Source organism: Carassius auratus, chromosome 26, assembly GCF_003368295.1.
Source record: "Carassius auratus strain Wakin chromosome 26, ASM336829v1, whole genome shotgun sequence".
NCBI classification, from domain to species: Eukaryota; Metazoa; Chordata; class Actinopteri; order Cypriniformes; family Cyprinidae; genus Carassius; species Carassius auratus.
In genome coordinates this window covers 7,681,111-7,825,289 of record NC_039268.1, presented here as the reverse complement: position 1 = coordinate 7,825,289, position 144,179 = coordinate 7,681,111, and the positions used below count along the sequence as shown (strand labels likewise).

The window sequence follows — 144,179 nt, the reverse complement described above, 5'->3', positions numbered from 1 at the left end:
AGCTATGTAAGAACAGACAGTGGTGAATGACGTCCAAGATGGCGGCCGCTTCTTCATGCCTAGAGCGGTATGGGGCATCTCTAAATATCTATGATAAAAACACTACATCTTTTTTGTTGTTTTGACTAGTTATAATTTTTCAGCAAAAAATAAATAAATAAATAAATAAATTGCTCTAAATGTATGTTTGTTTGAAAATTTTGGAGAAATTTTGTCAGTAGTTTTTAGAATAAAACAAAAATGTTCATCCCATTAACTGTTATAATTTCACAGTAAACCATGGCTTCACTGGGCTAATTGCTTTTATAAAACGGTTATTCCATATAAGTAGTAAAGTTTCACAGAATAAAACAGAGCAAAGTGTAATGATATAAATAAAAACAGTATTCTTCCACCAAACAATGTAGTCCCTGAATTTCCTGTTTCTACGCTGGTTCCGTCCAGCCCCGATCCCCCTGTATACCCTCTCAGTCTTCCACTCCTACCTCCTCCAGTCAGTTCCTATGCTCCATTTCCGCTGGTTCCGCCCAGCCCTGAATCTTCTGTGTGTCCGCTGGTTCCGCCCAGCTCTGAATCCTCTGTGTGTCCGCTGGTTCCGCCCATCTCTGAATCTTCTGTGTGTCCGCTGGTTCCGCCCAGCCCCAAAGTTTCTGTGTCTCCTGTATTCCCTCCCAGCCTCCCTCTCCCACCTCCTCCTAAACCTTCCAGTCCCGCTGCTCCACTTCCGCTGGTTCCGTCCAGCCCTGATCCTCCTGTGTTTCCTCCCATCCTTCCTCTCTCTCCTCCTCCTAGACCAGCCAGTTCCTCATCATCCCTGCTGGTGCCAGTCAGTCCCGCAGCTCACCCTCAGCCCGCGCCATCTGGGCGCAATGGTTCGCCGCTGGACTGCTCCAGCCTTGGCGCGTTAAGGCCCTGTCTCCGCCTCCAGCCTCCGAGCCCTGGAATCCTCCTCGGTTCTTCGACCCAGCGGCTCCTCCTTGGCTCTTAGCTCCCTCGTCTCCACCGTGGCCTGGCATCCCACCTGCTCAACCGGGCTCCCTCGTCGTCGACCATCCGCCGCCTCGGGACTCCACTCCTCTGGTTTCACCTCGTCACTCCATCCCTCCGGCTCTGTCAGGCTCCTCCTTCCATCTGGTTCCACCTCCATCCTTGGTCGCTCCGGCTCCACAGCGGTCTCCGCCTTGGTCACCTGAGCCTTCTGCTCCACTTAGGCCCTCCGGATCCTCGACGTTACCCTGGCTCTGCGGCTGTGCTGCTCCATCTTGGGCTCCTCACCCACCGGTGCAGTCTCCGCCTGTCAGCCCCCTGGTGTTGTCGACCCCTCCTTCACCATGGCTCCTCCCGCCATCGACTCCACCATGGATCTCCGTCCTGGCTGGTCTCTGGTGGACCATCTGGCTCCCCCTGCTCCGGGCTCCTCCCTGGCTCCTCCCTCCATCCACTCCGCCCTGGTCCCTACCTCCATGCTCCCTCGTCACCTGCTCTTGGCCTGCTCCTCGCCCGCCTCCAGAACCCCCACCCTCCCTCCACTGGTATTCCTCTTGCGGTGCCAGGACGCACCATTCCGGGAGGGGGCAAACTGTCACGTTTATGAACTTTCTGTTTCCTTTTTTGGTCTTCCTGTTCTTGTTTTGGTTAAGTGATTGATCCCCACCTGTTTCCAGTTCCCTCATCACCTCCTGAGTGTTTAAATACCCGGTCTGTTCAGTTCTCCCTCGTCCGTGATTGTAAATGTATAGTAGATGTGTAAATGTGTATATGAATGTTAATGCTGAATGTAACCTAGTATATTGCCTGTATTTTCCTTCGTTGTCAGTAAACTCCTCATTTGTTCCAGATCCTCCTCTTGCACTTTGTTTTACGTTTAGCACTACCATAGTTTGTAACAAGTGCATTAGAATTAGCCAAAACTTAAAATATTAATTATGACTAAAGGCTGTATAGAAGGATTCAATTAAAGGTTTAGGGCAAACTTGTATTATTGCTCAGTTTCTTTCACGTGCTGACTTATGCAATCTCAATAGTGTCATACTTAAATATAGAAATATTTTCCAGCCCAAAGATCATTTAAAATAAGTTTGATCATCTTAATCGAGTTATATCTCTGTGATTGCGTGCAACAATTGAATGTCATTATGCTGTGAAAAAGAACGGGAGCTTAATCACAATGAATATAATGCACAAATAAACTAAGTAAAAATTATTAAATCAGTCCGAGTATTCCTCTGGCAGTTATTTGAGCTGCGTGCTCTTTATTAATATGACTGGCAGTGCTGACAGACGCGTCACTCAGAGAGGCTAATGATACACATTAGAATAAAGGAAGACATGATACATGGTATGGAAACAGTATAAATACACAGTTTTAACATTGCTGTTTATTGCGTAAATTTTCAACTAAACTAAATAAGTTTCATTTTCTTTACAAAACTGGCATCTGTCCATTGAGAATAAAGCAGGCGTAAATTCCTTTACGCTATAATCGAAGATGGATGTGAAGACACACGGACTATGATAAAGGCCTGGTATGTGCCGCTGATGCTATCCGCCATCTTGCCCAACATCTATGGCCAGTCTTCATAGAATGTTAAAATGGGGTAAAAAGATCAACTGAATTAAAACTTTTTAAAAATATAACTAAATATAAATATGTGTGTTAAAGGGATAGTTCACCCAAAAATAAAAATTTTATGTTTATCTGCTTACCCCCAGGGCATCCAAGATGTACTGTAGGTGACTTTGTTTCTTCAGTAGAACACAAACCAAGATTTTTAACACAAGCCGTTGGAGTCTATCAGTCTTATAATGTAAGTGGATGGGAATCACAGCATAAAAATACAATAAAGTAAAAAAAAAAAATTAACCCACAGCTTGTGACAATACACTGATGTGTAAAGACACAAAACAATCGGTCTGCGCAAGAAACTGAAGAGTATTTATTTTGTGTGTGTTTTTTCGCACAGAAAATACCCAAGCTGAAGCTCTATCCCTTCTTCACTTAACCACAAATCAGTCAGGAGAGTAGATTAATTTTGGTGTACTTAAACATGAAAAATGGTGTGTTACGCAGTTGACTTAAAATACTTTTTGATAAAGTAAATGTTATGGAAATATGAATAGACGATTGGTTCATGTGTTTAAAATGAGGCAATAAAGTGATCTGTCACAACACATTGAAGAGCCACAAAATGGCATTTATTGTTTGAATTTCTTTAGAAATGCCAAAATTTAAAAGATGAGAGTCCTGAGACCTTGTTTCATATCAAAAGTAGCAAGGTCTGTATTGTCTGTCTACACATTGTCCCCTCTACCCATGTTTTTTTCACTACGTGAGAAGAACGTGTAGTGTGAAAGCTGCATTATTTGTCTGGGATAGCAACAGTAACTACGGAGGGTGAGTCTTTGTGAACTGCCAGTTAAGCAACAGTTACAATATATGCATGCCTTTTATTTAAATATTAAATTTCTAATTGTTAGACAACACATTGACAATAAGAATTGATCTTAAAGAAATAATAAGAGTGTCCATGATAAAAATATAGGGATATATATATTAGGGATGTAACGGTACGTGTATTCATACCGGACCGTTTCGGAACAGTGCTTTCGGTATGGTGCACGTGTGTACTGAATGACCCAATGCAATATTTTGTGTAAATAAAAAGTATTAAAAAAAAAGTGTAAACAAATTGTTAAAAAAAAGTTTATAGTAATAAACTACCTGCAGTTTAATGTTTGCATTTCTTTCCCTTACTGTACCGAAAATGAACCGAACCGTGACTTTAAAACCGAGGTATGTACCGAACCGTGATTTTTGCGTACAGTTACACCCATATATGTATATGTATGTTAATCATATTTCTGATAATAAGAACAAGATTTTCTTTTGTTTGTTACATTTTGTAAATAAAGATTTCCTTGACAAGAATGAGATGTCTTTGAAAAAAAAAAAAAAAATATATATATATATATATATATATATATATATATATATATATATATATATATATATATATATATATATATATATACATACATAATATGTATGTATATGTATATATATACAGTATTGTTCAAAATAATAGCAGTACAATGTGACTAACCAGAATAATCAAGGTTTTTCGTATATTTTTTTATTGCTACGTGGCAAACAAGTTACCAGTAGGTTCAGTAGATTCTCAGAAAACAAATGAGACCCAGCATTCATGATATGCACGCTCTTAAGGCTGTGCAATTGGGCAATTAGTTGAATTAGTTGAAAGGGGTGTGTTCAAAAAAATAGCAGTGTGGCATTCAATCACTGAGGTCATCAATTTTGTGAAGAAACAGGTGTGAATCAGGTGGCCCCTATTTAAGGATGAAGCCAACACTTGTTGAACATGCATTTGAAAGCTGAGGAAAATGGGTCGTTCAAGACATTGTTCAGAAGAACAGCGTACTTTGATTAAAAAGTTGATTAGAGAGGGGAAAACCTATAAAGAGGTGAAAAAAATGATAGGCTGTTCAGCTGAAATGATCTCCAATGCCTTAAAATGGAGAGCAAAACCAGAGAGACGTGGAAAAAAACGGAAGACAACCATCAAAATGGATAGAAGAATAACCAGAATGGCAAAGGCTCAGCCAATGATCACCTCCAGGATGATCAAAGACAGTCTGGAGTTACCTGTAAGTACTGTGACAGTTAGAAGACGTCTGTGTGAAGCTAATCTATTTTCAAGAATCCCCCGCAAAGTCCCTCTGTTAAAAAAAAGGCATGTGCAGAAGAGGTTACAATTTGCCAAAGAACACATCAACTGGCCTAAAGAGAAATGGAGGAACATTTTGTGGACTGATGAGAGTAAAATTGTTCTTTTTGGGTCCAAGGGCCACAGGCAGTTTGTGAGACGACCCCCAAACTCTGAATTCAAGCCACAGTACACAGTGAAGACAGTGAAGCATGGAGGTGCAAGCATCATGATATGGGCATGTTACTCCTACTATGGTGTTGGGCCTATTTATCGCATACCAGGGATCATGGATCAGTTTGCATATGTTAAAATACTTGAAGAGGTCATGTTGCCCTATGCTGAAGAGGACATGCCCTTGAAATGGTTGTTTCAACAAGACAATGACCCAAAACACACTAGTAAACGGGCAAAGTCTTGGTTCCAAACCAACAAAATTAATGTTATGGAGTGGCCAGCCCAATCTCCAGACCTTAATCCAATTGAGAACTTGTGGGGTGATATCAAAAATGCTGTTTCTGAAGCAAAACCAAGAAATGTGAATGAATTGTGGAATGTTGTTAAAGAATCATGGAGTGGAATAACAGCTGAGAGGTGCCACAAGTTGGTTGACTCCATGCCACACAGATGTCAAGCAGTTTTAAAAAACTGTGGTCATACAACTAAATATTAGTTTAGTGATTCACAGGATTGCTAAATCCCAGAAAAAAAAAATGTTTGTACAAAATAGTTTTGAGTTTGTACAGTCAAAGGTAGACACTGCTATTTTTTTGAACACACCCCTTTCAACTAATTGCCCAATTGCACAGCCTTAAGAGCGTGCATATCATGAATGCTGGGTCTTGTTTGTTTTCTGACAATCTACTGAACCTACTGGTAACTTGTTTGCCACGTAGCAATAAAAAATATACTAAAAACCTTGATTATTCTGGTTAGTCACATTGTACTGCTATTATTTTGAACAATACTGTATATATATATATATTCATTTTGAAGGCTGAAATGTAAAAACACTTGTAAGATTATCTTGTAAGAAATGTATTCCAGTCATTGCATGCATGAATTGCTTGGAATTTGAATAAATTAATAGATAGGATTAAATGTCATTGACCCAAGTGCAAAAAAGGATAATCTTTTGAATAATTGGTTTTCAGATGCCAACTTGGTTTAATATTTTATCTATCTACAGAAATTCATATGTTGTGTGCAAAAGTGTCCAAATGTATTTTGGGACATCTATATACAGGCTAAAGAACAAACATCTAGAATATATAGTATACACATCTGCATGCATAATTATGTTTGCTTGTCTGTATGTATGCATAAATGCATGAGGTGCATGTGTGTGGGAGTAGAGAAGTGTTCAGAGTTCACTCTATTAAACAGCTGAACCGACATGCAATGAGTTTATTTTAACTTATCTCTAAGTGTGTGAGGAAGAGATTTGGCAAGGCCTGTCACATAGATCATGTCAGTTTGACTGAATGGTGAGTGACTGCTGCTTTGAACTTTCTCTTCATCCCAGACCTGCCAAAAACCTAAATTATTATTAATATTACTCTCTCTCTCTCTCTCTCTCTCTCTCTCTCTCGTCGTTCCCTCTCTCACCCTCTCATCGACGGAAACATTAAATAAGCCTGACGCTTATTTAGTTGCATGAAGTAGTTTTGCGCACTATGAAACTAAAGAGCTTGTTTTGAACTCCCACAGAAATTTCACCCACACTCCAACTCTGACCAAAGCAAAACTCATTCAGTGTTTACTTTCATTTTTGTACATTAATAATGTAGCAGTTCTTGTATCTTGTTTTGCTATGTTGTTGGATAATTTTGATGAAGGGAAGTAGTTTGACAAGATATCTAAATGGGGACACACATCTATTGTTTTGAGATCATTTTTAAATAATGATAAGCTGGTACAAATATATGGAAGCTTTTTCGGACGTTCCCTGCAAAGTTTTATCTCAGTTCTGAATGTATATTTCTCAATTCTGAGATTAAATCTTACAATTTTAAAAAAAAAAAACTCATATTTGTGAAATATAATAAACTCTTAACTCTTATAAAAGTGTTGACTTTTGAACTTTTTGTCACAGAATTGCATGTTTATATCTTACAAATTGTAATTTTTATCTGAGCTTACATATAAACAATTTTGAGGAAGAAAAAAGTCAGAAGTAAATAGGAAAGTCAGAATTTTTCATATGTCTGATTTGTGAGATAAAAAAAAATCACAACTACCATTTTTATTTTTTAGCTTCCATATTACTATTATTATTATTATTATTAATAATAATTTTATTTCCATAATATTATTATTAATATTAATTTTATTTTATTTTTATTTTTTATTTTCTGAAATGAAGCCTTTTCAGGATTTCCCTAAATTAAGGTTTTGTCAGTTTTAGCTAACTTCTGGGGATAAATTTGTCCCTGAAGTAAAGCTAAGTATGTACACCCACACACACATCAATGTATTTAATTTCTAGATAAGGTGAACATATTCTCTAGCCTTGGGGTTTGTGGAAGAGATTTGTCATGTACTTTGCAAGCGAATATGTTTTTAGAATGCAATTCAAAGCACCCATTCGCTCGTCTGGTTTAGAGGGGGCGACTTTCACACACATACATATGCACCTCTGTTGTCTCTGATCTTCTGATGTGGAGGAACAGGAAAGGAAGTGCAGTGCGTTATCTGAGAAGACGCTATCGAGTTTAACACATGAACACTGCCGTCACATCTCTTCGCTCCCTGTCTCTATTTACACTTCAGCCTCATCAGTGACACAATGAGCGACAGCGAGGCGAGAGGCCAAGCACAGAGAGAGAAAAAGAGCGAGAGATTTACCTGAGAAGCTTTATCTGAGATGATTTGAACTGTGACATAATTCTTTATTTATTCTGCTGTGAAGAAGGCAGAGAATAGAGTTTACCTGAGGACCCCAATCAGTTTAAACACTGAAATTTAAATGCCAGCATGAGGAAAGAAAAGAACACACACACACAAGTACAGACCTACAAAAATTAATTTTAATAATTATTTTGACATGCTTTCCAGAAGAAATGTCCCTTTTTTATTTGCAAGCATAAATATAAGATAATAAAAAAAGATTAATTTTATTGAAAATAATAATTGTAATAAAAAAGTGTTAAAATTTTTATTAAAAAACTATAATCTGAGATTAATTTAAATGTTTCATATAATGTCTGTTAAAATGGTTTATTTAAAATAACATGTTGCTATTTAAAATGTTTTATATAGTTTCAGTTGTCAAGTAATTTTACTTTTTTTTTATAAATATTTCGATATTATTACTTGAAAATATGCTTTTACACATTAACCACATCTAAACATTAAACTTAACTAAAGTAACATGATAAAAAGAGCAATGTAAATTCCATGATGCTGAAAACGCAAATGAAAATGCAATTGCCAGGAATTCATCACAGTCACAGTAAGACATTATTTAGTATGTTTATTAAGCCTTGTGGGAATCGCTGGCTGATCCACACAATGAATGTAATTTTCAGGTCACACACAACCATGCCTGATTAGCTGGCACAGGTGACCTTGACGTGATGTCTCTATACTGAGGTGTTTATATGAGACACACATCAGCTGCCAGGTGTGTGTGTGTGTGGGACAGGCATCCCTCCTTCTTAGCAGTGCAATTTATCACTCACCTGGTGGCCAGACACTCCGTCTGGACAGAGGTATCGTTGACATTGGGCATGCAAACACATGGCATCTTTTCAGTTGATTTTTGAGTAAAGGGTTAGTTCTGGATTAGTCTGTTCAACATGTTCAGAGGTATATTCATCTATGTTCAGGTGCAGCCTCCTGCTTATTTCATTTTCTTTACAAGTTATTTTTACTTGTGTATTACTCTATATGGATCCATTTATAAATGCTGACAAATCTACAATCCACATAAATGTATAAAATTAATAAATGAATTGAGTCTTTTACCATGTACCCAGAGGAATTTTTATAAATGTTTTCATATACAATATGTCTCTGGGTATTGACAAAAATTTGGATCACATAAACTGTAGGGGAAAACTTTAATTATATTGAAATTAATTTAAATGCGTTTGTTTAAAAAACATTTTATATTTCTGTTTTTGTACATTTAATCTAGATGAAATATTCAGCCTAAGGGTGTTGATTTATTACTGGTGAGTCATATCATAATTTTGATAAAATTAGGTGAAAATCAAATAAAATTGTAAATTGTATTAGATTTTAAAGTGAAAGTTTTGCCATTTAAAAAACTAACAACATCACTGATAAATATTGTATTTTTGTGGCTATACTGTATACGACAAAACAGAAGTGTACATCTCTGTATATATGCGTTTTCCTTTTGGATATCATTTCAAAGAAATAAGATAAAAATCATGATTTGTCTACTTCACAGTTCAGCCATCAATACTGTTTATCCCTCTCTCCCCATTCTCTCTCCTTTATGAACCCTGGTCTGTAGCAGTCTCTCTCTCCTCATTGAGTGAGTGAGGGGTAATTACTGTTAGATAAATGCCTGTGACCTGTTTTAATTAGATGCCCATGGGAGTTCTGGATCTACACCGAGTCCAGACAGTCACTGCAGCTAAAATGACCAGACAAATAGGACACGTGTACCAATGAACTCCTTGACAGAGACCTTTAGCACTACAGTGTTAAAATAGACCTTTTCTACTGCTTCCTGGTAGCCATGTTTGATTTGTTGTATTTATGAGATTACACACATTTACAGCAATACAAATGCCTAGCTGACTTTTTTTTTTTTTTTTTTTCTGTGGGAAACCGTTTAACTGTTGGGAATAATAATAAAAAACTGAGTAAACACAAAGTGCAAAGAGGTCGCCTTGTTGGGAGAGATACCAATGTGTGTGATTGGACTAGTCAACATTACAAAAGACTGTCATCTGTCAGCCACCTCCATTATCACAGTCACCATTCCCACTTACACCAGATCCCTGTCACCTGATTACTGATCACCCGCACCTGCACTCACCAAACAAGTCAGCTACATAACCACTCTCACCACAGTTTGTCAGCATCCGGTCTACTGTTCACCACCCCGAAACTGGTCCCAGACCCTGTGTGGATTAACCTGTGTAAACTAACCTATTGGACTCCTGACAATGCTCCTGCGATTCTCCTATGTTGTGCTCCTTAGTTCCTAGTTCCTAATCTCAGACGATCTTGCAACAAATACCATTATCAAACTTCAACTAAGACCCATTGAACTGTTTCTAAGTCCTAGATACTCACCTGCCATTTGCTCCTAACAATCTGCCTCCAATACTGTCAATAATTTACAGTTATTTCATTTACTTGTTTCTGGCTCGATTTGTGAAAGCAATGAACATGTGAAAAATAAGAAAATACATGTAGGTATTTACTGAAAAACAAGACAAATTCTTCCATCCATCCATCCATCTTCTTCCACTTATTTGGGGCCGGGTCGCGGGGGCAGCAGTCTAAGCAGAGACTCCCATACTTCCCTCTCCCTAGACAGTTCCTCCAGCTCTTCCAGGGGGATACCGAGACGTTCCCAGGCCAGCCGAGAGACATAGTCCCTCCAGGGTGGGACGTGCCCGGAACACCTCCCAAGGAAGGCGACCAGGAGGCATCCGAAAGAGATGCCTTAGCCACCTCAGCTGACTCCTCTCGATGTGGTGGTGCAGAGGCTCTACTCTGAGCTCTTCCCGAGTGGCCACCTCCTCACCTTATCTCTAGGGGGGGGGTCCGGCCACCCTACGGAGAAAGCTCATTTAGACCACCTGTACCCAGGATCTTGTCTTTTTGGTCATGACCCTCAGCTCATAGCCATAGGTGAGAGTAGGAACATAGATCGACTGGTAAATTGAGAGCTTCACCTTGCTGCAGAAGCTGGTTTAGTTTGCAGTCACGTTACTTTGTATATAGCATCAATATATTAATCTCAGTAGCATGTTTTTAAATGTGATTTTTGATTCAAAATGCAGCAGAGTTAAATTACTAAGTGTGCTTTGAGTCACAATTTTACATGAATTCATGAAATTCATGAAACATGAATTTACACAAAATATAAATGAAATATCAATTTTGTAAAATTGATGTATATCAATGTTAAAACAATTGTAAAAAATGAAGAACCTTAAAAGTCTTGAATTGTCTCTTGAAAAGTCTCTTGAATTATACCGTATATTGATTCACTTCCTTAAGGTGAATTAGCTCATTATCAGGTAAGTTAAAGTTGGAATCAGCGTATGGAGTCACTAAATTACTGCCAATATTTTAAAAGTTGTTGAGAGGCAAGACACAAGAATGATTCAAGAATGTTTATTTATATACATATATACATACATACATACATATTTATATATATATATATATATATATATATATATATATATATATATATATATATATATATATATATATATATATATATATATTATAGTTCAGACCAAAAGTTTGGACACACCTTCTCATTCAAAGAGTTTTCTTTATTTTCATGACTATGAAAATTGTAGAGTCACACTGAAGGCATCAAGGGCTATTTGACCAAGAAGGAGAGTGATGGGGTGCTGCACCAGATGACCTGGCCTGCACAGTCACCAGACCTGAACCCAATCAAGATGGTTTAGGGGTGACCTGGACCGCAGACAGAAGGCAAAAGGGCCAACAAGTGCTAAGCATCTCTCGGTGAACTCCTTCAAGACTGCTGGAAGACCATTTCAGGTGACTACCTCTTGAAGCTCATCAAGAGAATGCCAAGAGTGTGCAAAGCAGTCATCAAAGCAAAAGGTGGCTACTTTGAAGAACCTAGAATATGACATATTTTCATTTGTTTCACACTTTTTTGTTATGTTTATAATTCCATATATAATACCACATTTGTTAATTCATAGTTTTGATGCCTTCGGTGTGAATCTACAATTTTCATAGTCATGAAAATAAAGAAAACTCTTTGAATGAGAATGTGTGTCCAAACTCTTGGTCTGTACAGTATACACATCACTGCAGAAGCTGCACCTATCCGTCTATCAATCTCTCGCTCCATCCTTCCCTCACTTGTGAACAAGACCCCAAGACACTTGAACTCCTCCACTTGAGGCAGGAGTTCTCCACCAACCTGAAGGGGACAAGCCGTCCTTTTCCGGCTGAGAACCATGGCCTCGGACTTGGAGGTGCTGATTCTCATCCCAGCTGCTTCAAACCCTGCTGCAAACCATCCCAGTACATGCTAAAGGTCCTGGCCTGATGAAGCCAACATGACAACATCATCTGCAAAAAGCAGAGACGAAATCATGTATTCCCCAAACCAGACACCCTCCAGCCCCTGGCTGCGCCTAGAAATCTTGTCCATAAAAATAATGAACAGGACTGGTGATAAAGGGCAGCCCTGCCAGAGTCATACATTTACCGGGAACAAGTCGGACTTACTGCCTGCAAAGAAAACCAAGCTCCTGCTCCATTCATACAGGTATCAAACAGCCCTTAACAGTGGGCTCCGGACCCCATACTCCCACAGCACCCCCCACAGGATGCCATGAGGGACATGGTCAAATGCCTTCTCCAAATCCACAAAACACATGTAAATTGGTTGGGCAAACTCCCATGAACCCTCCAGCACCCCAGTGAGGGTATAAAGCTGGTCCAGTGTACCACAAACGGGACACATTTTTCCTCCTGAACCCATGGTTCGACTATCGACCAAATTCTCCTCTCCAGTACCCTGACATAGACTCTTCAAGGAAGGCTGAGGAGTGTGATCCCCCTGTAGTTGGAACACACCCTCCGGTCCCCATTCTTCAAAAGAGGGACCACCACCCTGTTCTGCCATTCCAAAGGTACTGTCCCCAACCACCACATGATGCTGCAGAGGTGTGTCAGCCAAGATAGCCCCACAAAATCCAGGGACTTGAGGTATTCAGGCAGATCTCATCCACTGCTGGTGCCTTGCCACTGAGAAGCTTCTTAACTACCTCAGTGACTTCAGCTTGGGTGATGGATGATTCCACCTTTGAGCCCTCTGTCTCTGCTTCCTCAATGGATGACATGTCGGTGGGGTTGAAGAGATCCTCCAAGTATTCTTTCCAACGTCCATTGATATCCCCAGTTGAGGTCAACAGTTGCCCACCTCCACTGTAAACAGCTCCAAGTGGTCACATTGACAATGGATGCAGATAACATTGTCCACCCGGGCTCAATGTCTCCAGCCTCCTTTGGAATCTGGTTGAAGCTCTTTTGGAGGTGGGAGTTTAAAATCTCTCTGACAGGGGGCTCAGACAAACGTTTCCAACAGACCCTCACAATACGATTGGGTCCGCCGAGTCTGTCCAGCTTCCTCCCCCACCATTGGATTCAACTCACCACCAGGTGGTGATTAGTTGACAGCTCCAACACTCTCTTTACCAGAGTGTCCAAGACATACGGCCGAAGTTCAGACGGAAAAAAACACAAAGTCGATCATCAACCTCCGGCCTAGGGTGACCTGGTGCCTTGATGGACACCATTATGCAGTCCCCGGTCTGAGCACTTTCCAGCACCCCTCCCAGAGACCCTAAGAAGGCCGGGTACTCCAAAAGTATGTTCCTGCACAACCGGAGGCTGCAGATTCAGGACCGCAGATCTGGGCCGCAGTTCTAGGACCCTAGTTTTTCCTGACAGCGCCACCTACCGTACTGGCCAATATAGCAAAGGCTGCAGTTTCAGGAACGCAGTTCTAGTATCTGTTGGTTTAGTTAGCAGTCACGTTACTTTGTATATAGCATCAATATATTAATCTCAGTAGCATGTTTTTAAATGTGATTTTTGATTCAAAATGCAGCAGAGTTAAATTACTAAGTGTGCTTTGAGTCACAATTTTACATGAATTCATGAAATTCATGAAACATGAATTTACACAAAATATAAATGAAATATCAATTTTGTAAAATTGATGTATATCAATGTTAAAACAATTGTAAAAAATGAAGAACCTTAAAAGTCTTGAATTGTCTCTTGAAAAGTCTCTTGAATTATACAGTATATTGATTCACTTCCTTAAGGTGAATTAGCTCATTATCAGGTAAGTTAAAGTTGGAATCAGCGTATGGAGTCACTAAATTACTGCCAATATTTTAAAAGTTGTTGAGAGGCAAGACACAAGAATGATTCAAGAATGTTTATTTATATATATATATATATATATATATATATATATATATATATATATATATATATATATATATATATATATATATATATATATATATATATATATTAGGGGTGTAACGGTTCACAAAATTCACGGTTCGGTTCGGTTCGATACACTGATGTCACGGTTCGGTTCGGTACGGTTCGGTACGTTTTAGATACAGCAAAAAGAAAAAATTGGCAGATAAATTTCCTTGATTTTTATTTAAATGTTTTATTTATTAAAACTAACAAAGTATGTGTTTTTTTTTTTTTGTTTTGTTTTTTTTACATTGAACAATGATGGAGCTATTCTTTACCCATCTTCTATGGTGTTTTCTTAGCAGCATACTGTATAAAACAAAAATAGCTCCTTATAAAAAATTTTTACAAATTAAATGTAATATTGTTGTAGTAGTTATGAACAAATACAAAGATGTAACTCTTTTTATATTGAACTCTATAACTCTTTATATTGAGTGTGTTTTTACTCAGTTGGTTCTCTATTTGGGCTTATGTTTTTTGGAACAAAGCAGGAATTACGGTCTGGCTGAAATGGGCTCGTGAAGGAATATTGTAATGGGGCTCAATTACATTAAGCATGTTCTTAAAACCTGCGTTTTCCACTACAGAGTAAGGTCTCATATCCGCGGCTATAACGTAAATGCACCATTCGCTGCGGTGATGTCCGTATACGGAGCCCAGGACGTCACCTGTAGGAGAAAAAAAATCAATCCGTGGCGACGGTTTTGCAATCCGTCCCCTCAGTTTATAAACCGTACTCACGAATTCATAAACTGTTCACTCGATTTAACAAATCGTGCCCACGAATTTCCAATCCGTGCACTCAGATTTTGTAAACCGTACCCTCGGTTTTTGAATCCGTACTCACGAATTCATAATCCGTGCGCACGCTTTCGCAATCCGTTCCCTCGGATTTGTAAACCGTACTCACGGATTCATGCAGCAAACTCCTACGTGTTAACATACAGTTTTATTGAATATTATTATGTGGAATAGGTTTACAGCAAAGTGCCTTAAGTGATTCTCTATCAAGTGTAGTACGAGGTGGAATACAAAGATTTAATAAGAAAGATGCGCATTAAAATCTTGTTCAATTGCTGATAATCTATAATAGCACTTGATTATTATTGTGCAATAAACCTGGCATTGTGACTGACTCTGGAGTAATTTTTTCCTCTTTTGTAAGTTATTTTGGATAAAAGATTCTTATGCATAACCTGTTTAATAATATATAATAATGATACAAATAAAAATAAAGTTATTTTTTATAATTTTAATTTGTAGGCTAAATAAATGAGTACAAGACAGTAAAAATGTTTGTCATAAAATAATTTGTGAATTGCTTTATTTTTAAATAACCTTTGACAGTTTTGGAAATGCTTGTGTACAATTCTTTCTTAACATGAAGACTTATTTTTGTGATTTTATTATACTAAGCTCCACCCACCTCACCCCACCTGCCGGAGTTAGATGCATGTTTCACTGTTAAGTGTAAAATGCGTGTCAGTTTTCAAATCCGAGGGAACGGATTGCGAAAGCGTGCGCACGGATTATGAATTCGTGGGTACGGATTCAAAAACCGAGGGTACGGTTTACACAATCTGAGCGCACGCATTGGGAATTCGTGGGCACGGTTTGTTAATCCGTGGGTACGATTTGTTAAACCGAGTGAAAAGTTTATTAATTCATGAGGATGGTTTATAAACTGAGGGGACGGATTGCAAAACCGTCGCCACGGATTGATGTTTTTTCTCTCCTACAGGTGACGTGCGGGGCTCCGTGGTACCGAGCCTTCAGCGCGTACTGAGTGAGCGAGCGCCTGACTGAGTAGCCTAACATAAACATATAAGTGTGGTTTTTTTTTTCTTCGGGGGTGTCAGGGGCGTTGCCTGTTACGTCGTTTGGGTTATTGGGCTACCTTGTTGAACGCATAACATTATATTTCACACACCTTTTTTATTTTCCAAATTTAATTAATTAGTCCAACGAACCGTTCGGTACATAATGCGTACCGCGTACCGAACCGAAAGCCTCGTACCGAACGGTTCAATACGAATACGCGTATCGTTACACCCCTAATATATATATATATATATATATATATATATATATATATATATATATATATATATATATATATATATATATATATAATAGTTCAGACCAAAAGTTTGGACACACCTTCTCATTCAAAGAGTTTTCTTTATTTTCATGACTAAGAAAATTGTAGAGTCACACTGAAGGCTATTTGACAGAGAGACAGAGAGAGATAAATAAGAAACATTTGTTTCACATATTCAACTGGAATATATATATATATATATATATATATATATATATATATATATATATATATATATATATATATATATATATATAAAGTGAAAGTCCTTCATCTCTAATTGAAGAGATGCACCACATGCTGCAAGGACTTTCACTTTATATATATATATATATATATATATAAAGTGAAAGTCCTTGCAGCATGTGGTGCATCTCTTCAATTCGGGCAGGGATCTCTCTTTTTGGATTGTTATATGTATCTTGGAAAAGAGAGAGTGAGAGATCATGAAAATATCCCTAGTGCCTTTTTTAATCATCTGTCCTACAATGAGCCTAATCGAATCCATAAAATCACTTCATATTGGCCATGCAGAACATGACAGAAACTAACACATGATAGCAATGTATAACTGTATGTGGAGCAGACCTGCAGATTAGGCCAAATTGTAACAAACTATTAAAATTGCCAAATGCCTCATTTATCATTGCAAAACAATGCCAAAACAACAGGCTAACACATACTGCAACTAGGCAGTCAGTTCAGTTTAATTATGAAATATATTTTATACATAAATATGGTAAAACAACGACTATTAAGCCAGTATTCACACTAATACATTAAGCTGCAGGTAAATCTTACAAACCTTACATCAACCATGCTCTTGTCATCTGATAAGTTTAATTAATGTGCAGGCTAGATTCACTTATAATACTTCGTCATTAAAACACAATTAAGATTTATGAAATCATAGCCACGAATTAACGTCGTAGTAATTATTAAAACTAGCTCACAAATTCTTAATTTGGTGGGAATTAATTATTAATTCATAGGTAGCAGTTCTCACTATGTAAATTTTGCACCGTTTAAACGTTATAAATTTTAATTCAAAATTTAAATCAAATTATTAAGATACTCACCGTCTGGTTGCTGTCCACGTCGTCCATCTTTAATTAGTGTTGATTCAGTACAGTAGGTGGCGCTGTCACCAAAATACTAGGGTCCTAAAGCTGCGGTCACAGAATTGCGGTCCTGTAACAGCAGCCTCCGGTTGTGCAGGAATACCCTTCTCGGGTACTCTAAGCATAAATGACAGTGAGAGACCATTTAAGAATAGCATTTTATAGAAAAGCTGTACTGTTGAGTGAGTTTTATGAAGCAAAATCTAAATGTTGACATTTACAGCAGGAAAGAAATTATAAAAATAGAGAAAGTCTCTGTTTTAATGCTGATATGGTAAACTCATGGTCTTGTGTACAGAGTCAAAGTGAGAGAGACTGCAGTATGATGTTTCTGTTGTTTTATTTAGGAGATCACTAATGGGCTTTAATGATTAGCAGTCAAGAGTAATGCTTTCATAGCCTCATTAACATGTCAGTTAGCCTAGCAATAGCTAACTGCTGTCCTGAGGCTGGTCACTTCTGGAATCAAATTCTTAGTTCCCATTATGAATGGGAATCATTTCCACTCACACAGACAGACATTTCACAGCGGGGTCAAAAGCTAACCTTTCTAAAATAGTGTTTTCCTCTCAAAGTATTAGTCTGAATGCTGTGAAATGATATGTTGCTTATTTTGCAGTCAGCACATGAAACATATTGTTCAAACCAAATTCATCATGTATGTACACACACACTGGCTCGGGAATGAACTTTAATTTATTTCTGTGTCGATTGTTCCCTACAGCTTAGAACATCTCTAGTGTTTTATAAGATGGTGGTGACTTACTACTGACATCTTTTGTTATTAGGGTCAGTGACAAATAAAAGAGTCCCTGATAAAGTAAAAGGAAATATTCAAAAGTTTTAGAACTATAAATATTTTAAAACATCCAACAAGTTCTTAGCGAAATGTACTCTTTGTATCAATGTTGGTTTTATATCTTATTAAGAGACTTAATGACCTTTGACCTCTCTATATGATATTTTATATTTTAATTTTATCTTTTGTTTCTGCCTGTTGGTTGCACCACATGACTTTTGCTGCACAAATATTTTCAAATATATTTATAATATTTGAACAAAACTTCCCTGCTTTGTAAAAGATTATGCCAGACTACCTGAGATTTTATTTTTTATTAACATATTTATTTTATTTAGTTATTGCTGTTTTTGGAGGCGAGATGACACACAATGATTTAACAAAGTGTGCTTTCCACTGAGGATTTTTTTTTTTTTTAATGGGCTGTCAGGGGTGGCAGCCACATTTAAAAAGTCTAAAGGTTAAAGTGACAATTAAGTAGTGGATGTTTCATCCCATTAAGATGGAGAGTTGTTTGGGTTGCTTGCACAAGAGGAATCACGCATGCACACACACTCACCTGACTTCACTCAAATATTACCATCTCATCATACACCAAGCCCATGTACAAGCAACCGGCCTCCACACAGCAGGTTACATACTGTAACCCATCCCCTTGCATATTGAAACTTTGCAACCCTGGCATTCAGCGAAACCCATTACAGTCATTAGTTTTCTGTTTGTCTCCGTGCATTACACACAACAGTGACGTGCCATTTATTGAATGGCTTTTGCTGCTGGGTGAAAAAAGAGCACCAGGGAAAGAAAGCCATTACAAACAAGCGCGTGATTTATGAAATCAATCTCCCACGTGGCGCAGTCAGTGCCCCTCATTGTGTATGCGTGCTGTGAGACAGACACAAACTAAACACCTTATGCAAAAGAAAAATAGCCTTCAAGTTAAACAATGAGTAAGAAATAAGGAAAAGAGCTGTGCTGAATCAGCTTCTAAAATTAAACATCAAAAGTACCCAAATTATTGTGTGTGGCAAAGCGATTTGTCTGCAATTAGGTGACTTGCACATCAGTCAGAGTGCAGAGAAGGGGAACAGAACGTTAATGGAATGGCAGAGGCCATTAAGACGTTTTAAAATACGGCCCCGACCCGATGTTTTAAAAAAAACACGCAGAATTAATAAGCAGGACAGAGTTAACAAGAGCCGCGGTAATTTGTCCCCTGCGACTTCATTTGCTAGTGAGCCATATTGAGGGTTTTTAAAGAGGTCGTTGTTTTTGTTTATTGTCTCTACGGAGGCATTTATTGAGGCGAGAGGGAAATAGAGAGAGCGGGAAGGGAAAGATAATGAAACGCCGAGAGAAAGGGGTGATCAAAGTGCCAAATTGAAAGACGCAGAGTGATTGAGGGTGGATAAAGGGATGCATGAGAAAAAGCTGCTTCTCAATTCGGCCAGTAAAGGTGCGATGCAAGCATGTGACGTGACATTTATAAACAGAGAAGTAATGAGTCGGCTAAACATCACGCTCTCTTTTAGGAGGTGATAGCATTTTGTATGTATGTGTGTGTGAGGAAGGCTGGCCCTTTGCTTTGGCCTACAGGTCTTATTGGCACTGTAATTTAGTGTGACGGACCTCAGCTCGGGTGATAAAGTGTGACACACAAAGTGTGTGCGCACACCCGTATGTGCTCTGGATTGCCAACGCTGCATAATTGCACAGCAGTGTGGATAATGAATTAGGCAGTGCTGTGAATGATATGTGCTGTATATTATAAAGATGGACTCAAATGTCTCTATCTATCTGCAACGTCTCAACTCTCTGCCAAACTTCCATTCTCACCTTTTTCAACCTCTCTCTCTTTTTTCTTCTCTCCCCGGTTTTTGTCTCCTCAAAAATCCCAAGAAAAGTTCATTTAAAATGTCAGAATAAAAAGTCCCTTGGGTTCCATTAATTTATTGTCATGAAAGAATACCACTGCCATTACTCTTGTATTTATAGGCATAGGTCTCCTCAAACACATCACAGGTTTGCTGGACTTATCACATCCCTGAACTTTTGAAAGTTAATTTAACATGCCCTTTAATGTCTTCTTGTAGACTGTTGTACCTCTATATACTTTGCATGTTACCGTGATGCATTTGTTGCCAAGTCTCTACTCCTCTTCATTTACTGCAGTACTGTTCGAATGTCTTCCATGTAGTTCCAGAAAAGAGAGGGCAGCACTGAAGAATATAACAGGAAGTTAAAGGAATGCTCTAAAGCCTGATCTGCTATGTTGCTGTAATATAATATATAATAATTTAAATTGAGACTAAAGAGACTTAAAGTAGTTAGCTTAGTAGTTATACTTTTAAACTGTCTATTAATTAAAGAATCCTATATATATATATATATATATATATATATATATATATATATATATATATATATATATATCAAAATTTCCATAAACAATTAAACAAATGATGCAGTGCAACTGTTTTCAACACTGATAATAATAATTTTTTTATTGATCACTAAATAAGCATATTAGATTAATTTATGAAGGATTGCATGCATGGAAGACTAGAAAATTGTATACATGTAAATAATTAAAAAAATATAACTTCTATTATATTACATTACATTTAATTATTTAGTTATTATTTTAGTTCATCCACAAACTAACTGACCAGCATTCACATGCATTAAATATTCTTTCAAATAAAAAAAGTATTATGGACTCTTAACAATAAATATTCTGTACTGGCATTGGTACCATGAAGAACATCTAACATCCTTGAGCCTTTCTATTACCCTTATTTTTTATTTGTTTTTTTATAGAGGAAAAATGTTCTTAAAATTTTTTAAATGCTCTGTTACACAAAGAAAATAAAATTGTTCTCCGAAATAATTTTATTAGTAAAAGACACAATTGGAAGGTTTTTTTTTTTCTTTTTTTTTTCTTTTTTTGTAGGTAAAGCAGTCTCCTAGCAGTGATGCAAGTATTGCTAGGAAATAATGATATACTCTCCATTTAAACAGTATAATATGAAAGAAAATTTTTTCTTGTAATATGTAGATATTCATAAAAGAAACAGCCTGCAGGGTGCTCAGGCTGAAGCCAAGATCCATCTGTATTTTTAAACTTTGTTCAATATGATGTGCTGATAAATTTTTCATGTAGCAATGTATTTTGAGTCAATTTTATGAGCTCTGAGGATATTTTTAAAATTGCCAGATAGCTACATTTCAGCATCAAGTACAGCAGGATGGAATCAAATTCCGGCACACCTTTTTTTTTCTTTTTTTTTTCTATGAGGAGAGAGAAGTGCAAAACTGCAAAATCAGCTCCAAGTCATACCAAGTAAAGAGTAAACTGAGCTTACTGGTTTATTGAAAGAGTGACTAAAACCTTCCCCTGACTCAGTGTGTTATTCAGCTTTAGTTTGATTCGGGGTCCACCATCTTCTTCTTTTTTTTTTTTTTTTTTTTTTTGTAATTTTAAAAACTATTAACAATATACATCATTGCAACAGATATTGTGTAAAACACACCAATATTTCTGAAAACTACCCCATGCAGAGATCATATCATGCGTCTTCTTAATATATCATCTTAATGTGTGAGTGTGTGTGCATGTATGTGTGTATTTGTGTTTTTGTTCATCTATCAGTTATTTTCCCTAAACCCTTAAATGCTTAACATCATCCACTACCTTTCCCCTTTGCCCTTTGATTTTTTTTTTAATATAAAAGTATTTATTTATTTTGATCTGATGACACCACTGCTAGCAAATTATATTTTTAAAATATATTTAAAAATGTGAATTTGCAAATGATCAATCTCTCAATGGCCATTTACTTTACATAAACTTAGCTCTTTATTTCGATCCTGTTCAACAGTTAATAATCAAGTTAATTATGCTGTTTTAATTAAGTAAATTACTAATCAACTAAATCATCAAGTTAATTACAAACATTTAGGTGTCTAAACCAGAGCATATTTCTATGAATATTTCATAAGTCTAGTGCACCCTTTTATAGAAATGATGATGTCATCGCAACTACCCTCCACTCAGAACTCACATCTAGAGAAAAAAAGATTAATACGTCAGAATGTTGTTCATAGATTTCAGTTCAGCATTCAACACAATCATCCCTCAACAGTTCATTAACAAACTGGACCAGGATGTGTGCTGAGCCCCCATGTCTTCACTCTGCTGACCCATGACTGCACACCGTCATACAACTGCAACCTCTTTATTAAGTTTGCAGATGACTTGTGGAACTGTAGTGAGTCTCATTAGCAACAAAGATGAGACAAATTACAGGAGCGAGGTAAGCCGCTTTGGTCGGGTGGTGCAGTGACAACAATCTCTGAACGTGGAGAAGATGAAGGAGATAGTTTTTGACTTCAGGAGAGTGTACACTCATGCTCACGCATGCTCCTCTGACCATCAACGGTGCGATTTTGGAGAGGGTGAGCAGCACCAAGTTCCTGGGTGTGCACATCACAGAGGAACTCTCCTGGACTCGACAACACAGCAGCACTGGCCAAGAAATCACAACAGCGTCTCTACTTCCTCCACAAACTAATGAGAGCCAGAGCCCCGGCCCCCATTATGTGCACCTTCTACAGAGGCACCATCGATAGCATCTTGACTAGCTGCATCACTGTGTTATTGTGCCTGCAACATGTCCTGAAGGCTCTACAACGCATAGTGAGAGCAGCTGAGAAGATTGTAGGTGTCTCTCTTTCCCTCCAGGACACTTATGGACACGTCTCACCTGTAAAGCCCTGTGCGTCACAGAGCTTTTTCAGTCTGCTGCCATCAGGGCAGGACCAGTAGACTGAAGGACAGCTTCATTTATCAGGTTGTGAGGAAGCTGAACTCCCTCCAGATCTTGCACCCCCCCCCCCCTCTTTTTTCCTCATGCACCACTGAACACTGAACCTCAGCCCCACCCCCCACCCCCCCTCCAGCACCCACTAACACACTGGGACCTGCACCAGACACTTTGTGCAGCATTGGTGTGCTCACTACCTCATTCAACTACCTGCACTGTTTACTTGATTAGTTTGCACTCTATCTGCCAAGTGCCTTTACTTGGGGGGGAAGTCGTGGCCTAAAGGTTAGAGGGTTGGACTACCAATCGAAGGGTTGTGAGTTCTAGTCTCGGGCCGGATGGAATTGTGGGTGGGGGTAGTGCATGAACAGCTTTCTCTCCACCTTCAATACCATGACTTAGGTGCCCTTGAGCAAGGCATCGAACCCCCAACTGCTCCCCGGGCGCCGCAGCATAAATGGCTGCCCACTGCTCCGGGTGTGTGCATCTCAAAGTGTGTGTGTGTTCACTGCTCTGTGTGTGTGCATTTCGGATGGGTTAAATGCAGAGCACAAATTCTGAGTATGGGTCACCATACTTGGCTGAATGTCACTTCACTTCACTTCACTTATATCTGCCAAGTGCTGCTTTATTTATATTTATTTTTATATGACCTATTTGTGTATTTGTATAGTAATTTAAATTCTCTGTATGTATGTACGGTACATGTGAAGGTAAAATGACAATAAAGCAGACTTGACTTGACTTGAAATGCATACTAAATTAAAACACATTTTTAAATGTTGGAGTTCAAAACATACTGCATAACAAGTTTGGGACATCTTCATATGGATTTTTTTAATGTATGTATATATTGTTAAATATTTTATTTACATTTAATTTTTGTTTACCAAAAAATTTAAACAGATCGACCTTAATTGAAAATGTAAAGTTCTGGACGACTGGTCTTGACACTTTTAACACACATTCTGTCTCCTCCCAACAATCCTTACAGCGGGATGTTCGACCTATTTATTATATACATTTATGGTAAAAAAAAAAATAATAATAATAATAATTAAACATACTGGCAGCTGCGATTACAGATTTTTACTGAAAAAATATGGTAGCAACATTTTAGGTTTTACGGATTCAACTTCTATATTTAAAAACTGTATTTTATTAACTGATATAATGTTAATATTTAAATATTTAAATCAGTTTAGTACCTTTCTAATATATAACCACTAAAGATGGTGATGAGAAAGTCACACAGTGAACCAAAGCTCATCACAAACAGCTTGTCCACAAGTTGAAAAGGAAAATATTAGCATATCTAGAAGGTGCACACTGTCATTGACACAAACACTAAACAGCATGAAAATTAACTAATGCATGACATCTCTCAAAACTCTTTAAAGGAGGTGACTATGAGATTTTACCCATCATACCATGGGGTGGGAGGCAGTGTTGTGATTGGTCTCTAAATGGAAGTTGTTTCAAGGCCAATTAAGCAGCTACTGAAATTAATCTTTCTACAGCTGTTATAAATTAAAGTCCTTCATTGCTGGCCAAACACTGCTGCAGGGAATGAAAAAGAACTGGTGAAATGAGGGGTCTGGAAATGGAGGAAATAAAGGCAAACTTATTATAAAGATGGGTTTGATGGAAGAAGTAAGGCAGAACATGCAAACTGAAATATGGAGAAAGTGTATGATCATTTTCACAGAGATTCAAAAGGTTTTAGTGTGATGGTGAGACAACTGTGTACCTACTTCACCGTTTTATTTTAGGGACAAATTTGTACCCAAAAGTAAGGTACAAAACCTCCTTTTGTGGAAGCCCTATACAGTATAAAAATTTAATAAATAATCTCAAAAATTATAATAATAAAATTATATTAGGGTTGGGCTGTAGTATGCATAACTATAACTGTAATAAACAATAGTAAGTGGAATCTTACCATTTATATATTTTAGATTTATAGACCTGAATTGCAACTTTATGTGGTGCCACACACCATCAACTGAGAGGTTTGACACCAACACCTTTGGTTTTCACATGTCCCTTAACTGATTGCAACATCCAAATTTCAAAATGCAAATGAGGCTTAAGAGCTACTGTGCAGGGCAAAAATATCAAAAATCTTAGAGGGTTTAATTGGGATATTATGGAAGTCATTTCCCATGTTTAATTTTGAGATGAAGTAAATGCAGAAATTTTTCTCTTTTTCAGCTCTACACTCATAAGCTGTAGACAGTGGTCAATCCTTTTTTACAATATGTCCTTTCTCTCATGTTGAGAAGTTCAAATCGTTATAGTGAATCAATTCAGACAGGTTATTTATGTGGTTCAAACATATGATTCAGTGTTTTACTTTAGTTTTGGCAGATACGTTGCCACTGAAAAATTTGGTGTTGGTAAAAAAATAAAATAAAATAAAATAAAATAAAAATAATTATGGAATAGTTCACTTAAAATTGAATATTTTCTGAAAATGTTCTCACATTCAGGCTATCCAAGATGCAGGTCCGTTTGTTTCTTCATTGGAATAGATTTTAAGAAATTTAGCATTTCAGCACTTGCTCACTAACTGATCCTCTGCATTAAATGGGTGCCATCAGAATGAGAGTTCAAAGAGCTTTTTTATTTTATTTTTTTTATTTTTTATTTTTTATAATTCACTATGCATTCATTATAATGCCTTCATAATACCCTTATAATGTATTATAAATACGGGCATCTTCGAATGTGTTACCGTGTTTTTTTTTTTTTTTGTGTGTTTTTTTTTTTTCTCCTTAGTATTTTATCTCACCTAGAAAGCCACTAAAGCCCTTAAAATTGAAAAAAGAAAATATGCAGAATTAGCCAATCCAATCAGCCACAGTACTACTCCAGCATGTGTGTGTTTCCTTGTGCTTCACATCTGACTTTTTCCACTTAAAATGAGTGTGGTGTGTAACATTAGTTTTATGTGTGTGGGCTTTGTTATAGCGGCAGGTGCTATGGGAAAGTTTTGGCCTCTGAGGAAAATAAAAAACTCTGCAGGGATCCTAGTGAGAGCCATGTGTGTGTGCGTCTATCAGGAGAGTGTGAAGGAGACTATTGTCTATTAATTTTCAGCGGAGTGAATCTAATCTATGTGGCTGATTTTCTTTAAGATCCAGACACACTCCCGCAGTCACACAGCATGAGACAGGAGTGTAAACAACGCACATATGCTAATGTATGATAGTTAGTCGAAAAAGTGCGGATGTCTTCCTGTGCATGACTTCAACATGTATGTGTGTGAGTGTTGTGTAGCCATTTTTTCCTGAAAGGCTTTGCAAGCCTCTGAGCTGAATGCTAACTGCCTTGCCTGGGGCACTACAGGCTACTACAACCTACACACACAGACACACTCTTGCAGGGTTAAGCACTGGTGAAGCTCTAGAGCCCCACTTTCATATGTTTTTCCGAGGTTAGCTTCGGAGACACTGTGTGTGCGTGTGTATTTTTGTCTGTTGGAAAGAGATTTGTTTCTGTGAACACTTTGTACACATTTGTTTAATAATGGAAAACATAGTAATAAGGGATTATTTGAAAATATTGTTTACAACTGCAAAGTTCTATTTAACCTGAAACCATGCTGTACAAGATTTGAAACCAACTGTTCTGATTTGTCCTGAAACATATAGGAACCAACCAGGTTTGAATAAGTGAAGTTGAGTGCAAATAAGACTTGAGAGCTATGTGAAAGGAAGGCAATAATAATTCATTTCTTCATTTAGAATATTATGGAAGTCTTATTCCATCTTTAATTGTGAGATGAAGTTAAGGCAGAAACAGGCCTTTTTAGAATATAATGGATCGCATGGGTGGTGTACAATTTTAGTGAATCCGTTTGATCATGATAAAATGTTTCATTTGTTCAGTTGAGTTTCAGCAGATACATTCAAAAGTTTGGGAACAGTAAAATTTTATAATGGTTTTTTTTTTTTTTTTTTTTTAAGGAGTCTGTGTTTCCCTTGGGTTTGTGTGTGTGTTTGTGTGTGTGCTTGTGTGCGTGCTTGTGCATGTGTATAGAAAATAGCATTATCTCAGTATAAAAACTATTAAACTCCTTGTAATGACAGGTGTACCAACATGAGTGCATTTGTGTGTAAATTAATGTTTAATTTAATTATTTAATTACATTTAAATTTAACTAAATGTATTAAATAACAACTTCCCTGATGCTGCTGTAAGTTTTCATAATATGACAAAAGCAGCCTGGACTTTCTGCTTAATTTCACCTTAAGAAAGAGAATCACATGGGTTTAGGGCATTATAGGGGTAAGTAAATTCTGGGGAAAATTTCTTTCATTTATGACTGATACAAAAGAGAAAGCAAAAGTGGGAGAGTGGGTGAAGAAGGGATTCTCAAGACTTACAAGAAAAAGCTGTGTGTGTTGAACAGGTTGTGTGTGTTGGCAGTTATACGCCTACGTCCTTCTCACAAACATGGAGGAGGGGAGAGAGGGATGTGGTTCACCAGAACAGCAACCGAGGTGACGATCTACCTAACACATAGAAATACTCACATGTACGCATACACGTACACACACACACACCATGTCAAACTCCCACACAACTCCACAACACCCACAGACCCACGTGCTTTCTTAAACATGTTTACAGTTTAAGCCACAAGAACACTTGTGACTGACACACACTTTTACCATACACTAATAACACAATAACCCCCTACACACACTGGTACACAGCCACAAGGCAATTTATAAAGTGGTATGTCTGTGTTATATCAGTGTTACTCCTCAGAGTTTTCAAACAGCAGTTCATGATTAGATTAAAAAAAAAAAAATTTGAGCACATCTCCCACACATAAGTTTAAATTCTCTGCTATTTTTGCCCAGATTTCGTAATTTCTTTTGACTTGATATAATAACATTCTGCACTCAATGGAAAGCATTTAAAAAAGATACAGCTCATCAAACTGTCTTAGCAGTCATGCCAGATTATTGTTCTCAGTACAGTATAAGGTGAATATTATGTCCACTGTCTCAGATAATGATTACATTATGGATTTTAATGTCTGAATGTCTCTTTAAAAGATGTAACTTCAATGAAGTGCTTGACAGTTTTGGAACTTTGGTGTTGTTTATGTATGACATCAATTATTAGCATCATTGTGAGTGATTATTTCAGTTTGGGAAAAGCTGTTTGGGTTTTTGAAAGGTTGTTACTTGGGAGATGAGGCCCTTTGGTACAGCACTAGTGATAACAAAACACTCTCACGAGACCAGTGTTAATGTCATTGACGTAATTACTGACAAAAATTCTTGTTTTTAGATTTCAATAACAAAGAGAAAGTTTAAAAAAGTGTCATTGTGATAAAGCAATTTAATAATCTTGACCAAAATATGACAGTAAAAAAACTATGTGTGTGTGTGTGTGTGTGTGAGAGAGAGAGAGAGAGAGAGAGGGAGGGAAGTAGTAATGTTTATATATATATATATATATATATATATATATATATATATATATATATATATATATATATATATATATATATAAATTAATACTTGTATTCTGACAGAATTGCTGTTCTTCTATTCAATTTGCTGTTTTCTAGAATAATAAAAAGAAATGTTTCTTGAGTGCCAAATCAGCAAATTAAAATGATTTCTGAAGAATCGTGTGACACTGAAGTATGAAGTAATGGCTGCTGAAATGTAAAATATATTAAAATAGAAATCAGTTAATTTAAATAGTAATAATATTTCACAGTATTAAACAGTTTAATATAATTTGGTTAAATAAATGTGCAATGGAGAACATAAGAGAATTATTTTGAATAATTATATTTGTGACCCTGGACCACAAAACCAGTCATAAGTAGCACGGATATATTTGTAGCAAAGGCCAAAGATACATTGTATGGGACTATGGGTCAAAATTATTGATTTTTCTTATACGTCAAAAATCATTAGGATAATAAGTAAAGATCACATTCCATGAAGATATTTTGTACATGTCCTACCGTACATATATCAAAATGTAATTTTTGTTTAGTAATATGCAAACTACAATGTTTACAAATTCATTTGAACAACTTTAAAGACGGTTTTAATTTATTTATTTTTATTTTTTTATTTATTTATTTTTTTGCACCCTCAGATTACAGATGTTTAAATAGTCATATATCTCACCCAAATAGTGTCCTATCCTAGCAAACCATACATCAATAGAAAGCATATTTTCTGTATGTGGAAAATGAAAGCATAAAAAATGATTTAGATTTAAACATCATCTGAATATAAAATGTAAGGTTCTAATATAAAATATTTTCCTCACATATATATATATGTGTGTGTGTGTGTGTGTGTGTATTTTATATTAGAACATTACATTTTATATTAAGCATTATTTTTATAATAAAGATCCAGTCATTTGTCAAGATCAAATAATTTGAATTTTGAGTAAAAACATATATAAACTGCATAAACAACTGTAACAAATTTACCACTAAACAATCATGGATTAAAAATACAAGCTCCAGAAACTACAACATCACTGGTCGATTCTGATTTAACTGCTGTGAGATGAAACGTTTACTTTATGCTGAGAAAACATTTCGCTGTCACGGGCGCTTAATAAATCAGTTATCAGATCCCAAATATGCGATTACTGCCTGAGCCCTCCGTGTCATCATATTCATATTACTGCACTCAGCAAAAGAGCAGTTGCCAAAAGTAAAGTGGTTTGGCCAGAGTGATGGAGAGAGAGAGAGACAAGGAGGGAGTTGGAAGGTAGAAAGATGGAGGGGGAAAAAAAGAAGTAAAACAAGAGAGACAATGTGAGGTGGGAGAGACGGAGAGGGAGAGAGGAAGGAAGAGAGAGAAAGAGAGATGACTTGTATTGGCAGTGAAAAACGTGTCCAGAATGATCATATCTCAGTGACAGGGAAGCTACTCAGCAGAAGTGGGGAGTGTGTAAATGATCTGCCCCTGGACACACACACATACACATGCACACACACTGACCTTGCTCAGTCATGGGGAAAAAATGAAAAAAAAATAAAAAAAACTTGAGTTACGGTGTGAAATTAAAGGCGATCTACTGCACCTCTCAGTCATAAATCACCATGTAATTACTAGAGTCCATCGATCCCTATCTCTCTCTCTCCTCTCTCTGCCTCCTCTCTACGTCTCTCTCACCCTCATTCCTTCCATCATTCTCTCATTTTTCCCTCCCCTTTGTCTCATCTCTTTCATTTAACCTTTTACAGTCAGCCCATCTCTCTCTCTAGATGTATCTATCAGTGGGGCAGAAGTGAAGAGGTGGGTGTAGGCTGAGGGAAGATGAGCACTTCTCCTCCTTAAGCGGTGAAGCTCTGCTTTGGTTGTCGAATAATGAATAAGGCCCTGAAGTTGCCGGAGGAAACCACTCTGTTATTATCGACAGCCTAGGCCACCACCTTTAACTTTGTTAACGTGACTCTATCAAAAGCAAAGGCAGCAAGTTACATTCAACATTCAACACTTCAAACACAAAATAATCATCAGAGTTTCTAATAATCACACATAAAGATAGCACAAGGATCATACTTAAAAGTGATAGTAAAAAAAATGAGTCTGTGTTTACTTACTGTCAAGAAGTTCTATCTATATGGCATTCCCTATATGGTCTATACTGTATAACCTATATGAAATTCATTCTTCTGTGGAACACAAGACATTTTTGTGAAAACAACTTTTACTCCTCTTCACAGATATAAATATTACAATGGCAGATTATTGATTCAAAAGGCAGATTTTTGCACAGTTCCATGAACATTATGACCTCAAAATTTTTTGATGTGGTGAACTTGCTCTGCAGGTCACCCAGTACAATACTGCACTTGCGATACAGAGCATTCAAGTACATGTCATAATAAAAGAAAAATGGCATGGTTGCTTCAGCAAATATGTTTTTATCTCACATTTGTTTCATTTAATACTGTCTATAGGCTTATGGTAGTGTTTGATGTAGGTGGTATGTAATTTTCAAATACAATACAGCATTAACCTTTTAGCTCCACTCAACTGCTGCTATACAACAACCAACATAATACAAAGGATGCCAGATTCATAATTTATTTATTTTTTCAGATAAAACTTAAAGCCACATTCATTGGGCATTTCAACTAAGAGTGTTGCGAAATATGCAAGAAAGAAATATAATTTAGCTGAAATGTCACCATAGGAAAATTCTTTCAACTTTATACACAAACCTGGGTGGGTAGGCTACATAAAGTACAGTAGTAGAATCAAATTTTACATCTATAAGATGATCTGGACAATGTTCAACAGCAACAAAGATTTCTCCTCCATTCTGATGTAAAAGATCTGTACAGCTCAGTCATGTAAGTAAAGCTCCTGTAACTGAATAGAAAATTCACATTTCAACATATTTCAACTCAGCAAAACATTTTTGCCCATAAAAAGACACTAAAAACCTGTTTATGTTTCATGATTTCAACCACCATCAAACAGCAAGAACTAAATGTTTGATTTTTTCATTTTGTAACTGGCTCTTTTATTTGGAAAGCAGGGCTTCCTTTTCTAGAGCCACCATATTAGCATTCTCCCATTTATTCTAAGTGACTTGTCTCGGATATATATTGTCTCTGTAGGAACACTGTCTCTAAGCAATCCTGAAACGAGAGAAAACAGTCGCTTCCACACACACACACACACACACACAAAAACCCCACACCATTTACATACTTTTGCATGGTACGCATCAACAAAGACCAAAAGGAGCGATACAATCAGTGAAACTTACCAGTGCTGTTGGACTAAATATCTTAGAATACCGCTTGTCCAAACAGACTAACAAAAAAAGTAATGCTGTGAATTGAGGTTTCTGTTGCACAATGACAGCAACATTTATCGTTCACAAAAACTTTGCTCAAAAACAAAAATGTAAAACTGGATGAATGAGTCAGTGAGTGAGAACAAATCTGTGTGAGTGTGTTTGTGTGTGTGTGTGTGTGTGTGTGTGTGTAGCTGTCTGTGTGCAAGGCTCCTGACACAATGACAAGTGCAACTACTAAAAACATGCACACGTTCAGACCAACTGAAAAGAAGTATGACAAATATGGAAAGAATCTGCATTGTTTTCGTAATACTGAAACTCATGGTGCAGCATTGAAATGTAAGACTTAATTCATTGATAAATACTTTAATATTTTTTCAGGATAGATAAAACTCTGCAGTTCCAATCAAATCTTCCTGACACAAAAGCATTTCTTTCAGGTGACAATAGGTCAACCTAATGTGCTTAGCTCATTCTCATCTGTTACTGGGTGGATATGCACAGTTGTGGTTACTTTGATTCAGTTAGACTGAAACTGATCAATAAAGAAAGTCATTTCAGGAGTCATTTAGGCATTGATCAACTGAAAATATGTGTGTGCCCATTGCTCTGGCCTTAGAACAGGTTTATAAAATAAGACATACAATGTGATGGATTGCAAGTGCTCTATAAGAAGGATACACCATTTTCTGTATTGCTGTTCAGCATAATTTGTGTACTGTAGATGAAAGCACTATTGTTTCCTTGGAATTTATTTGTCTTGTAATATTTATGCTATTTTACCTGACCAAACTGCTGAAAAATAATGATTTTAATATAAGAACATATATTATCAGTTTAGTCAACACTAAACTCCATCAGAATTATTTAGAAATGGAGGCAGCATAGATTTGTAACGATACAAAGTATATTGTTTTTTAAGAAAAAAAAGTGACTTCCTGTGTGACTCAGGCAGAAAGGGGAAAAAATGCACCCTCTTGTTTGTCACAACTGAAATGGAAATGCACTTTCTCTTGATTGTTTCAAACTGTTTATATATATATATATATATATATGTTTTCAAAAACTCTATTTGTGTAGTCTTGCCTAACTTTGGATGCTGCCATTTTTGTGTATTATTTATTATTTTATTTTGCTTTATAATATAAAGCAAATTATATATTTTTTTATATTATTGCTCTAAGGCTAACTTATTACTAAATATTTACTTATTACTAAATTATTACTAAACAGTAAAAATAAACAAGCATATTTAAAAAAATATTTACAAATAAAAATGTTCAATGGACAACCATTTTTTTATTCATTTAGGTCATTATTTTATTTTATTTTATTTTAATCTATGCTACATCTAAATGCTACTTATGTGTAAGTGTAACAGAAATTTAAAAAAATAAAATAAAGTTTTAAAATGCAACTACAAATGACTTACTCGTCTCTGCACATTAAACAGGGATTAGATATAGATAAGTACTTTTTATAATACTTAGATAAGTATTTTTATAATTAAAAAGATTTCAGTTTAATTGTAAACTTTCCACCAACAAAAAAAAGACCATCTGATGTTTTCATTTTTTATTATTTTTTTTCCTAGGTTAATCTACATCTATTATAGACCCATTTAAAGTGCTTGTCAGGGATGCCTGAAGAACACTCAAAAATGTTAAGAGAACGTTTACCAGATAAGCCTGGCTGATTTGCTGATGGAAAATGATGTGTGTCTGCTGACAGGCTGCTTGAAGTATAGTTGTTGGCTGTCATAGTGATGCTATCTCTTCACCTATCAAAGCGCAGGTAGGGGATGACAGGGAATTTATCTCTGTGTTAGAGAGCTCTATATCTCATGGCCTCAATTACAGCATAGAGTGTTAAGCCTTCATTCAGAGGAGTGTGTATGTATGTGCGTGTGTTTTTGATGGTGTAAAAGAGGAAGAAAGACATGAATCAACAGCAATACCCTGACAGCAAGCAGGGGGTTTTGAAGCCTTGATAGCGAGATCACACAGTAGCGACGTGCTTGAGTGTGTATGTTTGTGTGTGGCAGTGAAACAGAGACTGGAAAAGAAAGCTATAACATGCTGAAAATGTGAGACAAAAATTTGGCACTTTAAATGTATTGTTAGTATGAATAAAATATATGCTGTATCTAATATGCACCATTTCAAATGGAGATTGCCAAGTGGGGGAAAAAATATTTTATTAACAGAATTATTTTTATTTTTATTTTTTACATAATTAAGGCATAATAATAAAGGGGTCATATGATGCGATTTCAAGTTTTTCTTTCTCTTTGGAGTGTTACAAGCTCTTGGTGCATGAAGAAAATCTATACAGTTTCAAAGACTAAAGTCTCAAATCCAAAGAGATATTATTTATCAAAGTTAAGACTTGTCTACGCCCCCTAAAACGTTTAAACAACCCCCCACATGTCTACGTCACGATGTGGGAAGATTCGCATAAAGCCACCCAAATGTTCACACAAAGAAAGAAGGCATAACCTTTGAATCTTGCTGTTGCCGCCGGCAAAATGTTGTGGAGATTCTGATGTTTTGATGGCTTCAGATTTTTGTTTTTTTTATTTATTTACAGAGGTATGTGATGTCACACTTGTCCAAGTTGCGCAGCACTATCCATGAATGATTGTTCCGAGGTGAAGTAACTTCAGCAGATTTCCCCTGCTCAGGGAGTAGGGAGCAATGAACACTTTGTAAGGACCTTGTCAATGGGAACACAGTTCATACACAGTTCGGAACTCACTTCTAACAAGCTGATTATCTGAATCAGGTGTGTTAACAAAGAGAGACATGCAAAATATGCAGAGCTGGGTGGCGCGAAGACTAGAATTAAGAACCGCTGGTGTGGAGTAGAGCTTGTTGTTTGACGTTTCTCAGATCACAAATGCAGACATGGTTTGTAATGGGTTTTACTGTTTTAGTCTTGTAGCACCAGTGTTCTGACCGAGAGATGCATCACAGTATGGCAAGGGGCATGACATTTCCGTCACATGCATTTGGCATTCGGCCAATCACAAAGCACTGGATAGCTGGCCAATCAGAGTACACCTCACTTTTCAGAACGATGAGCTTTGTAAAAAACAACTCTTTCAGAAAGGCGAGGCAGAGAAGAGAAACAATAATGTACAGTATGTGGAAAATAATGTGATTTTTGAACCCTTAACTGCATAAACACATTTCATTCCACCAAATACACCAAATAATGTTATTTTTAGCAACATCATATGACTCCTTTAAAACCAGATACATTTACATAAAAAACTAAATTGTGAAATAATTTTAGAAAATATAATGTCAGTAAATATTCATGTTTTGTACCAAATTGGAAAATAGTTTATAAATAGGTTTTTAAATAGGTTTTAAAGAATAACCTTAACTAAATTTTCTTTAAAAAATGCCAATGTGGTCAAAAATGTATTCAATATATACTATCTAAAAGCAAGTCTTAATATTTACACATTCTTTCTTAAGTGAGACATTTTTATTAATGGGTCACCTCTGCATAGGGCTTAATTAGTATAGAACCTCACTGAGCCCATCTCACATGAGTCAACAACATGTTCATGGTTTTTCCCTGACTTTGATGCCAGCTCACAAGTGAAATATTACAGAGACATTTTGCTGTTGAAAAACAGCTGACGACAGTATGAATTTCCATGCTGGTTTATGCTGTTTAATTCTGGTTTAGTGCTGGTCAAGCTGGTTCACCAGCACAGCCTGTCTGCTTTTCTTTCTTTTTTTTGCTGATTTAGCCATTGAGGCAGCCTTTTATGGGACAAACATCATATCATCATTCAGGGCTTGAGGACAAGAATTCACAACGGTGGCCAGCTATGCTATCTTTTTAGTATTATTATTAAAATCCCTTCATTTCAAACAACGTTTTTTAAATAAATAATACATATAATTTGTATACATTTCTTTTTCAAATAGAATCAACCACCTTTTATTTATTTATTTTTTGATGCTTAAAAAGTACTTTTAGATATTTTGTTTTACAAATGTGTTAGAACTTTTGTGCATGAAGTTTTTCTATATCTGCTTTGAATATTTGTGATTTTAAATTATTTTAGCACACTATATAGAACCATTCAAAATATTGAAATATTTGATAAAATGTTAAATTCAATTACATTCTATATTTTAGAATTGCAATGCATTAATCACATATTTATTGCCAGTGTGTGAAGAGCTTGCAACAAAACTAAAAAGTCTACATGAATTCTAATCTCCAATATTTATTTTGTTAGTGCACATTGCTAATCTTGAGGTGAACAATTAATCTGTGCAAGTGAACCCACGGTAAAAAAAATAAAATAATAGTTTTCTTGGTGATCTTTAATCAAAATCTGAAAATTTGCTTCCACTCTGGAATGGCATTTCTTCTCTGATGACATCAGTTTGATGGCTTTGGGCGAACTACCTTAACCAGTCCCTTCTAACCCATTAGTTTAGCTATTTAGTTTTGCACCATGTCGTAATTACCGTATTTTGAGATTTTTTGGCTGGTAGGGACACAGCTATGACCAGAAGTGACACAAACTCTTGCCACAAAATAACAATAAATTAAATTTGCTATATCACATTGTATTTTATAACGTCTACACCTACCCCAACCCTAAACGTACCCTTACAATAATGCAAATACAGTAATTGTTCTTCAGCATGACAAAAATGTCTGCACAGGCACACTGGCCAGTCTAGCCTGAAAAATAGTTTTTTTAAACGCTATTTTAGCAAAAACAGCATTCATGGGGCAGCCCATTTCAGATTTTGTTGCTGATTTTGAAATAGGACTTGTTTGAGCTGCCTGGAGGCGTTGCAAATATGGCAACTAAGTAAAATGACTTTCCATGAAATTTTGGTAATTACGACATGGTGCAAATGCAGCCATTGCTGTGAAAAAGAAAGGGTGAAGAGGAGTACTAAAATAAAACTTTGCAATCTATTCATTATTCTGTTTCTGTTGGAAATACATAAATAAATAAAAAACTTTTTAAATGTAATACAAAAATATGTTTGAAAAGACTTCAACCTTCTAATTTGTTAACTTATCATATGTATAGGCTTTCAGAATCAGAATCAGAAAGAGCTTTATTGCCAAGTATGCTTACGCATACAAGGAATTTGTTTTAGTGACATAAGCTTCCAGTACACAGAGACAACAACACACAGAAAAAAAAAAAAAAAAAAAAGAGAGATTTACAAATTGACAAATAAATAAGTGTATAAACAATTGTGCTATAAATGATAATGGAATAGGATTGAGTGAGATGCAGGAATGTTCTAGGATGGAGGGTTAACAAATAAATATAAGGATATTGCACGTTTATAAGCATACGTAGGGAACATTTAACTGTTCATGAGGTAGATTGCCTGGGGGAAGAAACTGTTCTTGTGCCTTGCTGTTCTGGTGTTTGCGGCTCTGAGGCGCCGGCCAGATGGCAAAAGTTCAAAGATGGGGTGACTTGGATGTGAGGGATCCAGAGTGATTTTCTGAGCCCTTTTCCTCACTCTGGATGTATACAGTTCTTGAAGGGTGGGCAGGGGAGCACCAATAATCCTTTCAGCAGTCCGAACAGTTCTCTGTAGTCTTCTGATGTCTGATTTTGTTGCTGAACCAAACCAGACTGTTATTGAAGTACAGAGGACAGACTCAATGACGGCCGAGTAGAACTGTTTCAGCAGCTCCTGTGACAGGTTAAACTTCCTCAGCTGGCGAAGGAAATACAACCTTTGCTGGGCCTTTTTAACAATGGAGTCAATGTGATTGTCCCACTTCAGGTCCTGAGAGATGGTGGTTCCCAATAATCTGAATGACTCCACTGCAGTCACAGGGCTGTTCATGATGGTGAGTGGGGGGAGTGCAGGGGGGTTTCTCCTAAAGTCCTGATCATCTCCACTGTTTTGAGCGTGTTCAGCTCCAGGTTGTTAAGACTGCACCAGACAGCCAGCTGCTCAACCTCTTGTCTGTAAGCAGACTCATCACTATCCTGGATGAGGCCGAGGACTGTAGTGTCGTCTGCAAACTTCAGGAGCTTGACAGAGGGGTCTTTAGAGGTGCAGTCGTTGGTGTACAGGGAGAAGAGCAGAGGGGAGAGAACACATCCCTGAGGGGCACCAGTGTTGGTGGAGCAGCTGTTTGATGTGAATTTCCCCAGTCTCACTAACTGTTGCCTATCTGTCAGAAAGCTGGTGATCCACTGACAGATAGAGCTAGGAACAAAGTTATAGTTCACCGAACCAAAAATGACAATTCTGTCATTATTTACTCACATGGTCCAAAAGAGTAAATGTCATAAATTTTATCAAACAATGTGCGATTAATTAGAATAATTAATCACCTCATCATGTAATTAATTATATTAATATATATATATATATATATATATATATATTTTTTTTTTTTTTTTTTTTTTTCCCTAATTATATTTTAACACTTAAAATGGTAACAACTTTATAGTTAACTGGTTTTTTCCAAGTTGAAAACCTTATTTAATATCACTGATTCAACCTTAATGCATGAATTTACAAAACTTGTGCACTTGCTTATGTAAAGCTGTTTATAAAGACTTACAACGTATAATGTATGCAATTCATAATGAAACAGCAAATAACATGATAAATACATACTAGAAAAATTCTGCTTGAGATGTGAAAATTTCTTAGTTTAGAGTTTAACAGGAAGTATATGTTAATGTTTGAGGAGGGAGTCTGGCAGTTCATAATTTGCTATAATTTTCTTTTCTTCATGTGGGGGATGGTTTTGAAAAGTTAAAGTGTTGGTCCTGGGTTTAAATCTGAACGGTTGACTTGAGTGTAGCACAATGGATCCATAGACAACTAAGGAGCCTCAATTAGAATAACAAATACTAGCTGGGCTTCCCCTGTCACACACACACAATTACCCTCTTACACACTACACACACACATAGACATTCAGAGTTTTCTCTCCGTCTCGCTCACTTGCGATTTTCACACACATATTCCCCTCAGTCTTTCTCTCACAAACATACACCTTCTCTCTCTTTTTCACTTTCTTCAGACTCTATAGGGCAGAAAACAATAGGTAGTAAATAATCAAATTAAACGCATGTTTTAGCAGAGAACTGCTGGAGGCTTTCAGCCCCATTAGCTCCAGAAAGGAAGGAGGGAGAGGCGAGAAAGGGGAGGAATGGACAGGGAGGGAAACAGGGATGGAGAGGAGTGGTGGGAGAGCAAGAGGAAGGAACGCTTGCCAGACCATCACATTTGGCCCAAATGAGGCGTACACTAATGCTGCCTCTTCAGAGTATCTAAGAACTGTATGTGTGTGTGTGTTAGAGAGAGAGATTCTTTGGCTCCTGTCTGTATCAACACATCAGACTTGCAGGCCACCCAACAGAAGCTCTCATCCTGCTTTAAATAGCTGTTTAACTTTGAACGTGTGTATGTGTTTGCATGCCCATAGTGAGTGCTGGTTTGTTCTAATCAAATCACACAGGGTCTTAAATTGTGGAATGCACTCATGTTTGTTATACTGCATTGTTAACATGTCTCTAATGACCTCCTAGGTTGTATATGAGTACAATAGTTTTTGCTTCCTCGTATATTATCAGTTTAAATAATCTCTAATCATCAACCAAAACTGCACCTCCCTTCATCCTGTATAAAATCACATCAATCTCTTTATCCCAGTTGTTGTTAATTCTGCAGAACAGTTTGGTCCATGCTGCCTTTAGCATTTCCACAGTAGTCAGCACAGTCCTGATTCATTTTGATTTAAACCCTCAAACCGTTTTGATTTACGAAACAAAGAACAGAAGTGAGTGCTTCTAAAGGCCATTGGAATTAAATGCTAAGATAGGTTTTAAGAATCTCATTCTGGAGTTTTTTTTTTTCCTTCTTAAAAAACTAAAATAAAATCACATGTGTCTGTTTAACAAATACATTCTAGTTTTTTAGTCTCGTCTGTCCCATAGTCCTCCTTGCTGTGGCAATTTTTAATCTTGGAATTTTATTATGTGTAATGTTCTTAGAGTCTGAAATAACAGGAATTTAAAACAAGCATGCTTGTTGAGGAAAATATAATTGTCTAATTATACACCACCACACTGCCCAGCAGGGGCAATGTGTTTTTCTAAGAAATATTATGGATCATACACATTTTTGGTTTAAAAAAAAAATAAAAGAAAAAGAAAACTGGCAGCTGTTTATAAGCATTGCAGGATTGCTTTTTCTTCTTTTTCTTCTTCTTCTTCTTCTTTTTTTCTTTTCTTTTTTTTCTTTTTTTTTGTTATTGTCATTAAATTATATGATGTCAATAAATCAACATATTTGAGATATTAAAAAATACATGTAGGTTATAACAGATCAATTATATTTAAGATTAAAGATATCAAAATAAAATAATGACAGATCACATGATGATAAACATAAACAATAGGCAAAATGCATGCATTCAACATTAAAAAAATATATATATATATATATTAAAAAATCCAAACAAATGTGATATTCATGCAGGGAAATCTGGGAATTTGACCATTAATGTATTTCCTGAAATATAAGAAATTACACACCCTTCATATATTCTTAATTTTTAAATAATATATAAATTATAAATAAATATAAGACATTTGAACAATCTTTTGAAGAAAAAATACACGTGTTGTCTTTTAAAATGCAGTATGATTTATGGTATAAGGTGACAGTTTTAAGTCTGACAAAATAATTAATATAGTCTATTTTTTTTTTTTTTTTACATTAGTAACGCTAATTTTATGAATTAGTATACAAAGGCTTAATGTGGTATTATTTTGCTGCTTGCTCATTATAATTTTAACAATACTACCTTATTGTTATTATTATCATTATTAAACTAAAATTTTGTAACTAGGAATTCTGTATTTTAAAAAAAAGTATTAGCATTTGTCACACCTTCCATATTATACCATACAGCTTACATTACATTACATGTCATAACATAAAGTGCCAAACTCTCAGCATCTATCTCTCTCTCTCTCCTCCGCTCTCTTTCTCTCTCTGTTTGTAGGTGAGCTAAAGCGCAGAGAGCGGCAGCGGCACTGTTCAGTCACTGGTGACAGTGGAGGGGAGTACTATGTCTCAGCGCTCCTCTCGGGATATTCTCTTTAGTTCGTCTTTTGAGCGCTCCTCCTGTCTCCAGTCCTGTCTCTCCTCCTGTCTCCAGTCCTGTCTCCCCCTCGCGCTCTTTTAATCCGTGTCGCAGTGAGAGAAAGGGGAAGAGGGCGCGGAGAGAATAGCGAACCGGTCCCCGCATCATTCCAGATGGCTGCCTCTGAATCAGCGGATGAGATTGGGCTCTTGGGTTCAGAGCTGTAAGGAGCTGGTGTTCCGGAGAGAGAGGCGGCTCTGGTGTGACAGCTTCCCGTTCAGCAGTGCTTCGGGTTCGGTTTAAGGTAAGGTCTCGTCGGCTGGGGATAGCGAAAGTGCGGATTAATGTGAGTTACGTTTAGTGTTGTAACTTTGTGCTGAATGGGGTGCTGATTGCTGAACGTCTTTGTGTGAGAGATTTAGAGATGCGCTGTGTTGGAATGTCACGTTACCGGTATCTTACCGGACCTGTGCGTTTGACTCGCGTTGTTTTTAACCGCTTCATTGGTCTTTACTAAATTATAATTTATTTTACGCGAAATCAGATCTTTAAGCGCGACTGATAACGGTCTCGGGTTTAGTTTTGGAAGAGCAACCGTTAATGCACAAGCACATGTGTAGCTATGTTTATCGCCATCAGGTTCTTGGACTCATTTAAAGTAGGCTTTTGAAAAGAAAAAAAAAATCTGAAATAGGCTATTATTTTGAATAACAGAAAATCGTAAACATTTCAAGATTTACTGGTCTTTTTAGAAACCTTGTTTTAGACTGGCTAATCCGCTTTTGTTTTCTTTTTTATTTTATTTTATTTTTTTATTTTATTTAGATATTACCTCAGGTTATTATTTGCGTAAAAATTTAATATGTTAAAATGTTTTTAATACAAACGTATTGATGCATTAAGTCTGTAGAAGATGAGAAGACCGAGCCAAGAAATGTATAATACGTTACAATATTATTAGTATTAATGAAAGTTAAAGCAGGCAAAAAGATATCTCATCTTTGCAATGTTTCCCAGTTCAAAGAATGCGCCGCCTCGCGGGGAAACACGCGTGCGCACGTTGCAGGTTATATATATATATATATATATATATATATATATATATATATATATATATATATATATATATATATATATATATATATATATATATATATATATATATATATATATATATTATTAAACCTAACCCTTACACAAACTTGATGACGTTAGTTCTAAAACTAAATATGACTTGGCTGATTGTTGAGCTTTTGAAGGCCACTTCAAATATTTAAATATGTTAAATATGTAAATATGTATTTTCAAAAGTATTAGCAAGTTATAGCCATATCAGAACAACCTGCAGAGTGCATTAAACTCGATGATTATTCTGTATTAATAAACATGGTTGAAGAGTAAAGTAATAATACGCACATCCAAAAATCACTTGTGATTTGATAGCGTTAAATGAACATTTACTATAATGTCACAATCTCTAATATTCCACTCTTTAAGTAAAGCCTGTGTCTCAGTTATAAAGTGTTACATTTTTCTTTTGGTAATCTCAGTTTTTCTCCCGCTATGAAATTAATCCTGTGCCTCGATCTCACATTCCCACCTTCTTGAATTCCCCTGTGAAGTTCTTGCACAACGCTGTAATCTGTTATATCAATCTTGTGTAATTCATGTCCCTTTAATTACGTACTCCGATATCACACAGACCGTGACGTGCACATTGTCGCACACACACACACATATAAACAGAGAGTGAACAAGATGGTGTACTTGTTGGATGTTCTAGATTTAATGTGCTAATGCATTTAATGCATGTACTAGTGAATGCATTGAATGAGTAATCAGCCTTATTGTATTTGCCCCTGCCTGTTTTAGTGTGTCTACAAGGGGAAAACGAAAGTGTACACTTTAGCCTCCATCTCTTTTTTTATGCGGAAGCAACTTTAAAGATAAAATGCAGTCGTGTGGATTACCTGATGTACACAAAGTATATGTGTGACACAGTTGATTCCCATTAGACAAATGATGAATTTCTCCCTCAGAGCCACCCTGAGGCTCCCATTGGCTCATCCTCCAACTTCCTATTTATATACAGCCAATCACACACTCCTCCCGGGAAGTGTTGGCCACAGCTGGTGAAGTGCTGATTGAAAACAACCTGAAGGCTGACGGCTGTATTGCCCCTCAAGAGCATCCATACACACCCTTGATGAACACTTCTGTGACAGAAAAACACACACATCTCAGGGAGGCTTAAAGTTAGGCCTAAACTTAAATATGAATTTGCTTGTCTTTTGTCATCTGTATTCTCTGCAGGTTTGTTGGGGGTCAGGAGGATTCTCAGGACATGGAGGGTTGATAGTTGGATGAGGATTCATTTCGGGAGTAGCTGAAAGTTTTGTGTCACATTTTCAACCAAAATCTCTTTCAGTGGCTTGGAAGCAAATTTGCTAGTTTTGTGAGATGGTCACATGACTGCAGCATGCTTACCAAAAAAGCCAATTTGCAGCTTTAGTACGCCTCAGCGAGCAATCAGAGACTCCCACCCACACACACTCCCACACATGTGTGCCGTTTGCCATGAATCTGGCCACCAAGCTGCGGAGGAATCTGAGGAGGCTGGTCATCCTCCTCGCCACCTTCTGTGTGGTCAGCATTCTAGTCTCCGCCTACTACCTTTACACAGGCTCCACCCAAGAACTGGACCTCGCGGACCGTGCCGCAGGTCCAGACTGTGCAGACCTCCGGGCGCTCCCTTTCCGACAGTCAGAGCCTCGGACACCTAAACCGATCGATCCTTCACGTAAGGATCCGGTGGTGTTGGTATTTGTAGAGAGTCAGTATTCTCAACTCGGACAGGACATCATCGCCATTCTAGAATCCAACCAATTCCGTTACCATGCCGAAATTGCGCCAGGAAAGGGTGACATCCCACCTCTAACGCACAAAGACCGTGGACGCTATGCACTGGTCATCTATGAGAACCTTCTCAAGTATGTCGGGATGGACGCGTGGAACCGTGACCTTTTGGATAAATACTGTGCCGAATACAGCGTTGGAGTCATCGCATTTCATCGTGCAAGTGAAAACTCCCAGCCTGCACTGCAGCTTAGGGGTTTCCCTCTGACATTGCGAACAAATGTTGCTCTTCGAGACTGCTGTGTAAACCCCCGCTCACCTCTGCTATACATAACCCGGGCGGAAGTGGATCGTGGCCACTTACCCGAAGAGAACTGGACTGTGTTTCAGTTCAACCATTCCACGTATGAACCAGTCCTATTAGCTAAAACTCGTCACATTGAGGGTGGAGGGTCCCAGATCATACCAAGTCCCCAGGGTCTCCATGCTACCGTCGTGCAGGACTTGGGCCTGTACGATGGGGTGCAGCGTGTGCTGTTTGGACATGGGCTGAGCTACTGGTTACACAGACTTATACTGGTGGATGCCATCTCTTATCTCACAGGCAGGAAGCTGTCACGATCTCTGGAACGCTACATCCTGGTTGACATTGATGATATTTTCGTTGGGAAGAAAGGGACAAGAATGAATGTGAATGACGTAAAGGTAAGAGAAAACTATTCAAAAAAATAGTCTTTTAATTATTATTTTTTATATATATATATATATATATATATATATATATATATATATATATATATATATATATATATATATATATATATATGATTTTTTTTTTAAAAATCAAAATAAGATGTTCAGTCACACTTCATTTAAAGGTCCGGTTCTCACTATTAACTATTAGTTACTAAATATGACTTCTACCTCAATAAACTCCTAATTACTGTTTATTAAAAGTTAATAAGGTTGTTTAGCTTAGGTATTGGGTAGCATTAAGGGTGTACTGTAGAATATGGTCAAGCAGAATATGTGCTTTTTAGGTACTAATAAATAGTCAATATGCTAGTAATATGCATATTTATATGCAACTAGTGAGAATTGGTCCCCTACAATTTTCTTAATAAACAAATTATTAATTAGCACATTTAAATGGTGTCATGATAGAATACGTCAACAGAGATGTTCTGCATTAAACACACACACTAGCATAAAATTATTTCCAGTCTGTTTCAACTAAATCACCAAAGACAAAACAAAGATTAGTACCCAAGCTCTAATTAGCTGTGTGGGATTTTGGAAGAAGAATTTGGTTGATATATAGTTCCCTTTCACAGGTGTTCGCGTCTGAATTACTGAATGTGAATGTTTTTGTGGACAAGAAGGGGATGTTGTGTGTTGTGTGTGTGTGTGGGCCAGTGATGCGCGGGTCAATGTATTAATAACCCGCACCCGGCCGACATTTTCAACTAACCCGCCCGCAACTCGGACCGCAAAAAAAGGAAAAGAAAATATTGTACCCGACCCGCTTCCTGACCCGCATTTTTAATATGTAGTAAATGCTCATCATATCGTCATTGGGCCATAGACGTAGGAACTAGGCAAAAAAAAAAAAAAACTAAAACAAAATCCTTAATATATTCTAATTTTGTCAAGAATTATTTAAAAAAAATCTTCAATAAGGTCATAATTTGTTCTAAAATAGTCTAGTCTGGCTATGTCTATTTTTATGTTTCTGTTCAGCAGACATGAGCTTCGGGTTTGCGCATTTCTCCATATATTACGCTCCGTTCGCTCATTCCGTGGGGTCTCGCTCAACCCAGAATGGCCTGCTGGTTCCAAAATATTCAAGGAGACATTTAATTGTTTAGTAATAATAAACTGGTGTTTTCTGTGTCGCTGCAAAGATTAAGTTTACAACGCCAGAGAGAAATGCACATTATGGATTAGCCTACATAATCAGAGAGTAGCCTATTTATTTTGGTTTTAATATTTTCGTTTAAAAGTAGACATTTCAAGCTTTCTGTAATAGATTGCCTTATATTTCTCAAATCTGTGAGGCACACGCTGAGTTTCGGCGCCCTCCAGGTCACATGCAAGTGATCCTGCCGGCGCCTCATTACATTGTCTGTTATATATTTGCTTCTTATTTATAAAATTACGGGCAACTGATTGATAAAACATTGATCAAAATTAAGATACAATTTATAGAAAACGAAAATCTTTATCTTAAAAATCTGATTTTCTACAAAAAATAAAATAAAAAAACATTTATTGTTATTATTATCATCATTATCATTATTATTATTATAATTAATGTTGAAAAGAGCTGAAAATATTTTTTCAGGTTTATTAGGGGGGATAAATTGAAAGAACAGCATTATTAAATTTGTTACAGTCACATTTATTTGTTACATTTATATTATTTACATCAAGCTTTTGAATAGTATTATATATTGTTACTGAAACTTCATAATGTTTCACTTGATTATACATTTAGTCAGGAATTATATTTTGGAAAAAGTCTAACTAGTAAAATGTTTACAGGTTATGTGAAAAACGATGAAACACCGTAGGCACCCGCTCATTTTGGATCAACCCGCGCATCACTGGTGTGGGCATGTTTTTGTGCCATAACAGGACACAACTCTGTATAATGACATGGGTATGACACAGGTTACAAGGAGAGGGTGACTTATGAGGACATAACCCATGTCCCCATTTTTCTTAACGCTTATAAACCATAGAAGAATTAGGGTTTTTTTGAGAAAGTAAAAATGCACAAAGTCTCCTGTGAGGGTTAGGGTTAGGTGTAGGGTTGGTGTAGGGCAATAGAATATACAGTTTGTACAGTATAAAAACCATTACACCTATGGGATGTCCCCACTTTTCACAAAAAAAGTGTGTGTGTGTGTGTGTCATGGAATTGAAGTGGGTGTTTGAGTTGGCGTCAGTCACTATAAAGAGGCTATTGAGAGGGACAAGAGCAGTAAAATTGTGTTCATTCTCTCTTTCACACACTCATTCATAATCTCGTTCCCACGTCTGGCCCCTCTCTGAGGCTGTTCAACAGATTGAAGGGCTGCTCACACTCCATTGTGAGATGACTTCATGACTTCCAGAGCTTTCAGATTCAAGTGCATGCACAAGAGTGTATATAAATTAATGCCGGCATTATGCAACAATTAGAAATGGATACACTGATTGGAGAGAGTCAAATATTTAAAATAGCAGTTCTGTCAAATTCTGTCAAAATTGACTGATTTTGTTCCAAACCTGTTTTCTTATTTCTTTTCTTTTTTTTAAGGAATTGCTACACAGCTCTTTCCAAAGTTTGTAGTGAGCTGTTAAAAGGACAGAAAACCCCTTAAATGTAATCCATACAACTTCTTAAAGTCTTCTCAAGCTTTTGTGAGGAACAGATTAAAATAAAATAAAATGAATGCAATTTTAATGAATATCCACTTGGGGAAATTCAGTACAATGGCAGTACATTGTGACTCACTTTAATGATTAACAGAGCATTTAAAGAGCGTCACCAAAAAAAGGTTCCAGGTCTGAAAATGGCAAAGCTCAGAGCCCTAAACGCACACTAAATCTAAGTCTAAATGGATTCCATAATTTTTGGGTTAAACTCTCTTAACGCATTTGTTAAGCAGTTTTACAACATTTAAATAGACATTAGAGATGTTCCGATACCCTTTTTCTCTTCCCGATACCGATTCCGATACCTGGGCTCAGGGTATCGGCCGATACCGAGTACTGATCCGATACCTGGGTGTGTATCTGTATATACAGCTGTATATACTACTAGCCCTGTGTAAATTGCTAGAATTCTTTTTATGGTGTGCTTCAGACAGATCCCTCAATAAAACATGAACAAATACATGGTGAACTACTGTATTTATTACAGTATTTTTATTATCTAACATGAATTTGACAGTATTATTTATTTTCATATGCAAAAAAGAACTTCAAATGCAGCCAAAAATCTAACACCGCAAACTAAAAAAGGTATTTAAGTTTTACAATATAACTGTATAAAAAAACTGCAACAAATAAGTCTAGGAATATAAAAAAAGATCTATTAATCAGATAATCTCTTTACAACAAAACAAGTAAAAAACAAGCAACCATCTAGGCATAATTATTATTATTATAGAGACGTATTATTATTACTGTAGGCTACAACAGTAGCTTTATATATTGTCAATTTACTCATGTAAACCAAACATTTATTTTAATGGGCTGCCATGAAGATCTTTGAGTGTCTGTGTTTATGATATGACAGTATTCTCAAATGAAACGGTAAATTCTCATGAAGTGACGGTTTATGCGTTCGTGTCCTCATGACACACAGCAGAGACTACAAAACAGCGAGCTCTCGCGCATCTGTGCCAGTCACCCACAGAGATGTAGATTTTGCGGGAGTAATATTTAAATAGTATTTTGCAGTTTAATATTCACAGACACTAGTATATATTCGGCTACTGTCTGGAGCCCTGCGCTTTGACTTACACGGAAGCGACTGAACGCAGCTGCCGGTACTGAATATACTTGAGAGTCTGTAACTACCGGTACTACAGAGACATACTGCTAACCACTGATCTATAATATAGAAGCGGCTTCACTGTCTTTTGGCAGTTTAGAATGTGATGAGTGATCCAGTCATATATAGATCAGGGCTGCTAACGCGTTTTCATTTCTTCTTCGCTGCTCTAAACAGGGGTTGCTTGTGGCAACACAGCACAACTTCCTGTGTTTTCAATGCATTTTGAGCAGCGAAGAAGAACCGTGCAGCGGTTAGGCAAAGCTTGCGGTCATAACTAGGTATTTTTTAAGAAAATGGTATCGGATCGGTATATGGGTTCATGTACTCGCCGATGCCGATGCCAGAATTTGTTGTGGTATCGGAGATATTTCCGATACTAGTATCGGAATCGGAACAACTCTAATAGACATGTTGGTAAGTACAAATTGAGTATACGCATGTCTCTCTTCATATGTCTGTGACGCTCCCATAAATATTTAATAAGGGAAATTATAAATGAGGTACCTAACATTCACACATCTTTGTCACATTTTAAAATATTAAACCCACTCGACGCAGGAATTGCACATTCTTTATACTTTCTCCTTATGGGTCATTTCCATGTTAACTATCCCTCTGATTTCAAACAAAAAGACTCTATAAACAGTGTGATACCTTTATACCTAGCATGGGTACACATTTAATTTCTGAATCTTAAATTCTCTGAGAAAGGTTGGTGTCTAAGCACGTGACACTTTCCCAGATGTTGCTAGCTAAGAATGTGCACTGTCAAATTCTTCCCGATTGGTCAGAGCTAATTTAGACCTGGCAAATAAGGCAGTGGTAATCTGGAGGTTCTGGAGGGGGTGCTCAGGGAGAGAATTAGAGCTAGTCGCTCTGGTGCACGACTGGAAATGTCAGCGGAAAATTCCCGGAGGATACTGGGGAAAAACAAGGCGTGTAGTGATGGGGGAGAGAAGTGGGAAGGTTTTGATCCACCAGCCATTGTTTTTAGCCACTGTTAGCCTCTAACTGTCTATGGCGGGCTGTTCCAGAAATCTAGAACAGGTGCATGTGTTTGTGCATGTGTGTGGAAAGGCCGATACTAAGCCTGGTGAATGAAATGGCAGATAACAGATAATCAATGGAAACCCATGGTTCTTAACTGGTGGGTCGTAAACCAACATTGGGATATGAGGGTGTTCTGATAGATTCAGGATGGAATAAACAATGCTAAATACCAAAAATATAATGCAACTAATCATATAATCACACACTAGTAGAGTAATGACCTTTTAAGGGGGAAGAAAACATTGCCTATTTTGCTGTGTATTAGTAGAAGCTGCTTTGTGGAAAGTAGACAACTTAATTCTCTAAAACTAAGTAAAACAGCTTAAAACAAAACACACCCAAACCATGTCAAATATGTGTTCACTTAAATTAAATCTATTTTGGGTTCTAAAGCAAAACCAGTTGAGAACCACTGGTTTGTGAAATATCACAAAATACTTTTCCCTGTTAGACTAGTGTAACAATCATACAACAGATACTTCTTGACTTTTGTTGGAATAGGCTCATCTCATGTATTTGTAGAGGGTGTAACGATGAGAGAGAAAAAACAAGAGCCAGAGTGAGAGAGAAAGGAACCATGTGAGCTCTAGATGTAGGTGTTGTAGATTAGAATGTCACTCTTAGTGACTGCTTGCCATATCTCCCATCAGCCCATGGGGCAGGCTGAAAAAACAGGGGACACCAGTGATAAATGACTTGATGCACATTTGCACACACTCACAAACACAAAAGGGATTTACCCTCACTTTATGTGTGTGTGTGTGTGTGTGTGTGTGTTTGAGTGTGTGGATTCCCCAAGCAGAGATTCTGCTGATGTGATGGCCTGTTGGTCAGGACTGTTTCCTTGTGTATGGTATGTTCTCTGTTGCAGGGGGCGTGGCTATCATTTGTCAGCGAGATTGGGGACACCTGGGCCCAGGTGTTTCACACCTTTATAAACCTGCCACTCTCTTTGTGAGGGGAGAGCCCTTCTCTCCCGTGCACTGGTTGTTTTGTTCATGCAACACGCAACAGTATACGATCCATTCATTCAAACATGCACCTCATTCTACTGACTTTACTGATTTTCACACGTCACTGTTGTGTTATGTTATGTTAGTTGTTGTATTGGTGTTTTTGTTCAGTTAATAAACTTCATTTTTGTGGGTTAAAACTGCGTCCTTTTAGTTTTGTCATGGCTTTAGAGCCAGGTCATGACAAGTGGGGGCTCGTCCGTTGGTTTTGATCCGTTATATCGCTTAATTGTTATTTTATTAAGTTATGGAGTAGGTGTTGTATTGTTTTTGGTTTTGTTTTGCGAGGTCGGGTCAGAATATTGTGTATAGTGTGTCGTCATAATGTACGTCAGCTGATGTTGAGGATTCATTATTGCTTCGATCAGGTGTTGGAATCCTGAGGCGACAAAGTGGCTTTGTTTGAAGCGGACGCAGTTGAAACTTTGTGTGCGGTGAGTTTGGTTTTTTTTTTTTTCTCTCTCTCTCTCTCTCTCTCCTTCTCTCTCTCTTTTTTTCGACTTTGGTGCGCAACAATTCAGGTAAATAAGTGTATGACTGTGTTACTGAGTATTCATGGGCTGCAATCGGTGTCCCTGTTAGGTGTAGTGGCGTTGCTCTTTTGGATTTTTTTTTTTTTTTTGGGCTGGGTTTTGTAGTGTTGTGGTGAAGGCGGTTAGAGCAATTGTCTCGGGCGCACATCCGTGGTCTGGGGCGAGTCGCCAGGTTCTGGTTGCTTGTCCTGTCCATCGGGCGTTGGTGCTTAAATGCCCACCGCCGGTAACTGCATGAAGAGAAAGGTTTTAGTTTAGGTAGGTAGCTTTTGGGGGCTGAGTTAGTTAGGGGGACATCCTTTGCTTTTAGATCTTGGCCATTGTGTGTTTTGAGTCATATACTTGCTGAGCTGTTTTTGCGCATTTTGATAATGTCGATTGTGGAGGAATTTATTGCTTGTCCGTCGGAAAAGGCGTTTGAGCAATGTACAAAAGAGCAGTTGCTGCAGTTGGCAGACTACTATCAAGTTGAGGTTAGTAGTAGTTCTAAAAAAGAAAAAATAAAAGGCAGTGTAAAGAGTAAATTGGTTGAACAGAAAATTTTGGTGGAAGAAAAATTGACTGATTCGTCTTTTACGCCTGTATCAATGGAGGGATTGAGTTTTGCAGAGAGGAAAGAACTTTTTATGTTGCAAATAGAATATGATAAATATAAAGTGAACGCCACAATCGAGAAAGATTTGGCTGTGGAAAAGTTGCGTCAGCAAACTGAGCAAACGCGCTTGGATTTGGAACATCAACTCGAGGTGATTCGCGAGGGTAAAAGTACATCTCGACCTGGAGTGCATTTGGAGTTAGCTTCAGATCCTCAGCAGCTTAGCTCTGATTTTGATGTGTTGGGAAATTTGCGACTAGTGCCGAAGTTTTCGGAGAGTGATCCAGATTCTTTTTTTCTGCTATTTGAAAGGGTTGCAGATGCACGTAACTGGCCGGCAGCAGCTCGTGCTTTGATGCTTCAATGCGTGTTAACTGGTAAAGCTCAAGAGGCCTATTCAGCAGTAACTGCGGCAGATAGTCAAGATTATGCAAGGGTGAAAGCTGCCGTGTTGAAGGCTTATGAACGCGTTCCAGAATATTACAGACAAAGATTTAGATCTTGGAAAAAAGGTCCGAAGCAGAGCCATCTAGAATTTGTGCGGGATTTAACCACTTGCTTTTCACGATGGTGTGCGTCTGCTGAGGTCACTGATTTTGAGAGTTTATGGGAACTCGTTATATTGGAACAGTTTAAAGACTCAGTTCCCGAACGTGTTGCCATATATATCAGTGAGCAAAAGGCAAAAACTGTGGCAGAAGCAGCTGCGCTGGCTGATGATTTTGTGTTGATACATAAACATGCATTTGTTGAACACAGGGTTCCAACGAATTATATAGGGACTGGGATGAGTACAATGCTTGATGTTTCGTCTAGTACAAATAGAGTTTTTCAGTCCGATGGGGGTGGTGGTTCACGTGAAGCGGATAAACGTTGCAACTATTGTCATAAACGCGGTCATTGGGAGGCTGACTGCTACATGCTTAAGGCTCATAAGACAAAATTTGTTCCAGGTTCTCAGGTAAAAGGCGCGGGCTTGGCTGTGCCTGGAAATCTGACAACCGGAGATTCGGGTTACCCAGTAGACAGCTCGTGTTCAGCTGCTATGAAGTCTTATTTGCCGTTTGTGAGAAGGGGTTATGTGAATCTGGTTGGTAGTGAGGTAAAAGTGCCGGTGAATATTTTGAGGGACACGGGAGCATTTGATTCATTTATTCAGGCAGGCGTGTTACCTTTATCCAAAGAGTCTGAAATTGGCAGTTTTATTCCAGTTCGTGGAATGGGCTTGAATGTTTTGTCTGTACCATTACATAGAGTGGTTATTGATTGTGATTTGTTTCAGGGCGAAGCTGCGCTTGCTGTGCGCCCAGCGCTGCCAATTGAGGGAGTCTCTTTGATTCTCGGTAACAAATTGGCGGGTACTCGGGTTTGGCCTGATGTTATTCCGCCCATCATTGCCGAGTTGGCGCCGCAGTTGAGGCAAGATCCTGATGAATGCCAACGGGATTTTCCTGAGGCATTTGCAGCCTGCGCTGTAACCCGCGCTATGGCGCGTGCCAACACTGAGCATGAATCTGTTTTTCACACTGGTAAAGGTTTAAAAAAGTTGTCATTGCCTTTGGCCGATTTCCCTGTATCTCTGTCCCATAGTGAGTTGGTGGCGGAGCAGCAATTAGATTCTTCACTGACAGGATTGTATGATCAGGTCAGGCCTGACGGGGAGGTCGAGGACAGCGCCTGTGGATATTTTCTGCAGAATTCTCTGTTGGTGAGAAAATGGACTTCGCACAGGGGTAATGTGGTTGGGGACCCTATCTTCCAGCTTGTTCTACCAGCTAAGCTTAGGCAGTCAGTGTTAAAAATTGCACACAATGAGTCGGGACACTCTGGTGTAAAGAAGACATATGATCGTTTGTTGAGACATTTTTTTTGGCCTTGTTTAAAAAGAGATGTTTCCTTATATATTAAAACGTGTCATACGTGTCAGCTGACAGCCAAGCCTAATCAAGTTTTGAAATCTGCCCCACTGTATTCCATTCCTGCTGTTAGTCAGCCATTCGAGCATTTGATTATCGACTGTGTTGGCCCTTTACCACGATCAAAGTCTGGCGCTGTCTATTTATTAACGGTGACGTGTCAGAGCACCCGCTATCCAGTCGCATATCCGTTGCGCACTATTTCAGCCAGGTCAGTAGTTCGTGCTCTTTCTCAGTTTATTTCAATTTTTGGTATTCCAAAAATAGTTCAATCTGACCGAGGGTCAAATTTCTGTTCTCATGTGTTTGCGCAAGTTTTAAAACAACTTCGAGTTCAACACAATCAAGCCTCGGCCTATTATGCACAGAGTCAGGGGGCGTTGGAACGCTTTCATCAGTCATTGAAATCACTTCTCCGTTCATACTGCACTGAGTTGGGTAGGGATTGGGAAGAAGGGTTACCATGGTTAATGTTGTCGGCCAGAGAGGTAACGCAAGAAAGCCTTGGGTTTAGCCCAAATAAACTTGTATTTTCCCACACTGTTCGTGGTCCATTGGCTGCACTGGCCGACCATTGGAGGGAGACAGAGCCTCCTAAGAATTTAATTGACTTTGTGAATGGTTTTCGCCATCGTCTGTATACTGCAGGAAATCTGGCTAAAGAGAAGTTGACTTCAACACAGGTGAAAATTAAGTCCTGGTATGATAGGAATACAGAGCGGAGAGTTTTTAATCCAGGTGACCAGGTGCTTGCTTTGTTCCCTATTATCCAGTCGCCATTCCAAGCCAAATTTGCAGGACCTTATATGGTGGTGAAACAAGTGACGGAGCAAAATTATGTGATTGCTACACCGGATCGCAGGAAGAGCACACAGCTTTGTCATGTGAATTTGTTAAAACCTTATTATTCCCGCATGCCCCAGCCGTCACTGTGTTGCGCCCCATCAAGTGTGGAAGGTTCTAGGTCAGAGGGTGTGTCGGAGATCATGTTGAGAGATTAATTAGGTGGTCCCTGTTCCTGCAATCGTATTGCCTGGATGTCCATTACATTAAGGGGACTGACAACGTGGTGGCAGACGTGTTGTCTAGAGCTCCACAGGTTTAATCTATGGGCTTAAGGTTCCCCTCCTGTTTTTTTTCCCCAAATTCTCAATTTGCTTCCTAGGTGCACGGATTGCTGAGCTAAGGAAGTGGTAAAGGGGGTGGTGAACTGTGGAACCGGACTGATTATGGTCAAGTAAGAGGTTTGTTGTTTTTATGTAGCTTTGTTTAATAATCACGTTCATATAGTTTTTTTTTTTTTTACTTTATTGAATTATGAATTGTGTTACTAGTCATATGTTGATGACGGGATTCCCTTTGGGACCCCGTTTTTATGGGGGGGGGTGTGATGGCCTGTTGGTCAGGACTGTTTCCTTGTGTATGGTATGTTCTCTGTTGCAGGGGGCGTGGCTATCATTTGTCAGCGAGATTGGGGATACCTGGGCCCAGGTGTTTCACGCCTTTATAAACCTGCCACTCTCTTTGTGAGGGGAGAGCCCTTCTCTCCCGTGCACTGGTTGTTTTGTTCATGCAACACGCAACAGTATACGATCCATTCATTCAAACATGCACCTCATTCTACTGACTTTACTGATTTTCACACGTCACTGTTGTGTTATGTTATGTTAGTTGTTGTATTGGTGTTTTTGTTCAGTTAATAAACTTCATTTTTGTGGGTTAAAACTGCGTCCTTTTAGTTTTGTCATGGCTTTAGAGCCAGGTCATGACACTGAAAATGCAGTTAAAGTGACCTTGTGTTTGATGATTGTATAACATGGCATTTCAGTTGTGTGTGTAAGGCAGTTGTGTAAGTGACAGCATGTGTACTGAGTATTTATGAATTGTATTACGTTATTACAGTTTATTACTATGCTTACAGTTGTGGAAAACCATGGAATGAATTCATTGTTGTTTAACTAGATTTTGATTGTATTTGACATCTTGCATGAATTCTAATTGGCAATGATAGTTGGTCAAAATAATGGTTTCTCTTAATCAAATCGCTCTTTTAATTTCAAAGCAAATGCATAAATATCGAGACTGCTAGCTACACTGTATCTTGTGGTCCTAGCTCACTTAAAGCAGGTCATTGTGTGTGTGTGTGTGTGTGTGTGTGTGTGTGTGTGCCTGCATGGTGAGTATGATTCTTGGCTTTGAAGCAGCATATACTGTAGCTGAGGATTAAAGTCAAAGCTGCCACTTCTTCAACTCCACACTGACTTCAGCATGTACAGTAAGACAGAATCACAGTGAACAGAATCACAATATCAAAGCTATACCTGCACACATTCAGACAGAGACAGAGAGCAGAATCAAAGTGTCTCCTGAAGCCTTCCTTTCACACACCAGCTCAAACATACACACAAATGGGTTAGAAAACAAGGGAAATGAGAGAGAAGAACAGAACAGCCACTCATTTCCGTTACAGAAACTTCTGAAGAGAGAAAAAGTGATTTAAAGGGAGTTAAAGAAATAGTTCACCAAAAAAAAAAAAAAAAAAATCCTGAAAATGTAATCAATCTCAGACCATTCAAGACAAGGATGAATTTGTTTCTTCATGGGAGCAGATTTGGAGAAATTTAGAAACACATAATTTGCTCAACAATGGATCCTCTTCGGTGAATGGGTACCATCAGAATGGCAGAACAAAAGACTTATAAAAACATCACAATACTCCACATGCAATTCACACCACTCCAGTCCATCTGTTAAGGTAAAGTGTGTGTGAAGTGAATAATAGTGTTTGTATAAGAAACAAATCCATCACAAAGGCATTTTAACTTTAAACCATTTAAAGTTTTCAAATTCCATAATCCATAATGATGCATCCTTCAGAAAAAAGTAAATCCCCTGTTGTCCTCATATTGAAGTCTACAGTTTTGGACTGTGTTCACTTCTAAACAGTGTACATTTCTCTTCTTATTTAGATTAGATATCTTTTTCACTGGAGAATGCAATAAAACAGATAACGGTTTTATGAGTATTGAGGAATAGTCAAGCCTGAAGCAATGGTGTGAAGTTACAACAGTTTATTGATGAATGTTTATTACAAACAGCTTTTTGCTTCACAAGATGTTAACTGATGGACTGAATGGAGTTGTGTGGATTTCTCGTGTACTTGGATTATTGTGATGTTTTTATCAGTTTGACTCTGTTTCTGATGGCACCCATTCACTGCAGAGAATCCATTGGTGAGTAAGAGATGTAATGCTACATTTCTACAAATCATCTACATCTTGGATGACATAAGGATGAGTAAATTGTCAGCAAACTTTCACTTCTGGGTAAACTGTTTCTTCTTAGGCCCATAGGACTAGTAGAAATGGATTTCTAGAATGTTCCTTGTGAATTTATTCTGTTTTTTTTTGTGTTGTGAATGCCAGATAAACATAGAAAATTTACACTGAAATTTGAATGTGATCTTGTTAAAGAAAAAAAACTTATACAGTTGAGGTCTAACCTACAGTAAAGCTGCATTTGACCAAGAACCGCCCACTTAGACTGGAAGAGACATTTTGTCCGACATGTAAAGCTCTAAAGCTACCAACAGCAATTTTTATGTTTTACTTGCCGTTTAGCGGCAGCTTTCTAAGATGTGCGTAACTCTCTGCAATCTGTTGTGTAAAGGTAGCAGAAAATATGTAGGAACTTATATTCATCTCAAATTCTGCCCTGAAGTGCTTGAATTGTGCTTGATTGAATGAACCAGTTCCTTGTTAACATGACTTCTCTTCCCTGTGGACTGATAAAAAATCCTTAAAAAAAAAAGTGAACCCTTACTCCTGGAAGTTGTCATATATTAGAGTTTGCCAGATTGAGCAAGTGCTTTTCCAGTTTTCTTTCCACTGTGGGTGGTTCATGCCATCTGTGAATGTAGAACTAACAGTTTTTAGTAATAGTTATGCTACAAATTTATTTGCATTTGTTCAGTGATTAATTCTGGTATTTTTGACACATTTCAAAATCCTAATGTTTAGTATTATTGGTGCATAAACTTGTAGTGAGAAAAAAAATTACAGAAATGTACTGTAGCAACAATGACTACAGCCAATGATGAAGCGGAAAATGAGGAATTGCTTTCTTTTTTTCTCACAGAGCGTGTGAGAAATGTACTTTAAGTGACCTGGTTCGAGTACCAGATTATGTTTTCTTCCAGTCCCATCCCCCATTTTCCACTTTGCTTCCTGTCCAATCCAATCTAAGTCTAAATAAAGGCAAAAAAAAGTAAAAAATGAGTGCACACACGAACTTGGACAGCCACCTGTTTCTTAGACTACATTTGTGGCAAAGTCCCAATTTCAGTGGCAATTCCTCTTTTCTTGTGTATAAACAGACTCTGCTGAACAGGAAAACCTCTTGGTCAGAGATTTCGTAAATTGTGCTTGATTGTGTAGTTTGTGCTGCATTATGCTAACAAGTCGACTGAATGTTGTAAAATGGTAGTTTGAAACTCATGTGAACCTGACACTTTTAAAGCAGATTGAAACTGAAGCATCAGTCTGATGTTAAATCTGAGCTTCAGGAGGTCAAATACAGACCAACCAGAGAAAAACTCAAACACCAGACCTATTTTCAGAAAGTATTGATCCAATGATATTTCTGCTTTGAGTAAGATGGAGCTGGTGTATGTGTGTTTCCGTTAAAGGGCTACGGAGGTTGCTAAGCAGCTGTCTTCATTTTCAGCCGCACACTTACGTCAGCAACACACTCACACATGTGTGTCCTCTCACACTTGACACATTATGAGCCGTGTTCGGGAAGCTATTTGCCAAGCTACATAAAACTTAAAATACAGACAAGCTACCCTTAAGAAATGTTTTTGCAAATAACAAAAAGTAGCTACTTTTTTCAAAGCAACTACATTGAAGATAAGGGGGTTATCTTTAAATGTAAAAAAAAACAAAAAAAACAAGATCAATTAGGGCACCAACCTCAGTATATTGATACTCATCGATTTACACTAAACCTATAAAACTGAAAATTATGCAATATTGGAGTTGAAAACATAATGAGAAATAGCAGTGTTTAACAAAATGTATTTTTTAATTTCACTATATAAAAGAAGGCATACATTCCAATTGAATAAATGAATGTATTTCTGTACCAGTTCTTCAGAATGAACTGTCTGAAAGAAACTGTCTCACTAAAATGAATCATTTACATTTAGTCATTTGGCAGATGCTTTCATCCAAAGTGACTCAGAATCAGACTTACAATTTGTTTGATAAACCGATATTTTAGTAGAGGGCATTGTGGGCTTTATATTCCAAGACTATAAAAATCTTTCTTGCAGTTTCAGCCGGTTGACATATTTAAAAATGTTAAATTTATTGCAAAAAAAAAGTAAAAGAAAATATTTGAAGGCTCTGGCCCAATAGAGTAGGTTATAGTTTGTTTTTGTTTTTTTAAATAAAGTTTTGCTAAGATAAGATGCCAGTATAAATATTCATGGATAGATAAACAGAGATAAACAGAAAAAGGGTGGTAAGAGGGAGGGGAAACAGAAAGCTGTGTTGCTGAGAAAAGAGTGTTGCTGTGACAACAATATGTTTGGCATTTGTGTGGGATTATTTCTTTTTGCCAGCATTACTTCTCTTCCACCTTTATTTTTGTCTTCTTATTCTTCATATCCCCCCTTTTTTATACTAATATAAATGTACAAGCTTTAGCAATTGCCTGCTTAAAAAATATCTCGTTGACACTTGTCCTCTCTGCATCTGTGTCAGGGTTCATGCCCCTTCTAATCCAGATCTTACCCCAAAAAGAGCCTGCAGTGCTTTGTGCATTTAGGGCAGATGTGTTAAAGTCCTGTTGTAGAGATGCCCCTGTGTAAGCAAGAAATATACACATTATTCAAAGCTGTCGTTTCCACTGCATCACAGGTCAGATGGAGTGTTTTCTGTTGCAGCTATAACTCTCTAAAGGAAAGTTCTGTTAAAAACATTCAACCACCTACAGTACATCTGTGAACACAATATAATCGTAACAGCGTCAGAAGAAGCATGTCCATTCAAACTGAGTGGGCACGTGCCTCCTCAGATTTCTAAGCCAAGTGAATTTTGAATGCAACTTCAGAGGCAAAAAAACAATGTTTGCATCTTTGATAAGTAATTTGATTGTTTATTGGAGTTTGATTTTTTTTTTGTCTAAAGCACTGTAGTCAGTCCAGTTGAGTCCTTCTGCAGAGTAGTTGATTTATCACCTATCCACCCAATACGGTATGTACCTAGTAACACATTATTAAATTTATTTCATACTAAGTTCAAATCTATTAATATATTTACTGACATATAGCTTGAGACTTACTTACTTTGATATAAAAAATATACTGCACATTTCTTAATATTAAGCATACAATGTGATTTAATGTCAATACTGATGAGGATTGTGTGATATTTGAATAATCTCGGTATTTAACGTTTACCTGGAGAATACTTGATATAGTTCCACTTTAGCACATTCAAATATACTTTTAGCACTAGCACTACTTCTGCACAATTAGAGTGCATTAAGTACAAAATTAGTTGTTTCAATTTAGCAGGCTTTTAAGCATACCAGTTTAGTTTACAAAAAAGTAACATTGCATGGTATTTTTATTAAGTACATACATATGTAAATGTATTTGTAGGATAATTAGCATGAAATAAATGTATTTCAAATACATATTTATTTTTCACTAGGGGCTGCATGAATATCACATGTCAGGTCTGCTGTTTTCCATAAGAACATGTAATCACTGGCTGTAATAGTACACAAAAATTATGGTTCAGTGTATGCTTTGGTTTTGATGTCACAGTCCAGTATGCTTTAACAGAAGAAAGAAAATATATTTTTGGTTGCAAAATATTTCTGAAAAAAAGTATATTTTGAGATCAATACATATAATGAAAATATATATATATATAAAATATATAATAAAAAAAAGAAAAAAAAGAAGAAGAATTACCTTTTAGTAAGGTACCTTTAAGTAAGGTAATTCTTTAGTAAGATGAGACTCCATAGCTCAGTGTTTAGAGTACTGGTCTTGTAAATCAGGGATCGTGAGTTTGATCTTGGATGGGGCCTGTGAATTATTTGGGGTATTGATGGCACAGTGGATAAGATACATGCCTTTGGTGTGAGAGACTTGGGTTTGAATCCACTGTGAGACACCAATGTGTCCCTGAGCAAGACACTTAACCCCTTAGTTGCTCCAGAGGCGTGCAAACTCTGAAATATATAGCAATTGTAAGTTAGCTAAATGAATAATGTAATGTTTTGTGACATGATCATGAAATGGTTATCTTATGGACGTGTTTTATATATATATTAGGGCTGTCAAAAATAGCGCGTTAACGACGTTAATTAGTTGTTTGTCGTTAATTACGTCAAATTTTTTAACGCATTTCACGCATGCGCAGTGTGACACATTATTTAGGTCAGGAAAGTCTCGTCGATCTCTGAATTCTCAAGATAGTAAAAAACAGCGGCGAGCGCTGTGACGAAAACACAGAAGAAGCTTAAGGTTTTACCCCAGTTACTCTCAAATACATTCGTGCCAAGCTCGATAAACAGAGACGACTTTGGTAGTTGATACGCTGGAGCTTCTTCCTGTTATAGCGTCCTGTGTTTCACACTGCCCATGCGCAGAACGCCTACATGCAATGCAGCGAAAATTACAGCTGTTTGAAAAAGCATTTGCATTTTTACTTGGTTTTACTGGCACTTGAAGCCTTCAGAACGTGAAAATATCGATCCTAAAGTATTGTGGCAGAGCAAATGAACACCTCCCAAAAACAAGAGTGCCCAGAGTGCAGAGGGCGCATGTTTGTGTTTCTGAGTTCATTCTTTCGAGTTTCTTAGATATGTGGCTATATTTAACCACTGGTTCACCTAAAACTCTTACACTATCTGTAGTTAAATGGCATGGTTTGATATAGTGCTCAGGTAAATTTGATCTAAGTAAATGTTAAACTTTTGAAATTCAGAAAAAAAAAGAATTACATATTGATGAATCAATACATGAAAATTATGTATCTGTGTCCTGTTATTTATCTTTTGGTATGCATTTCAGAAAAAAAAATGGTTTGGATTCAGGTGTAATTGCAAATAGTGATTAATCATGATTAATCCACTGAAAATTCTGATTAATTTGATTAAAAAATTTAATCATTTGACAGCCCTAATATATATATATATATTAGAACCAGTCACTGCAATTTAAATAATTATAACTTTTAGTTGCAGGGAAAATATGCAACTTACAAAACTATTCAGCTTTCTTGAGGAAGACCACTTTTGGTTCTACAGGAAGCAGTCCAATATCACACACAATCCTACATCAATGGCTTCATCTTCCTGCTGTATTCTTCTGCTCCTCATGACATCAGTAGGATTTAACATGCTTTGTATACTGTATATGCATAACGAATGAACCGTGTTACCAAAAATAAAGGGCCCTATGATACACCTGGTGTTTTTGCTAGTTTCAGCCCAACACAATTCCCATTTTCCCGCCCTGCGCTGCGTTGTTTAAATAGCAAATGCATTTGCGTCCATTTGTGGGCTCATGGGAATGCTGGTCTGAAAACGAGGTGTGTTCAGGTGCATTGCTGGTGCGTTGCTATTTTGAGTAACTGAAAGTAGACTGTGCCATGGACCAACTCAAACCTGGTCTAAAGTCTGTCTTTTTCTTTGTTATTTAAAGAGCTTGTTAGTATATGAAGGTCCACAATGTGCATACATGCTGCTTATTAAAGCAGGGATGCACAGCAGCACACAAATATGCCAAATATTACAAATTAAAGAATTACAATGCAAAAGAATATTATTGTGTAGGCTACATAAATATAAAAATGCCTACATGTCATAATGGATAGACATTGCATGTATCTGAATCAAGCCCAATGTATACTTCTGCATCGAACCTACACCATACGCTATGTGTAGTATGCCGTAGCCTGACGTGCACCTCTCAAAAAAAGTAACAGTGCGTCAATTCTATGCGGATTGCAAGCACTGTGATTGGTCTCCGTATGTACTTGAGTTTTGTGCGTGTTTATGTCTACTTTAATATATTTTAGCATTTGTTAAATGTAAAATAAAACAAAGCAAAGAAAAACCATATCAATTCTTTTCATTTATTATACTACACAGCATTATACATCAATAGTTGTCCGCGACCAACAATGTTGATCTGCCATGATACAAGTCCTCGTGGAGACTGAAAGAATGCCATCTTCTCTTGTTTCGTAGTTGTCTCCTTTTAGTATTTTTAAATAATGATTTAATGATTTGATATTCATTTGCCACCGTCACGGCTATAATGCTTCTCCGACGAGCCGCTTCTTCTTCGGCTTTTGTTGTGATCTGCGAGTTACACCAGCAACATGCCCATGGACACTACAGACTAGCGGTTTGTATGTGTACTGCATGTCGACCAGGACAACGATGCAGAAGTATAAATGAAAACTGATGCATAGCCTATGGCGTAAAGGCTACATCGTAGGACTGACGCAGAAGTATAAATCAGCCTTTAGGCTTCCTATTTCCTTGTGCACGAGCACCTCCATTTCCTCTCTGGAGACGCGCTCTGTACTTACCAGTTCCACCATGTAAATAGCAAATCCTTCATGGCATGAGCGCAACTGTCTCTTAAAGGGAATGGAAGATGAGACTCTGATTGGTTTATTGCACGTTATGCCCAAAAAACACACATTACTCATTAAGAGAATATTGACAACCTGTTCAGACAATTTCCAGTCATTAAACTAGCAAAAGTGGATTCGAACACACCCTGAGTGCACCTGCCATGTGCACTTTAGACCATGCACTTAGATCTTTATAGTTTTTCTCAGTTGCTTTGGCACATTTCTCGAATCATCCTTGAGATTTGCAAAACAGTAAGTGCATTTCTCAAAACAACTCGTACAAATAGCAAAACACAATGGATTACCTGCAAAAGCCAGTCTCTTGCTCAAAAATCCTTAGTTCATCTCTTAAAAATAAATATCTGTGGCAATGAACATGTCATTGCCATCAGAATGACAAGTCGTTGTGTCATAGTAAGACGGATAAGAACGTCAAATTGCTTAGCCTTGTTGTCAATATAACATTGTACTCTAAAGGTATGTTCTGATGTAAAATACTGTATTGAACAATGTGCCATATGCTTATGTATGCCATATATACATTTCAAAAGTACAAATTTACACATTACGGTATGTGGGCTATTGATTGAAAGAGACTGGATAGGATTCCCAGTTACACTTTTACTTACAGTTTTTCTCAGTCGCTTTGGTACATTTCTCTAATCATTCTTGAGATTTGCAAAACAGTAAGTGCATTTCTCAAAACAACTCGTACAAATATCAAAACACAATGGATGACCTGCAAAAGCCAGTCTCTTGCTCAAAATCCTTAGTTCATCTCTCAAAAATAAATATCTGTGTCAATGAACATGTCAGTGCCATCAGAATGTCAAGTCCTTGTGTCATAGTTTACGGATAAGACAGTCAAATTGCTTAGTCATGTTGTCAATTTAACAGTGGAGGGATGTTCTGATGTAAACTACTGTATTGAACAGTATGCCATATGCTTATGTATGCCATATATCCATTTCAAAACTACACATTTACACATTACTGTTTGTGGGATGTTGATTGAAAGAGACTGGATAGAATTCCCAGTTACACTTTTACTAGTGGTCTGACCAAAAAAATAAAAAAATAAAAAATACTTTTACAATGCCATTGTGATATAGAAAAGGAAATATGGGAACAAAGATGAAAATAATTCCATTTTCAGAATTTGTAACTCTTGTGTTGTCCTTTGTCTATACAGTATAAGCTTTCCTACTGAAGATTCATGAGATGAACCTTTGAGCTATTTCAGAGAAATGGTTTATCATTGGTTTATCATCTACATTCTCTTCATTAGTCAAGATTCACTTGCACAATTCATGCCAAATTGACAAAACATCTAATAATAGTGTGTAAAAATACAAATAAAAAGTGTGCTTGGCAGTTTATGACAACTAGATTAACCATTTTGCATTTAATGACTTATACGATGAACTAAAGACTAGATGTTTTGGGGAGTAAGACTATTGCACAGAAAACTGTATAATACATTTTGAGCAACATGACATTAGCAACTGATAATGTAGGAAACCGCAGATAAATGTGCGTAATCAATTGCATGAATGTACAAAAGCAATCGCAACTTGTTCAAAAGAATGAGAAACTGGTTTTATGATGTGTATTAATGACTAGATGATGTGGAGGTTGTACAAGTAGTTTTGAAAATTTCATTTCTGTTTTGAAAAATGCACCAAAGTGACTGAGAAAAACTGTAAATTAAAAAAAATAATACAAAAAAACCTTTACAATGTCATTTTGTTATAGAAAAGGAAAAAGAAATATGGGCACAAAGATGAATGTAAGTCCATTTTCAGAATTTGTAACTCTTGTGTTGTCCTCTGTCTTTACAGTATAAGCTTTCCAACTGAAGATCCATGAGATGAACCTTTGGGCTATTTCAGAGAAATGGTTTATCATCTACATTCTCTTCATTAGTCGAGATTCACTTGCACAATTCATGCCAAATTGACAAAAAAGTCTAATAATAATGTGTAAAAAAAAAAAAAGTGCAGTTTATGACAACTAGATTAACCATTTTGCATTTAATGACTTATACGATGAACTAGAGACTAGATGTTTTGAGGGGTAAGACTATTGCACAGAAAACTGTATAATACATTTTGAGCGACATGACATTAGCAACTTATAATGTAGGAAACCACAGATAAATGTGCGTAATCAATTGCATGAATGTACAAAAGCAATCGCAACTTGTTCAAAAGAATGAGAGACTGGTTTTATGATGTGTATAAATGACTAGATGATGTAGAGGTTGTACAAGTAGTTTTGTGACTGAAAAAACTGTAAAATAGGACACAAAGAATGCACACATAAACACACAGTCAAACATAAAAAAATTTAATAATAATTGACAGATATAAAAGTACAATTTTTCCTCCAGTAATCTGAGAATGTGACTTCACTGAGGTAGATTAATAGGCGTGTACTATATATGCGCATGCTCCTTTTTCTCATGGCCTCAGGAATAAGCAATGATTTCATGTCCAAAAATATTACATGTGGAGTCTTTCCCGGATCCTCTGGTGTCTGCACACATATGTATACGTATGCACATAGTCTGCCTTTGAAAAGCATATTTGATCCACAACAGACCATGTTGAGCTTTATGGATTTAGAAAGTCACTAAACACAGACCTAACATAAACTGGCTGAGGTAAACTAGATATAATGTTGGATGGGTGGACGGACAGACGGACAGACGGACAGACGGACAGATAGATAGATAGATAGATAGATAGATAGATAGATAGATTGGTTTGTCAGTTTAATATTTAAGAAACATGTTGCTAGCAGAAATCTAGAAATGGTTGTCTCTCTCTTTCTTTTTCGCTCTCTCTCTCTTTCATTCTCTTGGGGCATGTTCATCTTCTTGCCTGCCCAGATGTCTCCAGCTATTTGTCAGCATTTCAACAGGTCCCCTCCTCCTTCCTTCCACCACTTTCACTCTTTTCTCCCTCCTTCCCTCTCTCTATCTCTCCCCTGTGAGGAATCGATCAGTGCTTTCAGGTCATTAACATGCATCTCTGTCACTCTATCTTCTCCCTGATCAGGCCTCAATGTCAGCAGAGAGACGCGAGAAGAGAGGAGAGAAAAATAAATGTTCAGATGAAAGAGTGAAGGATGAGACGAGACATTTGTGTGTCTCTACATGTGTGTGAGAAATTAAATGGAGCACAGGTGTTTTGACAATCTTTAAATGTAATTTGCTCACGCCTCAGTCTAATAAAAGCCAGTCAATCTGATTAAATCTGGTTAGCAGTCCCTTTCTCCCCCTCACTGTTGTTTTATGAGGATCTAAACACTATGAACTCACTGTTAGACTTACAGTTTGACACATTGACTGTCTCATTTAACCTTCTGTTTAACAATACCTAATAAACTTTGCCCCAATTTTTTTTTTTGCTTTGTAAACACGATGTATATACAATAACAATAATATGTTCAGTAAAGAAAGTGTGACATATCCACATTTGTTAATGAGTAAACTTTAGTTTCAAACATTTAATCTAAATTAATTGTATGCTATTTGCTATTATATTTCTTGCCTTGAAGCAATTTGTGCGACAGTCTAATGTATATGAACATAACGAAAGCCAGCATGATTAATATACTATTCAGATGTTTTTTTTTTTGTCATCGTCCATTATTAAATAAGTTTAAGTATTTACTTAACATCTGATGAAATGAAAAAGACAATTTTCATTAGTTTCCGTCATGTAGCAGTGTTTGATATGAAGCAAATGGCAAAGAATTTGATTAATTAACAGTGTTGCCTCCAGGAAAAGAAGCCCCTAAATATTACTTTTCAAAAATTGTTTTTATGAAACTCTCCAGCATTATATTAATGAAGTCTATTTTATGCAAGAATATTGGACTTTTATTTCAACATTGCCTTCAGTTAAAGACAATTCAGCAAAAAAGTCTTATGAAACTGTCCCTTTGTATTGCACACCTGCATTGAGCAAGTGAATTATACATCTCTCCATTACGTCTTAAGGGCACTGATTAAATTTCAGTGGAGAAAATGTCAGTAGAATGCACTTTCCTTAAAGAAAACGTATCATTGTATGCTCTGATTACTTTGTCTGATTACTAGCTCAGTGGATGAGAGTGTGTGTGGTTACTTATTAGGCTGAAGCTGATTAATGAATTCAAACAAGTGAGTCCACCACTTCAGTTCATCCCAGGCATTTTAGGTCAACCAAAGACAATAAGTTTAAAAATGAGCTCAATTGGGTGTGATCTCAATTTGAAGCTGGCAAAGACAGCTTATAAGTGTGGAAATGAGGCTTTTGTGTATGTGTGTTTCTTTCTGAAAGCCAATGGCAATTTTTTCAATGCCACAAGCATCCAGACACAGCATCTGGATTAGTGCAGGCCATAGAAGTGATACCAGTCTTAGGCCCCGTCCACACGGAGACGCGTTTCTGTGAATACGCACAAATTTTTTATCGGATAGGCATTTCGTCCACACGGATCCGGCGTTTTCATAAGGTGAAACCGCTATTTTTTGAAACCGGGTCCCAGAGTGGATAAGTTTGAAAACGCAGTCTTTGCGGTTTCGTCTGGACAGCTAATCCGTATATTTTCTGAAACGATGACATCATCAGCCCACGTCTCCCCCCTAGTCAGACACTTCTACGTCACGTAACAGCAACAAAAACATTAACAAACACTGAACAATTGTCTTTTTATTAACTAACATTAACACTGATTAATAAATGTATTGTTCCATGTTCGTTTGTGTACCACGCGCAAGGTTTATGAGCATAGTCCAAGTCTTCTTCTCTGTTTTTAGTGTAATTCTGTGGCAGAATTACAGTGCCACATACTGGTCTGGCATGTATACTACATCATTATGCAGTTTCGTGTGGACGCGAATATTTCTTGAGACGAGGAAAAAAAAGATCGGATTGGGGTAAACTCCGTCTCCGTTTGGACGGGGCCTTAATCTTGGAAGAAACACCCATTCCTAGTGGCTGATGTTGGTATTTACAAGTTACAAATATTTGTTGATGTATATAATATATATTTACCTCATGCACTTGAGCTATTCAAGAAAACTGCCAATAAAAAAAAAAAACTTAAATTATGCAGAAAGATTTTATGGCATTTTTGACTAGTTAGAAACATTAGAGACATTTGAGACAGTATATGTTTTTCTGATGTTTATAGATTATAAAGCTTACCCAGAGTGGTGTGGAATAACAAACTATAAATATGATAACTCTTTCATTTATTAAAGCAGCATATTGTAACATAATAATGCTAAAAACGTAAGTTAAATTACATGAAATCAAATATTAAGTATCAGGTTGCAAATATTTACTGTTTAATAGTTTAAATAAAATAAATTTTCAGGACACAGCCTTTGAAGGTTAGTCATGTTCTTCTGAAGGTTTAAAACGTTTGTGGTTACTTTTTTAGTGGTTTCTTATCTAGATTTTTTTCATGACATTTTGTTCTATGCATTTATATATTAGACAGCTCAGGCAATGTCAATAGTATGACTCATAGGAGTGGATGAAATTATATTGTATTGTTATAATATGATATATATTAATTATATAAAGCTTTACAAGCTATTTAACTTAAAATGTCAAATTCAGGCTGCTAAGCATATATGTTTTTTTAATCATTCATTTTGAAATCAGTTTTATCAGGTTTCCTCTTTAATTAGATGAACCAGATCCCTCTAGTCCTTCCTAAACCTCCTTGTAATTCACACCCAGTGCAAAACTGTTGTTATAAATCCTGTACATGTGAATGCTTTGCACAATGTGTTAAGTAGGTTCTAGGGCTGCACGATTATGACAAAAATCATAATTGTCGATTATTCCCTTGAAATTGTAATTGCGATTATATATTACGATTAGCACAATTTAGATTGAATAATTTTTTTTCATAGCTTTATGCCATTGTTTGAAGCCACTGCATACCATATTGTTATATCAAAATAAACCAGCGGAAAACACTCTTCCTGAAAAACTTCTTTTTTTTTAAGCCTCAAATATCATATATATATATATATATATATATATATATATATATATATATATATATATATATATATATATATATAATTATACTTATTTTATTTTTATTTTTTTTCTGAGAAACCAAACCAAAGTAAATATATGCATGGTATTATGTTATATTAAAACAAAGAAATTCAAACAATTGGGAAAAAAACCCTTAAGATAATCTGTAGAGAGAACAACAACATATCTTATGCACACAGAATGATGTAAGTGAACTTTTTTTTTTGTGTAATTGTGCCTTTAAACGATTACATAATTGTGTCATCTGTAATTGTAATTGCGATTACAAATTCGATTAATTGTGCAGCCCTAGTAGGTTCACAGACTTAACATTGTTTGTTTGTCCTGGAAGAACCTTCTCAACAAAAAATCATATGCTGTACCCCATAAACACCCTTAACCATAAACTATGCCTGGAGTGAGACCCAAAAGACTGGTTTATAAAAATGTAGTCCTAGCCAAAGGCTCAACATTTACAGTTACCCTAAAACCTCAAAACCCGAAATAATATCTGGGGTAAAGAATGTGGAGGTTTTGGTTATTATAAATTACAATAAAACACATATTATTAAAAATTTAAACATTTTAGCTCTTTGTGACAGTGTGCGCTGCATCTCCAAACTGACGGGAAGCATCAGAACTATGCCATTATGAAGCTGCTTCTTTGGCTTATTAATGCATTAATGATTCATGTGCACTCTTTTGAAGTGTGCGCAGTAAATGTAAGGAATCGATTTAAGACTGAGCTGTTTAAAACCTAACCATTAAATAATTCATTTAGCTCAGTTTGTTGCATTTTAATCAAGAGGACCCTGACAGTGGATGCAAATGCAGACTGTAGAAATAAGCTGAGGAAGTTTCGGTAACTTTTCAGATATGTTTGTTGTTTGTGTTGCTATTTTAGAGGCACATTTTAGAAGAGTTTTGCAATTTATGCATGTGTGTGCATGTCACAGCTTGCTTAGAGAACAGGAAACTTTGTGTCTAAAAAATCTCCTAGAATAGCTCTATCTCTTTTTTCCTTCTGTCATCCATTTCAGATTCACTCTCTTCTCTCATCCTGTCATTCCCCTCCCATCTCTCCTGCACTTGGCATTCTTATCTTATGATGTCAGATTCCCAACATCCCAGATTCCCACATCAATATTAAATGTGTTCTCTCTCTTTCTTTTATTTGAGCTCTTCCCTCTCACTCCTGCAACACAATACACTCCATCTACATTTTGCAGGGTAAGATGAGGTCCCGTTTGTTGTCACTTTTTAAGGCGTCTATTATCATTGGTTAAAACAAGACTCTCATTGGATAAATTCAAAATTAAGTGTATGAATGAATGCCACAAACATATGGCTTTTTTGATGAACTGATCAATTGAAATTTTCAAGTAAAGTCAAATTCCACATACATTATGTCTTATCTTTCATATTCAGATGTAATCTATTTATTAATTATAAAATATTTATTGTCTTCCTTTCTTTTATGATTTAATTTATTGAATTTTTTTACATTTTTATTTTACATGCATATTAATATAAAATAAACCACACAGAGTTTGACTCTGATGCTTTTTACTACTTATATACATTTTTATTAAATTTGTATTATGTAAATATTCTTACAATATTTACATTGTAAATATTTATATTGTACATTGTGATTGAAAAATTGGGTCAGCCACAAACAGCAAATATCAAAAGATTTTCACAAAAAAAAAAAGTTTTTTAAATTTTAAGCATTGTAAAAAAAAATAATAATAAAATCTTAAAACATATACTGTAGGTAGACTAAAAAAAATTATAATATATATATAATACCGTAGTTTAATATTTAAGAAACAGGTTGCTGGCAGAACTCTCTGGAGGCATGTTCATCTTCTTGCCTGCCCAGATGTAAAAAAAAAAAAACCACTCCTTTAGGTCATCTTATTAATTCCAAATATTATAAACCATTTTAAAGGGCGTTATGGCAATAAATTAATTTGAATTCAAATATGTTGCTGAAACCAATCAAATGTTTTAGCAAAGATGTCATTAAAACTTCAGATGTAAAAAAAAGAAAATGTATATTAACATAAAAATGTTATGTTTAATCCAGTGTGTTACTTGCTGTTTCTTGGCAATTATTTGCAAAATGTATTAGCAATTTCTGAGTGAAAATTGTTTATACATCAAATTTCTTTTGCCATGTGCTTGAATACTGATTAATACTTCCTGTTTATATGATCACATAAAAAAAACAGATACCTTGATGCAAGAGTTGGTGTAACTTACTCACAGTTTTTATCGTACCCACTCCCCTTTACCTTGCTTCCTGAGCCATGAAGCATCAAACATCAGGCTGAACCTCCCGAAAGACACATAACACACTCGGATCAATATTCAAAAAGGCATCTCACCAAAAGCCTCAGTTTTAGTAATATCACATTACGGCATGAACATTGAATTAGATGAGGCCAGATCATTTTAAATTAATGAGCACTAGATCAAAATGCCACTCTATTAGGTTAGGATGCAAAGCGCACACACACTGGCGCACTGTCACGTGGGCGAGCTGATTCGATTACCAGGATGCGAGTACCTGTGCTGATTTTGTTGCTGATGTGTAGTTGAATGTAAATGGAATTAATTACCAAAATGTCATCAGAGATAACTGCCACACTCTCACTAGAGGATAAAATCAAATATATTACACCTGTCTCCTGGGTCCCGTCCGTGTGTGTCTGCCTGTGCGTCAGAGTGTGTGTCAGCATATCTTCCCGAGCTCTGTGAGTAATGATTTGATGACACCGTCTAAGTCAGCCAACACGCCCCTTCCTTCCTTCTGCGATATTGCAATATATCGTACAAAACAGTGACATACACGCTCACACTCACTGTCAGTTGTCAGACAGATATTGATTGTATTTGCATGGTGTCTTAGGCTAGAAATATATGAGACTGTTTTATTGGAACTGCTGCAATGAGGCACCTGCCAAACCCAAATGCCATTACTCATCCGGGAAAGATCGATCACATCCTTATACGCATATACTCAGACTGTGAGCACATAGACTACCGCATGATGTTAATTCAAAAAGTTCAATATTGTGGTGTATATTATATTTGATTGATATATAATAGATAAATGGACATGTACTGAGCAGTGGACAGGCAGTCAACAGTGCAATCTTCAGCTTCTAATGTTTGATGTTTTTATCTTCCAGGCTCTTCTGGAAACACAGAACATGCTGAGGTCGTACATTTCTAACTTCACCTTTAACCTGGGATTTTCTGGGAAATTCTTCCATACAGGTAACTGTGTGAGTTAAAAGATAAACTGTGTTAAAAGATAAAATGTAAATCCTAATTGGTTAAAGCATACATAATCACACTGCTATAAAAAGGTGTTTTGTAATATTCTGACTGGCATGGTAACAGAACTCTGCCATAGCAACTCTGAAGTTTCTCTGGTTAATCATGTTCTATTTCTGAAGTGTGTGTGTGTGTGTGTGTGTGTGTGATAATATTAAATTGAGTTAATATTAGAGTCACTGATTACTTTTGCAAATTGTACCTTATTTCTGGACAAGAGCCACGTACATAGGAAGAGACCAGTGTTATTATTTTAAATCAGCTTTATTTTTAAGTGTTGCTTGTTAACCTATTAAATTTAATAAAATGAAATAAGTATATAAATATTCAATAAGTTTAAGTTTAAGTATTTCTATTTCATTGGTCACACTTTATTTTAAGGTCCAATTCCCTCTATTAAAATACTATTAACTGCAACTTTTGCCTCAGTGAACTCTTAATTTGCTGCTTATTAATAGTAAGGTAGTTGTTAAGTTTAGGTATAGGGTAGGATTACGGATGTAGAATATAGACATCCAGAATATGTACTTTATAAGTATTAATAAACAGCCAATATGTTAATAATAGGCATGATAATAACCAATTAGTTAATAGTGAGAAATATGAATTGGTCCCTATACTTAAGTATGGGTTAAGTTTTGTTAATTTAGTTAAAGTAATGAAATATGTAAAAAAAAAAAAAAGTCCCCACAATTCACAGAAACAAATGTGTGCGTGTGTAGCATAATATCCAATCAAATCTTATTTTGTCAAATTATATAAAAATTAAAAATATTTAATTGTATAAGAATACATAAAATGCTACGCATAGATAAATACTATGAAACTATTCAGTTAGCTTTAGCAGTACAAATTAGTATAAAATTATATTTCCCTCATGATCATTTCCACCACAGAATCCTATTAAACTAAATAAATGTTTGAGCAGTGGTGGAAGTGATACTGCAATAGAAGTGACATTTGTTCTTCCATGATGCCGTTAGAAACTGACTAAGAGTTTTAGAAATTCAAGATTTTGGCATTTAGGAATTCTACAGGCCCAAAGGAAATCCACAGTATGCTAATGAGCTGATGTTTGTTTGTGTAGGTACACAGGAGGAAGATGATGGAGATGATCTGTTGTTGAAATATGTTGATGAGTTCTGGTGGTTTCCTCATATGTGGAGTCATATGCAGCCTCACCTCTTCCACAATGAATCCTCTCTGATGGAACAAATGATCCTGAACAAAGACTTCGCTTTGGTGAGTAAATCTACACCTCTAACTTGCCCATTCACAATCAGTGAACAACCATCATCCAGGTATTATCACATCCGGCGAAATACCCATTCACCTAAGGTACCATTAGCCCGCCAGCGAGTCGTGTCATTTACTGGGAGAAAATGAACACTAATTATGCATGTTTTACATGTGCTTTGAGACTTCAGTTGTTCCTCAAATAGAGAAGTGCCTCTTATGATTTTGACAGAATCATTGAAACCTAAACAAGAACGGTGGAAGTGTGAGTGTAAGCGTGTGTGCTCTCTTTTAGTTATCTCTCGGTAACACTCCTGCATTTATTTGTCCCCCTTTTTCTGTGAAGCAGCACTCTCATGCCACATTCAAAGACACTTTGCTAGCAGAATGTAAACTCTGACACATATATTTACCCTTCATGTATTTCAGAGTGATACACATTGTCTAAATTGATGCAAGTGACCCGAGTGCAAATCCGGCTCATTCTGTTACCTGATCCCTTACACTCGTCTGCTCCTTTTTGTTCCCTGTCTATAAAATGGACAAGATACATCATGTATAAAAAATTAGGATTGCCCTATTAAGACATGACAAAAACATTCAGATTTCCAAGAGATTTTCAAAGGAAAAGAATCTAGCTGTCTGCTGGCACACAGTTGGGTGATCATTGGCATTCTTCATTGTCACACAGCCTGTTTTATTTAGTTATGAGTTGTTTGGAAGCCAAACACTATGGCTAAACCGCTATAGAGAGGATATTTACATGACCCACTGAACAAGTAAATTGTCACGCAAGTAAACTATCTATCCATTGTGTTGTGCAATGCCACTTGTGCACTTGTGATGTAGTTTGGCCTTCTGTTTCTTTTTGTAACACTTTGTAATAAAGGAATAGTTCACCCAAAAATAAGAATTTTCCTAAAAATGTATTAGGCCATCTGAGATGTAGATGAGTTTGTCTCTTCATCAGAACAGTTTTGGTGAAATGTACCATTACATCACTTGCTCACCAACGGATCCTCTGCAGTCAGAAAGAGTCCAAACAGCTGATATAATCTACAGTTGACAATACTCCAGTCCATCAATTAATGTCTCGTGAAGCAAAAAGCCAAGTGTTTTGAGTATGTAATGTAATGCTACATTTCTCCAAACCTGTTCTGAAAAAGAAACTTAACTCAGTTTTCATGTGGGGGTTGAACTACTTTTTTAATGGAGAGTTCCAGAAAGAAAAATAAAGATTCAAAATTCTGTTTATATATTGTTTATATATGTTTACAACAACGTATTGTAGATGGTTGTGTACTCACTAGTTGCCTATGTCTAGACTTCATCTTTACTGTTAGGTTGCATATTAGCATCACTGTCACTTGGCTTTTTAGAAATATAATAAGAATATAAAAAATATATATATTAGAAATACAGCCGTGTGATGTGAACGGCAGAGTGAGTGATAAACTACAGAGCATAAAGTGCCCCTGCTGAAAGTCACAAATAAGCACAGCCTCTGTCTGAAAACATAACCGCCAGCTAAATTATAATTTGAGTCATGCGCTACGGCTTGAGCAGTTTAGCTAATAGTTTTTTATGCAAATGCAGTTTGCATTAAAATGTGACTAAAATTAAGATTTAACAAAGTTCTTATGAAAACAATAATCTGTTTCATAAAGCTACTCATTGATTTAGCCATATAATTATTATCTTTGTTGTTTATTTCCAATTTATATATTTATCCATAAAGAGGCCTTCATGTTACAGTACAGCCTTAAATGGCTTTTAGTGTGTTTAGCCATCTGAGAAATAGAAATATTAGAAATTAAATTAGCTTAAAAGGTTAACTGTTTTGCACAAAAACTATCTTAACTTAATTTTTCAGCAGCAACAAGCTACTTTTTTTCTGTCAAGTACAGTAGTAATGTTGTATACCAAAACAATGCATTTCTGTAAATCACTTGTTTGCTTTAGAGCTGAGACAATAATCATACACATTATGAAAAAGCTTATGAAAGCTGTCCCACAATGTCCTCTCTTTTTAATTTGTAGCTTTGGAGCCAGATTAACTTTAGTAATTCACTTTGTTCAAATGATTCATGAAATGAACTGAATAAAAAAAGATGTTTCACAGATGCAAACCTCTGCTTGTGGTATCAAGTCTTTTGTGGTATTTTCTGTTTTTATAGCAAAATATTGCATTTAACAGTGCTGTTCATTACAATTTTTTTGACTCTGGTATTCTGTTTTTTTCTGTAAATTTAACTGTTTAAGTTAAATGAAGTTTTAATCACTTTAAACATGAAAAGTCTACTAAAAAAACAGTTTTAGTCGCAGACCCAGACTTTCTATCTTAAGATATACATCATAAAAATTATAATTAGTTTATAATAAATAAAGTAGAATAATTATCAATCATTTAACTGTTTATTGTGTGAAAATGAACAAAAAATAGAAATACCTTTGAGATTAACCATACTCTTTCAAAGTAGCGCCCCCAAAACTGGTGTTTATTGCCCTGTGTATGAGGGTCAGGTTTTGCCTAAATAATGCAATCCAAATGTCCCCACAAGGATAGTAAATTCGGAAATCAACTACATTTTGGAGAGCAGCCAACAGTGCCGGTATGGAAAAGCACAATAAATATACTAAATAATATCTTAATTAAGATTCATGTGATGGTTATGTCATTTGCAGGTTTCAGCAAGGGTTTGGGAAGTAGAAAATATAATTAGCACAGTATACAAAAAATAGATGCCAGTGGAAAGTCTACACCATTTTAGAAAAAACAAACATGTGTATGTGTATGAGTTGTGTAATTCTCTAGAAGTCTAAATGTAATATAAGTAGTAATGTATCCTTTTTTCAATATTGTGACACACATCTGAGTAAACCAGATTATTTAAAAGAAAAATGTAGATCTTGGGGTCTTGGTTCAGTTCATTGGTTGGTGATTGGATGTAGGCAGGCTTAATGTGATCTTAAAAAAATCAAACATATGGATGGATGAATAATTCACAATGAGATTAACATGAATTTAGAAAATAGATTCCATGTCATGCTGACTTACATACATTTTCCTTTCTCAGAGCTGCCATAAGGTTCTTTTCACAGTCAATGACAATCAACAAACTGCACACTTCAAAAATTTCCCAGTAAAAATCTCCTACATGAGTAACCAAGGTCAAGCAGTTAGCATGCGCTTGACTCTGGGCACAGAGTTAAACAGACTAGTGTCTGTCTGCTCAGAGGGCAGAGACTGTGAGAGTAAGGCTGACAGAGAATTTTAATGGGACATGAGCAGAAGTTTGATAATCTAGAGAAGAGGGCTTTGATTTGCCTTTATTGGTTTGGGGGTTTGATTAAATCAGAGAGCTGTGCAGCTAAGCTAACAGATGAGTTTACATGAGAGGATGGAGAATGTGGGCGGCTGTGTGTGTGTGTGTGTGTGTGTGTGTTCTCACATTCCCACATTCTCTTGAGGGAAATTCTGTGGATTACTGGATCCTCATGATGTGGAAGTTACATCTGAGAATTCACCTCAAAATACAGTTATCGACTTAGCTGTTCTTTAGATGTCTTTTATCTCACCTATCTGATTTTAATTAGTTAGTCCAGAGAAATGTAAAAATGAAAATGGATTTTTCATAAAAATCATAAAGTCTCGAATCAATAGCTCAGAGGTAGGTCTGTGTAACTCTGAAGATAAGTGTGAATGAGCGCACCAGCTATAAAAATGTGTGTGTGTCTCTGTCAGGGAAATAGGATTTTTGGTAATTTTGTCTACTCAAGCACTCAGCAGATGAATTAATGCAGTATTAGAAGTACTAAATATGTGTCTATATACATATATGTATCACAGTATGTTCTAACCATTTATGAGCTTTCTCTTCAGTGTAATTCTGGGGGGGGGTGATTGGTTGTCATGTCCAGCCACAATCATGACAAGCAACAATCAATAGGATGTATTACAGTGATTTCTGATGTATCTTGTGGCATGGAAGACTGGAGTAAAAATGCAGCTTTTCCACCACAACTGTGAAGACGACGAGTATGTAGAGCTGTAGTCAAGTCCGGCTTTGTCGAGTCCAAGTCAAGTCCAAGTCCAGGACTAGTCGAGACCGAGTCAAGACCGAGTCCAAAGAGGTTCGAGTCCAAGTCAAGTCCAAGTCCAAAAGTTTCGAGTCCAAGTCCAAGACCGAGTCCAAATGAAAGAAAAAAGGGTCCTCTTCAAGACCACATACTTAACTACTGATAATGTTTGTGATGCGAGAGAAAGTATATCTCCTATTCTAAGAAAATCATTTTACATTATTATTTGTAATGATCAAAAAGCATGTGCAAAGTAACAACTCTGTAGGACAGGGGTCTCCAAACTACATCCTGGATGGCCAATGTCCTGAAAAGTTTAGCTCCAACTGGCCTTAAAACACCTGGAAGATTAGTGTGTCTAGTAAGAGCTTGATTAGGTTCAAGTGTGTATAATTAGGGTTAAAGCTAACAGGGGCGTTAAACAAGATCCTGGGCCCTATGCATAGGCGATCCTGATGGGCCCCCATGGCCCCCACCCATGAAAATATCCAGGTAAAAAATATATATTTCAGATTCATACTTTTCAAGGGCCCTCCCTACCTTTGGGGCCTTGCTAATGAGTGGTTTTACCCCCAGTCCGACCCTGGGAGCTAAACTTGGATAAACAAACAAAGTTTGGAACTGTAAGGTCAAATAATTTTTATGTACTTTATTTTTTGTTGACATTATATCTGTGGTCAAAAATGTATATGACTATTCCTAACTGGCACAGTGCACAGACACACGCAAAGCTCGGGATATGACAAATGCGCGCAGCAAGGCTAGAATGGATACGTTTGGCTCTACTGGACATGCGCACATAAATACAGCGACATTTTTGTCATACTGTGCTAGTGCTTGCATAGACTAGTCGAGCTCTGTCGGAAACAATCGACTACTCCAGCATGCATTAACCATAATGCATACAAAGTGTTTGCAAGTACGACGTGAATTTTAGAATTACAATATTGCGTGGAGCTGTTACTATATGACCTTATCTATGTTGCATGTAAAAATAAAATATGTAATGTAATAATTAGGGTTGTGCCTGAAGCCGAATACCTTATTCGGAAAGGCACGGATAATGGCTTAAAAAACGAATAACGCTCAAGGAATAATTCTGCCTGAATACTCGGCTAAAGCTGACAGAGTCTGGTGTTTGCTAGATAACAGGTGAGCCAGGGGATCAGCGCCAGAAGTGAATGAATGTAAACTTTATGAGTGAAAAGAGAGCAAATCAAACACCGCATTGTTGTCGCCTCTCTGTTAATCTCTCAGAAATCAGAGCGTTGCAAGAGTAATTTTACCTATAATAATACATCATAGCTACACGTTATATTATTTGTATATATTTAAAAGGCAAATATTGAAAGCTTAGGCTACCATGATACGATTGAATGGAATAAGCACAGCACTCACCAATCAAACAGCAGCATTGCGCATCTCAGTCTCTCAAAAACCAAATCAGTTCTCTCTCAAGAGTAGGCTAATAATGAGCTTCGATACGGATACATTGTCTACTTGTCCTACATGTTTGCATATTTACCTTTTGCTGGTTTGCGCGGAACACACACATCTGTTTAGTGAAGTTCATTAACATTAAGACTCGCTCAAAGTGTTCTGCGTAATGAGAATGTGTGCATTGAATGGATTCAGTCGTGTTCAAATGATCACTATAACACGTTTGTCATGAAATCTCTCTGCTTGCATGATAAATATTATTTTAGAAATTAATAATTATTTCAGTTTAACACGACATACTTGTTCAGTGATAACTACGAAAAAATATATAAAAAGTTCATAACAGTCTTATCAAGTAACTGTACGATGTTGTATCCGAATGCAGATAGGAAAAATTTTGTACTGGCTGTTACATGAAAATGTAAATATGTAATGTCATATATAAAGTTTTTTAAAATTTACATATGTAATTGTTGCATAAGGCTATACATTAATACGCGTTTATTGATAAAAAAAAAAGGCTATCTAGGTGTAGACGTAAATAAAACACAATCTAACAGGTAGAAAATTAAATTAGAAACATCTAAACTTTTCAGGTCGCAGTAAGTGCACCACTGGTCATGCACATCCTTTCCCGGAACAATACTGAAAGCTAAGATGTAGAAACAGATGATCATAGTTGTACAAGGATAGCCATTTTTTAAATGAATCTATTAGCAGAGCTACTGCAAGTGATTTTAAGTGCTGGAATTCCATTTATTCTTTGCTGAAACTTCTGCGTCATCATGGAGAGCGGGTCATGGTTGCCCAGCAACAGCAGACGCCACTGGAGCGCAAGCGCAGGCTACAGAGTGCTTTGGAAATAAGGAGAGCGGCGCGCCTAACGTTTTCCACACGTTTTCAGTCGCGACATCATGCAAATGTGGTTTTGTTTTGAAGGAGAAATTTTTTATTTTATTTTTTTGCTGGACTCGGTCGAGACCAACTAGAAGACTTGGCGAGTCCAATGGCCAAGTCCGAGACAAGTCCGAGTGCAAATTCAACGAGTCCGAGACAAGTCCGAGACGACAGAAAAATGTCTCGAGTCCGGACTCGAGTCCAAGACCGGACTCGAGTACTACAGCCCTACGAGTATGTGTTCCAATTAATCTCTTAAACCAAAAACAAAGAAAGCACTAGTTTAATAATGAATTATTAAAATGTAAAAGCAACCTCCTCCTATTTTAATTTAAATTGTTTATTAATAAATGTGCATTTAGTCGATTAATGCAACAAATGAATGAATACCAGTCGACCAGGTCAATTTTAAGTGGAGGACAGCCCAAATATATATATATATATATATATATATATATATATATATATATATATATATATATATATATATATATACATATATACATATATATATATATATATACATATATACACATTTATTTGATCAAAAATACAGAAAAAAAATGTAATATTGTGATATATTATTACAATTTAAAATAATAGTTTTCTATTTGAATATACTTAAAAAATATATATCTTTTTTTTTGGCGGCAGTCAAAGTCTTATTTGATCGGTGAGTGATGTAGAATAGAATGACTGCTGCGCCTGACAGCGCGTAGGAGAGAGAGCCCCGGCTAGATAAAGTGCGAAACACCAAAGTTTCAGGCGCGCTCGCGCACTCACAGTCTTCAAACTACACGAGCGCTGTCTTGCTCACTCTCTCTCTCTCCCTCGTGCATATTTACCAAAATCATTAGACACGATAGAAAAAGGGCAGAACTCCAAAGTTTCACGTGGAGCATTCAGAGATTTTTTTTCTCTCCATGACAGGCTGCTGGCTCCCACTGTAAATTTTTTTTTTTTTTTGGAAAAGCACTCTCTGTATTAGCTTAAAGCCCTCAAGTTAACATTGTTTACTGTATTCTTTCAATTGCTCTAAACACGTATTTTGGGTGACCTTTTTTATTGAATGCTAGACATCAAGTTGTTGTTATTTTCATCTGAAAGAAGAACTTTTTTCAGTAAGCTAGGCCCTATGTGTTCAGTAAGCTTGTTTCAGTAAGCTATGTGTTTTCAAGGCTTCAAGGTTTTATTGAATGCTATCTCTATACAAGTGCAAAGTAATGCATTCTTAGTCAGTCTTTTATTTTGTAATTTTAAGAGCAATAAACATATATTGCAATGTTAAGGAATTCACGTTTTTTTTCATTCAGATATGTAAATCAACATGTATAAATTGTTAGTAGTCAATTAATGGGGAGATAATCTAAATCGAATCGGTCTGAAAAAATTAATCATTAGATTAATCGATGCATCGAAAAAATAATCGCTAGATTAATAGTTTAAAAAATAATCGATTATCCCAGCCCTAATTTCTGTGTATTTCTCCTTACAGGAGCATGGTATTCCAGTAGATCTGGGATATGCCGTGGCCCCTCATCATTCTGGTGTATATCCAGTCCATATTCAGCTGTATGAGGCTTGGAAGAAAGCATGGGGGATAAGAGTGACCAGTACTGAGGAATACCCACACCTCAAACCTGCGCGCCACCGCAAGGGATTCATTCATAATGACATCATGGTACGGCGCAACATACAGAGGACACATCATTGCACAACACAGAAATGTTGCGTATGCATATGACAAAAAAAGTTAATCATTGTTTTTTTTTTATGTTGAATAAAATACAATTTCTCTGGGACCAAAATTGCAGGAAACAATCACACACTCGAAAGTTCAATATCACAGAATATTAATATTGGAAAGTGTAATAGTTTAATATTTGATTTCATCCACAGGCAATGTCGTTCATGATCCTTCCTCAAATCCTGATTAAAAATGTAGCAGGTCTCATTTGGGAAGCCAATCATCTCTGAGTTAAAGAGAAAACACCAATGAGTGCATCCACTCATTCATCTTCAGTGAAAGATTGCTTCAAACCTTCCCTATTTGTTCTTTCAGACTGGTAGAACAATGGGTAAGCAAGCCTTAAAGTCTCTACCGAGACCACATCCCCACCATATGGAGGTGAAATGTGGAGATACTGATATGGACTGACTCCGGGGGCAGTACTACATTTGGAACGGGTCTCTGAGGCAGGTCCTACATTAGAGTAGTGATGGAATGTCTGCTAGAAGAGACTGACGAGAGTAGGTTTGTCAAGTGAAGACATGAGTTTACAGATAGGGAAACCTTACCATGGAAGAATATTAATATGGGATACCCGTAGGGAATCAAGTCATATGTACATCTATTCCAGTACAGGGGCTGACCGGAATTCAGCATGCTGACACCAGTACTGGGTAGAGGATGCTCGACCAAGGTTCGACACCCGGGGAACTCTACTGGGAGAAGAAAAGTCCTCGCATCCCCGTGTGGGAATGGTGCAGCAAACGTGACACTAAGGAAGAACCAGCTCTGCAAGAAGGTTGTAAAATCTTGCGAAGGTGTTAGGTGTCATCCAGCCCAAAGCTGGACAGATGTCTGCCAGAGAGGCACCATGCGCCAGCGCCCAGATGGAGGCAACACTCCAAATGGAGTGGACTCTTACCCCCAGGGGGTCGCCTAGGGACTGGTATGCCAAGGAGATGGAATCCACTATCCAGTGGGACAACCTCTGCTTGGAGACAGCCTTCCCTTTCTGCTGAACTCCAAAGCAGACAAGGAGCAGCTCAGAGCTTCTGAAGCGCTGGGTGCAGTCCACATATATGCATAGCACTCTTACGGGACAAAGCAATGCCAAGGCTGAATGTGCCTTCTCCGGGGGCAGCACTTGCAGGTTCACCAACTGATCACGGAAGGGAGTGGTGGGAACCTTGGGCACGCATCCAGGCTGGGGTCTGAGGACAATGTGAGAGCCGAACACAAGGAACTCGTCACTTACCAAAAATACATGGAGGTCCCTGACCCTCTTGATAGAATTGTGATGTCCTTTGATAGCAGCAACATACACTTTCAAGGTGGAGGGTGACAGCCTACACTCCAACCTTTTTTGTAGGAAAGAAAGCATGACTCTGACCGAGCATCTCCGGCGATCTTCTCGGCCAGAACACCACCAATTTGTGAACAGACTCCACTTCAAAGCATAACCCTGTCTCAAGTGACCTCGTATGAAGCAATCTGAGTGGCTTTACTGTGGCTGCGGATGGCATATGCCCTAGGTTGTTTCAGTGGAACCACTTGCTCTTCTCTCACTTGACCTGAAGCCCAACTCTGATAATACATTTCTGCTTCAACATCTTTAACATGAGCTTGTGAAATCCCCAATTCAAGACTTGCAGATTCAAGATAGATCGATGGCAACAGCTTTTCTTGGATACAATGAAGTAAGGGCTGTAAAACCCAATCCTCATCTCAGCTGGAAGGACTGGCTTGATTGCATCCTTTGCCAATATGACAGCAATCTTCTTGCACGAGACAGAGGCATCTTGGACTGCCACCGAAGACTCAAGAACACCATTGAACTTAGGTCACGTAGGTCACCTTGCAAACTGAATTGCGTAGCCGAGTCAAACCGTACAAATGAGCAGCAATGGGGTATTGTGCTGTGTGAACAAGAAGGCATCATGTTCAGAGTCATCACAGCAAAACTCCCTGTGTCCCTGGAGGGACTGGCCAGAGGCGTGTGGAGAGGCATAGCATCTCCAAACCGCGACCTCTCAGCCACTGGCGATAGAGGGCATCATGGTTGAGAGTGAGGAAGCAGTGCGTCACTCACTGTCGACCCAAAAGCCTTGCAAACCAGAGGAAAGGGACCGTGCCATGACTTTCGTTGCCCAGAATGTGAAGTCAGTCGCCCTGTATGTAGCTCTTGCATCAACCCTGGGTTGGTACTACCCTCCTTTATTTGTTTTAGCGCCTTGGCTTGGTGTACCTGCAGGATAACCATAGCATGCAGAGCAAAGGCAGCTTGGCCCGCGGCACTGTAAGCTTTGGCAGTGAGAGCTACCGACAGCTTACATGCTTTGGACAGGAGATGTGGACGATTCCTCCAAGTGGCTGTGTTTTGCAGGCACAAGTGCAAATGTCAACATACACCCTGGCTGCTCAGCCATCGAGGGTAGTGAGGACAGAAGAAGGAGATGAGCATTTTCTGCCAGTAAAATTGGCCATCCATGATTTTGTCACCTCTTCATGCACCTCCGGGAAGAAAGGAACTGGAGCAGAACATGGTTGTGAGCCACGCTCTGTGCTGAGAAACCAATCATCAAAACTTGAGCACTCAGGGCTGAGCGTTGTATTCACCTCCAGCCCGATGCTCATGGCTGCTCGAGCAAGCATGTCTGACAACTCTGGGTCCAGTTTGGCAGTGGCAACAACACCCGAGGGGGGCAGTCCTGCCAAATCTTAATCCTTAGAGGCCGATAGCCCATCCCCAAATTCTGCATTCAACATCTGATCCTCGGTCCGCTCACTAAATGACACACTGGGACCGCCCATGCACTGCAGAAAGAGTGAGAGATACGTGGGGTGTGGCCCAGTGGAGGAGCTCTCACAGTCACCCTCAGATCTCCCAGAGCACTAACCAGCGGTACTGTGCTCATGGCAGAGAATATGGGATGGGTAGTGACAGAGGGGTCTGCTGCACTCCCCTTTAGGAAAGAGAGATGCCATTGCAGCCCTGCCATGGTCATACACCCACAAAAGATGCATAACTCATCCATAAGCACCGCTTCAGCATGCTAGAGGCCCAGACACTGGAGACAGTGATAGTGGCCGTCGATAGAGGAAAGGAAACAACCACATCCAGAAGGACACCAAATGCAAAATCCACTAACAAATTTTCATTAGCATTTTCTCTTTAACTCAGAGATGATTGGCCTCCCAAGCCCAGACAGCAAGCAGTTTCAGCCCAGATCCGGCCAAAATTGCTTGCTGTCTGGGAGTAAGACCCCTTTTCTTAACCCGTTAGTGCTATGCTTGCAAGCTAAGCTGTCAATAACAAACTTACTTAACATACATAATGTCAGTGATTATGGACAAGATCCATCTCATGCTTTGCAGGAGGCTGTATAGATTTGCAAACTGCCACTGGTTGCTACAAAGGTAGTGTTGTGAAAAAGCAATGAGAATTTCCTGCAAGAGACTGATACAAGATACAAAATACAAGCAACATTTAGCATATCGAATCAATGAAACACAAATACACTCCAAAAGAATTAATGATGATGCACTGGGACTCCAAGTGAAATACCCCACAGTACATTCACCACAGCCAAATCTATTAGTGGTATACACACACACAGAGATCTAGACTAGATGTCCCCAACCGCAGCTTTGAATAAATTTTTATAAATAACTTTTGCTTTCTCTGTCCCTCATTTCTGGTTAAAGGATCTATAGTTATCTGAAGATTTCATTTAAAGTGATATCTCACCCTGAAATGAAAGTTCTGACATAATTTACTCAACTTCATGTAACGTTCAAACTCAGATGACTTCTTCTGTGGAACACAAATGGAAATGTTAAGTAGAATGTTGGATACCATTTTTTCTTTTCTTTTCTTTTTTTGCCATTCTGAGTGATATCTGTTTTGTGTACCACTAATTAAAGGTCATAAAGGTTGTTTTTTTTATGTAATTTCCATTTGCTTGAATCAAGATAAATGTAGAAGTAGGGCCTTTAATTTTGTTATAGTACTTAAATTTATATAACAATATCTTTAAGTAAGTCATTTTATTTCTTACCCAATGGACCTTTATCACAGCGGAATTGATTACCGGAAGTGCCAATCAAAGCAGTGTATCGATTCTTGCAGTGTCCTGTATGCTTTAATCACCTAGTTGAAAAAAAACCTGTTAAAATAAGCATCTGCAGGATAATTTCAATATTACATTAAAAAAAATGAAATTTTAGTGAATTCGATTATTTTAAGATGTTCAGATATTTTAATGAAAAAAAAAACTATTACTGATTAAGAAAACAAGTTTTTGAAACACAGTGCAATCAATTTCATAACTCTTATGAAACAGCAGGAATTAATGCACCTTTTATTTGGTTCTTATTAGGGATTTATGGGCCCGATACTGCGTTTCTGTACTCGTTAAAATATATAAACAACATTTATTTAAAATGTCAAGCATACACGATTAAAGTAAAAGTGAAACTAGCATGTTTAGCTTGCTTTAAAATTATGGTTTTTATTTTTATGCGAGGGTCCGCGTACAGTGAGTGTGACGCAAATTCCCTGCATTATTTTAGGAAAATGTTTTGTGATTACAGTATTATTGAGCTTCTGCAATGGAGCAGCTCTAATGCACCATTAAAATGAACATTGAAAGTAACAAAAGTTTGTACAATACAATATTATATTGTATTTCTGTAGCCAACATTTGTAAAAAAAAATGACAAATGCTGTGAAAATACAGGTATTAGTATCCGTATCGACAAGTACCAAGTTGAAAGTATCGGTATTGGAATCGTTTCTCAAAAAAAAAGTGGTATTGGTGCATTCCTAGTTCTTATGAATACTTGTGTCTTGTTTTTGTTAGAGCACCAGCCCACTATAAAATGTCTTTCTTTCTTCTTTCTAGTGAATTAGAAATGTGTCACTTTTTCCTCATTCACAATACAAAAGAACAAACGCTGGCAGACCTAGCTCGGATAAGATTTTTTTGCATGCAATTTAGCTGTCATCATCATCTCTTTTATGAGCATTCCGAATTTAGCCAAAGGCAGATGTTTTGCAGCAGGTGTTTGTAAGCCCAAATCTCTGGCTTTTTTTATTTAACAGATGCACCAAAACAGGTTTTAGGTCAATTGTTCGGACACCTGTGGCCTAACTACTGGCCTCCTCGGTGCAAGCATGACAGTTCTCAGACCAGAGAGCCAGAGCACTGTATACTGATGAGTGTGGATCCATGGGGCTATGAAGCATGTCAGAGTGTTACAGTCTGATCTGGCTCTGCAATACAGCAAGTCGACAGCGCGCCATAGAACTAACTGCTTCTTTCACAAACCACCACAATAATATACTGACAGGGTGAGTTACATTCAGTGAAAAGAAATGGCAGGGAAGGCGGTAGGCAGAAAAGCATACAGTAAGGACAGAGCACGTGAATAGAGTTTAATAAATTCTTCAGCCATGCTGGTGGGACAGACAGTTTAGTGTGTTTGCACTGGAATTTAATTTTAGAAGATGGAGTAGATTCAAATATTAAATCAAGAATACATGTTTGCAATACAATTGTTCTTTGCCCATCAAGTGTGTGCACATAGTTTCAGCAACAGCACACATATAGTGGAACATGCGTGCCGCACAATAATACACAGAGAGAGATGTTAAAGTGAGAAAAGCAATTAAGTTTAAATTAAATGGAACGATTGGAGAGAGTCCCAAAGATCTGTTCCAGGTCAATAAAACAGTCCGAAAACAAGCATATGGGCGATGAAAGCTCTTATCAGTGCATTAGAGCCCAATGTGTTTGTGGCTGTGTTAATGTAATAGATTTAGCTTTTTTAGCAGTTTGTTGTAGGAGTCTAGCTGCCTCTCTGATATTTACACACTGTTATGGTGTGTTGAGAAATTGACTCTGGTTGGTTCTTATAAATGTACCAGCATCTCTCAACTTTCTTGTCAGAGGAAGTACAAGTACAATTTGTCAGACATACACTATACTGTTCGAAAGCCAAGAGTTTGTAGGATAAAAAAAAATAAAAAAATGTTTTTGAAAGTCTCTTATCTAATGTAATTTCAATTAAAAATATACATTATATAAATATATATATATATATATATATATATATATATATATATATATATATATATATATATATATATATATATGTGTGTGTGTGTGTGTGTGTGTGTGTGTGTGTGTGTGTGTGTGTGTGTGTGTGTGTGTGAGATGGCAAAGCTGGATTTTAAGCAGCTTATTAATTCCAGTCTTCTGTGTCACATAATCAGTCTAATTTTCTGGTTCTCAAGAAAAAAATCTTATTATTTTCAATGTTCAAAAATGTTGTGCTGCTTTAAATGAGCTGATATAAGATAATGAGTTCTTGGAAGAATCTGATAAGAAATGTTAAAGAAATGTGAAAATGCAAAGAAAAATCTCCTTTCCATTTAATCTCATTGCTTTAAGGGGAAAAGTTATAATAGTAAAATTTTTCAAAAATGAAAACCTTTATATTTAGTGACCTTCATGCTGTTCCGAACCATATTATTTTTCTTACTTCAATACTGTATTACAACTTAGCAAATTTCAAGCAAAAAAGCAGTCTAGATTTCTAGTGAATTTTTCCAGTGAATGATGAATTACATTTCAAATTGTTCCTCACATAAAGCTATTTCAGAACATTTCAAATATACTGAACAATGAATTTCATAGACTACTTTTATGATACGTTTGTGTATTGAAACCTGAAAGCCTCAGTCACATTCTTTTTGTAATTACATCGCAAAGAGCAGTTGTTTTGTCAAAATACACATATGTAAAGTGCTTTACTGTACCTGGGCGTGAACTAGAAAAGGAGACAGCAGTTTTTCTGTAGTTGCCAAGCAGTCATTTTGTCAAATTGAGTCAGTGTATATTTTTATTCTCTTTCTCTTTTCTTCTTGTCAGTCTTTGCCTGTATGCCACATATTTTAATGAAGGATTCAGCTTTTTCCCACTGAGAAATGATTCTGTTTTCTTTGAGTGATTGAGACAGAAAGTGAATGGATGAATATATATGAAATTGTTTCCTCGCAACACTTGAATACATATACATAGACATGAGCCTTAATGAAATGTCACGTGTAGAACTCAAATTGGCAATATTAGATGATAAAAAAAAACAGAGGTTAATTAATACACCATTTAAAGATTCACAATTTGGTTTCGTAACCTTAAACTCTGTGTGTGTGTGTGTGTGTGTGTGTGTGTGTGTGTGTGTGTGTGTGTGTGTGCGTGTGAGAGCAGGTGCTGCCCCGTCAGACATGTGGTTTATTCACACACACCATCTTCTATAAAGAGTATCCGGGAAGCCCTAAAGAACTGGACAAAAGCATACGAGGAGGAGAGCTGTTTCTGACCGTCCTTCTCAACCCTGTGAGTGCAAAACACACAGACATACACACACACCGCTACTCCCTGACATCTCTGCTCATTTCATTCTATCAGCCTGTTCTATTGTTTTTCTCTGTCTTATTCTGTCCTCATGCCCCCTCCTCTCTCTCACTCTCTGGGTTTCCATGTTAGTGTTTCTTATAGATTTGTTCTCCCAGCATGAATCACTGTTCTTATGTTGAAACTCTTCTCTGCTTGAATCAGCACTGCAATGAAAAACAAGAGCGTGGGTGTACATGTGTGTGTCGTGTATGTGCGCTGTATTTCTACATTAATTCAGTTCTTCTGAACTAGTAGGTTGCGACCCAGAATTGAGTCACAGGTCTATTCTGATAGGGTCATGAACTGCAGCAAAGAAATTATAATGCATCTAACCATTTAACAATGCATAGTTTACATAGAAAAAAAGAGGATATTACATTTTGAAAGAGAAAGAATGCTTCCCATGTATTTTGTTGTGCATGTCAAAGGTCATGTTTGGCCCAAATCTGTGCTGTTTGTTTTGTTGCTGGGCTGTTCTATTACAAATCATTATTGGTAAGTGAAATTAAAAATAAATGACAAACGTAAACAGTTCGAAAAGCTCTATATATATAAAGTACTTATAAAGTACTATATGTACTGTTAACTTCTTGTACTAACATCCTGTGCCGTCTTTATGTGTATAAGGTATAAAAATTTAATGTTTAAGAGTGTGTTTGTTTGTGTGAAGAAAGCATCAGTGAATCTTCTCCTTTGGCTCCTCTGGCCATTAGTAAGGGTTGACTCATTCCCATGGTACAGCACTGACCTGAAAAACCAACTGAATGTAGTCAGAGATTGTGTGTGTTCTCATGTTCGCACAGATCCTGATCATCTGCTTTATACCAGCAATAATAAACAACCCACAGAGAGAGCGGGTGAAATGAACATAAGGAGATATGGAGGTGTGAGGATGTAGTATATTGTTGTCAGTGTGTGTGGAATGAGATTGTTCACTTCACACTTACCTTGCCAAATCCAACAGTGTGTGATAGTGTGTTAATAGTGTGTTAAGTGATTGTGGTTGTCGGAAATAAAAGAGGAATCGATGAGAAACAGATATTGAGAATATTTTTTTTCTTCATAGTGTGGAACAGTATATGCGTTTAATTGTATTTATAACTATTTATTATTAGTATTAATTCATGATTATTCATGTTGTGTTATTGTGGGTGTGGCTTTAGAGTCTGGACTCCACCCCTAGTGAATTAAACATGAGTCTTCAATCTCTAAGCAACAGTAATTCAATTTTCGAATTCAATCAGAACATCACACCGAATGAAAGATAAAGCAGACTATTAGATTCCTTTGTGGATTTTATTTGAATACCAATTCTACAATAGGCACCCAAACCAAACTATTATTGAGCTTAAAAGTGCTGTGAGAGCTCTGTAGAAGCGCATTACCAGTAACATGATCACACATCTGTCTTTCTACGTTAAACTCAAACCCATCACATACATTCATTAATCTGACCGTAGGCTCTCTGATTTATTCATCACAGCCACATTCTTGTGTGTTAAAATGAATCACTGTTAACATGAAGACAGAGTTCTACTTATTAATGACATACGTCATTCTCTTCTCTTCTCTTCTCTTCTCTTCTCTTCTCTTCTGTATCAGCATTGATTAAACATTTCATGGCAGTGATAAAAATGTTATTACGTTGAAAAAACATTGGTACAACATTGATTGAAAAAGGAAAAAATGTCCACCATGCCTTGAGCTCTCTTTGTCTTTCTGTCCAGAGGGCTTTAAGGGAAACTCATTTATCTGCCCATTCATTATTGAGGTCCTCTCCCTGAAACTAGGTGTGTGTGTGTGTGGAATGAGTTTGAGAGCATGAGGTTAACAGAGCATAAGATCAGTTACAGAGGGGAGAACATTGTGTTTTTGACACTCCATTTTACCCTCATTTATGCCCTTCCCAGAAAACAGGACAGTATGCATGGGGCGTTTGTTACAGGAATATTTTACACTAAAATGAACATTCTGCAATTACTTGCTCACCATTATGTTGTAACAAACTCGTATCCTGTTTTTTTTTCTGTAGAATCAAATGAGAAAAGAACAGACCCAAATGTATTTAATTATACTCTTGTATCATATTATATTCCCCTTAGCCATAACTCTCAGATCAAATATACATATGGTCCATTGCGTTAGGCTATATATATAATAATGGACCATATGACTGACCAAAATAATCATGATGGACCATATGACTTTTATGTTTCTGTGACAACAGGTTTACAAACACTTTTCATTTGAAATCTGCTGTAGTAAAATTTTGTAATCAACAGTTCACAAAAATCTTGAAATCTGTGTGAATGTGAAAATAAACCATATTGGTGCACACAATGCACATTAAACTCAAAGGGTATGCGGAGATGGAGTAATTAGCAGTTCATGAGCTGTTCACGTGTAAATGAACACAATGCCTTGCATCACGCTGGAATACAGTGCAACAGTCTATATACTTAATTAAATTGCAGCCTTTTGTTTTTGATCTGCACACTATGCCATATCACAGGTTTGATTTTAGTTTGATTGAAAGGCTTTGCCAAAGCTATGATGCAAAATGCAGTGTTATCTTTTATGTTATTATGAGAAGCTTAAATGTATTTTGGGTTCATCATGAAACTGTAGCAGGGCCAATTAGGTAAATTTATTAGAAAATAATTCTTAAGATATATTAAATTTTCCCAGGAAAAATATTAGAGTTTTGAACAAGATGGGGGTGATTTATTTTTATTTTTATTTATAGCAATACAACAAGTTCAGCTGAAATCATTATGTATGTTGATGTCAACTTTAAATTATCCTGATAATGGATGGTCATAGAACATCAGCACCGAGAGAGTGACTGTAAGTGGAACTAAGCAGTTTGTACAGGAAATGAAAGGGTGTCAAAGCAGAGAAAAAGATTAAGAAGGAATATGTGTTTGTGTCTAAGCAAGAGAGTGACAGCATGAAGGACAGAAAGAGAGGAATGACGCTTGGGGACAACATTTTCCAGCTGGACTCTCCTGTTAAATGAGCTGATGGTGTGTGTATGTGTGTGTGATTCTGAGAGTTAAGTAATGCTATCTTAGGGAAAGTTAGAGAATGATACAAACAACAGAATTCTTGTTCAGCACCACTATTTTTTTATCTATATTTAAATGTCAAAACATTTAGCTGTGAATGGAACAGCTGTAGAATAGCATCAGAATATATAAACATGAAAATTCTACCCCTCTTGCATTGCTTAACTTTCCAACCTTTATGCATGAAATGCAAAATCACAATTTTTGAAGAATTGTACTGGACTGCGAAGATTTTCTCCTGTTCAGCTTACTGACTCAACGATCTGGTTGCAGCAGTTAACAGTTTTGGGTGAACTGTTCCTTTAGTATTATATGCTAGCAGAAGAAGTGTGTGTGTGTGTGTGTGTATGTGTGCATGTGTGCGTGTGTGTGTGCGTGTGTGTGTAAATGCCATGGTCAAATGCCAAATTGATTGTTGCCTAAATAGAAAAGTTTGACTGTGTCTGGGTTTTTGTTTGTTTGTTAGTTTGATCTTCCAAGGGCACAAGCTACTGTCTATGTTACAACTTAGCCTGGTTACTGAGTATTTGTGTGTTCTACCATTAAACTTATATTTAGTGCAGGCAATGAACCAGCAGTTGGTGGATGAAAATTTGTCTCAAACAGATATATGGCCAGAATTGTATAGCATGAATATGGCTTTAACTGAAACATAATACCAAATAGTAAATATCCCAGAAGTAATGGTAAGAATAAAATGATCAATATAATAAGAGTTATTTTAAAAGATTATAATTTTATAACTATATAAGATAATAATATAATTATTAATAATTTATATATTTATAAATATGTTATAACTTATTGCCACTTAGTATTTTTAGTAATATACATATTTTATATACATAAATAAAAATTATATTTTTGCTTTTTTTATTAGTTTTTTTTTTATTAGTTTTTATTGACCGTACATTATTGTAAGTCCTCTATACCCTGTCTCTCTCAAACCTGTAGTACAAAGTCCCTTCTTCTGACATGCGCAATCTGTTCTGATTGGCCAACTGACCTTGTGCATTGTGATTCGCCGAACACCACAAGCATTCGTCGGAAATGTAACGCCCCTTTCCATAATCGAGAGCTTCATCTTTCAGAATAAATGTAAAGACAGTTAATCATTTCCTTTGTTTTACCATCAGTTCAAGCCCAAAAGCGGAACAGAGTGGCATGACAGACAGTGATGAAGCTTGTATGTGTTTGCAGTACACAAGCTACGGACACTATGGATGATTAAGACAGCTGACTCCACTATGTGACCCTGTCTCTCTCTCTCTCACATACATGTGCACACACACACACACACACACACACACACACGAGATGCTCAAAGCTCAGCTTTTGAACAGTCAATAGCAAATACTTAGACTAATAACAAAACATACTTACAGTAGCTTATTCAGAAGCACCAGATTGTAGTTGCAAAGTCAGAATGACCTCCTCTCCTAGGTTCACGAAACAGTCTTTCATAAAATGCGTTGCTGTTCTGTTGTAGGTAATCTTAAAGATTCCTAAATGCATCTACTTTCAGAAGGCCAAATAAAGTGCTTTTGATTTCACCAAACACTGCGTCTCTCTGACACGGCTGCTTCAACACTATCTGCGGTTACTGAAACCACACCTTCTTTCTTTGCGTGAACATTTGGGTGGCATTATGCAAATACTTCCACATAGTGATGTAGACATGTGGGGGCGTGTCTGAATGAGCCGTTTAGGGGGGGCATGGCAGAGGCTTAACTTTGATAAAGAGTATCTCTTTTTACAGATCTTTTTCATGTTCCAAGAGCTTGTAACACTCCAAATAGAAAGGAAAAATTTAAATCGCATCATATGACCTCTTTAAATTCTATGGAAATTTAATTTTGCTGCCACTGAGTGTCAGCATGAGACAAACGATGTTTGAAACATCAGTCACATCAAGATGTTTGTTGGATTAATGAATGTTAACTTCCAGTTAACTTCTCATTACAGAAAGCTTAAGTATTGCTTTAAGAACAAATGATGCAAGCAAATTGTAGTTCCAGTAACTATTTTTATTATGCCCCTTGTGTGAACTTCATATTCCAGTTTAAGTAACCTTTCTGAAACACTAGCCTGTAATGCTCATCGTCACAGTGAAAGGTGAGCAGTGGTAATTGGAGGCTCTCATTCTTGTTTGTGTGTGTGTGTGTGTTTGCTGGTTAAATTTTCATGTCTTTTCCAGGCTAGTGATTTATAATTCTGTCAGGTCCTGAACCGCTTCCAGAAGGAACATCTGTTTGGAACCCTTTAGATCCTCTCGCTGTTTGTGTGTGTTTGTGTGTGTGTGCATGCTCAATAGGTAGTCCAAATTTAGCTGTTAAAATGGTGGCTTGTGCTGGCATTCTCAAGTGTGTGTTGGACAAGCAGGATAGATGCCTTTGGACCTGAGATCCTTTAAGGATGCTTTTTTGTTGTTGTTTTTTTTGTTGTTGCTCACTCACTCTCTTTCCCTCTTATTGCTTGCTCTCTTTCTTTGCCCTGGCTGCTAGCACAAGGTAAAATGAATCATACGACCTATTGCTGTGTGTATGTGTAGGGGTTGTTGGTTTCTGGTGTCTATTTTACAAAGCTTATGTGTGTGTTTGTTATTGATTGCTGAAAGCGCAGCATAAATCATATCTTGATCAGTCTGTTTGTGCTACAGCAGAACTTGTTCAGAGGTCAGATTGATGTTGTACATATGGGAAAAGCCTGTGTTCTTATGTGTGTGGAGTGAAGGCGAACATTCACCACAATCCCACCAAAATACTTTATAATGGTTGACATCTTTTTAATATCACGGGTCCCATTCGTTTTCCCGTGAGGGTTAAATTGAATTCAGCGACTGCTAGTGTGTACGTTAGAGTGTGTGTGTTACACCGGCCCGGCATAAAGCATGCCAGTGTGACAGAAGCTGCTAAACTTGTCTCATTATCCCATAAATATTCCCCACCCTGCTCACGGTCACCTAGCAGCCCATCCATCAATCAAAGCCTCCTGCCATTGCCGTGCCTCCAACACATCCACGGCAGACTTCTGAGGGAGCAGCACTTAGGTCCTGATACAGAGTCCATAACACGCACCAACCAGATCCTGATTAGAATTAGACTTTTATTCTACAGGAGACAGTGTGCTCTAATCTCTTTTACCTTCAATTAATTAACAGTTATATAATATAGCTGATCTTACTTCTAGATACATTTAAGAGTTATATGGAAAATGAATTTATGTAAGTTCTGCTAAAACATGTGAACGCTTAGTTGGCTGTACAGCTTGTACAGCTTCTGACTGACTTCTGCTGCCTTTTGCTTATTAAATATTATTTTTTGTTTAAAAAACATTACTAAAATGTATTTTCTGCTTGTAATAAAAATTCAGAACCATTTTTTAATTTCGCCTTTTTGACAAAATACACATGAAAATGAAATGATCATTGCAAAGATAAAAACATAATATATTTTATTATATTTGATTTATATACAGTATATATATATATATATAGGTATATAGGTGATAATAATTGTTTACATTATTTTATTTCATATTGCACATTACTGTTGTTGTTGTAGTTGTTGTTGTTGTTGTTATTATTATTATTATGTACTGTACTTATTACCAGTGAAAAGTTTGGGGATGATAAGATTTTCTCTTATGCTCAGCAAGGTTGCATTGGTTTTTTTTTAATCAAAAATACAGTAAAACACTAATATTCTGAAATATTACAATTTACAATAATTGTCTATTTCAATATATTTTAAAATGTCTGTGGTGGTCCTGTCTTCAGTGCCATTTGATCCTTTAGAAATCTTTTTAATATGATGAAAGCTGATGTGATGTGCTTAATAAACATTCCTTATTGTTTTCCATTATTAACTTTATTTTTCTCTTATCTTATTGTCTTATTTAGTTCTGAAAGCAGTTGTGCTGAATATTTTTGTGTAAACTGTGATAAAGAATTAAGGATTCCATGTTGAATAGAAATATCTTTATTGTTCCTTTTGATCAATTTTACGCATAATTTCTTAGTAAAAATAATTTATTTCTTTAAAAAAAAATCGTACTAACCCCAGACTTTTAAACGATAGTGTATAAATTGTTATTGTTATTATTAATGCCATCATGCAGCATTGTTTTGCTTGTGAGCACTATTTTTTTCTTGTTTAATTCACAATGTTTTATAGCATTATCAGGTACAATACTTTATAGACCGATATTGGAGAGTCTGATATAAAAGAATAGATATAGAAGTAAAAATATATAAATAAATTATTAATCTATCTTTAAGGTTTAGATGAGATTTTATTGTAGAAGTGAAGGATGCCTAGCTTCAAGGCCGTCATTGAGAAGGGACATCTGGGAATGCTGTCCCAGACCCTGTAACAAGGGGAGGCCCCTAAGGGCCCCTGTCTCATAGAACTACTCATTGCACCTGGACGAGTGTGGGCTCACCCATAAAAACTTTGTCCCGGGTCAGGTGCCTGGCATTACCAGGAGTGTCTGTTTTAAACTAGGCCACATATTCCCTCTCCTCTCCTCTCTTCTCCTCTCTTCTCCTCTCTTCCTCTCATCTCCTCTCCTCTCCTCTTGCAATGCAACCTACTAAACCAGTCAAGCATAGAGACCCAATAAAACTTTGCCACTCTTCTTTTTTCTCCTGTCTTTCCCTCCTCTCATCTTTTCTCTTCTCTCCGCAGACCCTTGTTAATTGTATTGATCCTAATCTCCACAGACACTGTCCGCGAGTGACCTTACTCTAGTGGATTACATCAGAATTACAGCTCCACTCCACATGAAGTGGACGCATCCACTGAGCTTACCTCACATGAAAGACCGCTGATCAGCCTGCTGTAATTGAATGTGCCCCAGGGGTGCTCTGAACCGCCCCATAAAGGGCCAGATGCATGAAATCAGCAAAGCCCAATGCAGTGTATGCGATTGCCAAGCGACATTTAGCCTTTATCAAAAGACTGCCACCAAACCAAATGATCAACATAACTTTAACTTCTGCATATTTCATTGCATTAGCAGTAATGTTATAATAACAGAAGCTGCTGTTTACTGATGATGAATGAATGAAACCTCAATTTCTCTTTTTCTTCCTCTCTGTAGATCAGTATATTTATGACTCATCTTTCCAACTATGGGAACGACCGCTTGGGCTTGTACACGTTCACTAACCTGGCTAACTTCCTGAAATGCTGGACCAACTTGAGGCTGCACACACTTCCTCCCCTGCAGCTCGCACACAAGTACTTCACACTCTTCCCAGAACAGAGGCACCCGCTATGGCAGGTCAGTCATTTGAACCATATAACTATTTTCATTAACATTTAATCAATATGAAATAAATGCATTCATGGTGAGCATAAGTCACCTCTTTTCAAAACAGTTAAAAACAGTTCCCAACCTTATGTTATTTCTATGGATACCAGTCAATAATTTGAGGCTTATTTTATGATTACTTTTAAGATTACAGCCTTTTTTCACCTGACATAAAATGTCCTCAAGAAATTATCACAGGTAAAAGCAATTCTGTGCAAACTGACATAAAAAGCCCACTCTCTGTGACCTGTAGGCCTTGTAACTGTTGTACATCAAGCACTCCATGTGTCTCAAGTGAATGCAGACCAATGAAAATCCACCAGAAAATGAAAAGATGCACTTTACAACTTCTCACAGGGACAAGGCTTGAATTTATGGGGGTTTTGCACAATTTTAGCTTATTTTTGCTTGGTTGCTCCAATTATGTTTTATATTGAAAAGTTGCAGCATATAGGTCTTAAAGCATTGCTAGGACAGTTAACATAATAGTTACTGAACTAAACAAGATTTTAGGTGATTTTTGTATTGTTTAGTCCCTCCAGAAAAAAAAGATTTTTTTTGTGATTGTTGCGGGCAAAAATCCTTGATTTTGCAGCCTGTTTTCTTAAAAAATGCGATGGAATATGTGGGATATTTTTGCAATTTTATGAGATGAAATTGCGTGAACTTGCAAAAACTGGGGTTTGATGAAAAAGAGAAAAAAAGGTAAAGTTGCATCAACTTCTGAATGAAATTACAACAGTGTTAGTAGCCTAGTGAGAAGGGGGTGTTGAGGGAATCCCCTTTTTTCTCTATTTCATCAAACCGCAGTTTTCGCAAGTTCTTGCAATATAATTTGGCTGCACTGTCATGTAACAAATCGGGAAACTGCTTCGCGCGTTCTTTTGCGCTTATTTTTGTTGGCAAATAAGAATGATTTGCGTGCTTCAAGTTTCACCCTGGTTTCACTGCGGGGTTTGCAGATGATGTTCACGTCACGTATTTACGTCACTTCATAAGGTTCCCATGGCAATATGGGGAAAAAGGCGTTTTACTTGTGTGAAGTAAACGCAACATTTTTCAACTTTCTGCTAATATATATGTGAGTTTTTGCAACGAAAATGCAGGGATTATGAAATCATGTTAGCCCCGCATATTTTGTTTTCTGAAATCGGCAATTTATGCGGCAAAAGAGCGGCGTATTTGAAAAAATGTAACCCCGCATAAATATGAGGCCTTTGGCTGATTATGCATTAAATCAGGCGATCGCATAATCGCGTTTTTCTGGAGGGACTGAAATTGTTCTGTTTTCAACATAAATATCTAGTCATGTGCAAATTGATGACAAATGCAAACGTCTGCAGTAAAAATTACTTTAAACACATACAGTATTTCTGAATAGGCCTATTACATATCTATTAATATCTGTCATATGAGATCTGAAGATGATCTCCATATATTGTAGTCATCAAGCTGCAGACCTTGTCTCGCCTACTGTCTCTGTGCTTCTGTTAAAAGATCCTGTATTAATTTGATAGTATTAACTTTACGCATCTCATTTACGATGTTGTTCTTCAGAACCCATGTGATGATAAACGGCATAAGGACATCTGGTCCAAAGAGAAGACCTGCGACAGGCTGCCCAAGTTCATGGTGGTCGGGCCTCAGAAAACAGGTAATTCTGTCCTTCCGTTACGAGAGCATGATTCCTCCGTCTTTCCTTTTGCAAGGCTTCAAAGTCGTGTGTGTGTGCGTGTGTATCTTCTCGCTTCGCTGTTCCCCTTGATCCCGCTTCATATCTCACCTTGTGCTGCTGGAAATGATGAAAGTGCAACCACGGGTGTTCAGCTCTAGAGGAGAACAATACTGACACATCCCCAGAGGGCTTGGGAGGTAGAACAAGGGAAAAGACAGAGCGCTGTTTTGGGGCTGTAAGATTTTGATTGGTGTCAAGACACTGTCTTGTTAAACACTTCTCCTCTCTGCACTCATCTTCTTTCCTGCTGTATCACAAACTCGCAACTCACACAGAAAAAAAAAAATCCATAAGGTAAATGGTGTATTGATCCCATGTCTCTTAGTTTCTCGGTCTGTGGGCTGAATCTCCAGGCCTAAAATGTTTCTCTCCTGCGCTATCAGCTGCACATATAATTTCATCATTTGCAGGGGAAGGGCTCGTTGATTTACTTCTCCTCCTTCTTCCTTTCTCTCCTGCCCACCTCCTTTCTCTCTCTCTCTCTCTCTCACCAGGCACGACAGCGCTCTACCTCTTCCTGATCATGCATCCCTTCATCTCCAGCAACTTTCCCAGTGTGAAAACATTCGAGGAAGTGCAGTTTTTCAACACCAACAACTACCACAAAGGCATCGACTGGTGGGTGTGAAGTGTGCTCCTGTGCACCAGACACATTTGTGTGTGGGTTTCACTTGTTAAAATGTTTTTGGAGGAATGTACAAGGGTTATGACATCACAAAAATGTTTAAGACGTGGCTCATTAATATTAAGTAGGTCAAGCCCAAATAATTAAACACGATCTTCCACTGTTTTGGTAAATACTCTGTGTAATTTATTGATCTGGAAGACAGATCTGGAGTATTGTTTCTTTTCCAAGTCAAACGTTTAATGTAAACAATATTATTATAAATTGAAGTGTTTATACATCTATAAATAGTCATTTGTTTAACCAGTTTTTCTCAGATTTAAGTGCTTAAGTTTGTAGCGTTTTTTTACTGTCAATTATAGGATTTTATAGGTCAGGTGATAAATTATTATTATATTATAAATTGTTTGACTAGTCTTAATGTGTTGTGGCAACCTGATAATTACAAGAAGTTTATTAATTATTAATATTTTCAATTTTTAATGGACCAAATTAAATCATATACAGTAGCGGTACCTACACATGCAAAAAATGATAGAATATAGAGAATGAGAGGGAATTTAAGAGAATCTCTTAAAATAATTTGATATATATATATATATATATATATATATATATATATATATATATATATATATATATATATATATATATATATATAATATTATTATTATTATTATTATTACTATTTACTTGTTTATATTTTTTTTACTTTGTAAAAATATGTTTTATAATAAAAGTGTACACTACAGAGGCACACACATGGCATGCATTAATTCATGGACACATTTAATTAATGTGTTCCTTCATTTTAGATGAAATGTGGCCACACTTTATTAATTTGTTCCCTTGAGGAACAAATTAGTATAACATGGCCATGATTTATGTAAAACTAGGGAACAAATTAAGTTGTAGGAACAAATTCTTAATTTGTGGAAACAAAATGTTGTGCAGGGCTCCACACACAAGCTGCAAGGGAAATGTTTCACTTGATGGTTAAACTAGATTTTTTAAAGATTTTCTTTTTTTTTATCTTGGATAGGTTTATTTGTCATTGACCTAGATATATTCCTGCCGCAAGCACTTTTTATAAAGTGGTGAGAACAGAATCTTCTGTGGCAAAATGTCCCACTGTACATGATATGTTTGTGTGTGCATTTGTCTTTGTATGTGTTTTCTCTAACTCAATACACCTCTCTTTTCAAAGGTACATGGAGTTCTTTCCTGTCCCCTCTAATGTCAGCACAGATTTCCTGTTTGAGAAGAGCGCAAATTACTTTCCTTCTGAGGAGACGCCCAAACGAGCCGCTACTCTCTTGCCTAAAGCCAAAATCCTTACTCTGCTGATCAACCCTTCAGACAGGGCATACAGCTGGTACCAGGTATGACACTGACCAATCACAAAGCAGAGACTAGTAGAATTGACCAATCAGAGTTGTGTGGATGGCTGAAAGAGACTGCTGTACAACAACAACAACAACAACAACAACAAAAACTTAATGCCTTTGACCATGTTGACATGTACAAGAGTTTTCTTTCATATTTTATGTACACTACTCTTCAATTGTATTTTTCTTTTTTACAAAAAAAAAGTATACTAAGATAAAATATATACTTGCAAATTTTACTTGTGCATAAAATCAGCTTGCCAGTATATAAACAAAAGTTTAAAATAGAAAATAGCTATTTTGAGTGGAGTAGTCATTTATATCATACATATCCAGACAAAGATCATTCTGATTGCTTTGCAAAGCTGCTGCATTGGCAGATGTGAAAAGTCAAGCTATAAGACAAATACAGATTAGAATTAATATGCTGTGCAGAAATACTCAAATACAGCTTAATAAATGACTCGAAATAAACAAGAGGCATTTATTATTCTATAAAGCAACAAAAAAACACTTGTGTCTTTCATTCATATTGTTATGTTTGTGTTATTATAAATATATTATTTTCATAATAATATTCAAAAATGTGAAGCTAAATCAGAAAGTAATGTGCATGTTTACTTTAGGAGACTTGACTTTAGGAGAGCAGGCTGCTTTGAATTTTATATAAAAAAGCGATACAAATTCATCCATAGAGCCAAAAAAAGAAAAGAAAAAAAAATCAATTTAGCATCTGAGGGTAGCTCAGAAAATAACTGTACAGATACAAATGACTCTGTTTGACCTATAGAGGGCAGTGTGTTTGATATTTTCTTAGTCCTTTACTACACGTTTTCACTGTTTTAGTGCAAGGTAGTATATACACAGCTTAAATACATGAAATCATGTATTTTGTGTATGCGTGTCATGTGCTAGGTGGATTTCCGTTGGAAACAAGCGTGCACATGTTCATGTGTGATACTGTGGAGAGATTGAATATGTGTAAGTGGGAGTGAGAACATCACTGGGTGTAAACGCAAGTTAGTGTGAGGCAGAAATCTCATCAACAGCATGCACAGGAGGGAACAGCATGAAGCTGCTACCGCATACCACGAGAACTTGAAAAGAAAGATTTTTTGATCACATCTAATGGATAACAAAAAAGATTAAATCCAGATTAAATACAACTGAAGCCCTTTACATTATCTTGCTTATTACATGGCTACTTAACAAAAAAATACATGCAGAGTTGTGATTGTTTTATAATAATTTATAATAATGTTGAAATCAATGTGCAGTGTTTTGGTTGGTAAAACAGTTTTAATTTCACTGGCAGCATCAGAGGGCTCATGAGGACCCAGCAGCATTGCAGTTCAGTTTCTACGAGGTTATTTCAGCAGACCAGCTCGCTCCACCAGAGCTGCGCTCTCTCCAGAACCGCTGTCTCATACCTGGACTCTATGCCACACACCTGGAAAGATGGCTTACATATTACCCTCCAAACCAGGTAACCAATCTGGACCAACTCTTGCTGATTTCAGAATTTTTTCTGTACATTTTCTGAATCGTGTACTTCCTGTTTTTCTTTTCTTTAGCTGATGATTATTGATGGACAGCAGCTGAGGAATGACCCAGCTAAAGTGATGGACGAGCTTCAGAAATTTCTGGGTGTCACTCCCTATTACAACTACTCCCAGGCACTCACGTAAGGTCACACACACATTAACATTTTTTATCAAGTGGGGACCTCCCAGATGTGCATAATTGCAATTATTCTATAATATCCCAAAATATGAATTTCTTTGCTTTTTTCATAAGTAAAATAAGTACACTACCATTCAAAATATTGTTTCTATACCATATTGTTTCTTGTGCCCACCCTGACTGTGTTTATTTCATCAAAAACTGCTTAGTCCACTAATGAAATATTATTACAATATCAAATAATTTTACATTTTCCTTTATTTAAACATTTATTTTATTCTTTTCAGCAACCATTCCATTACTACAGTTTTCAGCGTCACAGAAATCATTCCAATCATTCTGATTTGGTGCTAAAGGAACATACATTATTATTATTATTATTATTATTATTGATTTATTTATTTTTATTTTTATTTTTATTTATTTGTATTTATTTATTATGTTTTCTTGCTTAATATTTTTGTGGAAAATATGTGTCATTATATGAAGAACTTATGGAATCTTTAAAGAGTAGAAAGTTCTAAATAATAGAAAGTACTAAAATGTGTAACATTATTGTTAAATGTAACACATTTTATATCTTTATAAGTAAGCCTTGCTGAATAAAACTATTAATTAATTTTAAAAAGTACAGATTGAAAATTCCCTTAAATTGAAGAAATTTTAAAATTCCTTTAAACTATATCAAAATGCACAGGAATGACAAACCACAAAAAAAAATAAACACTTTTTCCCCACACTTTATGGATGTAATCTTAATTATGGAAAGAAATTTCAGCCACTAGTCTGCAATCCTTCTCTGATGTTTGCATTAACATTTCAGTAAATGATGTTGTTTCACTACTTGGTGATATTTTGCTGGTGAATTTGTTGAAAATTAATGAAACAGTTATAATATCAAATTCAATAAATGTTAATAAGCACAAAGCATATTTAATAAACTTCATGCATTAACTCTGACAGCTAATAATATGTTTCCCGAATGCAGCTGTGTGATGTACAGTCGAACCAAATTTTAATCCGACCCCACTTTAACAATTCTCACATTATATCACAGTTTATTCGCAATAGTTCAGAAAATGGTAATAAAATATGACAAGAACTCATCAATATCTTGATAATGTCAGATAGCTCTTATGGAAAGGTGTGTAATGGATTATTCAGCTGTTAAATTTAAGTACACAATTAGATCGAACCAATTTAGGTCAACTGATTTCCAAGCAATGTTTAATTTTGTTCAGTCTGTGATGTAAAAAAATTTGCATTAGCAATTAGAGAAAAATAATAAAGCTAAACATGGTCAGGTCCAAGTGTCTGATTAATTTTTGAACCCAAATTTTACTGGCAGTCCACTGTATGAATAATTTTTGAGTATAAAGTGATGTCTGTGTCTGAATAATTTTTGCTTTGACTGTAGGTCCAGAGATTGTAGTTTTTTAGATTTCACCATCACTGAGGAAACATTTGGTCCTTACTTGGATACACAAACGAGACTATACACACACACACAGATGGACACAGGCTCATCCAGAGATGTGAAACAGGAGCGAGCCTGTCATCCATGCTGTCTCTGGTCCCATGTGTTTGAGAATCAGCTGATTAAATGAGTTGATAGATCCATGTTCCCAGCAGTAGATGCCTGTATAATCTGTACAGAGCCTGAATGAGATTAATTGTGATAATCTGGCTGTAGTTATTAACACAGCATGAGAGCAAGAAGATTAACTTCATCTGGCCTCTCCAATTAAAAACAGCTCGTTAGGCATCTGACACTTTCTCTTTGTGTTAGATTGCTCTTAAAGTGTCATGTGTGCAAGACAACAATTTGCTGTGGTTCTTTGTTAAACAATGCTTCTTAATGGCTGAAAAACCACCTGTCAGAGGATGAGGCCACGCCTTCTGCTAATTAAGATTTCAAAATGAACACACAGCATGTTCAATCATGTTTGAACTGACTCGTGCTGTTACACTTGTGAATCAAATCAGTTTCATACAGATTGCCAAAAACAAAACAGAACTCATGACTTACAACAACTGACAGGTAAAGTTTATCTGATACCAGGTTTCTCTCTCTCTCTCTCTCTCTCTCTCTCTCTTTCTCTCTCTCTCCAGAACACCATGTGGCAACACATGTCGAATATTCCTCACATGAAACCAAAAAAATTAAAATATTAAAATGTGAAATTCATGATTATAAAAATGATTGAACATGCCAAATAAAATAATACATGGCCAGTGTGAAATGTTTTGTGGACCAGATGTTGTTTTGGACCAAATGTATTAATAATATTGTACTGTAATACATTTCATATATTTCATGAAATTCAATCAAGTAAAAATGAAATTCGTTCATCTCAACTTTTGGACAGAAAATTATCAAAATTAAGACAAATTAGAAAATTATTATATATTTTTCATTCTAAAAAAATTTATTTTCGTTGAAATAATGCACACTGTGATTAATAAAAAATGAATAAATATCAAATATTTGTAGTGGGTCCTAAACGACCTAAACTGCATTGTGGCAAAAAAGAAGAAACCGTGGTATTTTAAAATGAATCAATGGTTGTCTCAAATTTTTCATTCTGCAGCCATTGATATAAGAGGCCAAAACATTGAACTCAGTATTACCTGTGTCAGATGTAGTCTATTTCATTGTCTCTCTCTCTCTCTCTCTCTCTCTCTCTCTCTCTCGTTTGAACATTCTGTGAGTCTCTGCATGTGTTCTCTACAGCAGACAGCTCCATCAATCTTTGGCTTTTATTAATAACCTCCCTCTGTTTGAGTCTTTCTCACTTCATCTCTCCACACATCTCTTCTCTTTCTCGCTCTCTCAGTCTCTCATCATGCCTGTTTCTACTTTTTCTTGTTTTCTGTCAGTTTCAGTTACTTCACTTCTTTTTGTGGCTTCACTTGCAATCAAGAAAATACAGATTTGCAGTAATTCAGTAGTAAAACAATGTAAGCCACTGGCCTGCAGTCCTCAGCTGGTGCTTGTTGATTATATCACACAAATAATCCAAATGATGTTTGTTAAACATTCTGTCTGGCTTTGATTTGTAAATAAAGAATCTACATTTACTGAGCAGTGTGTGATCTGAATGCTCCCAAATCAGTTTTGAATGCATAATGTGACAAAATTCCAGATGATTAAATATTATTTTTTGAAAAGACTTTATAAAACTTTTAAATGAATATAAATTATTCTACACTAACCTATTGATTTTTTATTAGATTATCACTTATGAAATAATATTTTAAAAGTGCAACCAAGGCATTTAAATAAAATGTTTTTACCTTGCTAAAAAAAAAAAGTAGTAAAAGTTTTCAAGGCAATTTTAATATGATACTCATAAAGTAAAAAAAAAAAATTGTGGTTTTAAAATAAATCACCCTGGGGATATACAAGTGCCCAGAGTTAGAAAAAAAGGCTCTCATGTTCTTTATTCTCTCTGTATTTTCTGGGACTGAGACTAAACACAGAATATCTTAAGAAAACTGTAGAGCAGGGAGAAGAAAGAGGATTGAGTGAGAGCAAAAAATAGAAGACAGTGAGAGAGTAAAACAAAACAGAAAAATACGTTGTGTCACAAATGTGTCGTAGTTCATGTTTCAAAGTACCCCCTGCTTACTGCTTTGCCAAAGAATTAACTAACACACACACACACACACACATACCGTACACACTCTCTTTCTATCACATTTTGCTGAGAGCTGATAGAGATTGCTGATGTATTTCTGAATGCTTATCAAACCATGCAGGCCATTTCTCATCTGACAGACAGACAAGGTTACAGCAGACATCTGTCAGTCAGATCTCTGTATGTGTGTGTGTGTGTGTGTCCGTATGTGTGGAAAAACATTCTGGACTTTTCCCGATTTCCCGAGTGTAGAAATCAAAAAGGTATTGAGAGACTTAAAATAGATTGATGGACACAATATATAAAGTAGGCTATATATTACAGTGAATATGCAAATTGTAAAGACGTTTTTGAGGTCTTTTAGATTGTAAATAGTTCTCTCTTTGTTCACAGGTTTGATCCTCAGAAGGGCTTTTGGTGTCAGCTGTTGGAAGGGGGCAGGACTAAATGTTTGGGGAAGAGCAAGGGCCGCAAATACCCACCCATGGACTCTGAGGTACCACCTAACAACAGTAAACTTTGAGCAAAATAGAGCCTTTAATCTTTAATGATTACAGCTGCATTATAGAGGCCTGCCTTCATTGAGTAATATGGGTCACAGAGAGAGAGAGAGAACTCATTCTGACCCCAGACTGTTCAATTTTGCAACAGCTAACATGTCTGTAGCTCATGTACTGAATAACTGATACCTACAGAACATCTCTGACTCTCACCTCTTATTTCTCTATTTTTACTTCACCAAAAAAAAAAAAACTTACATTTACTCATCTTGTGTCTTTCCAAACCCTTCATTCTCACAAAAAAAGATACAAAAGCTGGGGAGGTACTTTTTCAAAAGGTACACCTTTATATTTTGAACTGTTTTTGTCCAAACTGTAATAGTCAGTGGAGTTCGACTGTGTGGCCAAAAAAACACTGACATTTCCCGAAATATATTTTGTGTTCCACGGAGGAAGACATTCATACAGGTTTGGAATGGGATGAGGTGAATAAATGATGACAGAATGTTGTTGTTTTTTTTGTTGTGTTATTTTGGTGACCTATCCCTTTAAAAACATTGTACATATACTAGTAGGGTTGTAATGGTACACAAAAATGATGGTTTAGTATGTACCAAGTCATAGTTTGGTAAGTTTTTGGTACAGCGAAAAACATCAAAATTCCTTTGTTTTTCCTGTTTTATTTAAAACAGTGGTTTACTAAAAAGATGTCTGAAGTTGTTCGATTTTAGGATGCAAAATATTTTATCAAAATGATTTTTAGCCTGAATTAACAGTTTTTTTGACATCTTTAACAGACACAGGCCAATCTTTATGCAAAATGGAAATACTCACGTTACTTCCTAACATTTACACATAAGAATACAACCATAAGATGCAAGCCATGTACTGAGGAAAACACCTTTAGAAAAGCATTACATATCATGCATCTGACATGAGGTCAAGAAGATTTCAACTGTATGCTTTTGAGTTAGTTTGAGGCACTTGGATTTAAGCACATCTTGTTTGCTTTTCCTGAAGCAGTTCAGTCTGTGTCCTCTATTATTTTCCACTCGCAACATCAAAGTATATTGATATAAATGCTATTGTCCTATATTTCTTGAAAATAAATTATACCTTACAAAATCTACTATATATACACCGTCTAGCCCTTGCAAGCTGAACCAACAATATCCAATCCTTTGTGAAAGTTGCTAGGGGGAAAAGGAGTTTTAAATTAAGTTAGTCAAAACATTTGTTCGGTACAGGTGCATGCCAAACCATAAGACCTATACCGAAATTGGAAATGTGTTCCATTTCACCCCTATATTCTATACAAAAGTCTGTAGCTGTTCTGCACAGTAAAAAATGTGTTCTTTTTACTCTTTTCTTTTTCTAGTCACGAGCATTTCTCTCCAGATTCTACAGGGATCAGAACATTGAATTATCTAAGCTGCTGCACAGACTGGGTCAGCCGCTACCGGCCTGGCTCAGAGAGGAACTACAGAAGGTCAGGTAGCCCTAACCAAACCACCGCTCCCCTGGGTCAAAGATCCAGATTCAGCCCTCAATGGAAACTAGACACTTGAACGGTACTCAATGCCACCTACCTGAAAGCTTGCAGAGCAAAGGTCAGAAATTCAACTCACCAGTCATTGGTGCCTCTGGAAATCCAAACCAAACAGTATTGTGTCCATGGCAACATGACATTTTTGTTGCAAAAGGTCAGGGTTTTTTTTTTTCAAGTGAGGTACGGTGAGGTAACTGTGACTCTTCAACTTCAGATGCAGCTAAACAAAGACTGCATAAAAGACTGTACCTGAAAAATGAAAATGTCCTCAGACTTCTTCCTATATAAACTTTCCCCCGTCAGTCACTGGATATAAAGGTTCGGCTTTAGATTTTATAAGTCTTCATCGGGAGAGATTTAGAACTGCACAACCACTGTTCATAACCTCACTCTTGCAAATATATCAGTCAATCAATCTATCAGCCAATCAGAGTGAAGGTGCAGAATGTTAAGAATCATTATGGAGAAATAAAGAGCACAGTCAAGATTTCTGCATCAGCTTTAAACCGATTAATGGAGTGATGTCATTGTGATGTCAATGTCTCAGTCCACGTCCCAGTTACTGTTCTAGACACAATGGCCTGAAGAGCGGAAATTATTTCAGTGTGTGTGTGTGTGTGTGTGCGTGTGTGTGAGGGTAAATACATAATGTGTGTGCGTGTGTCTAGGCATATGTCTGTAGCCAGGTAGCCTTAGCCCCGCCCACTGGACTGCAACTGGTTGGCTGATGAATTTGAAATGTGACTTTTATTTTTGAAAACAATTTGCCTCAATAAGGTGAGAAAGTGCTTTGAGAAATATGTAAATAACTATATATATTCAATAAACACTGGAGAGATTCATGTTTCCGTAAAACATTTCTTGCAAAAGTTCTGTCTCTGTTTGATATACCTACCTAATGAACAGACAGAGAGGAAATGGACGTTACAACACTCGGATATTATCTTATATTTACTTTATTATGCACAGTATGAAGAAATGGATCACATGCTATTAAGGTAGGTGCATGGTTTATATAAAACCTTAATGCTAGGCTGTGTTAGGGATTCGTTTTAATGATTATGTTTTTAATGAAACACCTCTCTCTAGTGGTCCCAGGCCGCAATGACATTAAAATTGGCTTCTTTTTTTTTCAAGAAATGTATCTGTAATGAAGCGTTGTGTTAAGATCTAAATCTTATTCTACAAATTATTCTCAGTGTCATATAAAAATAATCGGACTGTTCTTTATACAGGCAGATAGGTTTATGAGTCTCTCTCTCAGATGGATCATGTTTGCGCTGTACAAATGAACACAAAGGTTGTTGTGTCTGTGGGCAGAGGACGATATAAACGAAGTAGGCCACAAATATTTATTTGCTGACCTTAAGTACAGTTTTTAAAAAATTAACTTTTACTTAGAGAAAATTGTTTTACGGAAGTACGCATGGAACAGGGTGCCAGGCATCAAATTCTTAAAATGAATGTTTTAATCAACTACAAAATGCTGGTACTCAGCAACATTTAGCTCACAGGAACCAGAGAGGAGGATAACATACCTTTTACCAACAGAAGATTCAAATTTAATACATTAATGCATAAAGTAGCCTACACAAAATTGGGATTTTAGGCTATGTAAATACATTTACAAATGACTAGGCCTACTAAAAACACCCATAAAACAGCTCCCAAAAACTTGGACAGACCTACTTCATTAATTATTCAAATACAACAACCATTGGCAATCATCCAGCAACAGACCCTTTCAGAAAGCTATTTATATTTTTGTGTTAAAAGAAGGCTAGTGTTGTTTAATAAGATTTCCACATGAATTTGGGTGTAGCATGATGTATAAAAATCATATAAGATAGGTTTATGTCATACATGATTACTCTGAAGAAGAAAAAAACGTATCTCCTATATATTATGCAAATAGCCTACTTTTTTTTTTTTAGCAAAATGCCATCATTTGAAAGGCTCAGGATTTTTTATCAAGAGACCCGCTGCCCTCAGGTTTTTAACCGACCGACCGGCATAAAACCAACACTTTTATTCAAATTCTAAACGGAGTGCGCTCCCTTTATAAACCCTAAATGCCTTTATAATCAATGAAGTTGTCTACAGTCAGAGCTGGGTATATTACTTCCAAATTGTAGTCCATTAGGGCTAGTGGTTCCAAATTACATAACACATCTTATATAATATAATCAGATAACTTTAAGATTACTTTTCGATAATTTTTTACCTAACTTTATCACATTAAATTAAACAATCGTGTACCATATTGATATGTAACAGTAAGAAAATATATTACATTTGTTGGAAATGAAGTGCATAAACATTACATTACGATGGTTTCCTAAATTGAAGTTTGTAGATTAATTGCAGGGGGTTTGTGAGTTTAATTAAAATGTAAGATAATTTAATAAATAAGTACTTTTAAAATAAATTAAAATTAACTACGCACAAACCCATTTGCATTGTACATACATAATTTTAATTCATCCAAATTGTTGTACATCGAATCTTTTGGTGTTCTGTCTAAATATGTAACTTGGTCTGTTTCTATTATATACTGTCATCGTTTGGTTGAATGTCTGTTTCTCAGATCCTGCTTTGGTATTGATACGACATCACTACTTTTTAGTTGCATCTTATATTAGATACATTATCATAAAGTACCTGACGTAAATGATCACTGTTTTCTGTCATAGTCTATGATCCTAATAATAAGCATAAGTTAAAGTTATATAGTTCCACAGTTCTTCCATAAATAAGCGATTGAATTAAACAGTATCCTCTAGATGGCGCTGTAACACTGCGCTCAATCTCAATCCCTGTAACACATCTCCCCCTCTCTCGGTGAGCCTTCAGGATTGGCTTTTCACTAAATAAAAGAGTCATTGAGAAACGTCTCCCCCTCCTGCCTGTATAACTGGATCCAATATTATATTTACTTAAGCTACTGTATTTGTGCTTGTGGCAAAACTAAGGCATTTTCGTTCAGATTTACTTTAATTAGATCATATCATGTTTTCTGCTTCAGGAAGTAGTGAATGAATACAAAAACATCTTGCATGCATGCACAATCTTGCATGCATTTCTGAAAACTGATTTAGGTCTTTGCCATGATACAGTTAGCTTGTCTCCATAGAGATGAGCTCAAAGGAGGGGTGTATTTAAAATGCAGTGTCAACACACATATACACACAATGGACCTATGTAAACAAAGGGCTCTCTGAAAAGACAGCACTAACATTGCACTGTCAGATCTGTACACAATGACCATTGTGTGAACAAAACAAAGCCAGCCTGACTTGCCTGTGTACTCGGAAAATCTCAAGCTAACCATTTTGTCAGAAACTTCCTTAAATAAAAATATAAAGCATACTGTTTGTCCTCTCAAATTGTCTCTAATCAAATCTTCCAATTTAAGAAACGGTACTTTATTCCACAAAAATTGTACAAATTTTATACCAACTGTGAAATGTTTAATGCTCCAAACTGAAGTTGTAAGAAAGCTGTATATAGCTTTTTGTGATTGTTTTTCGGTTAATGACATTGCAGACCTTACATGACTTGACATACAATTTTTAGGCAATAATAAAAGCATCATGCCAAGTATTTAAACATATATAAAGGCGATACAAAACAGAATTATTGGCCATGTGTGAACAAATTAACACTTTTTACAGTTTTCATAGCATAATCAATTAACAGAAGATTACAATATGACTGAATGATGCATTGGAAAAACAAATTTACAAAAGTCTAAACTGCAACACCTTAGTTGTGCAAAATAAGAGTTTGTGGTTGGTCAGTTTTTTTATACACAGACCAGTTTTTTTTTTTTTTTTCTTTTTTTTTTTTTTAAGGGGTGTAGTTTGTATAAAGGCTACTCTCATAAATCATACTCACAAATACGTAATATATACGTAAATCACAGAAAACAAACACAAGTTAAGCATGCTGAAATGAAATGCATTATCACAACACTAAAACAAGGAGGTATAAACAGTTTCCCATTGCACATAATTCCCATATAAGCAGATATATGATGTGCTTTTTGTCCTAAAGTTGAGATATAGAAAACCTCAGTCCAGTTATCATCACGAACATCTGTGCTATAATAAATGATGTCATGGTTCCTGTGGAGCATTATGATGTCATTTAATGTGTCGATGAGGTGATGTGGTCAGTTACTTAGCAATGGCATGGTAACCATACCCCAGGAGTTTAGAATTACCATACATTTTCTTAGCAGGAAATCCAGAATCTTCTCATTTCAGCATTAAATCTTGATGTGATTTCAAGCCATTGGAACGTTCTTCAGTATCAAACTGGAACATTACTCGTCCCATTTTACAGGCTCACATAGTTTCTGTCTCTTAATGGCATAAAGTACATAGTCACACTGATATGCTTTCATTATTGTATTCGTAATTCATTATTTAAAAAAAATACAAATTAATAATAACTCCACACTCAGCATTGTGGTCTCTTCAACCTAGAAGTGCTTTCATTATAAAAAAAGAAAAAAAAAGAAATTCTGCTATAATTTAACCTGCCAATTTAAGACCAATCCAAGCATCACTTTTATAGGCCTGTGTGTGTGTGTGTGTGTGTGTTTTTCAGTAAAAATACCTAACCATTGTTAAAACTAGATAAAGTTACTGAAGCAACTTTTATTGTTTCAAGCATAAACCTCACAAATTTTAAAGCTTTATGCCTAAGTGTTCAACATATATTCTAAGAAAACAAGTCCTAATAAGCCTAATTTTACACTTTAAATTCATTTATTTTAAGAATGTTTAGATATTTTGACTGTTTTACTCTTTTTCACTGTAATTTTACACTGTCTGCTAATTCAAATATTCAGAATCTACTAATTCTCTCTGACCATTAAGACTTATTTGTAGTTGATTTTAGCTAGTGTTATGAAACTATCTATTTTATAACATATTTAGCTCTGAAGCTTTTACCCTAAAAGTGTGCTTAATTTTTCTGCCCTCACAGACAGGCTGTGACTGTCTGTTACTGGTTGATTTTTCTGGGCCCTACTTGCCAATGACCTTCTTAATCCAGGGCACGAAGGCAGAGACTTTGGTGTAGACGCCGGGTGCATCTTGCAGTCGACACGCGTGACCCCAAGACGTGACCCCATATACAACCCAACTTCCACCCGGCCTCTCACACACCAGCGGACCGCCGCTATCTCCACGGCAACTGTCCACGCGGTGGTTGTCATGGGAGGAGCCGGCGCAGAGCATGCGACTGGTGAACTGGTCAGAATAGCGCTGCTCGCATTGACGCTTGCTCAACACCGAAATGGAGGCCTGCTGGAGAGTTTTTGAATATGCACGACCTGAGAAAAAGAAAAAAAATCCAACGGGTTTTACTTGAAGTCTGGAAGTGATCACTGAACTTTACATGTATTCAATGGAGCATGTAGTGGCTTTTCTTTCAATGTCATCAAACGCTTCATTCAACACATTTCAGAAGACTACTGAAATAATACTGAAGTCCACTGATTGAGACAAGACACAGGTGATTTACAACACAACGTAACCATTAGAATGAAACCCCGCTATCAGCATGTCACATGATAATGTGTAGCTGCTTAAAACTGACATCATAATTACACCCTGTGTAGTTTCTTGATGATTTCCTCATGTTCTCTGATTACAGCTCTGTATGGATGTTACTACTGTCATGTATGTCCTTTCTGATGGGACCAGACAGCTGGACAGATGTGGCTGTAGGTATCGTGTATATCCTTGTGATAAAGAAATATGTTAGCTAAAAGAATTTTAGCCAATAAAAAGGTTTTGTTAAAGATATAGGTTACACTTTATTTTAAGGTGTCCTTGTTACAGTGTAGTTAAACACATTTAAGTACTGAGTAATATTAATTAGCTATATGTACTTACTATAAGGTTAGAGTTAGGATTAGGGTTACTTGCATTTAATTGTGCATGATTAAGTGTTATCATAATATAATAAATTACAATATTAGGTGTTAATGAATATGTATAACTGATGCAAGCTGCTAGTATTTTTTTTATTATCTCTCTCTCACCGGACATTTAGTTGGAAAAATGTACAAATGACATCACAGCCCCATAATTCCACAGAAGACTAATAAACACTCTTTTGTGATTGTGAACATGTTCAAATGGCACTCACGCCATGTGCTCGTACGTAAACCAGTGTTTACAAATATCCTTAAGCAAATACATAACCTTGTTTGCAAATACGGCCAACGGCACAAATAATTACTACATTTCTGAGATAGATGATGCCTAACTGTTGCGGAAAAACAGATGTTTTACTGATAAAATTAACTACTTTCAGCAAACAAAAACTGTTTTGTGTATTAAGCAGTTTGCTACACATGCTGACAAATGTTTAATTGTTTAAATATTTCTATACTTCTTGCCTAAATACAGATGTGTATTGTTCACATTTAAGTGCAGCAAGTGGTTTTCCATTCAAAACACTGAACTTTGCCCTCTAAACAACTTTATAAGAACATCCGCTATAGCTGTCCTTAATTACATTATGTTTTGGCAGAGAGAAAAAAAACTAAAAATCTAAATTTTGAATGGATGAGCCGTGTATAAGATATTTTATTTTACACTAAAATGCTTGTCAGTATATTTGCTAGTCGCTTTAACCACTGAACCAGAAGCAATTAAAACATTGTATATCATTTTAAAGATGTACATGAGTTGATCAAAAAACTCTCTAAAGTTCAGCTAACTGCACTGAATATAAATTAAAATTATAATGCATTTACATAAATTAACATGCAAGTAAGTTTCCAAAAGCAAGGGCATGCAGTTTGCAGTAACTTTAAGTATTTTAAAGGATATTATTTAAGTAATAAGTGCCCTATTTAATAGTATGCTAGTTTTAGCAATGCATATTAGTAATCAAAAAATAAGTTTTGATATATTTACAGTAGAAAAATTTACAAAATATCTTAAGATCTTTTCTTAGTATCCTAATGATTTTTGGCATAAAAGAAAAAATATAATTTTGACCCATACAATGTTTTTTTGGCTGTTGTTACAATTATACCCGTGCTACAAATGATAAAAGGGCACTCCCCATTGATTTGTTTTGCTTTACACTTCTGCTTTTGTACTTTATTTTGTTTACTTTTCAAATTCGGTTCTGCTGAATTTGCTTGTGCTTTTCCTCATTTGTACATCTTTTGGGGAAAAGCATCTGTTAAATAATTCAATTGAAAATGTCATCACACCATTTTACCAAAACTTGAACTGGTTTCCTGTTTGCCTGTCTGTGAATGAGAGAGGCACAGTGAGAGAGTGATTGTTTCAGACAGAACACAGAACAAAGATTCTGATATCTCTTAGTGTGTGATTATCGCTGTCAGTTCTGCTTTCACACTGTCTGATCACATCTTATGCCTGTCAGCCTGTGCTATTCAATAGAGTCAAAAGCACCTCCATTTTACACCCGCAGCCTCAGTTCTTGCTCTGATTGTGCTCATAGCACCCTTCATTTCAAGAATGACAGCTTGAGGCTGTACGACAGTCTTTTATATTTGCTTCTGAATCAGATCTGCATTTCTTTCATTTCAAAGAAGTATTATATGGAGAGTTTGTGCATGCATGAATGATTATGTGTGTGTTTCATGGCTTTTCTAACCTGTGTCTCCCCAGCCTGTGATGTAACAGTTGGCAATGCCCTTCGTCACTTTCTCTCTGCGCATTGGCAGGCAGGCAGGCAGCACCAAGCGGCTCAGTGTGACGCAGACGCCCGTGACACCCCTTTGAGCTCTGTGACCAGACACACGCACCAGTGCCAGGTCGTAGTCGTTGCTGTCAGCGCGGTAGCGCGGGTGAAGGACGATCTTCTCCACGGCGTACTCTTCCTCATACTCCTCAGGAACCAGAGAGTGATAATCACCCACACGAACTTTATACAGTCCAGTGCTGTTACCGTACCTAGGAAAGAGCACATAACAGACCTGTAACTAAACCTAAGACTAGTGATTCTCAGATATATTTGGTTAGACTGGTTGTTGGTGATTAACAAAACTGTTTCTATGCGTAATATGTGACCAAGGACCAAAAAACTAAAACTAGTCATGAGATTTATACATCTGGAAATTGAATAAATAAGCTTTCCATTGATGTATGGTTTGTAAGGATAAGACAATATTTGGCTGAGATCGAGCTATTTGAAAATCTGGAATCTGAGGGTGAAAAAAATCTAATTACTGAGAAAATCGCCTTTAAAGTTGTCCAAATGTTCAAGTAAAAGTTCTTGATGCATATTAGTAATCAAAAATTATGTTTTGATATATTTACAGAAGTAAATGTAAAAAATATATTAATGGAACATGATCTTTACTTAATATCCAGATTTTTGGCATAAAAAAAAAAATCTAGAATTTTGACCCATACAGTGTATTGCTACAAATATACCCGTGCTACTTATGATTGGTTTTGTGGTCCAGACTTACATATATTAGTTGCCATGTTAGTTAGTGGCTGATATTAGAGAGGTTGTTTTTTTGTTAAAGTTCATATACACACTAAAGAGATTGGGGCCTGCAAGATTATTATTTTTTTTTTTTAAAGAAATGTATACTGTTATTAAGCAAGAATATTTAGTTACACTTTATTTTAAGGTGTCCTTGTTACAGTGTAATTATACATTTAAGTACCGAGTACTATTAATTAACTACATGTACTTACTATATGATTAGGGTTAGGGTTAGGGTTTGGTTTAGGGTTACTTGCATGTAAGAATGCAAAATTAATTGTTATTATAATATTAAGTACATGTAACGTGTTACAAGGACACTTTCAAATAAAGTGTTACCGAATATTCTTGATTTGTACATTTAGATTACCTCTGCCATAACCTAATGATCTGAATTAAAGTATATAAATTCTACCACTGTTTAAACGTCATTTTTGTGATGCTTAAAATCACATGTAGCATTAAGAATGACTGAATTTGGGTGTCAGTGTTTTATTTCTCATTTATTTAGAAAAAAATAGTGTAGGCCATTAAAATTGCTATATGACTGTAATTAAGGCAAAACACCCAAGAAAAACAATAAAAAAGAAAGAGGCCATGCAAACAGGACTCGTTCAGAAAGGCTGAATGCAGTTGAATCAGCACAGCAGTGTAATACATTATCAGAGGATGATTTATGACTTCTCTATGTGCCACTCACAAACTCCCTCACATGACAAATCAGGTCCCTTCCTCAGGAAGTTCTTGTCAACCGATCTTACGGACCCAAAGCCAAACCATGTGAACTAACACACACAAACACACACTTACAAAACCACACTCGCGGTCAGTTGGTGAAAACAGAGATATACAGGAAGTTTTCTTTTTCCATAAACCCAACACCATGACATCACACTCACAAAGGTCTTCGCATGAAACGGAAAGTCTCCTGTGCTTGCCAGGCTTTAATATAGACTACTATAAGGTTTCTTTACTGTGGTGAGACTGACATATCTCTTCAAAGAAAGTTTTCAAAGTGGGGTCTGAGGAACCCAAAGGGGTCACAAGGGGACCTACAGGAACGTAAAAAAAACAAAGGGGAAAAATGATCAAATAAAATCAATTATACATGTAATACATAATAATAATACTAAATAAAATGTAAAAATATTTTAGATTAATTACAATTATTTTATTAAATTGACAGCTATTTACAGTATTTTTCTCCTCAGGTTTATACATATAATAGTGCTCTAATGGTGGATAGAAAAAAAAAAAAAACATAAAATGGGCCAGATTTACTAAACAGGGCAAATTATCACGCAAGCTAAATTCCAACACAGCGCCGATGGGTGTGGAAATTCTGCGGGTGATTTACTGACAATGTGCAAAACATAGACACAACATCTCATTTATATATATATATATATATATATATATATATATATATATATATATAGTATAACATTACATTAACAAATAAAACCTTAAAGATCAACTGTGTGTGTGTGTGTGTGTGTGTGTGTGTGTGTGTGTGTGTGTGTGTGTGTGTGTGTGTGTGTGTGTGCCCTCCTTTCAGCTTGTTAGTGATTGAAACCATTGCTGTGTAACGGAAATATGTAAGTGCTGCCAGAGAGAGAGACAGCAGTGTCCCGTTACACGGTCAGGTCTTTTCTGGAAAAAGGATCTGCCCTGTCCGGAATGACACTCTTAGTAGTCAAGCAGCAGGATCAGCACCACATTCCCAAAGTCTCGTTCTGGAAAGGGCAGTTCTGAGCTTGACACTGTATATATTAAGCTTCTAAGACTCACAATCAACTTTAATCCTTACTGTAGTACTGATCTGAATGAGGTTATTAAAAGATTATTACTGCTGAGACATGGCCGAGTGGGCAGTGCTCTGGCATGCTGCACTTGAACCTAACTTCGAATCTGGATCATTTTCCAGTAACATCCACCACCCATTCTCACTATAGTTTACGCTTGCCTCTCCACTGTCCTACTCTATTAACCAGTAGTCTATTATAAAATCCATTTTATTTTAATAATACTAAATATTCGGGTATTAATTACTTACAGTTACTGGTTTATTTGATAAATATACATTAAAATCTGTAATATTTTCGAATATTGTTACAATTTCAAATAATTTTATCCTCAAAAGTTATTTTCCTGTAATGGCAAAGCTGAATTTTCAGCAGCCATTACTCCACTCTTCAGTGTCACATGATCCTTCAGAAATTATTCCAATATTCTGATTTGCTGCTTAGGAAAGATTTATTTTCAGTTGTGTTGCCTAATATTTTTGTGGATATTGTGACACATTGTTTTTGTAACATAAAAATATCTTAACTTTTAATTTAATGAATGCTTGCTAAATAAAACATTAGTAAAAAAAAAAAAAAAAAAACATACCGACCCAAAAGTCAGGACCTGCAATTAAAAGGTATTTCAATGTAACAAAATTTAGTTTTATTAGTATACATTGTCATTTATGTATTTAGGTTTAATTATATAGTGTTAATAAATATTATTTTGACTTGAATAAAACCATTTAACTGATTGTACATATATAAGAGTTCTCCTTTAAGTTATTAATTTATTAAAGATAAACTTTAAATGAGTATTGTTACTGTGTTATCAAATGTAATTTAAATATAGAAATAGGGGAAATGAGCATTAACAAGTAAATATCTACTTTCATATGACGATGAAAAATCTCCATAAAGAGTGTTAATAACTGATGTAGTTAGTAGTTCAGTACTCTATGGACTGGTAACTTCCCACACATTTGCTCACTAGTCTAACCAAGTTCCAGAAGCTGGATCTGTTGACAGCTCTCAAACTCTTAGGTTGTACATTATGGCAGCAGATCCGTCATTAGGGCTGACTTTAGCATATTGCTTTCTCAATCCTTTAATTCCACGCCGCTTGTAACCCCAGAGTTCAATTAACGTTGGCCATCAACTGGTCACGCAGCATAAAAATAGTTTAGCGCTAATGTGAGTGTGTTTGTACATGCTATTTTTGCACAAACGTCATGCTACCCTCCGTAAACTCGGAAGTGAGAGACTAACTTTAGTCCTCTCGAGCTAAATGATCTCAAACGATTTAAAACAACTGTTATGCTGTTCTGCACACTATTAATTGCATTCTTGAAAAAGTGAGTGTACGTGTCTGAGGGAAAAGAGGGTGGGGGCCACAAAGATATCTAGATTTATAGCTCTATGTGTGTGTGTGTGTGTGTGTGTGTGTGTGTGTGTGTGTGTGCGTGTGTAACTTTAGCAGTAGTCTGATGTCATGGATCATATTTTGAAGGCTCAGTGCTTGGACTGGTTGATAAAAACAGATCCAATATTACTTAAACCTCTCACGCTGCCATAGTATCTCTACCGAGGCTATTTAAAAAAAAAAAAAAACTAAATGGCTCTGGAAACTACCACTAATGTACATTCTTCACAGTAATGTGGAAATGCAGCACAGGTCTGAACTGAAGGCAGATCATTTACAAGTCTGAGCCTTGAGGGAAGTGGGAAGTGTTTGTGTGAACATGTTTTTATTCATTTTCCTCCAGCATACTGTTACTATTTTTCTTTAATGTAAACTGCTATAACGTTTTATCCCTGTGGTGAAAACTCATCAAACGATGCATGAAGGGTCTGTGGCTAATTTTGGGATGGATGTATCATTGCCTAGCAACAAGCAGTCTAATTTTTCATTTTTAAAATATCAGCCCTGCAACCCTGTTTGTGCTAGATGCTTTTTCATATTTCCCATGAGAGTTTGTCCTTATGATGAACAAATTTGCCTTAAAGACATTGATTATTATTATTATTCATTTATTTTAAACTTCTACTTTGGTCATTTAGTTTTTGTGGATCTACAAATGTAACATTTCAGTGAAACTCCACTGGCAGTCAAGTGTGGGTTCTTTTTTTCTACAAATACTGTAAGCAAATAACTTTGTTTGCCCGGAGTGCTTCAAAAACAAAAAGATGTATGCTGAAGAAAGGCACTCCACATTTGTGTAGTTTGCAGTTTTTGACTCTGTTGGAATAAATAAATATTTGGCACAGCAGTGGTAAAAGTGATGTTTTGTATGAAGCCAACCACACAAATTACTAAATTTTTACTAAACTGCAATAAATATTAAGACATTGAGAGAAAATGAAATATCCAGCTGAACTTAGCTTCTCACTGTAATTAAGGCTTCTGTTGACATTATTAATATTACATATTGTTATTCTTCTCACAAAAATAACCTTGAATAATTTGTGGAGTTAAAGAGGTAGCTGATAAATTGTTCAATAGAGAGTCATCAGAGGAAAGTGCATTGATTTACTCCTCGCTTGTATATCTTGCATTGTTGATTTTGACATTTTATTTGAAAAGAGGAACAGGGTATTATTGGTTGGAAATTAGCTTCCAGGAAAACATGCGATGTTTATGCTTTAAACAATTTACCAATGGTCATCTAATTACATAATTTGCATAATTATAATGAATTGCTTGATGGATGCTTAGACAGTTTTACTAGAAAAACAAGGCAAAAATGTAAGCGATTTTACAAAGTAACAGAATATGTAGAGGCGAAACTGCAATAATCAATCAGTGCTGTACAACTCTGACTAATTATTACAACCTGATCTTTTGTATTTTAAAAGAAAGGTGATTTCTTATATAGATCTACTTTCATCATCTTTACTGATTAAAGAATACTTTGGTTTGATTGCTTTGCCTCGCTCACTGAATTTTAATTATAATTTAATTATGTTTGTTTTGCAGCTGGAATGACGTGTTTATTTGCAAGTCACAAATAATGGTCACATAATTAGACACAGGATACAGAGGAAGTGTGGGAAGAAGGTATATTGTCTAAAATGGGCAATTTGAAATGTTTTGTTTGTATTTCAGTCTATTTTGTGTTAGCTAAGTGAGTCACAAGTGGAAAACTGGAAACGCAACAAAGAAGCGTGTGTATTTATTTGTGTGTGAATGGGTGGACTTTATTTATGCCTTTCAGATGTGTGAGAGAATGAAGTTGTACCTGTCCTTTTTTATGTGTGAGTACCTCTTAAAGCAGTGAGCAGAGGTGAGGATCCAGCAGCTGCTGATCAAAGTGGCTCCACATACCAACCGTCCGTCTGCCTGAGACCCCCGTAAGCGCACAGCTGCCTGCCACGGCCAGCCCCCACTACACCACACACACAAACACTATCAGTTTGCATTTAAACCGCATTGCACATTCGTTTTCTCATTGCGACCACATAAACAATAATTCTAAAATGTGTCATTTGTTATGTCAAAGATGTTTGTATACATTTTGACCTTTTCTGCTTACCGTAGCGAGTTTTCTCCGCCTATTATTCTCTTCTGACGGATATGAGAGGGTCTTAGACCACACATGGAGCCCACTGCCTCTGCAATGTAACACAAACACAAATTTCTAGAAAGAATTTATGGGTGAATCTCACGAAATCTGTTAGGAACATCTGCCTTGGTCTTATTTCACAGCAAATGAGAAATCATATTTTTTGTTAGATGTATTAAAATGATGTACATAAAATAACAATATTATTTAGTATTACAGCATTACAAAAAAATAAAAATACGCTTAATTTTTTTATATGCAGTGCAAAACATATATTTTAGATTTGTGAAATAAGGCATTCATCTGCACGGATCTGTGAGAGTTCAGAGACCGTTCATCTGTGTTTGTGCGTATATACAGATGTGCTTGAAGGACCTAAAAATGTAGGCTGGTATTACATAAAATAATAACACAAAAAGATTGTGTTTGTATGTGTAGCTTATCTGTCCTTATGGTTTAATAGAGAAAGCAGGCCGGATCCCCTTGCATTAGAGTTATTAGATTGATAAGAATAACAAAACATAAGTAAAGCCTAAGTGTCGGTGATCATGAGATGGCGAGCCAAACCACATCCTCTAGAGCAGACGTAACACACACTCTATCTCAGCACAAAGTAGAGCACATCCTACTCAGGTGGTAGTTTCCATCTTTCACTCTTCTTTTAGGTGGTTTCAAGTATTTTTACAGGTGTGAGGATCCCTAAATCTATCCTTCCAAACCACCGTCCAAGGGCCTCATCTATAAAACACGCATACACACGTTTGATCTAACAGTGTGCATATGCTAAAATCCACGCCAGTGTTCAGATTTATAAAAATGATCTTTGACATGGAAAAGTGCTTTTCCAGGTTCTAAGCAGACATTCACAAGTTTCCTCGGGGAAGAGTTGAAGTAATGCTTGGATTTGGAAATCTAATTCTTGCCACTTGCCACATTCTCAAGTAAATTATTTGATGTTGACTGGTGCCCTTTTATATGCTCATGACATTAATTAGGGGGCGTTTTCTAAGTGGAGATCTGAAACCATTTAGCTGGGCACAGTTTCAAGACCATTTGTGATTTCACATCTGGAAGAAAGGTGTATGCGTGGTTTTTGGTGTTTCTCTGAATCACACGTAAGAATATTTTATAAATAATCTTAGATCAAATGTACAAAGGGTTCCACACAACATTTTAGAAATGAGGCTCCAGGACTATTTATATTTATATATTTAAATGTTGCTGCAAAATACACATTTTCCCTGCATCTTAAAGAACATCAATCGCAATGAAGTCAGTGATTTATATGCAAGTCTTGTAAGTCCAACAATGGTCATTTAATTGCAGTTCTTTTAATGTGCCTTAAATGGGTCATATAATTTCAAGTTTTATTTTCTCTTTGGAGTGTTACAAGCTGTTCACGCATGGATGAGGTCACTGTAGTATTGTTGCCGCTGCCTCCGTGTCGTGGAGACACTGTGTGTTCCGTTGTGAAAGCGAAACTACTTTGATTGGCCTTCCAAAGGAGGACACAACTAGAAATCAGTGGCACTACAACACTGCTCCAGAACAATTCAACCCAAACATATAGATGTGTGCAGTACATTTTACAGAGGACTGTTTCCTGAACCTGGAAAGGCTATGCATGAAGGTTGTTTCTATTAAGGGGGGTAACTTTGCAAGGACAGTCTGGCACTTCTGACTCACAGCCTGTAAGTATGTTTTCATATTTAAAAGATTTGCCACTGATGATTCAAACATGAGTTTTGAGCAGTGTAGAGTAGCACCGCACAAAATGCAGGCATGATTTTGTTTACGCGGCGCAATATGCAACGTAACATTTAAAAAGACAGAATAAGTCTTTATAATCAGTAATTATGTCCCCACTGGATGAAACAAATGCCTCGTTTATAATGGGTTTTATTGTTTTTGTCATGTCACCCAGGTGTTCTGACCGGGACACGGCATCACAGTATGGTGAGGGACGTAACATTTCCGTCACACATTTGAGGCATTCAGCTAATGAAAACGCACTGGATACTTGCCCAGTCAGATCACATGCTTTTCAGAACGATGAGCTTTGTAAAAATCGAAGTGTTTCAGAATGGCGGGGCATAGAGTAGAAACAATAATGTACAGTATGTGGAAAATAATGTGTTTTTTTATCTTAAACCACATAAACACATTGCATTACACTAAATACACCAAATAATCTTCTTTTAGCAACATCATATGACCCCTTTAACGAAACAGATCATCCTAACATGAAAATTATGTCATCATTTCCTCCCCATGTCCATTCAAAAACAAATGAATTTCTTTCTTGTAAAAGCACAAAATGAGATGTTAAACAGAGTATTTATGCAGCATGACTCCTACTTTTCTGATACTAATAAACAACCCCAACGTTCCAATTATGTTCCATGAAAGAAAGAAATTCATACAGGTTTGGGTAAATATCCCTTTAACCCTTACCAGTATCAAATATGTTAATGCGGTAGCTATGAGAAGATGAAGGACCTCACCTTTGACCTCAGGAGAATCCTTCTGTAACCCATAGTTACAAATAACACCGGCATCTTCACTATGGCGGCAGTTGTGTGTCCCAAATGGTTGTTTGATGCAGTCAATCAGCGAATGTTCCCCACCTGTGCACTTTACATTGTCAGAGTGAATTGGCCCCTCACCTTCTCCAAAATACGCCATTACACGAGCTTTAGCCAGCCCACTGCAAAAAAAAAAAAAAAAGATATGATAAATTATATATATATAATATATATGCAGAAAACATAAATTCACTACAACCTAAAATAAAATAAAAATAAGAACTGAAAATAAAAATAAAAGTTAATTCAAAATACAAAGAAATATTATAATGTTACACAAATAATACTAAAATAACACTGCTGTTGTATAAAATTCAATTAACCAAAACCAATTAATTATTGATTGGTTCACCAGTCAGAATAACATTCATAAACTAGGTTTAGTTCCTTTCTTAATCTAATTTACAAACACTAAACAATAAGAGATCTGTGTAGGCTCTGGGTGTATTCACTCAAGAGGAACATACAGTATATTGTGACACACACACACATACACATACACAGGCAAGCGCAGAAAATCAAACATAACAAGAGCAAAGTGTCGCCCACTCCAGCAGAGAAAAGTGAGCTCATCAGATATGAGCATCAGTTACAGTGTCATAACCTGACCTCTGACCCCCCCTCAGGAGGGAAGGTGTTGATCACATTAGTGTGTGTAAATCTGACGGTCTTCTCAGTTTTGTAACCCGAACTCAACAATAACATATATGCATGATCCACAACTGAACTTATAAGATCACTTCCAAACAAAAAACTGAACTGTTCATGAAGTAGACCAGAACCTATTGCTACATAAATCTATTGTGAAATGAATTGTCTATTGTGAAGGAGGTGAATTCTTTCTCTCTCTCTCTGTTCCCCTGGGCGTATTCTCCTCAAACACAATAAAGCACAAGGTTTTAAATTCTTTATCAAAATGCTTTAGTATTTTTTTCACTTAAAGGGTTGGTTCACCCAAAAACGAAAATTATGTCATTAGTAACTCACCCTTATGTCGTTCCAAACCCGTAAGACCTCTGTTCATCTTCGGAACACAGTTTAAGATATTTTAGATTTAGTCAGAGAGCTCTCGGTCCCTCCATTGAAACTGTGTGAACGGTCTACTGTCCATATCCAGAAACGTAAGAAAAACATATTTAACATTGTTTAACTAGCTTAAACTGTGTTCCAAAGATAAATGGAGGTCTTACTGGTTTGGAATGACATGAGGGTTATTAAAGGGGGGGTGAAATGCTATTTCATGAATACTGAGTTTTTTACACTGTTAAAGAGTTGGATTCCCATGCTAAACATAGACAAAGTTTCAAAAATTAAGTTGTACATTTGAAGGAGTATTTTTGTTCCAAAAATACTTATTCCGGTTTGTCACAAGTTTCGGAAAGTTTTTTTCTAGTATGGCTCTGTGTGACGTTAGATGGGGCGGAATTTCCTTATATGGGTCCTAAGGGCACTTCTGCCGGAAGAGCGCGTGCTCCCGTATAGCAGAGCACTGAGAGGCTGAGCACAGACATTTCACTGATCAGAGCGATTCACTGATCAGAGCGAGAGTGTCGTGAAAAGTCACAAAAGAAGTGTGTTTTTGGTTGCCAGGGCAAGACAACCCTTCACAGATTACCAAAAAAAAACAGCATTAAGGGACCAGTGGATGGAGCTTATTTTTAAAGAGCATCAACGGAGTTGTGCAAGTGTTTTTGTTTGTTCCCTGCATTTCGAAGATGCTTGTTTTACAAACAAGGCCCAGTTTGACGACGGATTTGCATATCGTTTATTTCTTAAGGATGATGCAATCCCAACGAAAAAGGGTCACGATCGTGTGTCGGAACCGCAGGCGGTGAGTAAAACTGCTTAAAATATCTCTGCCTCCTTGTTAGTGCGTCCCCTCCCATGCCGGAGACCCGAGTTCGAGCCCCTCTCGGAGCGAGTCGTTGCTGCTGCTGCTCTCGTTCAGTTTCAGCCTCGGGATCTGATTCTGGATCATAAATATACGCTGAATCTGACTGTAAGCCATGGTTTGTTTTGGATGATGGGTTTTCCCTCACGGTAATGTCACAGTTTCCACATGCTCTCAACACAAAAGCCTATACTGGCGCTCGTGATTCTTTAGCTCCGCCCATACGTCACGCCTCCAGTCGGTCGTGTTTTTCCGGGAAAAAACGGTACAGAATATCTTTCTCTTATGAATATAATAAAACTAAAGACTTTTTGGAGTTATGAAGGATGCAGTACTACTCTATAGGTACTCAAGATTAACAGGAGATTGAGTGAAAACAAGCATTTCACCCCCCCCCCCCTTTAATGACATAATTTTCATTTTTGGGTGAACTAATGTTTTAACATGATAGCAATGCCTAAGAACACTTGTTAAGAAACACTACAGTATCTAGATCATGCTAGCAGTGCAATTGTGGTCTGATTTGGTTTTTAGTGATCTAACTGGCTCTGGATAGGTTTACTGGGGACCGGGCTGATTTGATATGTTTTAATGGGGTTAAATGGGACCTGAAATGGTCTAATATTGCCTTTGTGAAATTTGAATTGTTTTCATCTGACTTTCTCTCTGACAATAAAACCTTCATACCTAAACTTTTAAAACTATTTCATACTTTCAAACCAGGCTTTGTCAAGCCAATATCAAAGTTTGTCATCAAACCTCATTTATTTTGTTTACTGCTTTAATATGTGTAAAGTGTGCATACATACAATTTTACATTTCAGACATTGCCAACATTACATTATTCTACCTTCATTTTACAGGCATTATATGACATGACAACATGACTCAACACAGACGACTACTCAGCTGACCCTGAAATGTTGATGTCACCTGTAACCCAGCTGTCTGCACACCACCTCTGCATCCCGATCCGTCCATCCGTCATCACAAACCGTCCCCCACTGGCCAGCCACCAGGATCTCCACACGCCCCTCTCTCTCATTCTCTCCACCCACCAGTCTCACAGGCATACCTGATAGAAAGGTGTCCATACAATGAAAATCACTTAAACTGAAATTAATTTAAACAATAGAGGAAATGAGGGAGGCTATGGAAGAACAACTTGCATCCATATATATATTTGTGTTTGTGTGTGTGTGTGTGTGTGTGTGTGTGTGTGTGTGTGTGTGTGTGTGTGTGTGTGTGTGTGTGTGTGCACGTAACACAGTAAGAGGCATAAAAAACCCTTGGTGCTGGAGGGACAGTTTTAGGTTTCCACTCATGGAACACCTGCCTCCACTTACACATAACACAGAGACGCACAGACACACATACAAACACAATCAATCAGCAGCTACAGACCCGTCAGCAATATCAGCGACACTCTCTGTGCAAGAAAAAGAAAACATGACTTACTAACCACCCATTCATACACATTTGCAGCCAAAATTAATATTTATCAAAATGTGTTTATAAGACTGATAGCTCTGATTCTAAATTCTGATTGGACAAGTAATCTATGCATAGGCATGACTGCACAATATAGCTGAAACAAATGAATGTACCAATGTGTTACAACCATGAAGAGCCTTATTTTAGATTTACAAGTTTGATTATTATTACTACCACCTGAGTGGAGTACTTAGAGCACAGCTTCTCATGGCTTACTGCTTTGCTACATATTCTATGTTAACAAAACATACACATTTATGAACATCTGCAATACTAATCATTCCTAAAGTTTGAAGTTCATTTCTCACAGTCATGTCTCACTTGTCAGCGGTTGCTCAAGGACTTTTTTATTAAATCAAATTTACTTCATAAAGCCTTCAGCACCAGCAGCACACACACACACTCACATGTGATAACCATCCGTGCTGAAATGTTTTATTCAGATGTTCTCTACTCTTCATCAGCTCTGTTGAGGAGACATCGTGAAAAACACTCCAAAAGGCACTCTTAGAAAGCTTTTATTTATTTGGACATCATTCTGCTGAGCGAGAACCTGAGTGTTTGTATATATACATTGGCCATCTTTCATTCTTATATATTGCCATTCAAAGGTCTCAGGTCGGTACACTCTTAAAAATAAATGTGCTTCAAAAGGTTCTTTAAGCGATGCCATAGAAGAACCATTTTTGGTTCCACAAAGAACTATTCAGTCAAAGTTTCTTTATAATCTAAAGAACCTTCTTTCACCACAAATAACCTTTTGTCAAACAAAAAGGTTCTTCAGATGTTAAAGGTTCTTTATAGAACCATTTAGAATAAAAGGTTCTTCTATGACATCGTGAAGCACATTTATTTTTAATGAAATAAAGTCTGTTATGCTCACTGAGGCTGCACTTATTGGATCCAAAATATGGTAAAAGTTATATTATAAAATAAAATAACTGCATTCTTTTTTTTTATATTTACACCCATTACTTTAGTGTTACACGATCCTTCAGAAATCATTCTAATATACTTATATTGCCCTCAAGAAACATTTCTTATTATTATCAATATTGATATTTTTGTGGAAAATGTGATATATTCAGAATTCTTTGATAAATAGAAAGTACAACAGGAATCCTTTATATTCCTTACTCATCATATTTGAACAGTTGAAATTGTCCTTGCTTTTTTAATATCTTACGGATCCTAACTTTTTAATGGTAGTGTATAGTATATGGTGAGAGAGAGATAAAGAGACCCAGATATAGATATTGAGTAATCATCCATTAAAAATTAAGTCAATGGAGCATAACTGACAGAATATTTCCTGTTAATCACATCAGACATCACTTTGCTGAATTAGTAGAGAAATCTGTTGATTTCTGCAGAAAGCTTTTAAGCATGATCAAATAAGTTAAATGGAGCTGAGAGTACTACTAACTGAAATGAATGACTTTGTGAAGGACGGGTGTTCCGGTCTAGTGGAGATCTGAGTTTTGTGAGCACAGACCACAGATGGATTCCATGTGGCTCACAGGCAAGTAGGAACTACGTTTAAGCTCAATCAGTAAAAAGGAACCATTATTAAAGCTCTGAGAGTTTCCCATAGAGCTACATGCACCACATTTTCATAAAGCCATCAACTTGACAGGGGAAGTCCAGTATGTTTGTGTGTGTGCATGCAAGATGAATTTAAGAAGCAAATCAGGAGGAAACATTTAGGGTAGTAACAAACTGTAATACAAAAGATTAGATTTGTGTGTGTGTGTGTCCATTAAAAAGAATACTGAAATGTGTTTGATGAGAATACTAAGAACTGGAGACTTAAGTTTATACACAAAAACACACTCATCTAAATCCCTTTGAGTAAGATGAATTAAAGAGGGAGATCTGCTCTATACTGAAGGCTCTTGAAAGCACCGGCTACTCTGTCCAAAGTCAATAAAGTTAAATCAGCCAGAGAGTGCAGGAAAAAGAACTGCAGCAGGGCATTTACACACAAACCATAGTATCTAATGTGTGTATGTGTGAGTATGCAACTGACAAACTCCTCACCGGTTCCCAGTTCCAGTGTTGTCACTCATTCTGTTACTCACACTCTGACTGGCCTGCTGCCCATAAAGATCTATTACACACACACATATTCTTTTCTCTATATACCTCATTTAACAAAAGGGTTCTAGGATTGTGGGGAAAAGTGGAAAACTTGAAAAAGAGAAAAGCAGCAAAATAATGTGAAAGTACTGGTATACTTAACAAATATGTACCAAGTCGCACTTAGGACATTTGGTTACACTTTATTTTAAGGTGTCCTTGTTACAGTGTAGTTATAAATTTAAGTACTGAATAATATTAATTAAATACTTGTACTTACTGTATGGTTAGGGTTAGGGGTTGGCTTAGGGTTATTTGCATGTAATTATAAATACTTTATTGTTATTATAATAGTAAGTACATGTAACATGCAACAAGGACATCTAAAAATAAAGTGTTACCAGATATTTAATTCGTAGTTAAGCATGTGAAGGGTAAACTTCTCTACAAAATTAGAACCTGTGTCAAAAATAAAAGAACATTAAGGCAGGAAAACTGTGATCTTGCAGTATAGAAGCATCCATACAAATATTTAGCAGTCCATTATTTCGTAAATATTATAATAAAACTGACGCTTGATGCTCATAAAAATGGTCTTTGCTGAACTGATTTATGTTCTTGGGTTTGAAATTTCTTAATTTCTTTTTTTTACTTAATTTAAAATTAAATTTATTTTAAATAATAAATAAATACTAAATAAAAAAATATATGCAATTGCTGTATTATACTAATTACCATTGTTTTCATTTAGGTTAATTTAATTTATGTCCATGAATTCTGTGTATTCTCTCATCTGGATGTGTAGGAGTGTTTTCCATATGTACATTTAACTGTGTGTCTGTCTGAATCCGGTAAAATCATCAGCTCTTTATGAAGCTCAGCAGAAGTCAGCCATGATAAGTCTGGTAGCAGCTGTACTTGTTAAACGTCTGACTTCATGCCCTCGGACCATTAGCAGAACTCGTTCTGTCTGTCTTGAGGTGATTTTTACACAATGCTAAATCAAAGCTGAGCCCAAATAAGAAATCAGAGATACATTTTTACTAAAGATCTGTTAGATCATAATTCTCCATTTGGATTTTGCATACATGTATATGTAGAAGTGTGTGTAATATAACGTTCAACCTTCTGAGAGAGGGAATTCAGGTTTTATATTTGCGTAAATGTGTGGTACATGAGCTACAGGTGTAGAGGCATCACCACAACATCCCCATTATAGTCAGCATAACTCTAAAGTGCTCATATAAAAGTATATTACCTCACATATTGTATAAGAACCATATGGAGTGCACATAAGAGTATTTTAAGGGCCATTCTACAAAATGGATCTCATTTCTGAGTCTAATTTGTGTAAACAACACATCAGTTAAAATTACTTACATTAAAGAGTGTATTTTGTCATTAACAGTGGTTTAATAATAAGTAAAAAGAAATCATATATATTTAAATATTCTTAAATCTAACATTAATAGCAGTTTAATAGTGTGTGTACATGAGTGTGTCAGAGCTCTTACTGTTGGGCACTCCGTGTCTGGAGCGTTGGGGGTTGCACACAACGGCTATGTCTTGGTTGTGAGTGCAGTCATGTTTGAACCAGCCTCTCCGGCTGCAGTGTGTTACTGTGGGCTCTTTTCCCGTACACCTAACATCATCCAGGAGAATGGGACCCGCCGCCACCCCAAACCGCCCTGCCGACACACTCTCCCCTGACCTGCATAAACACAACACGATAAGCAAAGCCAAGGAGTCAATAATAAACACGCTGACAATCAAATCAAAAATACATATTAAAAAAGAATACCTGAAGCCCAGCTGCCTGCAGACGACCTGTGTGTTGGTTTGTGTCCAGCCATCATCACACACGGTCCCCCACTGACCTCTGTAATGAACCTCCAGTCTCCCCTCATAACCCTTCACACCCCCAACCAGACGCACTGCACCGTCTGACAGAGACAGAGAGGCTCTCTTTACACCTGCTTTTATCATCAATCTCGGGTGAGACAATCAATGTAAAACCAAAAAAAGGCTCATAAAATTTACATGTACTGTAAGAGGTCTTTGTGGCATTAAAACATCCTGCAAGTTAATATAATATATATATATATTAACATTATAAGTCTGTTTCTCACACAGGTGTTGTCCATACTATATATATATGTACACATGTACCTGTAAGTGGGATGCAAGACACTCCAGCATCCTCTTTGTGGTCACAGTTGTGTTCCCCCCAGGCAGTTTTTGGACACTGCTCTATGGAAAGCTCATTTCCTGTGCAGCTCACTTCATCCAACAATATTCGCCCTGAGCCTGCACCGAAATATGCTCCTACCCAAGCCTTAGCAATGCCCCTGTACACATACATCAGGAAAAACTACACAAAACAATACTTATATAGAAATAAATACTAATATAACATTCTGAAGATCCTAACAGCTCAAAGAAAGTGAAACAATCACTGTGTGGATAAATATTAGAGCTGACATCCCACAAGCTGATTTTCTAGCTGATTTGCAGTCATTCATTTACATAGTCAGGCAGAGGGAGTTGTTTGTGTTAGGCATCTCACAGCAGGTGGCCGCAGCTCTTCAGGATCCTGCTACGTTCCTCCAGAAGACAGAAGAATATCAACTATGTTTGACATAATGATTCAGATTCTTTGTGAAAAATAAGTGCAATAAGATATTGCGCTGAATGTGTTGTGTACTTTTAAATGATAAAAGTAGTAAGCAAAAACTGTAGTTGTAGAAATAATATTAATGAGAAAAAAACCCATTTAAAAGTATCTTAACACATTAAGTACACATTTAAAAATTGCACTTTCTAATAATGTCTAATTATGTTCTTAATAATCTTTTGTTTTCCTTTAAATAAGTAGATGTATTTTGATTTGTAGAAATAAAAACATAGTAAAGCACATGTAAAGTATTTGATCTTTTTTTGTTACTGCAGTCTACATTTAAATTACATTTTTTATTATAGTTCATGTATTTTAAATGTTCTCAATTGCAAGTTATATGTGTACGGATGTGTAATTTCAAATATATTTAAAAACATAACATTTTTAAATATATTTAAAAACAGTTTTAACAGTGTTTCAATATTCATGCATAATATAAACATATTTCAAAGACAACTGATGTTAATATGAAATTACTTCTAAAAGATAAGTGGGTCAAATATAGTTCAGCTAATTGCATTTAATTACATTTAATTGCATTTATTTTCATAATTAACACTCATATGTACTTCATCACAACAGCCTGCTCAGACAATACATTTTCACTCTGCAAACGCAAAGCTACAGACCCTATCGCAAACATGGTAATTGTGTAATTTGGTGCTTTTTTGTTTTTTGAGGCTGTCTTCTTACATTTATGCAGTAAATGACATAAAAAGTTTGGAAAGTGACATCATAACAGTCTATTGTTTAATGAACGGGAATTTCTTTCTTACTGAAATTGCACATGAATATATATTACAGCCCTAAAGGATAAAATTACTCCTTGATTCAGTCAATTTTTTTATGTTAATATGATACCTCCTTTTTGATTCACATTGAGTTTCAGTAAAAATGGGCCTCTACATACTAGCAAATGAAAGAGAAAACTAAAAACATAATGTAGATGCAACACTCATGTCCAAAACGATATAAATTCAAGTACACTAGTGGGCCGCATTAAGAGTGTGCTATAAGATTCTATATTTTTTTCTTCTTTCTGTGATTAACAGGCAATCAAGCACAAAGTTCAGCAGTCAATAATCAGTGAAAGTTGAGAGGCAAACGAAGTGGAACTGCAGTCTCCAACATGTGCATGAACCCACGTGTTTTATTTCACAGCAGTTTTTCCATCCAACAGAGAGCCCTTCACATGAGTGATTATTATACAAACTCACACACACCTGCAAAGCTCACTTTTGGGCACCATTTGTTACGCCCCTCAGTATAATATAGTTGAAATGCTTGAAACAATCAACCTGATTCACATCTTGATCTTTCCATTCTCTCTTTCCGTTCCTCTGTAATTCCTTCCCTCCCTCTAAATCACCCTTTACGCCTCTTTGCCCTCTCATTCTGTGCTCCTCTGGCTCTCATCCTCTCATTATCTTCATTTTCTGTCTGTCTCTCACACTCTCACTTTCTTACTGAGAACACTTTGGCTTTGTGTGTCAGGAACCTCCCAAGAAAATACTTCACATTTTTATGCAGAGAAGACACTCTACTCCTCTCTTCCCCTCTCTCCATTTAACACTCCTACCTCCTCTCGATCTTCCTTCTATTTTCACACATCTTGGTTGTAAGAACGCCCTGGTGTTCCTCTAAATAGACAGCTTGTTCCCAAGAAACCGGGTCAAGCCTCTATGGCTTTGCTCAGACAGGCAGAATTTGTTTTGTAATTTTTTTTTGTAGGGCTGTCAATTAATGGATTAATAATGAATTAAAAATAATGAATTCATTTAGAATAAAAATGTATAATATTAATAAAGAATTTAAAATAAAAAAAAATAATAATGGTTTAGAATTATGATTCAGCTGTGATCAGTTAATCAGCACATCGTGAAATTAATGTAATTATTTGGATTAAAAAAAACAGCCCAAACCAAAATATATAGTTTGAAATGTGATTCAGCACATTCCAGTCCAAGTTTTTTTTCTTGTCATATAAGACACAACATGAATGTAAGGGCCTTCACAAAGCTCAGTAATATTAATAATAATAATTCCTTACATTTATATAGCGCTTTTCTAAGCACTCAAAGCACTTTACATTGTCAGGGGGTATCTCCTCATCCACCACCATTAGTGTCTAATTAATTAATTCATTCTTTCTCATAAGTGGCATTCACATGCATGTAATAATTTCAGTACCATGGCAAGATAGAAAGAAATTAAATTTCCTCTCTTTTTATATCTCTTTTTGTCATTACTATCGCAACCGATGTAGATTTACCAGACTCAACTAAATTATTTACTGAGATATTTATATCTGAATGGATCTGATTCAATTATAAAACAACTGAATCAGATCTGAAAATCAAAATAGATACGTTAACAAAATATCTTAATATATAAAAATATAATTTAGTACAAATACAATTATTTGTTTATAATTGTGATTTTTCTGATGAAAAGATCATACCATGTGATTCATTTGATTAAAAAACAAACCCAATCCAAATCACATGCATATGAGATTTGAAATACGATTCAGAGCATTCCAGTCCAAGTCAGATCAGATTTTTCGTCATATGGGACATAACATGAATGTAATGTAATAAGCTCCGTGGTGTCTACAGCTGTGTCTGGATTCATTCATTCTCATGTGACATTCACTATGCATTGAATGACAAGTAAGCTTATACATGAATGCTGTGTTGTCTGATGCGTCACTTGAATTCAGTACTACAATAAGATTAAATTATTATATTTCATATATATTTCAGATCCATTCATCTTAATGGATCTGATTTCATTACAGCCAAACAACTAAATGGGATTTGGACACGACAAGTGAACAAATTTGTCAAATTTAGCTCATTTACATTTGTGTGCATGTGTCTTACCCCAACCCCAGCTGCCTGCAGACCACCTCAGCATCATTATCATCCCATTGGTCATCACACACTGTGCCCCACTGTCCTGCATGATACACCTCTACTCTGCCTTCATACGCTGATGGCCCACCAGAGAGACGTACTGGGACAAACACTGAAGCTGAACACACACACACTTTCCAAGTTATTTTCTCTTAGATTGAGAGTGTTATTTGTCATTATGGCCGTGATTATGTTAAAAAGTGAGTGAGCGTGTACATACCCTCCACTGGTGTACAAGAGACGGCAGCCGCGTGACGGTTAACACACCCTCCCCCGTTCCAGACGGTGCGATTGCACTGCAGTAAGTCCTCTTCCTGTCCATCACAGCCCACGGTCTGCCAGTGAACTACAGACACCACCAGACGTGACAGAGGACTCACACGTGCACGCGCTTTATAACTGAGACAGAAAAGCACAGTATGATGTTTATTGTTTCATTTGCTTTCTTTACCTGAGTCTTTTCTCAGCTATGCATTTAATTATTGTTGGTGTTTCAACTATTCATCTACCTTTGTTAAAGTCAGTAAATGGTAGATCAAATGTTCTGAACCCTGGGGCGACAACCCCACTTGGGTTGCAAGAGATGCTGATGGCATCACATTTCTGTAAAGTTAAGAATTTATTTAAATTGCACATCATATCTGATCCCATAATCAGAACAAATATTTAGCAGCTGTTAGCCAATACTACTTGGTGAAAAAAACAACTAAATCACCAGCATACATTAAGCAAACCATACAAACTATATATGGGGGGGGGGGGCTAAACTTGATATTGCTTTTTTATTAGAAGGTGGTTTAGTGAAAAAAAATAGTTATTTCTTTAAGTATAAAATAGTACAATCTCTCCCTTTTACATTACTATATAAGGTAATGACAAAAGAGCCCAAACTTAATATAATTATATAATATAAATATAATAATCAACACTCAACTTAAAAAATTGCATGCAAACTGCACGAAATGAAGTTTTTAAATTAACTTATGAATTCTAACTTTTTTTATTTGTTGTTTAAATATATTCATTTGCAGAGTGGCTATCATAACTTGTTTCATAACAGATTTACTTACACATATAAAAAAGAATTAGAACATCACTAAAATATCATGAGTCTAATATATTGGTCTCTATACGTCATTTCTCCAGCAAACTAATGAACTGTGGACACTGATGACATGGCCAGTTAAATGAACGTGACATTTTGTTTAAAAGCTGTTTTACTGATGTCTTTCTGTGCCTGAAACAATGATTGAGTGATTACACGAGACATGAAATGTTCATTCATGTTTATTACACATTAAAACTGGTAAAAAGGAAGGGATGAAAGGCAGTCAGATCTTACAAAGACAGACAAAGATATGAATATGTGTACCATTAAACACCTAATATATATATATATATATATATATATATATATATATATATATATATATATATATATATATATATATTATAATATGCATAAAAACATATATAAATTTGCTGCCTATGAGATCTAAATGTGTATGGCTTCTGCTACATGGATGGAGTGCAGATGAAAAAAAGCTTGAGAACCCCTGTGGTAGACAGACAGATAGAAGACATAAATCAAAGTCTGTGAAGTCTATCTGTCTCCCTAGTCTTTAAATAATTCATGTCTATTCATCTATCAAAGTTGAGAGACCCAATGAATTATTCATAAATGACAAATAGGTTCTAAGCTCCCCAGGTCAAATGATGACAGCTCCACACATGTGTATGTGTCCGTTTGTGTTTGAATGGTAAAATAATACTTTTTGTCAGACTTATAACTGTCACTGTTGTGTCATGTGATCTACGAGACCCTGCGGTCACCTCTCTCTGAGCACGCTCAGTGATGATCTCAGACGAACGCTCTCAGATAGGCATGCGTGTGAGCGTGATAGACACAAACCTCATGGGTGTGTTCGTGACAAAGATTAGAACTCTCCGGAGAAATCAGCAATCTTTTAAAACACCCGCACACACATTTACTAAGCATATGCCGTATTTTAAAGGGGGAAAATTGACCTTTGACCTTTGGCCCACTGGGGTCAAATACCAAAGGATTCCATGCACAACCTTACAAAGGTTGTTTTGTGGTTAGGTAATAAACAAATGGGCAGCATATGGTCATCAGAACACAGAAACTATCCCAGTAGTGACGGCAATGAGCTTCAAAAACTGAATACAAGTGATGTATTTTGAATGTCTCTCTGCACATCCCTTACTACTGTACAGTTCTCAGAGGACAGACATAATGAGTGCTGAATAAAAAAAAAAAAAAGTTTAAAAACCTGGTGTAGTTTAGTTTTTGTATTCTTATAAATCAAATCTTTGTAACCCTTTATTGAGCGGGGGAAAAAAAAATTCAACTTAGGGGCACATGTGTTCTTCCTTAAGGCCAAAGTATACTTCGGTTGTCCGCAGCCACAAACCATCTGCATTACGTCATTTTCATCATCAGGAGGGCTCCCGGACAGCCACTCACCCCATAAGCATGCAGGTTATTTTTTGAGACCGTGCGGATGGCATGCGCGAGGTGAATGTTGAGACAAAGTGCAAGTCAAGAAGATGGTACAGCGTATGTTATGAGCTGGTCCATCCGCACTTAACCTTGGTTTCGAAGGTTATACTCTGAAAGCTGTGCAGACGGCTGTGTGCAAGATGGAACGGAAAGCGGAAAGTGAAGCATACCCAGGCCTTTAGGTAAAGTAAGCATCAAGCCCTGCACTGTGGGTGATAATACTCTAAACTAGAAAGTCAAGTCCAAAGCACTGCATTATGAGACATTCTGTATTCTCAGCAAGTAAGTCAGCAAGATATTGCACACAGTATACATAACTACAGAAGTAGTACAAGTGCTATGACACTATGTTATACATACTGTATGTATATGTGTGTATGTGTATTACCCCTGTCCCAGCTGTCGACACACCACAGCGGCATCTCGGTCATCCCATCCATTACTGCAGATGGCTCCCCACACACCATTCAGATACACTTCTACTGTCCCATCCAGTTTGGATTTGCCTCCATGCAGTCGCAAAGAACCTGCAAACGCAAACAAAGTTGGCGTGATAAACTTGAGAGTGCTGTTGACCCTCCTCAGACAGGTGATAAAATGTAATGTTCTGCAAACATTTGGTTCCGCTGGTCTCCGTAATTTTGATAAATGTGAACGTTACAAAAATTTCCACAGTTACGCAGAAAGAAAACATAAATCCATGACTTGCTTTATGTGATGACAGAGGAATGCTTTAACCTCCACATGAGTTCTCGACAGTTCTATAATAAATGTGTGTGTTTGTGTGTGTGATACTGATACTATAATATGTCATGGAAACAATGTAAGCTATTGAGTACAAGCAGTACAATCAGGTCTATTATAAAGCCAGTGAGTAGAGATGAGAAATGCATTACTTTACTATTAAAATGCACATTTCCATTCTAACTGAACATAATAGTCACAGATTTACAGTATATTCATTTGCAGTTGTGGCTAAAAATATATTTTAGTTCTCTTATAGACTCTTATCAAATTACAATTAACTTATTTAACATACTGTATGCCAAGTAAGTTGTATTAACCTTAGAGTTACACAAAATTCTACATAAAAGTAGACATAAAATAGAATAATGTAACCTTGCATTAAAAAGACTTTGAGATTGTGGTCAAACTTTTGCCACAACAGTATTAATTTATATCCACTTGCTACTGGAACAGATGTGTGTGTGTGAAAGCGCTTTTCATGCATTAAGTGTTTACACATTCAGAGCAGTTATAAATCAGACACAGTTCACACATGAAGGCAGCACATGTTCTTCAAACATTTCAGCGCTTCAAAACATTCGCAGAATGTTTGGACATTGATAGGCGGCTGATGTGCTGGAAACATATTTAAATAAACTCATCCGGTTCCCACATAATACACAGTAAAACATTGATCAAATGTACACATGCAAGGAGCTTTTTAACTAATATAATTGAAAAGGTTGTAAACAAATGTCAAAGATAATAAATACAGAAAGACTATGGAGGAGCTCAGCCCATAGTTTTAGGCATCTTCCCCATGTTTTCTTTCCATGGCCCATATTATAACCTGTATGTACATCAGCAGACTCTTCATATTTTCTAGGGATATTATAAGACAATAATTTGATGAAAATGTCATGATGAATCAGAGACTATGAGGATGCACATTCCTATCCTTAAAATGCACTTACTTGCCACAGCTTTTGCCTACCACAAACAGTTCATCGTGTCTGGTGACACAGGGGAGACTAGGGCTATTTGTCATATTGACTTTCAGACTGAAACTGCCTTTTAAAACAAACTCACCTTATTCATGGAGATAAAAGGTGTGACACATTGCCCCTGAATCCCGCAAAATACGTACGTCTCAAAACTATTCTTTGTTTCTATTCTAAATTTCTCACGTTGTCACAAAGGTTATAATTTCAAATACTGAGTGATTGTCAAATTACATAATACTGGCTTCATCATCAGCGCATTAACTCTTTCTCTCGCGCTCCAGAAATAACCAAGCGACCCTACTGAGAGAGCGCTCGTGCACAATTAACAACTTCTAAAGAGCCAATGCTTCAGCCGAGATTGTATAAAATTACTAAAAATTCTGTTGGAGATTTACTGTCTTTTAAGAATAAGATATAGACCTATGCGTGGCTGCTTTGTTCTCAATAGTTAGGCTACCTGGGGCGCGCATACCTTTCCCACGCGTGGATGCATTCAAGTTAACATGTCTTATCTTGCTTGCATGCCCTGCACTATTTTTGACCTGTCTATGGTTTAATCCTGAATCATAAATTTAGCAGAATATTTAAGAATAAACATTACACTAATCTTACACATCTTGAACAACTAAGGAGCGTGGAGGTAACTCTTTCAAGAAAATGAAACCTGCTTGATGCTCAGTCTTCCCTCATATAAGTTTATATAAATTATTGATTTAGCAAATTAGATACTTTTATCTGGTATATATAGCCTACCTTGCTTGCAGTCGCAGTACCCCCAGTCTATGCGTCCTCGGCTGTTTTGGAAGAAACACCAGGGCCGAATTCTTCCGTCCGGATTCCGGCAGAAACTGTGATCCCCGAGACCTTTCCCCGAATACCGCTCTATGACACCCGGCACATCGCTCCAGTTCATGCACTTCACGCCTGATTCGGTCGAGTCTATGGGTCCCTCATAAAACCCCGCTTTCCCTTTGCTCTGAATGCAGTCGGTGAACGGAGACCCGTCACTGCACGAGACGAGCAGCGAGCAGACGAAGAGAACTCCACATCTCACATCCATCACGATCAACCTGTCTGTCAGTGTCACCACAACCTAAATAACAATAACAGTTCCTCTATGTGGAGACATGGTCCTTGAGTTGCCTCATATCTTGTCTTTGGCTGTTATCGGAGCAGCTCAGACGCGGATCAATAAAAGAGAAAGCTAAGAAGCCCGGGGCTTAATGACTCATGCATATTGATGACTGAGTCACCAGAGATTGGAAGTTTTGCAAAAGAAGGTAAAAAATGAGTATATGCGTTCTTAAGTCTAAGTTGTCAAGGTGCAGAATAACCAAAATATTGCAAATAAATTGTTCAAAAATACTTCCAAAATAGTCACGGCACCACATAAGATTCTGTGGGACGTTCCATGATCTAAGGAGCGCGCGGAAGCTCTCAGAGTCTGCACTTAAATGAGAGTGCAGAGCGCTGGCATTATTTCAGTGAGAATATATGTTGTCGGGTTTGCTCTCTCCGGGTCTCTTTGGTGTGAAATCTTCTGTTCACGGATTCAGAGATGATCGCAATCACCAACAGCCGAAACAAGGTTCATGTCTGCCCTCTTGTGTCGGTAAAACCGCGACACGTGTCTGTGTTTCATTTTGTAGCTATGCTAAATAATAGTGACACACTTCTTACTGTGAAGTTATTTCTAAATTCTGGTTTAATATTCATAGTTGGTTATCAGTAAACATTGAAACACTTCCTCTATTTGTTTTGCAAGATATCTTTTTCTTTAAGTGTGATTTAAATTCTCTCTTTTTTCGGATGTTGTCACTTGTTTTATTGTTGGGTAAATATCATAGGCTATTCATACATGCAAATGGAAAAAAGTAAGCCACCCTTATATTTTTTGTGAGTTTGTGAAAATGTTTCGGGGCTTTAAATAGCATACTTTAATAGAAAAACTAAAACTCTGTCTCTCGATCTTAAAATAGCCTATTTATTATATATATATATATAAATATATATGTATATTTTATTTGTTACTCCTTGTTGTGTTTTTCACCTCATTGTTGCTTTTACGTTAGAATTTTTTTTTTATATTATAGTGGATGCCTTATGTTGTTGGATGAACAAAAAGAGATCGAAAAGACCAGAGAGACGTGCAGGTAGAAAATAATAGAACGTTATGTATAAGTAGAATATGAATGAAATGGTAGGCACAGGTTAAATGTAATGCTTTTACTCTCAATACTCATACCAGTGACAATAAAGATGGACTCAATAAAGTTATACTCTGGTGTGTCTTAAGTTTACTGCAGGGCATCATTTGACATATCAGTTCCTGGTGTTAAAAGGTGTCTCACTGACGGTGAAGACCCAGAGGAGGTTGTGGAGGAGCAGAGAGGGAGTGAGCACTGAGCAGCTTTAATTCAGATTTCTGTTTAGATTAGATCAGGTCAAGGCTGTAGATAACTGATCTTGGATCTGCTGTGTGGTATTACAGGAAGATGTCGAGCCCCAGCTGCAGGAGGAGAGCGGACCATATGAAGAGCTGTACAAAGACTCCAGCACTTTCCTAAAGGCAGAATTAAACGCAAAATTATACTGTATATTTACATAGCATTTACATGTAAAAACGTATTATTTTGATTGTTTTTTTGTTTAGGTCTTTGTGCAGTGTATGTCATTGTAAAGTCTGTAAATCAATCCCTCACAGCCTCGTTTCTTTCTGTTAAATTTAATATGGTGACTAAGGTCTGTTGTCTGTCTCAATTGCCTGTATTTATGAATTATACATTTTTGATTGTGTGTGTGTGTGTCAGGTATCTTCAGGCTGATCTAGACACACTTGATCTGAGAGATTTGAAGTGTAAGTTTGATGTGATTCTGATAGAGCCTCCTTTGGAGGAGTATTACAGAGAATCGGGCATCCTTGCCAACAAGCGCTTCTGGACCCGGGACGATGTGAGTTATTGCAAATGTCTCTCAAAATGTGCATTGGAAAACAATTGAAGTTGATTTCATAAATGATATGGTTTTTTATCATTTGTATCTGTTTCTGGTATAGATCATGAAGTTGAACATAGAGGAAATCTCATGTATTCTCTCTTTTGTATTCCTGTGGTGTGGTTCAGGAGAACGCCTTGATCTCGGGAAAATGGTACAAATCTTACAATGTGGCATATTACTGTTTGTTGTACATATCAACCGCCCTAATCATAATCTTAGAGGGTAGTTCTTCCCAAATTTGGGAAGTCTTATAAAGCAAAGCAGTCCTTGGAGTCTTATAAAGCAAAATGATTGGACTATGCAAGAAACTGAGCATTAATTACAACATAATGACCTGTAATCCTCAAAACATATCTGTGATCTCAAGAAAGTGTTTAATATGAGTTCTGTTTTGATATGAAGTAATATTCTGCACATTTTCATTGATTCGAATGCAGCATGATAGTGTAAATGAAATGCACATAAACAAAAATGCTGCTTACAGTCATTGCGTACGAGTCTTGGAAACAAATTGTCTTATCCTTCAATCTTCTCTCTCAGTGTCTGAGGAAATGGGGCTTCAGGTGGTGAGAAGACATTTGTTGGATCAAGACCAATAAAAACAATCCTGACAAGACCAAAACCCTGGACCCTAAGGTAGTGTTCCAGAGAACTAAGGTAGTAAAGTATAATTCTATCATGTTATATAATTTTACACTATTGTTGTAAAATATTATTAGCACAAAAAAGTTTGTGCTCAGTAAGATTTATTTTTGAATGGCATGT

The 144,179-nt window shown here is 36.7% G+C and overlaps 2 protein-coding genes across 3 annotated transcripts; one reads left to right on the top strand and one right to left on the bottom strand.

The window, feature by feature from the left end:
- The first annotated feature begins 40,604 nt into the window (after positions 1-40,604).
- On the top strand, positions 40,605-109,525 carry ndst3 (N-deacetylase/N-sulfotransferase (heparan glucosaminyl) 3). Of its 2 annotated transcripts, XM_026203996.1 has the most exons (14): positions 40,608-41,040; positions 43,050-44,297; positions 72,173-72,260; positions 73,408-73,562; positions 81,469-81,654; positions 88,977-89,105; positions 97,337-97,519; positions 99,107-99,203; positions 99,779-99,902; positions 101,117-101,291; positions 102,613-102,783; positions 102,872-102,981; positions 107,015-107,117; positions 108,500-109,525. In XM_026203996.1, exons 2-14 carry the CDS (start codon positions 43,314-43,316, stop codon positions 108,617-108,619), a joined length of 2,625 nt encoding a protein of 874 aa, XP_026059781.1. In that variant the 5' UTR covers positions 40,608-41,040; positions 43,050-43,313; the 3' UTR covers positions 108,620-109,525. The 2 variants fall into 2 exon arrangements, with proteins under 2 accessions (XP_026059783.1, XP_026059781.1); XM_026203998.1 differs by lacking the exon at positions 108,500-109,525 and having other exon boundaries at positions 40,605-41,040; positions 102,872-102,986.
- Positions 109,526-112,073: 2,548 nt separating this feature from the next.
- Positions 112,074-141,948, bottom strand: prss12 (serine protease 12). Its single transcript, XM_026203999.1, has 13 exons — positions 141,171-141,948; positions 139,076-139,214; positions 136,384-136,562; positions 136,131-136,281; positions 132,738-132,916; positions 132,370-132,511; positions 132,083-132,279; positions 127,929-128,070; positions 125,024-125,226; positions 122,490-122,568; positions 122,220-122,342; positions 116,327-116,625; positions 112,074-114,014 (listed from the first exon to the last, which is right to left on the bottom strand). Exons 1-13 carry the CDS (start codon positions 141,475-141,477, stop codon positions 113,707-113,709), a joined length of 2,448 nt encoding a protein of 815 aa, XP_026059784.1. The 5' UTR covers positions 141,478-141,948; the 3' UTR covers positions 112,074-113,706.
- Between the last annotated feature and the right edge of the window lie 2,231 nt (positions 141,949-144,179).

Bases quoted from the DNA above. Each gene is read 5' to 3' on its own strand.
- ndst3 (XM_026203996.1), top strand. From the start codon at position 43,314: ATGAATCTGGCCACCAAGCTGCGGAGGAATCTGAGGAGGCTGGTCATC. The intron at 72,261-73,407 runs GTAACTGTGTGA...TTGTTTGTGTAG, and splicing joins TGGGAAATTCTTCCATACAG to GTACACAGGAGGAAGATGAT. The intron at 101,292-102,612 runs GTATGACACTGA...TTTCACTGGCAG, and splicing joins GGGCATACAGCTGGTACCAG to CATCAGAGGGCTCATGAGGA.
- prss12 (XM_026203999.1), bottom strand. From the start codon at position 141,477: ATGGATGTGAGATGTGGAGTTCTCTTCGTCTGCTCGCTGCTCGTCTCG. The intron at 139,215-141,170 runs GTAGGCTATATA...TTGCGTTTGCAG, and splicing joins GTACTGCGACTGCAAGCAAG to GTTCTTTGCGACTGCATGGA. The intron at 136,282-136,383 runs GTATGTACACGC...GTGTGTGTTCAG, and splicing joins CTCTTGTACACCAGTGGAGG to CTTCAGTGTTTGTCCCAGTA.